At 42.0% G+C, this 144,179-nt stretch overlaps 3 protein-coding genes and 1 pseudogene across 15 annotated transcripts in view; 2 read left to right on the forward strand and 2 right to left on the reverse strand.

The window, feature by feature from the left end:
* The window catches only part of CDC37L1 (cell division cycle 37 like 1), a 40,174-nt gene extending 34,807 nt beyond the window's left edge, over positions 1–5,367 (forward strand). For all 3 annotated transcript variants that reach the window (XM_045580170.1, XM_045580168.1, XM_045580169.1), the window contains one exon: positions 5,207–5,367. In XM_045580170.1, the coding sequence (XP_045436126.1) occupies positions 5,207–5,365 (159 nt within the window). In that variant the 3' untranslated portion in view covers positions 5,366–5,367. The remainder of the gene's footprint in view (positions 1–5,206) is intronic.
* AK3 (adenylate kinase 3) overlaps positions 1–7,556 on the reverse strand; it is a 27,883-nt gene extending 20,327 nt beyond the window's left edge. For 2 of the 4 annotated variants that reach the window (XM_045580172.1, XM_045580171.1), the window contains exon 1: positions 7,300–7,550. In XM_045580172.1, coding sequence (XP_045436128.1) covers positions 7,300–7,450 — 151 coding nt within the window. In that variant the 5' untranslated portion in view covers positions 7,451–7,550. Of the gene's footprint in view, positions 1–7,299 lie in introns of all 4 variants that reach the window. The other 2 variants (XM_045580173.1, XM_036433959.2) reach the window with 2 other exon arrangements.
* A 26,895-nt stretch (positions 7,557–34,451) lies between these two features.
* On the forward strand, positions 34,452–91,739 carry RCL1 (RNA terminal phosphate cyclase like 1). Of its 8 annotated transcripts, none has more exons than XM_036433962.2 (10): positions 34,452–34,791; positions 52,001–52,072; positions 55,547–55,722; positions 61,759–61,833; positions 66,241–66,365; positions 72,592–72,717; positions 76,401–76,557; positions 81,264–81,367; positions 89,359–89,407; positions 91,101–91,739. In XM_036433962.2, the coding sequence occupies exons 1-10, from the start codon at positions 34,656–34,658 to the stop codon at positions 91,146–91,148; spliced, it is 1,068 nt and encodes a 355-aa protein (XP_036289855.1). In that variant the 5' UTR covers positions 34,452–34,655; the 3' UTR covers positions 91,149–91,739. The 8 variants fall into 8 exon arrangements, with proteins under 8 accessions (XP_036289855.1, XP_045436130.1, XP_036289857.1 ...); XM_045580175.1 differs by lacking the exon at positions 89,359–89,407 and adding an exon at positions 86,178–86,238 and having other exon boundaries at positions 34,453–34,791; positions 91,101–91,256; XM_045580176.1 differs by lacking the exons at positions 34,452–34,791; positions 89,359–89,407 and adding exons at positions 47,628–47,766; positions 52,175–52,320.
* Positions 91,740–122,027: 30,288 nt separating this feature from the next.
* Positions 122,028–122,819, reverse strand: LOC118716549 (annotated as a pseudogene).
* Positions 122,820–144,179: the final 21,360 nt, after the last annotated feature.

Below are 144,179 nucleotides of genomic sequence, written 5' to 3' on the forward strand. Positions count from 1 at the left end.
TCTAACCAAACCATTACAAGTGCAGTGTATAGTGCCCAATTGGAAAGGTTAGCCCAAGCTTTAAGAGAAAAAGAACCCGCGCTGATTAATCAGAAGGGTGTAATTCTTCACCACGATAACGCACGACCACATACTGCAAGAATCACTGCTGAAAAACTGCGCCAGTTGGAATGGGAAGTTCTCCCTCAACCTGCATATTCTCCTGATATTGCCCCTTCCAATTACCATTTATTTCATTCTTTGCAAAACTTTCTTCTTGGAAAAAAATTTAATAATGAAGAATGCCTCAAAAATGCATTGACCGAATTTTTTGCATCAAAGTCACAAGAATTTTACAACAGAGGGATTAAAATGCTTCCTGAGTGTTGGGCACAAGTAGTAGAAAACAACAGCAACTATATTGTTGATTAAATTTTGTTGTATTGTTTAAATACGATTTAAAAAAGTATTAGAAAACGACATTAATTATTACTAGACCTAATATAAACATGGATCTGATAAAGAACTTGTATCTAGAATACCTAAAGAACTCTTACACCATAGCCCAGTGGCCATTTTTAATTCTACATCTCCTTTTAAAGTTTGGTCATTCTTATAATATTATCCAAACCAACCACATCTCATGTCTGAATTTGTTTGGAAAAATAAATAAATAGGCAATTTGTTTGGTTAGCCATGGAGAACAAAGGAGGGCCTGGCCAGCCTGTGAATAGCAGTTGCTTTTTACATGTGCCAAGGGCTACAGAGAATTAGCCTGGTTCCTGCCAAAATTACTTTTAGCAAGTACATAAAAGTTTATTTTTAAAACATGTCAAAAGAGCCCTAGATAGTTTGGCTCCGTGGATAAGAGCGTCGGCCTGTGGGCTAACGGGTCCCAGGTTTGATTCCAGTCAAGGGCACATGCCTAGGTTGTGGGCTCCATCCCCAGTAGGGGGCATGCAGGAGGCAGCCAGTCAGTGATTCTCATCATTGATGTTTCTCTCTCTCCCTCTCCCTTCCTCTCTGAAATCAATAAAAGTATATGTTAAAGGTGAAAAAACATGTCTAAAGAAAACAAAACTCTCAGAATGACAGGGAATGAGACAAATGATAAGTTTACACCCTGTCAAAGATTTACACAAACCTTTCTCAAATAATAAAGACTCAAGTCAACATAGTGGTTCCCTCTGGGGAAAGGAAGGAGATATGACTGTAGAGTTAGAGTGGGAGGCCCCAAAGTGCTGTTTTTCTGCCTGGGGTAAATGGGCTTTCATTTTATTCTTCTAACCATGCATAACAAGTGTAATGCCCTCATGCCTGAGATATTTCACAAGATTATCTACACCAATAAAAGAGAAATATGCAAATTGACTGTACCTCTACAACACCCACCAGACAATCAGGAGTGAGTATGCAAATTAACCCAATAAAGATGGCGGGTTAAATTTGCATACACAGACATGGAGCGAAGACTGAAGGCTCCAGCCCAAGTGAAGACTGAAGATGACTGAAGAGGCTTGGCTTCTCTGCTGCGGCTGGAGTGGAGAAGCCTGGCCTCACTGCAGCCGGAGCGGAGAAGCCTGGCCTCGAGGCGTGGCTTTTCCGTTGTGGCCAGAGTGAAGGCCTGGGTCCCAGGTGCCGGAGGAAAACCGGTGCCGGCAGCCAGGGGAAGGAAGGCCAATGGTCTTAGGTAAATCACATTTACATTATGATTCATAAACAGTAGCAAAATTACAGTTATGAAGTAGCAACGGAAATAATCTTATGGTTGGGGATTCACCACAACATGAGGATCAGTTGTGGTGACCCCCAATTAAAAGGGTCGCAGCATTAGGAAGGTTAAGAACCACTGACCTAGAGAGAGCTCCCATCCCAGTTCTATACTCCTCCCCGCTTCCCAGTCTGCTTCAGGATAGGAATGCAACTCAAGAACTGTGTGAAGGCCCTGGGTCCGGCTTGAATGTCTCTCCCCCTCCCTTCTCCCCACCGTGTCCACCAAACACACAAGCCATGCCCCTCGCAGGGAGCTCTGCATCCCCTGGGTCCGCTTAGCCTCTGCGTATGCCTGTCTCTTCTCTGCTGCCTGGTAAGTTCTTCCCATCCTTCAAGATACACCCTTACAGGGACTTTCAATGCGAACCTCCAACCTCGTACACAGCCGGAAGTTCCTCCTTTGGACTTCCATGGGGCAGACTTGTCTCCACTGGAGCACTATCACGCTGCTGCTGAAACGAGCTGTTTATGTATTATTATGGATCACACTGTGCCCCTCTCGGTCCATATGTGGCAACCCTAACCTCCAATGTAGCTGTATTTAGAGGGGGCGTCTAAGGAAACAATTAAGGTTAAATGCGTTCCTGAATGCGGGGCTTTCACCCGATCTGACTGCTGTCTTTACAAGAAGAGGAAGAGACACCCAGAAAGGATGCAGCAGAGGAAAAGTCACACGAGGACACAGCGAGAAGGCAGCCCTTCGCAAGCCACGAAGGAAGTCTACCCCAGGAACTAACCCCGTCAGCACTTTGATCTTGGACGTCCAGCCTCCACAACTATGAGGAAATACATTTCTGTTGCCGAAGCCATCTCGTCGATAGTATTCTCTTATGGCAAACTGAGAAGACACACGGACACTTGTCTCCCATGCCTACATTCCAATTGTGAGCATCCCCAAGCATCTTCTCAGTGCGGCCTCGGGTTTGACATGCTTGAAGTGAAATATACTTGTCTCTGTTTCTCCAAGCACCTAGCATACATTAGGTGCTTGATGAATCCATAGACGGACAGATGGAGAAATGAGCTGCCTTGATGCCCAGGAATTCTAGCAAAAGCCTGCTTTCTTGGAGAATGCATTTTATCATCAGGTTCATCTTGTTAAAAAACGCTCTTTAAGCTATTTAAACAAACTTTAGTGCACCCACAAAATAACAGAAAGGGTTGAAACAATCCAGATGTCCGTAAATCAAAGGGTAAACAAAATGTATAATAGTATATCCATTCAACGGAATATTATTCAGCAATAAAAAGGAGTTAAGTATCAATACACATTACAACATAGTAAGCCTGGGAAACATGCTAAGTGGGGGAAAAAAATCATCCCACACATAAAAGAACATGTACTGTATGAGGCCATGTGCATGAAATGTTCGAGTAAGAAAATTGAGACAGAAAGTACATTAGTGTTGCCAGTGGCACAGGTTGGATGGGGTAAAGTGGGAATGGGAGTCACCGCTAAACAGTATGAGGTTTCTTTTGGGGATAATGAAAATGTTCTAAAAGAAAATTAAAATCCCCTGTAAGTTCACCACCCAGAAATAATTGTAATGAAACCTTTGCTGATTTTTCTTATATTATTTTCTTCTTTGCTGCATATATGTGTTTGCAGTTATGCTATATTCTAAATTATTGCTGATACCTTTTTTCTTCATTTATTGTGAGCATGTTCACACATCATTAAACAATCTTTAAAATATTTAGTTTCATCAAAATTGCACAATTATTGCCCTAGCCAGTGTGGCCCAGTGGTTAAAGCATCAAAGGGTCCCAGGTTCAGTTCTCGGTCAAGGGCATGGACCTGGGTTGCAGGTTCGATCACCAGTGAAGGCAACCAATCAATGTGTCTCTCCCATCTCTCTCTCTCTCTTTCTCTCTCTCTGCCTCCCTTCCTCCCTCTTACACTTTCTCTAAAAAAATCAATGGAAAAATAGCCTCAAGGAAGGATTAACAACAACAAAAAACGATTGCACAATTATTAATTTAAACATTTACCTGTTATCAGACATTTATGTTGTTAATCATTCTTTACTATAAAAAACTAGAGCCTGGTGCATGAAAATTCATGTACTGGATAGAGGGGGGAGGGTCCCTCAGCCCGGCCTGCCCCCTCTCACAGTCTGGGAGCCCTCAGGGGCAAGAGGCGACCGGGCGATCAACGGAAGGTGACGCCCCCATCACACCTCTGCTGCCGCCACTGCTGGCAGCACAAGCCTCAGCCAGCCCTGGTTACCTCAGCCTTGGGCGGCCCTGGGCGGCTGGGGGGCTGAGGGGACTGGGGGACTCCAGAGGCAGGTGTGTGGAGGGGCCTGGCCCGCCTGGGGGCAGGCCTGGCCTTGCTGGGTGCCTGCCACCCTGGCAGGGCTGAGAGGCGTGGCAGTCAAATAGCATATTCCCTCTTTATTAGGTAGGACACTATCATGACCATCCTTGCACATGAATATTTGGCAACATCTCTGCTATGTCCTTCAAGTAAATTCCCTAGTGTGGAATTTCTATAACTATGGTACCATCAAATACTGCTACATAGAGGTATGGCACTTTCCAAACGCCACTTCATGGGAGTATTTTTAAAACCCATGGCTGTATTGTATAGCTGAAGTTTAAAATCATCCCAGCAGATGTAAGACCTGGAAAACACGATGCAACAAGTGGACAGTAGCAAACCTGGAGTAGCTTATAGCTGTGCCCTGGAGTCAAGAAACTGGAGTTTGACCCTTAGACATTAGTCCTTTAAAGACGAGGGAACTGAGTTCAGGAGAGGTAAAAGAACTTGCTCAATAAAACATAGCAGTTACTGGGGACAAAGGTGAACACCCAGGTCTCTCGGGTGCCAATTAAATTACACTTTCCATGCAGCATTTACTACATTGAAATTCATGAGATAATTTTAGATAGAAAAAATATTGTCTCAAATAAAAATAAAATTCTAATTTAAAAACCAATAAAAATTTCATTTCAAAGTGTATTTAAAAAAATAACTGGTAAAACAAACCTTTAATTTATAAACATGATGGCTTATTAAATTAAAAGGCTGAGCCACTTTAAAGAATCAAACCAGCAACCTCTCAGTGCATGGAACCTGGCACTTAACCTTCTGAGCAACAGCAAAAGAGTATTTTTTTTTTTTTAATCAATTTCAGAGAGGAAGGAAGAGAGAGAGAGAAACATCAATGATAGAGAGAGAATCCATTGATTGGCTGTGCCCTGACCGGGAATGGAACCGTGACCTCCTGGTTCATAGGCTGACACCCAACCACTGAGCCACACCGCTGGGCCAAAGCAGTATTTTATTTTTTTAAATAAATGATAGCATCTCTCTTTTGTGTCTGGGAAATATCGAATCCATTCACAAATATTTATTGAGAATACGTTCTTGGTGCTGAGAAACAAAACACCTGTAATAATAATCTCAGGACACCTCCCTAAACTCCACTTTCTGTTTTCCTTGATAAAGAATTCCCTGAAAAGACTCCAGAGAAAACAGATGCCTGAGGTAAGCACATCTCTCCTAGTGATCCTCTCCTCCCTCCCTCTCGCCTCTCTCTTTATGTGGAGCCGGAAGGAGGACAGGAGGTGGGTCAGGGAGGTTAAGGACAAAGAACATTGTTTTTGAGTTTTAAAACGTTTACTTATTCGCTTTATTTCTTTTACCGTTTTGTGCTTTCACAAACTAACATATCCTTAGCTCCACTGAAGATGTTCTTTAACTGCACAGTTATGCGTCAATGCTGACTTATTTTTCAGCAAGTTGCTTAAGGATTCTCTTTACTCCTTTCCAACTGGGGGCAGTCCTGGAGACTGCTTATTGTTACATAACTACTTCAGAATGTTGCATCAAGAACACATAGGGAGCCAAGCAACTTAATAGTTTGAAGAAGTAGAATTAACTACAAAATACTGTATGACCTTTTTTTAAAAAAAGGGGAAAAAAAGAAAAAGAAAAAAGATCCATGTTAAGAAGAGAAAAATAAAAGTAGTAATTCACCAGCTGAACTGAAGTCCAAGACACAAACTAAAAACCCTGGAGTGGTTGTTTTTTTTTTTAATTTAAATGTCAGTATTTTGAAATAAACAAATTCCACTTAGAAATATTCTACATGTTCATCAATAGGGGAGCCATTAAATAAATTATAGTAGATTCCGCAAATAGATACTTAAAGGATGAAAGAGATGTCTATGTTGTCATGTGGAAAGATAATCCAGACATAAAATGATAACACACTGGTACAGAAAACATATATACTGAGTGGTCAGATTATTATGATCTCTGAGCGCATAATAATCTGTCCACTTGGTGTATTTCCTATATAATAAAAAGCTAGTATGCAAATTGTCCCTTCGACCAGGAGTTCGACCAGCAGGCAGGCTGGACAACCGCCCATGTCCCCTCCCCATGGCCAGGCTTCTGTCCTGTTTCTAATCCCTACCCCCCCCTCCCTTTTTTTTTTTAACCTTGTGCAGGCATTACTTCTGTAATTTATTTTTTAATATATTTGTATTGATTTCAGAGGGGAAGGGAGAGGGAGAAGGAGAGAGAAATATCAATGATGAGAGAGAATCAGTGATCTGCTGCCTCCTGCCCACGCCCCACTGGGGATGGAGCCCAGGGCCTGGGCATGTGCCCTTGACTATAACAGAATGGAAGCCAGGACCCTTCAGTCCCAAGGCCCACGTTCTACCCACTGAGCCAAACCAGCTAGGGCTGTAATTTTTTTTTTTTTTTTTTTTTTTTTTTAATGAGCTTCAAAATGAGTTCTATTTTGGAAAAGAAAGATCAGCACTTTGGAGGGGAAGGGAGGGGGGAACCCACTTCACCCCAATGTTGACTTTTGGAAAACAGCCTTCTTAAACTATAATTTACATAAAGTCGATTCATTGTCAAGTGTACAGTTTGTTGTTGTTTTTCACAGGATTTCGTGCTGAGTTATAAAAACTTTTTTGGCATGAGAACAAAACAACCTTTCAGATTACCACTCACATGAATAGCTTTTGTGCCTAAAAAAATCTCTGGGGGTATCCAAGATGTATGCCAACTGTGTGACTGCAATGAGGGCAAAGAGTGCTCTGCCTTCAGATTATGGGGCAAGGGTCAGAATCAGAAAAAAATCCCATTGAGTTAACCAAGAAAGAGAAGAGAAGAAGAGAGAGAAGAAGAGAGAGAAGAGAAGAGAAGAGAAGAGAAGAGAAGAGAAGAGAAGAGAAGAGAAGAGAAGAGAAGAGAAGAGAGAAGAGAAGACAGAAGGAAGGAGACGGAAGGAAGGAAGGAAGAAAGGAAGGGAGGGAGGGAGGAAGGAAGGAAGGTGTTTTAGACGCAAGGGCACGTGGAGAATAAGCCCCAGTTCGATGGACTCTTAGGAGCAGCTGCGACCCGGGCTGGACCTGCCTCCCAAAGGGTTCCCTTTGAACTTTTACTTCCCCCAACTTCTTCGTTCCTTCCCCCCTAGCCCGCCTGCAGCTGTCCACACGCTGCGCCCGCACGCGCACCCCCCCCCCCACCAGCCCCCCAAGATCCCACACCGGCCCAGGCCCCGCGCCCCGCGGCCCCACCTGTGCCTCGCAGCATGTTGCCGCGGAGCAGGTCCCCGCTGGAGAGGTGCTTGAGCTCGAAGTGCTGGGTGATGCGCGACGACACGGTGCCCTTGCCGGAGCCCGGCGCCCCCAGGATCACTGCGCGCAGCAGCCGCGCGGGCGCCCCCATGGCGCCGGGAGGGGACGGGCCCCCGATTGTCCGGCCCCGCGGCCCGCGGCGCTGACAGCACAACCAGCGGCGCGGCCCGGCGCTCCCGGAAGTGGCGGCGGGCACCGGGCGCCCCTCCCGCGGCCGGCCGGCCCCGCTGCGCCCGCCCCGCGCTGACCCGGGCGCCGCTTCCCACGCCCGGCCCGCCCCGCGGCCCGCCCCGCCGCCCGCCGCGCCCACCTGCGCCCTCCGCACCCCGCTCCACCCACTTCCGTCTGGTCCCCCGGCTGCCCCTCCGCACCCACTGCGCCGTCCGCCACCGCCTGAGCCCCCTCGAGGCCTCCTGGGCCACCCCAAGTCGCCACCCGTCCCGCAGACCCGCCCTCGCCTCCTGCCGGCGCCCCGCCCCGGCCTGCCCGGTGGGTGGCGCTCTTGGCAACCCCTGCGCGTGCGTCCCCGCCCTTTCTCTGGCCGTCCCTCCGCGCAGGGTGGGTGCTGGATGCCACCGCACCCCCAGCATCTTCTACCCGCCCCTCTCCTCTCACCCTCGCCAGGTGCGTTCCTGCCCACCCCAGCTGGATAGACGCCCCTCCTTCCCCCCCCCCCCACCCTGTGCCTTCCCCATTCTGCACCCCCTTCTCCCCACCTCTGTGCCCAGCCTCACCCCCACCCTTGCCCCTCCGCTCTCAGAGTCCCCGGACTCGCCCCTGCTCCTCAACAGTCATTGCACTCTGCTCCACTCCTCTGCCCTCTCTCTCCCCCGCCCATCTTTGCTGCTGAGCTACCTTAAAAGCACCTGCTCCTCCTCTTGCTCGACCTGGTTTTTTGTTTGTTTGTTTGTTTGTTTTTTAAAATATATTTTATTGATTTTTCACAGAGAGGAAGGGAGAGTGATAGCTAAAAACATCAATGAGAGAGAAACATCCATCAGCTGCCTCCTGCACACCCCCTACTGGGGATGTGCCTGCAACCAAGGTACATGCCCTTGACCAGAATTGAACCTGGGACCTTTCAGTCCACAGGCCAATGCTCTATCCACTGATCCAAACCGGTTTCTGCAAATCCTGGTTTTTAAGGTACTTTTTTTTCTGTGTAGAATCCCAAATAGATGAAAATAAGTGACAAGGGCCTTCCTCCTCATTTCACAGGGAGGAAACCCAGTTGAAATGGAGCGAGGTGCCTTAAGCCACACATCTATTGAGGGGTGATTTTCATAGAAGTCATACTTTCACAACTTCAGATTCAAAAGTAGCTGCTGCACTTAACATAGCCTCAAAGAACTAGCTGCCACTCTGTTGTTTGCCTTTGGCAATGCGTTGATTCCACAAATATATATTCAGTGGTTATTACGCGCCAGCTATTGTTCTAAGGGCCTTGGAAATGCTGTGGTGCCCAAGACAAAATTTCTGCTCCTTGGAGGTTAAAGTCTAGTGGGGAAGGCAAGCAGATTATAACAAGGAAAAGAATAAATGAGCAAGAGAATATGAGTTAGTGCAATGAACAAAATAAATGTGTGAAAGTGTTGGGGGAGAGGGCTGTTTTAGATCCATCCCAGGCTTGGAAGAAGTGGCATTTGCTCTGAGTCCTGAATTAGAAGATGGGAGGACAGCAACACAGGTAAGGGGGAAAGGCCCTAGAACCGAAGGTTTGGCATGTTTCAGGAATAGAAACACAGGACAGACTTCCAGTACACATTTCCTCTGTGAAAAGGCCATGGAAGATCAGTACTGAGTTGTTAAAATGTGTGTAAAGTATAAAGGGTAACAGCTCAATAAAGGTTATTCATCATTATTGTCACTTACGTGTGCCAGGACACTATGCTAAGGCAGAACCCAGTGCCATACTCCACAGAGGTTGCCGAATGAGTAGCCCAGGAATGTTACTTTCAAAGAGAGAAATTATTTCAGAGAGGAATGGTAAAAGGAAAGAGTGCTCACTGGTGAATCGGAGCTGGGTGAATGGATTTAATATGTAGACAGTGCAATACACAGAAAAAAAATGTAACAGCTCATATATATTCATTACAAGAAGGAAAGAAAATAAATGAATTAAACATTCATTTGGCATAGAAAAAGGACATCAAAAGAATCCAAGGAGCTGAAACCGGTTTGGCTCCGTGGATAGAGTGTCAGCCTGCAGACTGAAAGTTCCCGGGTTCGATTCTGGTCAAGGGCATGTACCTTGGTTGCGGGCACATCCCCAGTATGGGGTGTGCAAGAGGCAGCTGATTGATGATTCTCATCGATGTTTCTAACTCTCCCTCTCTCTTACAATCAACAAAAATATATTTTAAAAATCCAAGGAAAGCAAAGTAAGGGATTAAGAAAAAGAACTTGAAAAGATTAGAAAATTTAAGAAAAAGAACCAATCAAAGAATGAAAAGGTCTGGAAAAGTACAGGTTGCAAAACACTGGAAAAAACTAAAGGAATAGGGACAGTACTTCTAATCTCCAAAGCTGGGAACATTTGTGGTTTTCGCTACCACAGAGACCTGAAAGCAAATCCTGAGGAAATTCGGGTTGGAAAAAAAATGTTGACACAAGACAAAAATAGCCGAAGAATCATCCTGTCACTGGGAGGAAACGCGGAGTGCTGTGGTCACGTCTACGGCCCTCACAAAATGCCAGCTAACTGAAGCTTGGCTAAAGTTTGTTGATTACGAACGAGTAAGGAGCTGCCAAACTGTGCCCAGCACAGTTATTTCACCATCCGTGTTCTTCAGTACTTAACTTGCTCCAAATAGTAAAGACACTGAATTCAAACGAATACATTAGAAACTGTGAATCGAGAAGAGATGTAAGAAGTGCTTGCCTGTTGGAACTTGCCCTCCAGGAATCACAAAGAAGCCGGGATCTGAAGACGCCTGAGATAGACCTGGTAGAGAGCAGCCCAGCTGTCCGAGTCACTCCAGCCAGCCCAGCTGGGCTGCCATGGTGGCCCCAGGAGCGAACCCAGGGGCAGGTGGACTGGAGGACAGAGGGAGAATGTTTCCCTGAGCTACGAGAACAGAATTGTCGTTGACTAAGATTGGGAAGACGGCAGGGGAAACAGGGTTGGGGAAGAATATTAGAGTTAGTTAGGAGTAAGTTAAGACCGAGATACCTTTGGGACATCCAGAGGGAGTTGATAGGAAAGCAGTTAGATGTACACATTTTAAGTGCCTAGTAGAGGTCCAGGTGGGAGATATAAAATTTGGGAGTTGTTGGGATATTTACATGTATAGGGTTGTAGAAACTCACTTAAAGAGTGAGTTTATTTTTTTATTTTTTGCTATTTTATTCTTTTTATTCCTTTTTATTTTTTATTAAATTATTATCTGTGTACATATCTTACTGAAGAGTGAGTTTAAATGAAAAAGGTCTGAAATCTGACTTCTGAGGTTCTCCAATATTTAGGGGATAAGGAGGAAACATTGAAAGAGTAGGACAGGAGAAGCACGTTAATTAGGAAGAAAAGTGGTTGAATGAGGTATCAGAGACATCAGTTGAAGAATGTGTTTTAGGGGAGTGATTAAATTAGTCAAATTCTCCTGATAGGTAGGACTGAGGCCTGACTGACAATTATTTGTAGCTGTGAAGAACAGAATAAAACCCATAGAAACCTATGAAATAGATTATTTTTCATTTACAATGTATCGATATAGATGAAAAAAATACGAGGATAGTTTTGACCAAAATCCCATACCTATTCAGCAACTGAATTAGTGATTTCAAAACAATGTTACATGAAATACAGAAAATGCTTTCTCTGAGAGAAAACTTCTGGGAGGAGGATTCAAATTGTCCAGAAGAAGGCTATTAGGGGGAAAAGAAAGAGAAGGTTTGGACAGGAGTGGGGGAACAAAACAGAGGAGGACGGAATAAAAACGTACAAGGCCAAATCTTACAAACTCAGAGGCCAGCCGAAACTGGTTTTGCTCAGTGGATAGAGCGGACTGAAGGGTCCCGGGTTCGATTCCAGTCAGGGGCATGGTTGCAGGCATATCCTCAGTGGGGGGGGGGTGCAAGAGGCAGCTGCACGATGACTCTCTCTCATTGATGTTTCTAGCTCTCTATCTCTCTCCCTTCCTCTCTGTAAAAAATCAATAAAATATATTTTAAAAAACAAACAAACAAACAAAACTCAGAGGCCAAAAGAACCCTGTTGGATGGTTTGAAGTTAAAGTAAAATCAAGTCACAGTGTTAGTTATGTCCTAGCCTTGTTTGGGGTTTTTTTGTTTGTGTGTGTGTGTTTGTATTTGTGTGTGTGTGTTTTTGCAGAGGTCAAACTTATTGAGCCTGTCTATTTTTGCATCTAGAATAACATACCTTTGGATTTTCAGGTAAATTTCCTTTTTTACAGAATCCTAAGGGCACAGTCTCCAAGCACAGAAGACCAGAGAGAACCGATTATTATTGTTGTGGTGGTAAATATTAACTGTTAACTATTCAATAACATCTTAAAAAGAAGTTTGTGTCTATTTTTTTTTACTTTTTATCTAATCCCAGAGATTTCCCTCATCAGTCCCCTTAATTATCACCAGTGAATATCATGTAACTCTTTTATGTCTTCTCCTTTGAATCTAAAGTTTTAAAAAAGGTGCAAAACTGCCAAAAAAAATTAAAATAATACAAAGCCATATTTTTAACACTTTGAGTTAACCTATATGGTTCATTTAAAAGGCTGCAGAAACAAGAATATCTGGGAAAGCCCTGAAAAAGAAGAAAATGTGCCTACCAGTTAATACGACATTATAAAGCCAGTATAATAATAAGATCGTATTGGCACATGAGTACATAGATCAATAAAACAAAATAGAAAATTCAAACATAAACTTAACTACATCTGAGAAAATATTTGCAACTCATATCTGATAGGGGAACTAATAAGCAAAATATATAAAGAATTCTTACAACTCAATGGCAAACAATCCAAGTTTAAAAAAAAAATGGGCAGAAGATCTGAATAGACATTTTTCTAAAGGAGACATACAGATGGCCAATAAGCACATGAAAAGGTACTCAACATCACTACTCATCAGACAAAGGCAAATCACAACCACAATGAGCTATCACCTCACACCTGTTAGAATGGCTATTATTTTTATTTTTCTTTTTTTGTTTTTTTTGTTTTGTTTTGTTAATCCTCACCTGAGGATATTTTTCCCCCATTGATTTTTAGAGAGAATGGAAGAGAGAGAGAGAGACTGAGAGAAAAACACACCCATGTGAGAGAGACACATTGATTAGTTGCTTCCTGTGACAAACCAGGCCAAGGTATGTGCCCATGCCCATGACCAGAATAAAATTTGTGGTCCTTCAGTCCACAGGCCAATGCTTTAACCATTGAACAAAACTGGCTAGGGCTAGAATGGCTATTATAAAAAAGACAAGAAATAAAAAATGTTAATGAGGGTGTGAAGAAAAGGAAACCCTTGGTAGAAAATGTAAATTGGTGCAATCACTGTAGAAAAAAGTATGGAGGTTCTTCAAAATGTTAAAAATGGAACTGTCAGATGATCCAACAATTTCACTTCATATTATGTATATATTATATAAATGTATGGCTGTGTCTACAAATCTCTTCAAGCAAATCTTGTCATTTGAAATTGAAATTATCTTTCTCTTTATCCTCCTCCCTCCACCTTGGCTCAAGACTTTAAGTATTTCTATTAAAGACATACATATTAGCCATAGCTAAGATTTGGAAACAGTCTAAGTGCCCATCAGCAGATGATTGGATTAAAAAACTGTGGTACATCTACACAATGGAATACTATGCTGCTGTAAAAAAGCATGGATAGAACTGGAGAGCATTATGCTAAGCAAAATAAGCCAGTCAGAGAAAGATAAATATCATATGATCTCACTTATTTGAGGAAGATAATGAACAACATAAAGTGTTGAACAAAAACGGATCCAGAGACAGAGAAGCATAGATCAGACCGTCAAACCTCAGAGGAAACATAGGGGATGGTGAAGATAAGGAGGAGAGGTCAACCAAAGGACTTGTATACATGCATATAAGCCTAACCAGTGGACACAGACACCAGGGGGTGATGGCATGAGTGGGAGGAGGAATAGGGAGGCAATGAAGGCATAAGGAAAATTTTTTAAAAAAATAATCCACAAATCTTGCAAAAAAAAAAAAAAAAAAGGCATGTTAGCACATTAAGATACTATTAAGATAACTTTTTAAAAAGTGAATTACTGAAGTCAGTCCTAGCAGACAGCAGATAGGCTTGGGCACAGTGAGGATTGGGAGGCAATGAGAAGGGCTTCAGGAACAACCAGAGTGCAGGCTATTGGTGCTTTTAGAGAAAACCCTGTACAGAAAGGTGGGTGGTAGGACCCTCAAGACTAACCTGCCCGTCCTTACAGCTTTGCCTTGGGCTTGTAGTTTAGTAGTCCGGAGAATGACACATGTGTGGGTAAACAGATGAAGAACATTTCTCAACAAGCACTAATTGGCAAGCAAAAGGAAAAGAGATTAACCCTTTGTTCGCCATAAGCCTCTATAGACACAAGGGGAACGGATCTTCCTCATATGCCAGGCACCTATAGCCACACACCTCACATATCAACTCTGGTCGCCCAGTTTTAAAATCAGACTTGTTAGTGACATCTCTGGGTTTGTAAAGAAAATTATGGTAACTTAAATTTGTAAACATCCCAGTGCATACGGAAGAAATTCCGATATCGATATACAGGGCTGCCACTCAGACATGCAAGAGATAAACACTGAGACACTTGAGATTTGTTGTTGTTGTTGTTATTGTGACACTTGAGATTTGTTTGTGTTATCATGAATTTCACACCTAAAATGGTAAATATGGTGTGCATGCTTCGTTATTTTTTTACAGATTTGGAGCATCAACAAAATTTAGTGTTTTCGGAGCTTTTCTTGTCAATGGTTTATTTTTATTTCGCGCTTGCTTTTAAAAAAAAATATATATATATTATTGATTTTTTTACAGAAGGAAGGGAGAAGGATAGAGAGTTAGAAGCATTGATCAGCTGCCTCCTGTACACCCCCTACTGGGGATGTGCCCGCAACCAAGGTACATGCCCTTGACCGGAATTAAACCTGGGACCTTTCAGTCCGCAGGCTGACACCTGTTTTGGCTCATGCTTCCTTTTGTTGATATTTCCATAGAATTGAAAATACTTATTTTATTATTGAATTTATCATTGTAGCATATTGTGCAAATAAAATTCAGTCCCCATAAATGGCATCAGATGAAGAAATAACCGAACCAAGCACCTCACAAGGAGAGGTTTTGGAAGCGTGACAGTTAACAGGTTAATTCTGTTAGAATCTAATCTGTCCTAAACATCTCACAAGTTTTCCCCAAGAGAGGTCCAGCGGTGAATGGCCCTGTAATGGGATAATAATGATCCCAGGTCAGGGGGACAATTGTAAGCTGCTGTGCAGACCCCATGCCCAGACCAAAGTGAGGAGATTCCAAAGTGAGGAAAGGGAGAGTGGTGCAAATACAATCAGGAGGAATGAGTCATAAAGCAAATCCTAGAGGACAGAACCAGTAATGCCTGAGACTCTGACTTCCCATTCTGCTCCTAAATGGTATATTGCAGTTCCTGAAATGAACAGAAGGGGCGCCATTCGCGCATTCTTCCCGCTCAGTAATGAAGCCCCTGGTGAAAGGACTTACCATATGCAGGTATTTCATTTTATAGTTTGAGAGTGTTTCTCATGTGATCTTTATAGCAACTAGGCATGTCCTATTCGCTCTATTTTACAGACAGAAAGCTGAGAGGCAGCCAGTTTAAGTGACTTAATCAGTGTCAGACAATTAAGCTGCAGAGCTAGTCTTTAGACTCCTGAGTCAGTGTCCTTCCCACTCTGTTTTAGTTTCGACTAAAGCAGGGTTGCCAGGAACAACCCAGAAGCGGATGGAGACACAGAGTCTGGCAGAGGGAACGGAGACCCACTCTGGGAGCCGTCCCTCACAGACCACTGCCTCGGGAACGCTGCTGCTCTTAGGATAGTCACAGGTCAGGCTGAACCTGCTCCTGGGTTTCAAGCATGTCACTGAATTTGGCTTCTTTGGGTCATTGTGTGACCAGGGCCATGAGCTGCGTTTGGTTTCGGGGGGAAAGAAGGGTATAGGCAGAAGTGGATTGGGCACCTGCCACTCTTTTGGCTCACGCCTGTCTTCCCGGGAACACGAAGACACCCAGTGTAACCCCTCCGTGGCTACACGTTGGAAGGAGTAAAATGATTACTCTTGACAGAGACCTGCTAGACTAGGGGTGTCGAACTCAATCAGAGAAGGGGCCAAAATCTAAAATCCAGCCTAAATCGCGGGCCGAATGGTTTACTGAACAGTCATAAACTGTCATTGTGATGGAAACACAGCGGAGTGCAGTGATGACAGCGCGGTGCGGGCCACATTGCAAGGCCTGGCGGGACGGATTTGGCCAGCGGGCCGTGTGTTTGACACATGTGTGCTAGACTATCAGAGACCTAAGGTGCCTAGGCAGCCCCTGCTTGCAGGAAGCCGAGTATTGAGACACAGGGGCTCTGAATCAGTGTAAAAGTCTGGCCACTATTTCTCCATGTCAGTGTTTGAGCTAGCAATGGCTGCACTAGTGCTCTGTAACAAAAACACTTGTATCAGTGACACACCGCCCAACGCATTTCTTTTCTTGTTCACTAGTCTGTGGGTTGGCTGGGCCCCCTCTGGATTGAGCCTGGAGGTCTAGCTCAGGCCTGCTGCCAGTTCTGCATCATTCCAGGCTCCTTGACGAACAAAGGCATGGATGGTTTGTGTTGAATGGCATACGCGCAAAAGGGCAAGCCAAACCTCATAAGCACATTCAAAGCCCCTGCTTGTGTCGCAGTGTCACTAACCCTGCATTGGCCGGAGCAAGTCATGGATGCCAATCAGGGGAATATACTCTACTACTGGGAGGTACTACAAAGTCATTTAGTAAAGGACTTGGGTCTAAAATACTAAAATGTGGAAGGAGTGAATGAAGAATTGGGAACAATGGTCCAAAGTACTGAAATTGGTTCAAAATCTGACAAAAAAAGATATTATTTATGAGGAACTTTAAAAAAAATAATAAAACACCCCAGGCTTGTGTGGCTCTGTGCACAGAAGGATTGCAGGTTCAATTCCTGGTTAGGGCACATACCTAGGTTTTGGGTTCAATAGTGGGTCAGGGTGTGTATGGGAGAGAAGGATGCTTCTCTCTCACATCAGTGTTTCTCTCTCTCTCTCTTTCTCTCTCTCTTCTTGTACCTATTCTCTCTCTAGAATCAATTAAAAACATATCCTTGGGTGAGGATTTTTAAAAAACCCTTAAAGATAATAAAATAACAGCTAACATTTATTGTCTTATTATATGATAGGTACTTTTGTTATGTACTTAGCATGTATTAATTCATTTAAACCTCACAACAATCCTATTATTGTGACCCATATTTTACAGATGAAACAACGAAAGCACAGCTGGGCTAAGGAAGGATGAAAATCACATTACTACTCACAGAGGAGGATGGTGACAATTACATTAGAAAGGACTTTTGTCTATTTCCTCTTTCCCTGTGGTGCGTCCCTCCCTCTAAGTGCCCCCTGTCTTGGGAAACTACAACATCTGGCCACCCAAGCCAGAACTCATCCCTCAGGCCCCTATCACTTGCCTCCTGCTACGTGATTCAGTTCATTGGGCTCTACTGTCTGTACTTCCTCAACTCCTCCCAGGTCTGCTCCCTTCTCTTCAATTTCTGCCATTGCGCTGCCACTTTTTTTTTATTTTTTATGGAATTTATTGGGGTGACATTGGTTAATAAAATTATATAGGTTTCAGGCATACAACTCTATACACATTATCTGTACATTGTTCTGTGTGTCACGTCTCCTCCTGTTACCATTTACGTCCCCCCCTCCCCCTTTACTCTCTCCTACCTGCCCTGCTACTTCTTCCCAAAACTCCCTGACCTTAGTCCTGGCCCCTTATCATTGCTGCCAGAGGGATTTTCCTATGATTGCAATGTGGGCAAGTCATTCTCCTGCTTAAAAAGTTTCCACCTACCCTGGAGCTTTTAGGATAACGTTAGCTTAGGATTCTAGGCCTTCGTTTTCTGACACTCAGCCGCACGTCTCTCTAACTTTCCCCACTACCTGCAAGTCCTGTGCAGTTTCATACCCTCTTGCCTTTGCTTATACTACACCCCCTGTCTGCATCCCCAGTTCCCCTTCTTCATCTTGTTAACTCCTGTGAATCTAGACTTCTCCCTCTGGGAAGTCTTCCCCAATTTTCCCTTAGCCTGATTAGATGACCCTGTCCTACTTTGTAGCGTTTCCCAGACTGCATCGCAATAATGGATCCCACGGTCTGCTTCTCCATCGTTCGTTTTTTCCTCAAAATCTGATTCACGAGCTCCCTGTTTCAGAATCACTTATGATGTTTGCTTAACAAACAGGCTCCTGGGATCTTATCATAGATCACCCCCAACTCAGATTCTTTGCAGGACAGAGCCTAGAAATCTGCATGGTAAACATTCCCCGAGACGATTCTAACTTGTACCAAGTGTAAGAACCACCACCCTAGACAGGAACGTGGCCATGGTTTCTTGTACCCTTGCATCTCGCACAGTGTCTGGCACAAAGGAAGCGCACCCTGAGTGTGCTCTGAATGAAGAAGGAGTTCATGAGCAGCACTGGGCAAGGACAGCCCACGCAGAAGGCAAATACGTCGGGCTGCAGAGATTCCAGATGCCAGTAGGTGGCGCTGTGTCGACAGAAATGCTTTTCCGTGAAGAGCGGGGGGAAGACAGGAAGTTTTGTTTTACCGGAATTCGAGCCTCCAATGCTGCATAATTGAACTTATTTTTTTTTTTCCTGTTCAGTTTATTGTCCTACTTGCTTAAGTAAATTTATTTCTGAAGGCACGAAGACTTCGAGAAGGAAAATGAGTAGAAGGAGAGACTGGCTACAGAGGAGAGCTGAGCAGGTAATGAAAGAGGTGGGAAGGCTATTTATTCTAAATGACACTCCTATTTCCAGAAAGCTGCTCCCACAAAGTGTTGTGAAATTACCCCAAGTATTCACAAAGACTGTCATTCGGCCAGAGGGCGGAGCCGTCCTGTAATGTCTGTGAGTCACCCACTGTTGCATGCATACACTGTCAATGCCTGAGTGACTAACCTTTTAAAATTGTCTCTCTTACATAACAAAGTCAGAAAGCCCGTGTCTTCCTCCTGGGGTGAGTGCTTCATTCTCCAGAGGTGCTGGAAGTGAGTGCACAGTGTCAAGGCCACCTCCCCCCCCCCCACCCCCACTCTCGCTAGACAACTCTCCCTCCTCCTCCCAACTTCCCCTCCTCCCCCTCCCCCACTCATCCCCGTGCACAGAACTGATAGGGCGGCCTGGGCACTGGGAAAACTATCGGGTGAGGCCAGAGCGGAGGCTGAGCTGTTTTCCTCCCGAGGGGAAGCCTTCAGGAGGGAACCCCGGGAGGGGCTGGCAGCCTCACCAGCTCTGGGCAGAAGGAAGAGAGCAGTGGACACAAAGAAAGAGGAGGCAACACCCCTGCTCTCAGCCCCCGTCGCACTCTTATGGGGAAGGCAGAATGTAAAGGCATCCCACGAATTAAGGACGATAGGCGGTAGAAATTACTGTCAAGTTCTGAATGACCGTAACCCAATGGAAGCCCATAAAAGTAACGAGAGAAGATGTAGTTCTGCCAAAACCGGTTTGTCCCAGTGGATAGAGCGTCAGCCTGCGGACTGAAGGATCCCGGGTTCGATTCCAGTCAAGGGCAGGTACCTTGTTTGAGGGCACATCCCCAGTAGAGGTGTGCAGGAGGCAGCTGATCAATGATTCTCTCTCATCCGTGTTTCTAACTCTCTATCTCTCTCTCTTCCTCTCTGTAAAAAAATCAATAAAATATATATTTTTAAAAAGATATAGCTCCCGTATCCATTTCCTTTTCCTTTTTCTATTTTTAATTTTTATTGATTTCAGAGAGGAAAGGGAGAGGGAGAGAGAGAAACATCAATGAAGAGAATCATTGAGTGGCTGCCTCCTACACGCCCCCCACTGGGGATGCACCCACAATCCAGGTACATGCCCTTGTCCGGAATCAAACCCGGGACCCTTCAGCCCACAGGCCGGCACTCTACCCACTGAGCCAAACCAGTTAGAGCTCCTTTTATTTCTTGAACAACCAAATCCAAAAGACATTATGTGGGGACTAAACAAGGTTGGTGCTAGGTCTGATGGAGCAATTGCACTCTGGCCTTGTGCGTTCCTCCTTCGACTTCAGGGCCTGCTCCTGGTCACAGCTGCAGGCAAGAGCATCCTACCAGGTTCTCGGGTGAGGTTTGGTTGTCCTCGGGTTGAGGGACTGGCCCACAGCTACCTTGGAATGGGGTCAGGGACCTGGAGATTGGGGAGCATCGGGCAGGAGTGTGTCAGGTGGCTGATGCTCCTGTCTTTGTCCAATGTCCACGGCTCTGGGTCCGAGGGAGCGGTTCCTGGAAGGAGGTGGAGCCTGCCCCAGGTGCGGGCAGCACCCATGGTCTCTAGCCAGACTAAGCACACAGAAAAGGCACTTGTTGCTGTTCTTAATCTCCACCTGAGGATATTTTTTTTTTCCCATTGGCTGTTTTTAGAGAGAGTGGAGGGAAGGGAGTAGGGGAAGAGAAAGAGAGAAACACATCCATGTGAAAGAGACACATCCATTGGTGGCCTCCCATGCACACCCCCGAACCTGGCAGGGGATGGAGCAACTGAGGTACATGCCCTCAACCAGGAATCGAACCCTCAATCCTTCGGTCCATGGGCTTATGCTTCAACCACTGAGCCAAACCGGCCAGGGCCAGAGAAGGCATTTTGCAAGCTCTGGGCAGCCTGAGTGCTAATGGCAGAAGGCGAGAGCCTCACCTGGGTGGCTAAGGGGAGAGCAGCCAGCTGGGGGCAGGTTCCACAGGTCACAGAACACACCTCCTGTGGCCAGGGAGGCAGATCAGGTTCAGCTTGTTCAGGAAGGGCAGCCTGGAGTGGGGCGGGGAGCCAGCCAGCCAGAGGCCCCACCCCCACGGCACAGGTCCTGGCTCAAGGTGCTGGACCGGACAGGATGCCAGGACCAGCCTCGGAATGGGAGAGATGAAAGAGGGGCTGGTTTTGCCTGTCTGCTCACAGCAGGGAGAGCACATCCTCCGAGTCCCAGAGAGGCAGATCTGCTTCCTCCTGACCCAACAGGGAATTGTGGGGGGCGATGCATCTGATTGGAAAGGACCCCATCATTGGGGGGCTGAGAGGAAGGCCCTCCCCTTCTTTCTATTCCTCAGGCAGTGTAGAGAAGGGGGCCCTGTGCATTGGGGGGTCCTGGGGAGAAATCCCCTTCTCCCTGACCCTCTGCTCAAGACCAGGGGAAAGCTGTGGCCAGACTTTTCCTGCTCTGGAGGCTGTGGAAGATAGCTCCACAGGCCAAGGTCAAAGCTGCTCTGGCTGATCCTTGGTGCCAGGAGGCTTGGGTTCTCCCTGGGAGAGCTGGGTTTAAGGGGAGGGGGCCGGGGAGCCTTCTCTCTGGTGCTGTTAGCCCAGGACTGGATCCTCCTCCTCCTTAGATGATTGGTTAGACCTAACATGGAACTATTTGCAATTCCTCAGATGTACTCTTGTCTCATACTCCTCATCTCAGAACTGGTGCCAAATTGTTTAAAACAGGAAGTTGGATATGATCAGTGATTCAGTCCTACCCCTTCATATCAAATTCATTAGCCAGTCCTCTAATTCCTACTTCTTATTATATATCTCTCTATATATGACCACTTCCCTTTCTACTGCCACCACAATAATCCAGAACATCCTCATCTGCTGCCCAGACAACGGACTCCCCACTTCCTCTTTTAGCTCCTCCCATTCCTCCCCACCCCCCCACCCCCAATTTACACATCACTCACCAACCAGTAGACCCTCCCTGTGGTTTTTGGGCACAGCACCCTGGTTATTTCCTTCAGTGTACTTGTCACAAGTTATATGTCAACTTTGCGCCCTTGATGGTCTGTCTCCCACTAGATTGTGGCACCACGGGCAAAGACTCTTGTCTGCTAAGTGCATCATTTTCTACTTCCTCCCTAGCACAGACCTGACAAGGATAGGCAACTAAACGGTTTTAGATGGATGGCATTCGACGGAAGAGTTGAGGTGTGAGTCAGTAAGCAATGAGGAGCTCTCACACATTTAATAAAAAGGACTGATAAAACGTAAGGACACATTGGGGGAGGGGAGACGTGGAGGCAGCTGATGGACAATAATCAAAGTCTTCCTTATTAAGTATCTTTCCAGTTGACGGGGAAGAAGGTAGAGGCATACCATTCATGTGGAAGGGATGGGAATCCTAGAGAGAGTTTGAAGGAGCTATGGCTAGCTTCATGAATATGTCAGGGAGAGGCACCGATGTTGTAAGTCTGGAGAACAAGAAAAGTAACGTGACATCATCTCTTTAAAAAAGAATTGCTCTGCTCTGGCCAGTGTGGCTCGGTTGGTTGGGCGTCGCCCCATGCACCGAGAGGTCACTGGGTTCCACTCCGGATCAGTGAACATGCCCTTTTGTGGGGACTCCATGGCTGGTAGGGGGCATGCAGGAGGCAGTCAATTGATGTTGAACTTGCACATCGATGTTTTTTTCTCTCTCCCTCGCCTTTCAACTCTCTCTAAAAAACAATTAAAAATGTACTGTTAAAATATAATTGCTTAACATTTTAGATATGTTGAATTTGCCAATATGTTAAAATGCCAACGAGCCACTGAAAACAGCCAAACTGTTCTGACAATTTGGTTAGCCATGAAATAGTCATGCGCTTTGTTATTCTTGGTTTCCCTACCTGTAAAGCCAAGGAATTGAAATAAATTTTATAATTGTAGCAGAAAATAAAGAGCTAAAGCTTTAAAATTCTAAATCCTGTTAAACAAACACATTTTATTGACATAGCCGAGCAATTTTGTTACATCAAACATGACTATTAATAAGTATGCTATTATCTGTTGAATGCACAAATATTTTAATTATATGACTACTTGTCAGAGCTGATTTAATATGTATATTTTTCCATGTTTTCCAAATTTTCTGTGGCAGCATGTATTTTTACAATTGAAAAAAAAAAAGTAAGACACATTTTTTTAAACCAGAAAATAAAAGACTCACTGTATTAACTTTTGAATGAATACCTTTGGGGTAACCACTTGCCTTTACACACCAAACATGTGTAAGCACAAAAGTTACTAAATGTTCCCACAAATCACTGGAAATTTCCCTCCAAGAAGTACACACATGTTGATGTTTCTTGGAATTTCTTACAGCTGGTTTCCCTTCTCTAATTTCAGACTGTCTTGGTCCCAAAAATCACTGGCCTGCAATTAGACAATAAGTCCATTGTTCCAGTGCTTCTCCCTGAAGGCAAAACTCAGGGATTTGTCTTTTTTTGTTGTTGTTATTATAGTTCCTGACCTAACTATTAGCTATTCTTCTCAAGGTGGTTTTGATCTCTTGGAGAACTGTCACATTAAAAATGTCTTTTATGGGTTTATTTTTTTTACTAAGGTACGGCTTTCATTCCAGTGGCAACCAGCTTTGGAAGGTAGTGGTAGTGAGTGGGGAGAGTAGAAACTAGTGCATGCCAAATTCAGTCTTCTTGATTATTAGATTAAAGAATGGCTCAAAGATGAGTAACGGGAAAAATAATGGTCTGGAAATAATGACATTAAGGAATAGTGCAAAAACGGTATATTTCACCAAGAGAAGAAGGTAATAGTATGCTAGGTCTTTGTAGCAAGAGAGATTAAATTTGCTCATAGAATCTATGCATTTCAATAAGAGAGAGAAAGAAGTCAACTTGGTATACAAAGAACTTTTAAACAATTAGAGTTATTGGAAAATGGAGGCTGAAACCGGTTTGGCTCAGTGAATAGAGCATCGGTCTGCGGACTGAAAGGTCCCAGGTTCGATTCCGGTTAAGGGCATGTAGGTTGGTTGCGGGCACATCCCTGGTAGGGGGTGTGCAAGAGGCAGCTGGTCGATGTTTGTCTCTCATCGACGTTTCTAGCTCTCTATCTCTCTCCCTTCCTCTCTGTAAAAAATCAATAAAATATATTAAAAAAGCCAAAGCCAGTTTGGCTTTGTGGTAGAGAGTAGGTCTGCAGACTGAAAGGTCCCGGGTTCGATTCCGGTCAAGGGCATGTACCGGTAGGGGGTGTGCAAGAGGCAGCTGGTCAATGTTACTCTCTCATTGACGTTTCTAGCTCTCTATCTCTCTCCCTTCCTCTCTGTAAGAAATCAATAAAATATATTTTTAAAAAAGATAAAAAATATATTTAAAAAAAAAGATTACACATTAAGAAGAAAAAAAAAGGAAAATGGAGCATGTTGCTTTCAGTTGACATAAGCTATCCCTCTATATGGGCTTTCAAGAAGCTTCTGGAAGACTACTCTCTGGGAATGGTACAGGGGCTGTGTGTTGGATAGAGCATTCAACTTGCTCATCTCAAAGATCCTATGAAGCTCTGAAAACCAATGATTCCATGAATAATTAATTACTTAATTCATCTACAAATGGATATTGGTCCCCCACAGATGATATACATTGTTCTCTTAGTTACATATCATTTGGTACTTCTGTGTGATTTTGGAGGTACATTTTTTCCAATCTCTTCAACTGCATTGAAACCTTGGGTCTCCATAAGATAGAGCCACATTAGACTCTTTAATGTAATAGTCAGGACAGGCTGGCTTATGTTATAACAAGCAATCCCCAAATCTCAGTAGCTTAAAACAGCAATACAGGTTTCTATTTCTCACTCAGGCTCACGTTCATGGTGGATTGACGTCTGCATCGTATTTGTCTTTACTATGGGATCCAGGCTGATGATTGGCTAGATCTAACCTGTCACTGGAAAAATGCTGGTCCCCATGGCAAAGGGAAAGAGGAGCTTCTGCTTGAAAGTGACACTGACGAGGGCAGAGGCATTGTTTTAAGGGGCAAATCAAAATGACTCATAATATAAAGAGCATATAATTTTAAAGCACTTAGAAGTGGAAAGTACTTTTGAAATGCTTCACTGGAATCCGGAACAGTTTATTCTTTTTGTTCTCAGAGCACAGAAGGTTATAGGCCTGAGAAGTAAGATCTTTCTAGTTCTTACTCAATGGTTAAGGAAAGGCAACTAACAGGATGGAAACTAACAAGAATCCATGTGTCATTATTAGGTTAGTTTTCCAATACAGAGCTTTATAACAGGTATCGATTTCAAATATATAGCAATATTTGGGGTAGCTGGACAGAGTCTTGGGGTGGTGAAACTCCTGAGCCTATTGTCTTCGGTGTTGACTAGCCTCACTCTTCTACTCCTGAATACCATTGCTAATAATAATTATGCATATTATTATTTTATATGTGCTGGCAAGAAACACTAGCTAGAGCAATGGTTACTATGTTCTGGAGACTAATACTAGCCTATAAGTAAGTCTTTACCAACCTAGTAAAGTGAGAAAAATAAGTAATATTTAATGAGTGCCATTGACTGAATGTTTATGTTCCCTCAAAATTCATTTGTTGAAATCTTGATCTAATGTGATAGTATTTGGAGGCCCATCCACACACAGGAAGCTGTAAAGAAAATGAGAAATAACCGTGTGTACTGCTATGGAGTGAATTCTAGGATATGTGTTTGTTGAAAACCAACAGGAAGAAAATGTGTATGGTATGTTACTACTTATCTAAGAAAGCTGAAGGGGAAGGGGATAAAATTACAGATAAATGCTTATATTTTTAAAAAGGCTAACCCAAAACTAAAAAAAATTTTTTTTAAAGGAAAAAGCAATCCTCTATAGGAGAGAGCAGGTCAGGGTAGAGAGGACAAGGATAGTAGCTACAATACATTTTTTCTCTATATACTCCGTTTGGTAAATATGGCCTATTTTGTAAATTTTACATAATTATGAAATAAAGTTAAATTAAAAATTAAATCCCTGGGAGAATCCAAAATGGCGGCATAGGTAACACCTAACTGCAGCCTCACACAACAATTTCAATAAAATACAACTAAATTACAAAATGGACAGAACTACAGGAAAAATTAAATCCCTGAATATTAGGATCAAAATGAAACAAATGAGTCTAACTCTATATTGGATAGATGCCATAACCACAGAGAGAGGAACTATTTCAAGTACTTAAAAAAAAATACCGTAACTTTATATTCTTTATGGAGTATACCCAAAGAGCAAAAAACATTGTAAATTCTTTTCTGTAATCATATTGTTGGTGGTAGAGTCAGTATTGTTTTTCTTTTAATATATTTTTATTGATTTTAAAGAAGGGAGAGGGAGAGAGCAATAGAAACATTAATGATGAGAGAGAATCATTGATCAGCTGCCTCCTGCATATCCCCTACTGGGGATCAAGCCTGCAACCCAGGCATGTGCCCTTGATCAGAATCGAACCTGGGACCTTACAGTCTGCAGGCCGACATTCAATCCACTAAGCCAAACCAGCTAGGGCGAGTCAGTATTATTGATTTAAAACTATTTCTTGTGTGCATTTTGTGGGATAAAGCAATTGGGCAATTATATTGAGGTATTTAGGAACCAAAATTTTTGCTACAGGAACAAAGATATACAAATGTAAGAACAGTGAGGTTCATTTAAATACCTTGAATCCTGCCCCAGCTAGTTTGGCTCAGTGGATGTTGGTTGCAGGCTGGATTCCCAGCCCTGATGTGTGGGAGGCAACCCTCCCATATGTTTCTCTCTCTCTCTATCTCTCCCATTCCCCCTTCTTCCCCTTTCTCCCTCCTAAACATCAATGGAAAAACATCCTTTGGTGAGGATTAACAGCAACAAAATACCTTGAATCCTGAATTTGAATTGGAAGTAGCACTATGAACTCACAGTATATTTTATTTTAATTGCTCTATCTATTGAAAAAAGCCTAGAAACAAGATCAAAATAGCAAAGAGTACCTAGATTATGGCATCTAATTACCACTTCCCACTAAGAGAGATCAGGACTTCTTGGAAAAATGGCAGGATCCAGATTTGAAACAGAAAACATATAAGCTGAGCCTGGAACATCATGACATCCAAGAAAATAAAGTAATCAAGGAATCCTTAAGTCATGCAAAAAGGCTGATAAATCCAAGAGAAAGATGAGCAAAGCCACCACAACTGGTTTCCTTGTTTTTCTTTTTCTTTTACCTGCTTATGACATCCTAAAGTGATAAAAACTCTGGTCTCAGAAATTTATCCTAGTATAAAAAAGACTGCAGAGTCAGTTTTCAATATGTTGGGGGACTGTTCCTACATTTTTCTCATGAGAATAAAGTGCCTCCTTACTTATTATCAGGAGAGTCAAACTAAAAGGAACACTAATCTATATATACAGAAGGCTAATATGCTAAGTGTCCAACCGCCCAACCGGTCACTATGACATGCACTGACCACCAGGGGGCAGATGCTCAACACAGGAGCTGCTGTGACATGCGTTGGCCATTTACAAAGAAGCGGCCCCATGGACCTGATGCCCACCAAGCAACACGTAGCTTCCCCCAAGTAAGACACAGGCCTTGCCACCATCCTGGAGCAACAGCCCACCAAATATCAGAGCAATAGTCCACCAAATCACAGCTGACACTGCTGAGATCCCATGGTGCAAAATGCAGAAAGAGTCACTGTGGGCACCAGGAAATGATGTCACATAGCAACACCCGGCTTCCTCTCCCTAACAACTAGCCTCCTTGCATTTTCTTCAGCAAAGGAACACGACTTGCTTTATGTCCAGGTGCAAACATTTTACAGTTTAACCAAATGTCTATGAAGCGTTTTCACTTGCCTCATCTCACTTGATCCTCACAGAAGTCCTGGAGTAGATAGGTAGGTAGTAGAATCTTATTTTTCTTTTCATTAGCTGGAAAACAGAGATTTAGAAAGTTTAGAAACTTGACCCGAATGAAAAGAAGAAATGGTGGACCTTAAAAATTCAGGGTTTTACACTGCGCAGAATATAGTCAAACACTGCTGCAGTTAAATACCCTTTGTTCTCCTTGCCTGATCTACAATAATAATCTGCTTCGTGTTGATATTTACTGTGTTGCTGACAATTACCGGAAAGAGAAGTTGGGATGCTTCACTGAGCTGGAAAAAGTTTACCTCATTCAGAAAGAAGGTCTAATTAAGCAAGTTTATTCTATATTTATAAAAGACTAAGTTGACTCGTGCATGTGCAATACATATAAAGCCCTTGCTAGTGCCAATCACATGCATGTGTTTGGACCTGTCATTTAGTCTATTGTGAATTTGGTTGACACTTCTATTATAGAGAAAGGGTGAATATCAATATTAAAATATTTCTTTTAATTAATTTCCTTTCAATGTGCATGAATTCATGCACTGGGGCACCAGTAGTATATAAAATAAATTATTTTCAAAGATGAAAATAATATATTGAAACAATTTGAAAGAAACAGAAGATTTTTAGGTACGTTAAGAAAATACTGAAGGAGCCTAGCCAGTGTGGCTCATTGGTTGAGCAGTGACCTATGAACCAGGAGGTCATGGTTTGATTCCCAGTCGGGCACATGCCCGGGTTGTGGGCTTGATCCCCAGTGGAGGGTGTGCAGGAGGCAGCCAATCAATGATTCTCTCTCATCGATGTTTCCATCTCTTTCTCTCTCCCTCTCCCTTCCTCTCTGAAATTAATAAAAATATATTTTAAAAAAAGAGAAAATACTGCAGGGTAGGGTAAATTCTGAAGGGTAAATTCATTTGTAGTATCACTAAAAATTCTCATTGGGCCGAAACTGGTTTGGCTCAGTGGATAGAGCGTAGGTCTGAGGACTGAAAGGTCCCAGGTTCGATTCCGGTCAAGGGCATGTACATTGGCTGCAGGCACATCTCCAGTGCGGGGTGTGCAGGAGGCAGCTGGTCGATGTTTCTTGCTCATTGATGTTTCTGGCTCTTTATCCGTCTCCCTTCCTCTCTGTAAAATAATAAAAAAAAAAATCAATAAAGTATATTTAAAAATAAATAAATAAATAAATAAATAAAAATTCTCAGTGGGATTAAAGGAGAGCAAATATACAGGATCGTTACAAGCAAATGAACAAACGCCAACTCTTAGCTTCTTGTCTCCCAAATATTCCCAGCCTCATAATAATCAGAAATATTCATAATAAACTGGATATAATCCCATAACTTCCTTGACTAGAAATCATATCTTGTACAAAACACATGATACAAGCTCAACAAGAACACCTTTTCTTCCTCATCTCTCACACATTGACCTGGTCTTGTAGCAACTCTCAGATGCACTGTATCTTTCTTTTTAAATGTCTTTTTCCTCCTTCAGATAATTTGAGTCAGTTCTTGGACTATATGCAGCATGGTCAGGGTGTTTATTTAAAGACACATACTTAGAGCCAACCACACACCTACCAAATCAGAAAATCTTGGATTGTAGCCTAGGAATATGTATGTTTAAAAAGATCCACAGGATGAATTTTTTGTATGATAAAACCCAAGAACTACTGAATTAGGCTGCAAACATCCTGAGAACAAGGTCTGAGTCTTACTTGTCTTTGCATTCTTAGTCTCTCACCGTGTACCCTTGTACCTTTACTGGCAGAGCCAGCCTTACTTAGCACCCTAGTAAGTGTTAGATAAATGTCTGTGGAATTGAATTGAGTTGGGAAAGTATTCACATATTATGGAGGTTTAACTCCAAAAGTGGTGATGTGATGATATTCTTTGGCCATACAACACTTTATGGATCTGATAAAGTGGTCATGTATTCTTTTTGCCAGTCTAGCATCTGTTATCTCTTTTAATAATAAAACTTTATTAAAAATATATTTTATTGATTTTTCACAGAGAGAAAGAGAGAGGGATAGAGAGCTAGAAACATCGGTGAGAAATATCGATCAGCTGTATCCTACACACCCCTCACTGGGGATGTGCCTGCAACCAAGGCACATGCCTTTGACCTGAATCGAACCTGGAACCTTTCAGTCCGCAGGCTGATGTTCTATCCACTGAGCCAAACCGGTTTTGGCAATAAAACTTTGTTTTTCATTACGAGAGCCCCTCTCTTATGGAGAGGCTCTTTTTTTTTTTTTTTTTTTTTTTTTTTTTTTTTCTTTTTTTTTAATGTTTTATTGCATGTTTAAAGAGAGAGAAAGGGAGAGGGAGAGAAAGATAGAAACATTGATTGGCTGCTTCCTGCATGCCCTCTACTCGGGATTGAGCCCACAGCCGGGCATATGCTTTGATCTGGAATTGAACCAGGGACCTCTTAGTGCATGGGGGAAGAGGGAGAGGGTAACATTCAATCCACTGAGCCACACCAGCCAGGCACGTGCTCCATTTTTGTAGTTTAAGAGGCACAGATAATACTTGCTCTGCAAAGGAGGTGAATATGCGGCACAGGTTTGGCCAATCAGAGCACATGTTCTCCCAGATTACTACCATTGGTTCAGAAATGGATGTGTGACCAATGAGAGCTCAACCCCAGATTTATTGGTGCTGTTAGGAAAGAGGTGGCTTCTTCATTCTGGGTTTGCTAAGCAGGTGGAACAGGAGTCTGGATTTTCTAATGACCAACTTTGACACCACCTAATCTACCTTTTGTCGCTATAGATTTGCCTATTTTGGACATGTCATATAAATAGAAGTGTACAACATGTGGATATTTTTGGATGACTTATTTCACTTAGCATAATGTCTTTATGGTTTTTTCATGATGTAGCTTGGAAAAGCTGACACTATCACTTTGTGTGGTCTCTCTGTTTCATTTCTTTATATTGCCGAATAATATTCTACTGTACAGATATACTTCATTTTGTTTATCCATTCATCAATTAATGAACATTAGCATACCCCCTGATTTCCAATGGATCAATAAATTCTTTTGGAATTTGGAAAAATACTTGGTTAAGTATTTTAAAACAGTGAAAGAGTTGTAATATAGGTAGTCTAAATCAAATGTTGAAACATGATTTGATGAGTGATGAGTGTGATTTGATGGAGACAATTAATAAACTATGGAAATTTAAGGCAGTGCTAGAAAACCAGAAATGTAACATTTATGTAACAATGCTGCATTCGTGTATTAGGCTTCAATTCACATTTGAAGTTTCATAATTATAAATCAGCGTTTCATAACTATGATATGATGGCTTTAAGGTCGGCAGCTGGTGCCTTTAAAATTCAGCTCTGAGTGTTTATCACCTGCTGATTGTCTACCTCTCTGTCACTTTCACAGTCAGTGAAGATATTTACGGTTGTCTGTAAAACAAAATTCCAGTTCCTCTCCCTGCCCCTCTCCTAGAGGCTCTGAAACAAGGACATAAAGTTGTCCAAATTTTGTCAGCATTTTTATGGCTAATAATTATAGGAAAGCAGATGAAATATCACAATCAATGGGTCTCCAACAGACAGTAGAGATGGGGCCTTGAGAATCTTTCTCTATGGACTGGGAAGAATCAATTTCTACTTTGGCCCCTAAATCCAAAGTCCCATTGCTAAGCCATGTATACTTTTGTCCTCATTAAAATGGAAGTATCTGTGATTAAAAGGCAAGGTGTATGCCATTTATCATGTATCATGTAAAAGTATGAGCAGATTAAAAACATCTGCAATGGATAATCTCAAATATAAAGTAGAAATAATTATATATAAAAAATACCTCTGTATTCATAATCCAACTCTTGAGCTATCTAGTTGGGATGAGGACCAAATGAGATCATATATAGAAAACCTTTAGCATAGAGCCTTAATTTCAGCTGGCTTTCAATAATGAATTCTGCACCAGTCAGGTTTCAGCTGAAGAGGCAAAATCACTAAGTAGAGGTTTATCATAGGGATTTGACTTTACAATAATTGTGGGGGCTGGTTCCACAGTCTATGAGGCTGTTGTCTTTGTGTCCGGTGATGGAGCCCTAAAGTTAGAGGATGAGCTAGAACCTGCATGCCTCCAGCTTCAGTGATGTGAGTGACCAGCAGAAGATGGTGTTCAAATGCAGAGCTGGCCCAGCAGTTGGAGTTGCTAAAGTAGGATCAGGAGTTAGAGGAACTATGGGCCTGGGGGCTACCCCTTGCCAATAAGATCAATATCAGGTAAGCACATAAGCTAAAAAAGAGCCTAGTACCCTGCAGTGACTTTTCAACATAAAAAATGTGGCTGGGACTTCACTTTTGTCTTCCAAATGCAGGGAAAGGAGTTCAGAGATATATAGTTTCTGTTATCTATCACTGTATAACAAACTACCCCAAACCCTTAGCTTAAAACAGTAACCATCATTTATTTAGCTCAGGAAGATGCAATTTGGGCAGGGCGCAGTGAGGACAGCTTATCTCTGCTCATTTGGCATGAACTAGGGTGGCTCTAGTTGGCCAGAGGCTGGCTGGGAACTAAAGTCATCTGAAGGCCAGCTACTCCCATTGTCTCGTGGTTGATGCTAGCTGTCAGCTGGAGCAGTTGGCAGTCTCATTTTGTGTGGTCTCTCTGACATGGCAGCTGCATGGTAGGCAGACTTTTTAATTGGATATTCAGGATTCCAAAGATATATGAGCGGAGAGAGAGGATGAGCAATATAGAAATAGAGGCAGAGAGAGAGAGAGGGAGGGAGAAGAAGTAGAGAAAGGAAGATAGACTTTCTATTCTGGTTCTGCCATTTATTAGCTATGTCACTTTAAGCAGGTCATTTATTCTCAATTTTTAAAAATTGAGGACTTATTTTGGGTTGCCCAGAAGAAGACCTCAGGGCAATAACTGGAGTGAAAGTAGTTTATTTGGGAGTTAATCTCAGAATTATCAGAAGGTTATCTGGGGCGGATACAGTGAAGGGAAGTAGGTCAGTAATAGGTACTTAATGGAGCAAGTTACTCCTGTGGACAACTGGTGCTAAGACCCCTGGGGATCCCTGGGAAACCCTGTAGAATTTCAGAGCTGTCTCACCCAAAGGTCGAGGGAACTGGGATCCTTATACAGGAACTCCCACCAGTCATTGGTTAAGAACTGGGGAGTGGTGCATTAATTTCTCAGTACACTTGTTCTATGAAGTTCCATGCAGGTGAGGAAAACTCCAGACAAAGGGATATAGGCATTGTTAGCAAAAAATTAAAGATTTTCACCGGAAATAGTAAGAGTTGAAGGGATATAAATGAGGCACTGACAAGCTTTGCTACAGAGGATATTAGTTGTTTTTTTAAGGCGATTGAGTTATTAAAAATGAGATGATGTATTAAAAAATAATCCTCTCCTGGTGGGATGGCTCCTCTCCTTGCTTTGATATTCCCCCAGAATAGGATTCAAGAGAGACCTGGAACATCTTACTCACTCCCCCAAATTCCCTCCCTCCGTCATTTTTTTTGGGGGGGGAGGGTTTGTTAATTCTCACCCAAGGATATTTTTTTCATTGATTTTTAGACAGTGGAAGGGGGAGTGAAACAGAGAGAGAAACATGGATACATCAATTGGTTGCTGTGAGAGAGATACATCAATTGGTTGCCTCCTGCATGCCCTGATCGATTGAGCCTGCAACCCTTTCGTTTAGTATGCAGGTCCACACCCTATCCACTGAGCCAAACCAGCTAGGGCCCTGGAGCTTTCAATAGTCCCACATCACCACTGCCAACTTCCTAAAAGGCAGTATGGGGAGATGGCAATAATTGGCATGAATCGCCTCCCTTTCTCAATGGATTTAAGGGCTAATTATCTTAAATTCTACCTATATCTCTAATAACCGGTCACTAACCAGCTCAGACCTTCAGCTTGGTTCTTCATAAATGAAATTTGTTCACATAAGGAAAGCTACCCTCCTTAATCTTATTTAGGCTCTTACTCTTTTTAGACCTCTCCTCTCTCCCAATGTGTTCTGGAACGCATGATCTGGTGACATTGTCCAAGAATGACTACAAACACATATTATTATGATATTTGGCTCCTAAATTTGTGGTCATTTGATAGTTAACCACATATTTTTTAAAAAAAATATTTTTATTGATTTCAGAGAGGAAGGGGGAGGGAGAGATAGGAACATCAAAGATGAGAGTCATTGATTGGCTGCCTCCATCACGCTCCCTACTGGGGATGGAGCCCACAACCAGAATGGAAAACGGGACCCTTCAGTCCCCAGGCCAAACCTATTAGGGTCCCACGCATCTTTGAAGGTTTTGAACAGTGGGCTGACAATCCAATCTTTGGAACGATTTTTGGTGTGCAGGATTAGGAGAGGACAGGAAAGGGAAAAGCAGGGTGTGGGGGTGTGTTTGTGTGTGGGGTCATTACACCAACCCGTTTTGAGGTAAGATGGGAGGATCTGACTTGGCGCTGTGGCTATAAAGGAAGAGACCAATGTGAAAGGGGCAAGCGTGGAGCCTCACACAGAACATAAGCACATAAGCAAATAGCCTGGTGCTCGGAGGCTGGGGTCCCAGTGCATGCTGTCTCTGCCAGCTTTGCAATGCTCCTCGTGGGCATGGCATGCAGTACCTCTCAGGGTTTCAGAGAGGAGCGAGGGGACATGCCAGCAGCGCGCTCAGGACAGTGTTGCAGCAGAGTGAGCGCGCCAATCTTGTTTTCTCCTCTATTAGGAAAAAGGCGGGCTAGATCATGCCGTCCGCATCCCGGTGGTTGCCTGTAAGCAGGAAGGCTAAGTACCGGCATGTAGAAGGCCCGGAACTCCAGCCGTCCCCTCTCCTTGCTCCTACTCTCGGGGAGACCACGCGCAGGCTGTGGGGGCGGACGGACGAGCTCCCCTGTCGGAGCGACCAGGCAGCCCCCCACCCCGCTCTCCTCTCCGCTCTGTTGCCGGGGCTCGGGCACCGCCCACCTCTAGCGTGGGCCAATGGCGATGCGGCGGGGCTCCGCCCAGCTCCAGAGCGGGCCAATGGCGACACTTCGCGAGCACCGCCCCGACCGCGCGCGGGCCAATAGCGGCGCGGCGCCCGGCTCGGGGCCGTCCTCAGTCCGGCTGGGAGGCGGGGGAGGGAGGCGGTCGCCGGCTCCTCCCAGCTCCCCTCTGACCCGGTGTCTAGTTTCTCCGTCTTCCTGTTCCAAACCACGTGGACACGTCGGGGGCTGCGGGTCCGCGCCGGAGGGAACCCCGGTTGCCGCCGCCGCCGCCGTCGTCCGCCCCCGCCGCGACCCCGCGACCCCGCTCCGGTCTGTCTGAAGTGGCCGCGCCCCGGGCGCCCACGCCTTGGCGCGGGGCGCGCACATGGCGACTCCAGCGCACTCGCTCAGCTACGCGGGCTGCAACTTCTTGCGCCAGCGTCTGGTCCTGTCGACTCTGAGCGGGCGCCCGGTCAAAATCCGAAAGATCCGGGCCAGAGACGACAACCCGGGCCTCCGAGGTAATGGGGGGACTAGCAGCGCGGAGGGTGAGTGAGGGCGGGGGGGGAGGGCCGGGGAGACCGCGCTGATGTCCTGGGGGGCGGGCCGGCCGGCGCGCGGGGAGCCTCAGGGTCCCGCGGGCGCTTTGAGGGGAGCGGGTGGTGGCGGGTCGCCCCTAAATCAGGGACGCACCCGGGGCGGTGGGGAGGCGGGGTCGGCCCCGAGGGGTGAGCGCTGAGGGGTGAGCTCGGCTGTGCGCCGCGCCGCTCCGCGTCTCCCGGGCGCTGGGAGTAAACAGGTACACGTTTTCCAGCAAATCCCGAGGTTCGCTCCCTCGCTTGTCTTCATCAGCCCCTCTGGCTCTCTCTCATTCAACGTCGTCTCAAAGAAGAAAAAAAAAACAACAAAAACCAACAACAGTTTGTTGGACCGAAATGGGGTGCCTGGGCAGGTGTAAAGATGGAGGGGGATTTGGAGAGAAGGGGTACCCCTGGTGGGTACCCAGAACAGGTCTCAGATGCAGCTGACCGGCCCCCCTCCTTACCCTCTTTGGACAGCGGCTGTCCCTGTCGCCATGACTTCTCGCCTGTCCTCACACCTTCCCTTGACTGTGGATCAAAGAATCTTTAAAAAGGCTGTTTGTTTTCAACGGTGACTGTGATTGATGTGCACAGGACAGGAGCTTTGCGATGCATTTTTAACAGTCATGGGCCTCATTGCCTTGACTTGAGTCAAGTGTTGGTGACAAGCGCTACACTACAGGCGTTTTCAAGCTCCTTTTTGTTTTATTTCCCTACAAAAGTAGAAAAGATTAAAAGTAGGCCCCATTTATTAAATGGCTCCGATGTGCAACTGGTCCCCTGGAGTAAGACAAGTGCATTTTTAAAGCTTTCAGTGTCTTTATCCCAAACGGGGAGACCCGGTTAAAGAAAGAAAGGGAAAAAAGAACAAAACACACAACCAACTCTGCCTGCAGATTGAAGGAGACGGTTTTGCGGTTGGCTCTCGAAGCTTTCCGGGTCGGGTTGATGTATTTCATTTTGCTCTGGCTTCTGTACTTAGGTGGCCAGCCAGTTTCATCATCTGGACAGTTACATTGGTGCCTCTCTTGAATGGTGATTGGCTGCACATTTTACAGGGAAAATGCCATGTCATTGATGGAGATGCAAGATTAGGATAGAAAGAACCAGAAGACCTCCATTCCATGGAGAGGCACCTGGTGACAGTAGGAAAGGCTTATATTGATGGGTACAGGATTCTTGCCCTTGCTGTAACTGAAGAAGTTGAGGAGAGACTGCTAGCCTGGTTTATGCCAGATGCTCTTCCCCTCGACATCTCTGCCCTTATTTTGAATCTGGCCCTTGGGCAAAGCAATTGCTTGATTGCTCTACTCTGTGGCGTTCCCAGCAGCTCTGCTGTTTGCCTCCCAAATTAGCCTGGAGAATTCATCCCACTAGCTGGCTATGGAAAGAAGACAGGCTTTTATATCTATGAATACTGGACATAGCTTTTTTTCTTTTTTTAGAGAGAGGAAGGGAAAGGGATAGGGATAGAAACATCGATAGAAACATTGATGGCTGCCTTCTATGGGAGAGGAAGTCATTGATGGATGCCAAAACCCCAGCATGTACTCTATCTGGTAATGGAACTGGCATGGCAACCTCTTGGTTCCTGGGTTGATGCTCAACTGCAGAGCCACACAGGCCGGGCTTTCTTTCTCTTTTTTTCTTTTTTTTAAAGGAATAGTAGAAGTACTTTATCCTGGAGATTGGGATTTTTCAAGGAAATCTAGTGCCCATAAGATAAATTTTTAGTGTTTGTCTCTCTGTCTCTCTTAAAATCCTCACCCGAGGATATTTTTCTTTCTTTTTTTTCTAATTTTATTTTAGAAATATATTAAAGTTGGAACCCCGGAGCCTTTGGGGGCTGTTCAGACTCAGGGCTGGGAGGGCCAGACTATGCAGCTACCAGACTCCCAAGCTCCTCAGGCCTGGCGGTGGAAGCATCTCCACCATCGAAGGTTTTAAGCCCCTGCTGGGTAGTGAGTGAATTGAATCCCCAGGTCCTCCTGTGCACGCGCTCACCGTAGCTCCCGAGGATATTTTTCCATTGATTTTCAAAGAACGTGGAAGAGAGTGAAAGACAGAAATACTGATGTGAGAGAAACGCATTGATTGGTTGTCTCCTGCACATGCCCGAGCCAGGGCCTGGGCCAGGAGGAGCCTGCAACCATAGTACATGTCCTTCACAGGAATCGAATCTGGGACCCCTTCGGTCAGCAGGCTGACACTCTATCCACTGAGCCAAACTGGCTACGGCTGGTATTTGTCTCTTGACAGGTGGCCTCCAAACTAATTTTTTTTTTTTTCAAACTAATGTTTTAATGTTCCAATGGATGCTTTCCTGCCTTCCCTCTCCACTGTTTGTGAGCATCTCCTCACTGCCACATACACGAACAGGGCTTGGCCACGTGGCATTTTCCTGAGAGGATGCCAGGTCTGGTCCCTGGGAGAGGTAGCACTAGTTAGCAAATGTGTTGGCATTTTTTGAGGAATGCTATGTACATAGTATTACTTGCCTAACCTTATTAATATACTAGGGGAAGAAAGAGGCCCCTAATTTAGACCTCCTTGTGTTGGCTTCAAGGTCTCAAAAATCGTACAGACATTGTTTAATTTCTTATAGAGGTAATGGAGATATAGGTATATACTAGTACAGTCGGCTTTTCGTATCCATGGTTTTCACATTTGCAGATTCAAACAATTGTGGGTCAAAAATACTCAGGAAAAAAAAAAATCCCAGGAAGTTTCAAAAAGCAAAACTTGAATTTGCCACTCTCCAAGCTGTCTGCTGAATCCACACAAAGGAAATGATGTGTAGACATACCCTGCTGTAGCCTTGATTATGTTTTTTCCATCTATAAAGTGGGGCCAGTACTGCAGCATTTTATATAAGGGACTTGAGCATTTACAGAATTTTATATCTGCAGGGTCCTGGAACCAATCCTCCATGGTGGCCAAGGGATGACTGTACATGCATTCATAGATATGCATGGATATGTGTATATGTAATATACTCAAGCAAGTGTATGTGCATACACACATATACATTAATACATATAGCCCCTGACACATGTTATCTGGTGATAGTCAAGCAAGCCCCTGTGAGCTTAAATTGGAGATGCAGTCAATGGGCTGTGTTACCAGTCATCTTTCCCTTTCTGACTTTTCCTGAACTCAGATTCCGAGAGTTGGAAAAAACCCAGAACATTCCCAATAAAATCTTCTGCTTATAGCTTATGTGCAGGATTGCATCTCTCAAAAGTTCTTGCTTCAACATTCCTGCCGGTGTGGGCTTTGGAGGGTGGGGATGGTGTAGTCATTCAGAAAAGGTTTATTGAGCCCCAGTATGTGCAAGGCTTTGTGGGGGTGTAAATGTGAGGAGCTGGTTTCCCCACCCTCCAGGAGTTTTCTAAGGAAGAGCTTGACAGAGTAGCTTGAGTAACTTGAAGTAGGAAGAGCTGAAGGTTGTAAAGGGGCTCATTGGTGTGAGAGCGAGACTTCCCTGGAGATGATGAAGGAAGGCTTTCTGGACCTGCTTCTGATCTGGGCAGGTAGGATTGAGATGGTGGCTACGAAGATGATTGTAGGTGAAAGAAACAGCTTTTAAGTCAAAGAGTTCTTTTTTAAAAATGTATTCAGTTTCTGCTTTTGCTATTAGCTCTTGGACCTTGAACGTATTCTTTAACAATTCTGATTCTGTTTTTTTTTTTTTTGTTTGTTTTGTTTTTAATATATTTTTATTGATTTTTTTACAGAGAGGAAGGGAGAGAGATAGAGAGCTAGAAATGTCGATGAGAGAGAAACATCGACCAGCTGCCTCTTGCACACCCCCTACTGGGGATGTGCCCGCAACCAACGTACATGCCCTTGACCGGAATTGAACCCGGGACCTTTCAGTCCGCAGACCAACGCTCTATTCACTGAGCCAAACTGGTTTCGGCTTTTTAAAAAAATATATATTTTATTGATTTTCCACAGAGAGGAAGGGAGAGGGATAGAGAGCCAGAAACGTCGATGAGAGAGAAACATTGACCAGCTGCCTCCTGCACACCCCCTACTGGGGATGTGCCCATAACCAATGTACATGTCCTTGACCAGAATCGAACCTGGGACCGACCTTTCAGCCCACAGTCCAACACTCTATCCACTGAGCCAAACCGGTTTGGGCTCTGATTCTGTTTTTTCATCTATAAAGTGGGACTGGTTCTACCAACTTCATAGAGTTATTGTGAAGGGTAAGTGAAATATCACCTCAAAGTGCACTGAACAGTGCCTGGCATTTAGGAAGAGTAAGTGTTAGCTGGTTTTATCATACATACTACCCACGGGGAATACTACTGCTTTCTGGCATCTGAAATCTGTTCCCCCATCTATATGAAAACTTTTCAGATATTTAAAGAGAATTATGACTTCTCTTTGTTTTCTCTTTTCTGTCTAAAGGCTTTCTTTTTTGCAATGGCTTCCAGATATTTGTGTGTTATGCTATGTGTGATGTAATGGTTCTTTACCAGGGGCAGTTTTGCTCCCCAGGGGACAATTAAAAAAAAAATAGAGAGAGGGAGAGAGATAGAAGCATCTATGGTGAGAGAGAATCATTGATTGGCGGCTACCTCTTGATCCCTATTGGGGATCAAGCCCACAACCCAGGCATGTGCCCTTGACTGGAATTGAACCTGGGACCCTTCATTCCGTAGGCCGATGCTCTATCCACTGAACCAAATCTGCTAGGGCTGGAGACATGCTTTTATTGTCACAACTGGGAGGCTGCTCCTGGCATGTAGTGGGTAGAGTCCAGGGATGCTGCTAAACATCCGAAATGCATCAGACAGCTCCCCACACAAATAATTATTATTTTTAAAAATATATTTTATTGATTTTTTTTAAAGAGAGGAAGGAAGAGGGATAGAGAGCTAGAAACATTGATGAGACAGAAACATCCATCAGCTGCCTCCTGCACACCCCCTACTGGGGATGTGCCTGCAACCAATGTACATGCCCTCGACCACATGCCCTTGACCGGAATCAAACCTGGGACCTTTCAGTCCACAGACCGACCGACTATCTACTGAGCCAAACCGGTTTTGGCCAAAGAATTATTCTGTCCAAAATATTAATAGTGCTGATGTTGAAAAACCTCCACCTTCTGGACTTAATTATTAAGCCTTTTCTTTTCTCCAATCCCTAATGTTTGGGAAAGCAGTATGTGGTCCCAAGAAAACTGTACAAGGATTCAGAAGGGGATGAAACAGCTCAAACTCTGTGACTTCTGACAGATCAATCAATCTTTTAAATAAAACTGCCTTCTTCCAAGCAGAGGGATTATAAATAATGCAAAGAATTTGACCCCCCAGAAAAGATGATCTTGGAATGGTTTTTATTACATAGCCACATGTAATTTTTGCTTCACTCTTGAGGAGTATGAACAATTGTGTTGTCTCATGAGACGCTTCCTATCATTGAGGAGGAAATACATATTTTTTGATTGCTCTTTTACTAAAAGTGAAAAAGCCAAGATGGATGAGTGTGATAACTGGTTGAACATCCCTGAGCGACAGACTCCCCAGGAAAGAGAGTGTATCCACCTCCTGCCTGGAGGGCCTGTTCCCTTCTGCTCTCTGACATCTGAAATCTGTTCCCCCATCTATATGAAAACTTTTCAGATATTTAAAGAGAATTATGACTTCTCTTTGTTTTCTCTTTTCTGTCTGAAGGCTTTTCTGTCTAAATGAGACAGAGGCATTTTGGACAGCTGCTTTACAACATGAAGAACAGCCATGTCAAACATAGGTCTTAATCTCTGTGTTTGACAAACCGATTTGACTCAGTGGATAGAGCATCGGTCTGGGGACTGAAAGGTCTCAGGTTCGATTCTGGTCAAGGGCATGTACATTGGTTGCGGGCATATCCCCAGTTCAGGGTGTGCAGGAGGCAGCTGGTCAATGTATCTCTCTTATCGATGTTTCTAGCACTCTGTCCCTCTCCCTTCCTCTCTGTGAAAAATCAATAATAATAATAATAATAATAATAAAATATATAAAATGCCTCTGTCTGGATTTCTCAAGGGCTTTGTCTTGCAAGGTTCAGTTCGGTTAACATTTTCTTGGTAAGGTAAGGTTTAAATGGGGGAAAAAAAAATCCACCAGAACAATAGTTTAAAGTGGGAGTATAGAAATTATGGACTTGGCAAGAGCACACTGGTTTAGTAGTTAGGGCACAGAACTGCTATCACCCAAGTTCTTGAGCAGGTCATGTGACCAAGCGTCACTGTCTTCCCCTGGGAAATTAGAGAGTTTTGAGTCCAGAGGAGCGTTGCACTTGGCTTAACCTGATGGATTCTGGAAAAGGAGGGGTAAATGGAGTTTTAATCAAAAGAATCGTTTAAAATATTCTGATTAAACTTGCTACATAGAGGTTCTTTGAGAGATAAACATCTTTTGATTAAACTGATGTATTGTTTTAGGATCAATCCGGCTGTTTGTAAATATGATTTTCTAATAGGAGAATTGTAAGGGAAAACTGTTTTTCTCCTCTACTCTCAATGCTTTTGACACCAGATAAGTGGTTTCCCCCCCACGTCAAGCAATTCTCCAGTTCTCAGCTGACACCACCTGGGTGTCCCACAAATTTAACTCTTAAGCTATCTGTTACGGGGAAAAGAATCAGATCCCATGCCAAAATCGGTTTGGCTCAGTGGATAGAGCGTTGGCCTGCGGACTGAAGGGTTCAGGGTTCGATTCCGGTCAGGGGCATGTACCTTGGTTGCGGGCACATCCCCAGTGGGGGGGGGGGGGGGAGTGTGCAGGAGGCAGCTGACCAATGTTTCTCTCATTGATGTTTCTAACTCTCTGTCCCTCTCCCTTCCTCTCTGTAAAAATCAATAAAATATGTTTAAAAGAAGAAGAAGAAAAAAGAATCAGATCCTAAAAGGTAGGAATTCAGTTCCACAAGACTGCCTCATACTTCAGATGGCAATCATAAGTCCTGATCGGAAATCTCTGTCACTTGTACTTCTGATCAACCAGCTGTAAATTGGGGGTTTCCACAATCCCCACCTTGAGTCTGATAATTTGTTAGAATGACTCACAAAGCTCAGGGAGACATTTACTTACACTTGCCAGTTTATTATAAAGGATATTAAAAGGGATACTGATAAACAGCCAGATGAAGAGTTTTATAGGGCCAGGTTTGGAAGGGTCCTGAAGTAGGGTCTGCCTCCTTCTGAGAACTTGTATTCCCTCCCCAATCTACAAATTCTCTCCTTGTTCAGGATTTTTTATAGGTCTTAATCTCTGTGTTTGACACCCTCCTCTGCCCCGACTCCCATTCCTGCCTAGACCTGAAAGTTCCAACCTTCCTCATTCCCCAACCTTCATCATTCTCCCTCCCCGCCTCCCCAACCTTCTAATCATTTGGGGGTTTTTTGGTAACCAGCCCCAAGCTCCATTCTGAGGCTAAGTCACCTCATCAGCATAAACTGTAGTACCTTCAAAGGGGTTCCTTATGAATAACTTTTAAAAGACATTCTATCACTCTGAAACTTCCAAGGATTTTAGGAGATTTGTTCCAGGAACCAGGACACAGACCAAATGTTATTTCTTGTACCACAAGGATGTACCAGTAGGGTCTGGGACCCAGAGTTGTTGATAGATAAGTGGATTTGGGGAAGGCTGACAACTATACTAATGATGAGTTTAGATTGAATATTGTCCTGTTATCTCTTTGCCTCTATTGACTGTGAAAGTTTGCTCCCTTGTGATGATTATTAATTGCTCTAAACAAGATGCTCATCTGTTAAAGACAAATGCCAAGGATCCTAATAGTCTGTGTTCAGATCTGCTGTTGATTGGAAGCTGTAGAATGCTATTCTAAATGGAACTATGCACCATCTTTTTATTTTTTTAACTAAACTTTTTATTTTCAGATAATTGCACATTGTCACGCAGTTATCATAAATAATACAGAGAGATCTGTCTGCACTTTATCCCATTTCCCCAAGTGGTAACATCTGGAAAAAATATAGTAACAATATTATAACCAGGATATTGACATTGATAACGGTGAAGATATTTAACATTTTCATCACCAAAAGGATTCCTCATTTTTCCCTTTTATAGCCACACTCACTTCCCTCCTTTTCCCACCCATTTCTTACCTTTTGACAATCATGAAACTGCTCTTCATTCCTATAATTTTGTCGTTTGTTTTCTAAATAGAATCATACAGTAAGCAACTTTTTGTTTCACTTTTTTTTCTTCTTCTCAGCATGATTCTCTGGAGATTTATCCAAGTTTTTTTTTTTAAACTAAGTTTGTTCCTTTTTATTGCTGAATAGCATTCCATTGTATAAAAGCAACACAATTAAAAAAAAAAAAATCAGCCGGGACCGGTTTGGCTCAGTGGATGGAGCTTCAGCCTGCGGACTGAAAGGTCCCTGGTTCGATTCCGGGCAAGGGCATGTACCTTGGTTGCGGGCACATCCCCAGTAGGGGGTGTGCAAGAGGCAGCTGATCGATGATTCTCTCTCATCGATGTTTCTAATTCTCTATCCCTCTCTCTTCCTCTCTGTGAAAAATCAATAAAATATATATAAAAAAAAATCATTCACTTGTTGAAGGACATCTATATTGTTTCCAGTTTTTGTTTGTTTGTTTGGCTATTCTTAATAATGCTGTTAAATTTTTTTGCTTATAGGTTTTTATGTGGACATAAGTCCTTCTTTCTCTGGGATAAATGTCCAGGAGTCTAGTTGCTGGGTGGTTTGATAGTTTATATACTTAGGAAACTGACAAGCTGTTTTTCTGTGTGGCCTTACTATTTTATATTTCCAGCAACAATATATGAGTGACTCAATTTCTCTACATGCTTGCCAACACTTAGTGTTATATTTTAATTTTTTGAAATTTAGGAGTTTATTTGAGCCAAAACTGTTGACAACTGCTGGGAAGGAAACTCTGAATAGAGGGAGAAAATGCTCCTGTGCTGTAACTAATTTTAATTTTAGCCATTTTGATAGGTGTGTGGTACTGTCTTGTAGCTTAATTTGCATATTCCTAATGGCTAATTATGTTGAACATCTTTTTAAAAATATATATATTTTATTGATTTTTTTTTTTACAGAGAGGAAGGGAAAGCGATAGAGCTAGAAACGTTGATGAGAGAGAAACATCAACCAGCTGCCTCTTGCACACCCCCTACCGGAGATGTGCCCGCAACCAATGTACATGCCCTTGACTGGAATCGAACCTGGGACCTTTCAATCCACAGACCGACGCTCTAGCACTGAGCCAAACTGGTTTCGGCTGTTGGACATCTTTTGATGAGCTTATTTGCCATCAATATAGCCTCTAGTGAAATGTCTTTTGCTTGTGCTTTTGGAATCAAGTCTAAAAACTACTTGCCTCATCCTACATCCTGTAAGTTAATTTTTATATGAGGTTTAAAACTTAAATCGAGGTTCATTTTTTTTTCTAAAAATGTCTGACTTCTCTAGTACCATTTGGAAAAAGATCCTCAAGGATCTTACAGGGAAAATGTCCAGTATTTTGCCACTAAGTATAAGGTTAACTATATATTTTTTAGATGCCGTTATCAAGTTAAGGAAGTTTTCTATTCTCATGTTTGTTGTTGTTTTGTTAAAAATCATTACTCGATCTTTTTCCATTGATTGAGAGTGGAAGGGAGGGGGAGAGAAAAAGAGAAACATCCGTGTGAGAGAGTCACATCAATTAGTTGCCTCCTGCATGCACCCTGACCTGGGCCAGGATCCTCCCACATATGCCTGGACTTGGGCCGGGCATCAAGCCTGCAACCCAGGCATGTGCCCTTGACTAGAATCAAACCTGAGACCCTTCAGTCTGAGGGCCAACCCTCTATCCACTGAACCAAATAGGCTATGGCTACCCCTGTTTTTGAAGAGGTTTTTAAAAATTGTGATTGAGCTGAAACTGGTTTGGCCCAGTGGTAGAGCGTCGGTCTGCGGACTGAAAGGTCCCAGGTTCAATTCTGGTCAAGAGCATGTACATTGGTTGCAGGCACTTCCCCGGTAGGGGGTGTGCAAGAGGCAGCTGGTCAATGTTTCTCTCTCATCGATGTTTTCTAGCTCTCTATCTCTCTTCCTCCTCTCTGTAAAAAATCAATAAAATATATTAAAAATAAATAAATAAATAAAAATTGTGATTGAATATTTTTTTTTGTCATATGCTTCTTCTGCACCAGTTGATTCAATCATGTAATTTTTCTTCTTTAGCTTGTTAATATGGGTGATAGCCCCTGCTTCATTCTTAATATTGATGATTTGTGTTTTCTCCCTATTTTCTTTGCCAGTGTTGCTAGAAGTTTGTTAAATTTAAAAGCTAGCTTCTTTGCTGAAACCGGTTTGGCTCAGTGGATAGAGCGTCGGCCTGTGGACTGAAAGGTCCCGGGTTCGATTCCGGTCAAGGGCATGTACCTTGGTGGTGGGGTGTGCAAGAGACAGCTGATCGATGATTCTCTCTCATCGATGTTTCTAACTCTATCTCTCTCTCTTCCTCTCTGTAAAAAATCAAGAAAAAAATATATTTAAAAGCTAGCTTCTTTGATTTTTCTCTATTTTTTTTCAATTACATTTATTTCTGCTCTTTTATTATAATAATTTCTTTTACTTTGAAGTTTAGTTTTGTTTTAGGTTTTATTGCTTTTTCCTAAGTTCTTAAGGTAAGGCTTAAATTATTGGAAACTTTCCCTTTTCCAATGTACAAATTTAGTGCAATAAATTTCTCTCTCAACCCTGCTTTAGCTGTGTCCACAGTTTTTGATATGTCATATTTTAATTTTCATTCACTTCAGTGGATTCTTTCCTTTCCTTTGGGATTTCCTCTTTGAACCATGAATTATTTGTAAGTGTGATTAGTTTTCAAGTGTGGGTATATTTTTCTGTATTTTTCTTACTGATTTCAGTTTGATTCCATTATGATTAGAGAAGATGATCTGAATGAATTCAGTTGTTTTAGATTTGTTGAGGTGTTTTTTTGTTGTTTTTTAAATGGCCCAAGATAATGGTTTTATCTGGGTATATATTCCATTGGCACTTGGAAAGAATGTGTATCCTGCTTTATGAATATGGTTAGGTCCTTTTGTTGATGACATTGCTTAGTTCTTTGCCCTTCCTGATTTTCTGTCTAGTTCAGTGATTTTCAACTGGTGTGCTACATCAGGCACACTAGCGTGCTGTGAGAATTTTTAAAACATCTAATATCTGACTATTTAGTCAGGGGCACTGACCTCTTATCCCTTAGATTGTCTAATAAAAAATGACAACAGCCAACACAATAGCCATCCAGTGTGAATGAATCAAAATTATACCTTTTTGTTGTTGTTGTTAGGTTGGCAAAAAACATAAAATAGTTTTTGGTGTGCTGCAGAATTTTAGTAATTTTTTTTATGTGTGCCATGATTTTAAAAAGTTGAAAATCACTGGTTCAGTTCTTCTATTGATTAGTGAGAGAGGGATATTGAAGTCTCCAATTACAATATAATTGTAGATTTGTCTCTCACTTTTCAGTTATAATAATTTTAGCTTTATGTATCTTTCAGCTTCGTTGTTTGGAACATCTAAGATTGGTGGATTGACTCTTTGGTTATTATATAACTAGAGGCCCGGGGCACAAGTTCGTGCATGGGTGGGGTCCGGCTGGCCTGCTCCAATCGGGGTATTGGGGGCTGATCGGTGGCAAAACTGGCTGGGGGGAGGGGCTGTGGGACAATTTGCATATTAGCCTTTTATTATATAGGATGTTGTTTTTTATCTGTCTCTAATAGTTTTCTGAGGAAATGCTCTAGTGAATTTCTGCTAGAGAGAACTTATCTCCTGATGTTTGTAAAGAAAAGGAGTAGAAGAGTTTTGATATTAAATAGAAAACTTGAGAGGTATTAAAAAATAGCATAAGTTGGAGAGTTAAGTTGCCCTTTGCTTATTTTATTTGTTTTACAGGTTTTTATATAAGCAAGCAAAATATCCAGGAAAATTTGAACGTATGGAACAAACAAGTAATCTTCAATGTTTGTTTTCCTATGTTATAAAGAGGTGATATGCAAATTGACCATCCAACACACAAGATGGCTGCCCCCATGTGGACACAAGATGGCTGCCAGAAGATGGCTGGCAGGGGAGGGCAGTTGTGGGCGACCAAGTCTGCAGGGAGGACAGTTAGGGGGGACACAGGTCTGCAGGGGAGGGCAGTTGGGGGCAACCCAGCCAACAGGGGAGGACAGTTAAGGTTGACTAGGCTGGCAGGGGAGGACAGTTAGGGTGACAAGGCCTGCAGGGGAGGTCAGTTAGGGGCAATTGGGCCAGCAGAGGAGCAGTTAGACATCGATCAGGCTGGCAGGGTAGCAGGTAGGGGCAATCAGGCAGGCAGGCAAGGCAAACGGTTGGGAGCCAGTAGTCCTGGATTGTGAGAGGGATGTCCCAGATTTGGGAGGGTGCAGGCTGGGCTGAGGGACAACACCCCCTAACCCCCATGCATGAATTTTGTGCACCTGGCCTCTAGTAATAACGTATGAAATGCCTAACACATGAAAGTAGTACTTAAAGGATTATAAAATGAATACCTTGTGTGACCTGGTCTAGATAAAGAAATAGAAAACTGTCTACACCTCTGGAGCGTTTTAATTTACAACTCCTTCCACACGCTCTGTGGTGACCACTTTTCTGATCATAACGGTATTCACGTTGTCTTCATAACTGTAACCTTTGTATTCATAAGCAATAAGTAAACTTGTGCTTATTTTTTGGAACTCTCCCTTAATGTTTTTAGATATCTGAAATTTTGTACTACCCCAGGAGCAGCCCTGAAGAGGAAGATCCACAGAGGGGTGTGTGGGAAGTGAAAGGGCAAGGATTCTATGCATCTTGTCTTAGTGAAGTTTGAGGAACTTCAGCCTTAGTATTATTAGGTGAACTTGAGATCTTTTTTGTACCAGGTGATGGAGCTATATCTTCACTGTTGCTAGGATTCCGGATCTAGCTCTGTGTTTGTTTCTTTGAAGTGCTGCTTCTTATGCACTTACTTGCTGTGATCAGGGCATAGACCTGCTTGGAAGTCTCCTTCTATGCTCATTCTGATTCTACTCGTGTTCCTCTGCTTGACATTTTTTAACTGTGTGTGTGTTGCAAAAAAAGAGAAGATTTTCCTAAATTTCTGCTCTTATTTTCTCTTTCCAAATCTGTAAAAGCTTTGGAGTTTAATTTAGGACTTTATTTATAAATTAGTGAATTCCTGCACATTAAAGGAAATGATTAGAAGAAATATTTTAATATCGCCATTCGCCTTTTCTCTATAACAGAAGTGTCAGAGATGAACGAATTTGTAAAATGCACATGAAAATAATATGTAAATTGGCTAAATAAAAAACAATAACAACATGATGTAACAACGAATATTTTCCACGAAATTTTTACTGTCAGAATCTTTATCATTAATTTTTAAAAATATGTCAGGTGTTCTGGAAAATTTATATCCTTTGGACAAACTTTGCCTTTGCTACAACAACAAGTAAATTTTCCATCAGATGGGTTTTCATCGGAGAAATTTGGGGATAGGCAGAATTGACATGTCATTCCACCACAACTGTGTTCGATAATTGTATCCTCATTTACCTCATGTTTGCTATGAAGGCAGTTCCTACCAGTACTGGTAGTACTTGTCAATGTCTGTTCTTCAGGTATATTCTGTTGACGACGTCACTTTCTTTTGGCTTCAAGATATGTTTTGGCAATAGTTGGTTTTCAGACACATTCTGTCAACAATTTCAGCTTCATAATGTCAACAAAAGCGTGATGTCTTTACCTGGCACCCACAGTCATTGTTTGTGGGCTGGGCTGAGCTGGGCTGTGGCTCGTATTTTGCGCCATGGAGTCTTAGCAGCATTGGCTGTGATTTGGTGGGCTGTCGCTCTGGGGTGGTGGTGGGGCCTGTGTCCCACTTGGGGGAAGCCTAGTGTTGCTTTGTCAATGTCAGGTCCTCAGTGCCATTTCTCTGTGTAGGACACAGCAGCTCCTGCATTGAGCGTCTGTCTCCTGGTGGTCAGTACGTGTCAAAGCGGCCGGTTGGACAGTGGGAAGAACACTACATATTAGCCTTTTATATATAGACTAGGGGCCCAGTGCATGAATCCATGCACGGGTGGGGTCCCTCTAGGTGGCTTGTGAGGATTGGGCCGAAACTTGCAATCCAACGCTGCCTACAGCTTCTTCCTGCCGCTCCCTCTCATCGTGGCCCCACTGCCTGCCGTGGGCTCGCACCCAATCAGTCCTGATTGGAAGAGGCTCATGTGGCCACAGCAGCACTTGCCAGCCATGAGTCCTGCATCTGGCAGAGTGGTCTGGGGGATCGAGCTGAAACTGGCTCTCCAACATCTCCCGGGGTGGGGGGTGGGGGGTCCTGGATTGGGATAGGGCACAGGCTAGGCTGAAGGGACCCCCTGGTGGTCAGTGCATATCATAGCAAGTGCTTGAGCAACCTTATCATGTCATTAGCATATTATACCTTGTTTTGTTGTTCTGTTGTTCTGCCATTCGGTCTATTTGCATATTACCCTTTTATTGTATAGGTTGCTTTTACCTCTTTCCCATTTAGGGACCTCTGAAGCTTGAGCAAAAAAAAAAAAAAATTGCTGTTTTTACTTTCTTTTTTGTGTCAACTATTTTCATTTTCTATAAACATAAGTAGAAATGATATTATGGTATATAGATCATGCCTGATTTAAAAACACACACAAAATTATTTTGTATAAGAAGACCATTTAAATAATTTCTAGTTAAGTTTTCTAGTTAACTTTGGTAGTTAAGTTACTTTTAACATTTGTGATGTTACTTACATCACCACCTAGTATACATACGACTATACTAGATGCTTAATGCATGAAATTCGTGCACTCTGAGGGTGTCCCTCAGCCTGGCCTGTGCCCTCGCAGTTCAGGAGCCCTCTGGGGATGTCTGACTGACAGCTTAGGCCTGCTCCCTGATGTCAATGGGGTGTTAAAGTCCCCTACTATGACTGTGTTGCTGGAGTGGGCCTAAGCTGTCAGCTGGACATCCTTAGCACTGCTGCAGAGGCAGGAGAGGCTTGTGCCACTGCCGCTGCACTCACCAGTTGTGAGCCCGCCTCAGGGCTTCTGGCTGACCGTGTTTCCCCTGAGGTAGCGCACTGACCACCAGGGGACAGCTCCTGCATTGAGTGTCTTCCCCCTGGTGGTCAGTGCACGTCATAGCAATCAGTTGTTCCCCAATTCAGTCGATTTGCCTATTACCCTTTTACTATATAGGATGTATGTGTGCTGAAATTTCAGTATGTACAGTTATTATGATATCGTTTATTCTGTTGTAATTTTATTAGAAATAAGTAGAGATTGGGGACCCATTAAATTGTCTGCAGGATTCTTCAGTAGGTCATGGCTTGCCGTTGAAAAGGTGCCACAATTTTCTAGAGGGAAAAGGTTGGCTCCGAAGGATTAAACTGAGTTAGGAAGCCCTGGCTGGCATGGCACAGTGGTTGAGAGTTGACCTATGAATCAGGAGGTCACGATTCGATTCCCAGTCAGGGCACATGCCTGGGTTGTGGGTTCAGTCTCCAGTAGGAGGCATGCAATCCATGATTTGCTTTCATCATGGATGTTTCTCTCTCCCGCTTTCCCTCTCTGGAATCAATAAAAATATATTAAAAAAATAAAACTGAGGCAAACTAGAGCCATGGTGTGCTTAAGAGCCTGGACTTTGGAGAAGAATGGATTTGGACTCAACTCTTGTCTTTGTCACTTGCCAGTCTGGTAGGCATTCTAGAGCTTAAAACTTCTATAAAATGGGAATGTCGCTTCCTGCCTTGGGGTTTTGAGGATTAAGTTGAAAATGTATGGCTGTAATGAGAGTATTAATATACACCTATTGATTTTTGCCATTATTACTTGCTTCAGGACAAATTGGAGTTTCTCTGACTTGAGCCCATTGGTCTTTGCACAGATTGCAGAATCTACTGGGACAGGAGTTATGGGACAGTGTTAAGTAGCAGAACAAGTGGATGGGAATTGTTTAGTTCAGTGGTCGGCAAACTGCTGCTCATGAGTTTGACTAATGAGTTTGCCGACTACTGGTTTAGTTGATTTGCTGACCCTTTGGGATCAGATCAGGTGACTGCTGGAATGTGTGCTCACAAGTTCTGCTAGTTCTCTAGAGAAGTGAGAGCTGCATGAAGGTGTCAGGCAGTTACAGTGCCGTCAGTGCAGAAGAGTTGGGCTGCTATCCTTATTCATGGGTGGGAGATTGAAGCTAAAGTGTGTGTGTGTGTGTGTGTGTGTGTGTGTGTGTGTGTGTATGTGTGTGTGTAAGATCAACTCTAGGGAAGGCTAAAGGCGACATATTCTCCTGATTCCTGAGTTTTCACTCTACGTCCTTCCATATTTCACATTTAAAATAATTTCCTGCCCTTCTATCCTCTTTTCTAAAAAAAATGACCAGCTTTTATATTTTAGATAAAAATTTGTTCCTAAAAGGAATTGAAGCCAATTTGAATGTTAAAATTTAAATAAGAAAATTAAATTCATATAAAATCCTAATATGAAGAGAAACCCATTGATTAACATTTAGTGTTTTCCCTTCCAGTTTTTTCTCATCATTTAAAAAAAGGTGGCAGTAATACTGTATATCAGGCACCTTTATAATGAAATTAAAAACAACTGGCTAGATAGCTCTAGATCAGTAAGATGGTAGAGGAAGGGAGAAGGGACAGTGCTGAATGCGAGGGATAGTAACCTTATTTTAATCTGCCCTCTTGGGTGCTCTGTGAGAAGTAGGTATTTGACTCCTATTCTCCCTTATTAGGCATGTGCCCCTGAGGTCAGAAGAACAGATCTTATGGTGGTTGTGCTGCTAAAATTAGTGTCCCCTTAGATTGCTGGGATATAGAAGCTGAACTGTTTTTTTTGTGGAATATGAAAGCTGAACTGTTTCTAACAGTTCTATTAACCATATATTTGCCAGCCAGTGCATTTCAACTGCTCCAGGTTCTCCACCAGTGACCCCGCTCAGGTCCTGAGGAAAACCCAAGCAGCCTACCCTCCATGGCAGAACTTGATTGGGCAGTGCCGCCTGCAAAGGGTGACTTAACCCTTTCTGTTTTCTCTTTTTTCCCCACAGATTTTGAAGCCAGCTTCATAAGGCTTTTGGACAAAATAACAAATGGTTCTCGAATTGAAATAAATCAAACAGGTAAGCTCCTTTTCTTCCCGTACCGGAAAGCACCTACACATGCACTACTTAATCATTCTTGCTGTTTCTCACTCCATTTGATCGTATACATTTTATATTCAGATGGGAACATCCAGTTTCCTGTTTGTGATGCAATTGTTTGGAGATATGGGTGAGCTCTTTCAATTTAAGGGGCCTACACTTGATTTAAGGAAGTTAGAAGACTGAAAATTTCAGATCAACAAACAAGCACTTCCTCTTTTTTAACAGTAAAGTATTTTATACCTACCATTTGTTAACATACAACTTATCAAAGCCCGTTTACTTATATTATCACAACAAAATCTTAGGACAAACTCTAGGAGGTAGTTGTATGTGCTGAATTTTATTTAGCTTTTAAGATTAGTTTAAATAAGTATATGCAAAAATTGTGAAAGCCCTTCAGCTGTTTCCTTTCCATTCCCTCCCCAGGTGCAGCCATGCTGGGGCGAGGGTGTACCCTTGTCACCTTCCTCTATATTGCATTTGCTTATTTGGGCACCTCTGTATCTTAGATGAGCGATTTTCAACCAGTGTGCTGCAATAATTTTTAAAAAGATGCAATACCTGACTATTTCATCAGGGGCACTGACCTCTTTTCCCTTAGATGGTCAGATTAAAAAAAAAATGACAATATCGAACATAATATCTGTCCAGTGTGAATGAGTCAGAGTTATACCTAATTTTTTTTGGTCAGGTCAGCAAAAACACTTGCTATATTTTTTTGGTGTGCGTAGAATTTTAATAATTAGTGAGATGAGGACAGTTGAAAATAGCTGTCTTAGCCGGGACCGGTTTGGCTCAGTGGATAGAGCATCGGCCTGCGGGCTGAAAGGTCCCGGGTTCCATTCCGGTCAAGGGCATGTACCCTGGTTGCTGGCACATCCCCAGTGGGGGGGGTGAGCTGGTCGATGTTTCTCTCTCATCGACGTTTCTAACTCTCTGTCCCTCTCAATTTCTCTCTGTGTAAAATCAATAATATATATTAAAAAAAGAAGAAAATAGCTGTCTTATACCATCAACAGGGTTGTGCTCTTGCTATGTTCTACAGCCAGCTTTTTTCTTCACTAGCACAGATGTCACAGGTTAATCTCAGTTATTTCAGTAGTCCTCATATAGTATTCCATTGTATGGATGCTTGATGATTTATTTCATTCAGCTTGCTTCTAGGTAGTTTTTGTTGTTTGTTTGCTGTTAGAAACACTTTTACTAATATATACATCATATAGGAAGCAAACATCTTTGCCGGGTTCCATGAAGGAATTATTTACCTTTGTGTACATGTGCAATAAAGGAAACTCTGAACTTGTGGACTCTTTTCTTTCTAATCCTCACCTGAGGATATGTTTATTGATACTAGAGAGGAAGGGAGAAAGAGAGAAACATCTATTCCTTGCCTCTCCTACACAACCCAACCAGGATCGAACCTGTAACCCAGGTATGTGCCCTGAGGAACTCAAACCCGAAAATCTTTGACGTACGGGGGGACGCTCCAGGGGTCTTCAAACTACGGCCCGCGGGCCACATGCGGCCCGCAGAGGAGTCTGATCCGGCCCGCCAGGTTTTTTGGGCAGTGAGCGCAGCCGAGGTGTTACAGTAGGAATTAGTAGTTCATATAGTCCGGCCCTCCAGCTCTCTGAGGGACCGTGATCTGGCCCCCACTTTAAAAAGTTTGAGGACGCCTGCTCCAACCAAATGAGCCACAACGGTCAGGGCCCACATGTTGTCTCTTTTAAGAAAGAAGACAAGCTTGGCTTAGTAAGTGGCCTGGTGCCACAGGAAATTTGTTGCAGAGAACAGGTTTTAGGTATGAGGCTTCGGATGCCCTTTGCAGGCTATGGTTCTATTAGTCTTCCTTGGCTTGTTTACTTTGAAATTCCTGGAGATTTTTTCAGCAGTTTATATAGATGATTCAGAGGGCAGGTAAAATTATACAGGCAGTCCTCAGGTTACGCCAGACTTGATGTAAGTGGTTATGTCACCATCTCCCATTTATTTATTTAAAAAAAAAAAAGTTCCGTCATTTCACAGAACGTATGTGCTTTATGTTTTTTATTATTTACCACAAGTAAAGGTCAGGAATTGTTATCTTTAAATTTTTTAATTTTTAATTTTTTAATTTTTTTTTTTTTTTTTTTTACTGTTTCACTTCATTACTGCTGTGTATGTGCTCCATGTGAGTGACGTATGTGCTTATGTAGGTGGGTTCAGAGGTCCGACTTATGACGAACATCTTGCCGTATGAACGGATCTCTTAACTGAGGACCTACTGTATTATTTTCTAATCACTTCTACAGTGTAGGTTGGGAAGTAGATATTTACATGATCCTGTATCTACCCTGTCCCAACGCAAAAATCACTCTCCCATACTCACCTCCACCCCAGGGTAGAATTCTTCATTCTGATGACCTGGTCAATTTCTCATTTGGTTGATTAGCAGGCATAAACAGATAAGCAGTGTTTAATGGTTATATACCTTTTTTAAAAAATGGCTTTTTGTACTAGAGAATTAGTTTTGTGACTCATGAATAGTGTTTAGGATAACTGATGTAGGATCTTTCCCTTTGAGAAGCGTGGGAGGAATATGATTCTGATTTTGATTGATTCTGATTGTGATTGATGGGATTTTAGTTTTTAATATAGTAAGACCTAAATTTATTTTATGAAACTCCTAAGAGCTGTTTTCCTTTGGAGTGACTGAATGTATCTCCTTCCTCTGTTGCTAAATTTGCTTATTGATAAATTGTGCCAAAAAGACATTGCAAAACATTTGAGCAACAAAAAGACCTTGTTCACCCATTTATACTCCCAGATCATCCTAGAGTATCTTATTTTGTTTTTCCTCTAATATGCTAATCTGGTAAGAAACTTTTTGAATGTTATGAATATGTGAAAAAGTGAGTAAAGATAATAAAGCGTTTCTAATAAAGCTAATAAGTAAATTTAGATATTTTTATTTGTTTACTTTTATAATAACTACTATTAATGGAATTGCCATAAAGTACTTGCTTTTCTAGGCATCTTGTTTGGTGAGTGTGGTACATGGGAAATCTCATTTTAAGAGCCTATAAGAAGCTGATTGCTGGTGTGATGGTTTCAGAGCATCGTTTGTAAACACCCTTGTTCAGCAAAGTCTGAGAATGTGCTGTTGGGAGATTTACGATACCTGCTAGGATTTTTTTCTCTCTGCCTTGCCATGACTTTGGCAAGTCAGATGGCTTGGGGAGGGGCTTTACTGTTTATTAAATTACACTCACAGTTTATTATTATTACAAGAGCTTGACAGTAATGAGTCAGCTTTTGGACTGAAGTGTGGGCTCTTAGGAATGGCATTTTGAACTCTCTTGGATGCCCATGTCAGACTTTCCCCTTGGGATTCATTGCCTATGTTGATTTTGTGACACCAAGGGTGTTTTTTTTTCCTGCTGAATGTGGCTCTCTTTCCTCTTATGTAAGGGACAACCTTATATTACCAGCCTGGCCTCCTGTATGGTGGATCCGTGGAGCATGACTGCAGTGTCCTTCGTGGCATTGGCTATTACCTGGAGAGCCTTCTTTGCCTGGCTCCATTTATGAAGCACCCATTAAGGATAGTCCTTCGAGGAGTGACCAATGACCAGGTTGACCCCTCGGTGAGTAGTGAAGCCACACCATGGTGTGGATTTTGTTTTGTCTCTTGTCACAACTCAAACTTTTGATAAACAAGTTCCTGATAAAGCACAGGTTTATTGTTGAGTGTTTTTGTTTTATTATTTACCTTGAGATTTAGAGATTAATCACTGCAGGATGCAGATGAACCAAGATTCATATCCGTCAATTTCAGTAACGATTGTTGCCGTTCATCAAGGTGCCTTGCGTTGTCGTGTCGAATGAACAGATGCTGGCAGTCTCACCACGGTTGACATGAAATATGGCTCTGTTAGCTGAAGTGTATGGGAGTAAAACTTTCACAAGGTCATGTGATAGCTGAGGCTGGAAAGCAGCAGACCAAAATTTTAGCAGAAAATATTTCCTTACATAAACTGATGAACAAAAACAGACCCAGAGAAAGAGAAGCAGCGATCACACTCTCAAACCTCAGAGGGAAAGTAGGGGAGGGTGTGGGTAAGGTTAAGAGATCAACCAAAGGACTTGTGTGCATGCATATGGGCCTAGCCATTGGCCAAGGACAACAGGGGGGTGGGAGCATATGTAGGGAGCGGGTTGGGATGGGAATGGGGGGATAAGGACAATTATGTGAGACCATAATCAATAAAATAAATTAATTAAAAAATATATATTACAAATTTAAATAAAAAATATATATTACAAATAAAAATTTTTTAAAAAAAGAAAATATTTCCTTTGCATTGTTGCAGCATAGTCTTGACTTATTTAAACTTTAGGACGTTCTTCTGAGAAGAGTGCAGATTTAGGAGAAGGGCATAGGGACAGGGATTGTTTTTGTAACTTTTGACAATTTAAGAGCACAGCAACCTTCTTATTAGGTAAGCTAATTTTCCTGCATGTATGGGGAAGACAGTTTAATATACAGGTGGAATTTTCATTGTGGCTACCATGAGTGTCTTAGTGCCAGTCCAGGATGGGTTTCGTTTTGAGAGAGAGAGAGAGAGAGAGAGAGAAAGAGAGAGAGAGAGAGAAAGAGAGTGTGTGTGTGTGTGTGTGTGTGTGTGTGTGTGTATGAGAGAGAGAGAGTGAGAGAGAGAGGGAGGGAGAGTGTGTGTGTGTGTGTGTGTGTGTGTGTGTGTGTGTATGAGAGAGTGAGAGAGAGAGAGAGGGAGGGAGAGTGTGTGTGTGTGTGTGAGAGAGAGAGAGAGAGAGAGAGAGAGAGAGAGAGAGAGAGAGAGTGAGAGAGAGAGAGGAGAAGAAAAAGAGAGAGAGAGATTAGAGTAGTTCTTTCCAGACCTGCCTTAGACTTCTCATTGGAACAGAAGGATCCTCACCTTTAGATGCTCTGCTGTCCAGAGAGGGTATCTTAATGCCTGTGGCCACTCTGCCAAGTCCTGACTGATGACTCTTACCTTCACCTTTACAGACATGGAACCAAGATTGATGAAGAGTCAATAATATTATAATAACTATGTATGGTGCCAGTTGCATACTGGAAATATCAGGGGGAACACCTTGTAAAGTACATGTTGTACACCTGAAACTAATATAAAATAATGCTGAATATAAAGTGTAATTGAAATTCCCCCCCCCCCCCCCCCCCAATATGAAGACCAATGAAGGGTCTAAGGTAGAATGTGAAGTATCTAGCTTCTCTAACCAGGGAAGACCAGTTAGGTTGTTCATGAGCTGCACAATGGAGACTGCTGGTATTCACCTATACACTTTTAGAGTATAAACCTGGTTAATGTGTTCTTAGGCAGTAAAATACTTATTTCCCAATTCTTGGGAATTTGGGTACATCAACTCTTTTCCTAGAATCTTAGTACAATGCATGATCTGAAATTCTTAGCTGTAAAGGAATGCTGAATAAACTGTCTACAATTTTAAACTGATTTCAAAGGGTTGCTTTTTTCTTGTATTTTTCTGGAAGATTCTAGGAAGTGGGCCCTTGAGTTTAAAGTGTTTCCAAGGGGAGGCCTCTACACTTCTAGGTGGAGGATGGAGAAAAGGTGCCTTGGGTAACGGGAAAGGCCCCGAGCATACAGGAGACTTTGGCACTGTGTCCCAGTTTTGTACTCTTTCTATAATTGCTAATGACCTTAAAAGCTGTTATCACTGGCAATATTTTTAAAAGTCTTATATATTAACAGACAAAGGTTAGTTGAAGAAGTCCCCAGAAATTAACTCTTTTGTGCAGAACATATAAAAGAAATCTGTTTTCATAAGCTACAGGACTGCTTTTGCTCCCTGCAAGACTAAAATGACCTTGGATAGTACTTGGCTCCAACCCAGGATAAAATAAGGATACCTAATCTAAGATAAAGAATAACTTCTTCAGCCTGTGGCTTCTTCATTTTGAGCTTTCTCTTCAACATGTGGTTTCCCCATCAGTTCACGCCCACATTTGCTGTCTGCCTCGGGATGAATATGATGCATTCTGCCCTTTGGGAACTTGTTCTCATCGGGTGGATAGCTCTGAACACACAGAGGGGAGGCTGCGAGGCTGAGTACCTCGGGTTCTGATGGAGGAGGTACAAACAAAGTGCTGAGGTTAAGGAGGGTTTTGTAGAGGAAGGGAAACCACAGAATCTGCCTGGTTTTTAGTAAGAGCACTGTGGAGGCTGATAGAAGGATGAATTGGAGGTTTGTCAATTAGTTTGAACATAATAGAGATGGAAGTAGATAGGAAGGAACTGATATGAAGGACAGGGTTGAGGGGAAACTTCATGATTTGACAGCTAGTTGGAGATGGGCTAGGAGGAAGTGTTCATAAAATAACTTCATGATTTTTTGTCCTGGTTGACTTGAAGGATAGTGATGAGAAGGAGTTGAACACAGGAAAGAGGAAAATTGTGGTTGGTAACTGGGTGATGTGTTTGATTTTTGGTATGTTGGGAGGATATCCATGTGTGGTTGTCCATTTGGCAGTTGGACATTAATGTCTGGAGCTTCAGTGATAGGTCATCAGTATCTTACCTACTGGTAGTTAAATCCCTAGGAGAATGAGATTGACCAGTGCTGAGCAAAGTTGAACACCGGCAGCTTACTGTCTGAGTTAATCCTGATGCAGATAGTAAAACAACTATCAGTATTTTTTCCTTTGGCGTGCACAGGGTGGTGGTGTGTGTATCTGAATTGAATGTTCATGTTTGGAACCCAAATTTTACATTGTAATATTAGGTTGATGCGGCAGCATTGATGGCAGTTCTTCTCCAACAGCCTCCCATTGGAGCTGAGTAGTAGCTGCCCTCTTGGGAAAAGGCATGAGCTCTCCAGTTAGCTGGAGGTCTTAGCTGATCTCATCATTCACTTACATTTCCCTTCTGGCCTGTATTGAGCATTAGAGGTTTTGCCGCATGGTCCCAGGGACCGAGAATAGAAGACGAAATGGATGAGTAAGGGGTGTGTAGGGGGAGAGGATCTGCAGGCGGTGAGTGGAGGTAGACGTGTTTGGAGAAGCCAAGCAGGAGTTGAGTTTTGAGAAGCCAAGAATTGATTGAGGATTGGGTAGGGAGATTTAGCAATGAGAAGTTTTATTAACCTTTGAGAGAGCAGTGACATTAGTGTGTAAGGACTGTCACAAGGTGAGGGATGAATAAGAAAGAACCATGGAAAGGAGATTCAGAAGGTTAGATAGGGTGATTCCTGAAGAGCTGAGTTTGGAAATAGTTTTCTAATTGAGAGATTTGAGCTTGCTTGTAGGCTGAGGAGATACTGCAATGGAGAAGGAAAGAATTAAAGGGTTGGGGGACTTAGTAAGGGTAGCTTCTTCAGAAGTCCAGAAGGGATGAGCATCGTAAGCAGAAGTGCTGGGATGAGCCCTATAAATAGGTAGAAACATTTTTTTTTTTCCTTTCAGAGGCAAAAGATAGAAAATGGGGAGACATTTTGGGAAGAAGCAAAGTTCCAGGACATCTCCTTTGAAGCTCAGTGATTTGGCCCTGGAACCCCCAATAGCAATAGATATTTATTGGTTGCCAACATCCATTCTTTTTCATTACCATTCTGGAAGGGTGAATGAAGTACAATAAAGTCTGCTGTGTATTGAGCACAGTTCTAGTAAATGTAGCCATATTTATTTAATTCTGGTACAAACCCTGTGTGATGGGGTTCCAGCCACTGTTTCAGACAAGGTAACTGGGAGAAGTTTCTTCCCTTATAGTTGGCATTGTATCTGATGACATTTCTACCTGTTGATTGATTGAGTGAACTTGTGCCCTGAGATGCCACTTGGGTCAGACTTTTGCTTTTTTCCCCTAACCACTGAGTGTTCAGCTTTTCTTAAGGAACTTGCAGCCCACCCCCACTCTGCTGAAACTATGGTGCAGAGCCAGAGGAGACTGGAACATGTCCAGTCCAGCCCCTATTGCGCAGCAGGAAGCCAAGGCCCCGAGGAGGTAGGGAGTGTGCAGGTTTCACAGCTAGTAAGAGGCAGAGTGAGACTCGAGCCTACATGTGCTCTTCCAACCCTCGTTGCACCACTCGAGTTGCCTGCCTTTTGCATCAGATGGAGAGTGATTTAGGAGACAGGACCACACCTGGAGTTATACTCAGGCTTCTGGCTGAACCTCAGAGTAAATCTGACTTCATCCTGTATGACTCTAGGTACAGGGAAGTTGAACCAGAAGGGCTGTTCTGCTTTCTTGCCTTTTCTGTCCCAAGGAGAGCTGGTGGCTGCCTAGTTCCAGGGAGTTATGTGGATAGAGTAACCCACATCCTTGTGTCCCCTGGTTTTTCCAGAATCTACCTTGGCCTTCTCCCCAGCTGCCCTTAGTACTAGCCTAGGCTGAATTTTATCTCCTTGGTGCTGGCCATCCCAAATGTATGTTTTAAGTATTTGGGCGTATTTAACTTTAATATTTAGGTTGAAATGAGCTAATTTTCAATGAGTTTTCCTAGTAACTTCTTCAGTGCCCCCATCATCCATTATCTACACAATCCTAGATTTCATAGGTAATTTCTACCTCATGTTAATTTTCTGACACCAGAATGTGTAGGCAGGGCCTATTCTCTGCTATAAAGCCTTATTGGAGTATCATTCTGTTGAGTCTTAGCATGTTGAAATGGGTAGCACCTTGAAGACAGACTGACAGCCTTGCCTTAGAGATAAGGTGATTAGACAGTTGTCTGAGACCATGCAGCTCACTAGAGGGAGAGCCTGAACCAGGACCAGCACTTTCCCCTACAACCCTCTGCTCTCACTGCTTGCCCTCACTGCCCCTGATAGGGTCAGCTCCCAAGTGCCTAGGAATGGCCATTTGCACATTGGGAGCAAAGAAGGGAGTGACTTTCTTTCCCATGTTGCAGTTGAGTCAGTATTCACTGTCTTGTTGGGTCAGCCTGCTTTGAATGTCATCCTTATACTCTGAGGAATCTGTTTGTGAACAGGATAGGACCCCAGGCCTCCTATGAATTCTGAATAGGGAGGAGAGAGTAGTCATACTTGACACAGCCTTGCCATTAACTGTGCAGTTGTGGGTTTGTGTTGCTTCAGGTAGTTTGAGGCAATCATTCCTCCATTGCCCTCACTTTCTTACAGAATCACCCTTTCTTTCACTGTCTATGCAATGGGCATCAGCAATATTCTTAAGTAGCTGTTGACTCCTTTTTTTTGGGTTTGCTTTGGCTTTGGCATGCTACAAGCTTTAAAGATTAAACAACCGTGTTGGGAAAAGATTAATAAAAAATATTGTATTTTTTTTCCTGTAGTAGAAATACATAAAGAATGAGCAGAGGTCCAAGTTTGTCCTATATGAATCCTGAATTTTTTCATACTTTTTGCATGTGTTTTTGGTCCTGATCATGACTTGTAAGATAGGTATAAGTCTCCATGTCAAAAATGAGGAAAGGAGCTCAGAGGAGCTAGTAGCTTATAAAATCTGTTTTACTCGGAAGCAGAGTGCTCCCATGCCCTCAGTGTAAGCCAGCATCCTCTTTCTTTACCAGAGTATACATCATCTACCTGGTTGCTATGTCTCCACTTGCTTCATTGGCTGTTTCTTCCCTTCTGCTCAAGGTTTACTGAAACGTTTTTTTTATTTGAAATAACTCTGCAGGTTGATGTTCTTAAGACAACGGCCCTCCCTGTTTTGAAACAGTTTGGAATTGATGGTGAATCACTTGAGCTAAAGGTAAGAATGAACTTTTTTTCTGTATACATCTGTAAAACATTTCTTTACCAACTCATTGGAAGAGCTGTATGACGTGTGTGTGTGTGTGTGTGTGTGTATGTGTGTGTGTGTTTGTGTGAGTTTGTGTGTGTGATATTTGAAGTCAACATTTATGAGAAGACTCATAGGACATACAAACATGACAAACTTTGAATTGAAAGGGATCTTTTAGAAGGACAGTAGTAACCAATAGTTATATTGTACTTTCTTTGTGGTGGACATTGTTGTAATACTTTACTACTCATAACAACTCCATTTGTGTCACTTAGTTAATAAGTAGTAGAGTTAGGATTCTAACTATACTGCTTCTCTAATCTAGATCATATGCATATAGATTATGTCTGAACATCATAGTGCAACATGTTGCTCACATTTTTATGATGAGGCTGGTGTACATAAACAAACCCACTTCTGTGCCAGTCGTATAAAAATATTGTATAACACATACAACCCTAGCTGGTTTGGCTCAGTGGATAGAGTGCTGGCCTTCAATTTCGATCAAGGACATATGCTGGGATTGTGGGCTCGATCCCCAGTGGGGAGCATGCAGGAGGCAGCCAAGCAATGATTCTCTCTCATCATTGATGTTTCTATCTCTCCCTCTCCCTTCCTCTCGCAAATCAATAAAAATATATTTTAAAAAATAAAAGTATAACACATACAATTATGTATGAATCTCATGTTGTTTTGTTCATAATAGCCCCTAAGCATACAGAGGCCACCGTAGCATTCCCAGTAAGAGGCTATGTTGAGTGATTGACCTAGAAACAAAATTGCAAAGTGACTAGAGACTACAAAGGTAGAAAACCAGTGGTGGTTATTGCTCACCAGTCAGGCATGTCCTATTCCACCATAGCTATGATACGATCTTGAGGAACAAAAACCAAGTAATGAAAGCTAACAAGACTAACACAAATTCGAGAAGGGCCTGTATCAGACTTGGGGAAATTTCTAATGACCTGGATTGAAGACCAGACACAGAAGTGTATCCCTCTCAGCACTATGACAATCACAGCCAAAACAAAAAGTTCGTTTGGGATGCTGAAAGAATGCTGGACTTTATTACGATGTTGAATATACTGCTAGCTCTGGATGGTTTAAAGGATTCAAGCATGTTTATTCATTACATAATGTGAAATTGAGTGGTGAGTCTGTGAGTGCCGTGAAGGGATCTGAAGAATTTGGGATACTCTAGATCAGTGGTTACCAACCTTTTGAACCTCACGGACCACCAGTGGTCTGTGGACCATCAGTTGGCAACCGCTGCTCCAAAGGTTTCCTTAAACCAGGGGTCGCCAACCTTTTGGACCTCACAGACCACTGCTGCTCTAGGTAAGCTGTTTGTGGAAGAAAATTACTTGTCAGAACAAACATTCAGTATGGATGAAACCTCCCTATTCTGGAAATAGAGGCCTGAAAAAACTTTCATCCATAAGAAGGTCAGGTCAATCCCAAGAATAGGATAATGTCTTGCTTGGGGGCATTGTTTCTGGCTATAAACTGAAACCTTTGTTTGCTGGCCAAGATCAACCCAAAGGCCTTTTAAACGTATCAGTAAGCACACACTGCCAATATCCTACAGGTTTGGTGAGAAGTCATGGATGATCCAGCTGCTCTTCCAAGATGCCCTTTTGAATTACTGTCAGTGGAATGGAAAAGTACTATTTGGAGAATTATCTATCTTTTAAGATTTTGCTTATTGTTAACAGTGCTCCTGGACATCTTCCTTTTATTGGTGATCTTTTAAAAAAATATATTTTATTGATTTTTTACAGAGAGAGAGATAGTTAGAAACATCCATGAGAGAGAAACATCCACCAGCCAGCTCCTGCACGCCCCCTACTGGGAATGTGCCTGCAACCACGGTACATGCCCTTGACCAGAATTGAACCCGGGACCCTTCAGTCCGCAGGCTGATGCTCTATCCATTGAGCCAAACCGGTTTCGGCTATTGGTGATCTTTATCCCAATATCAAAGTTGTGTTTCTTTGCCCAAACACTACCTCTTCTATTGAATCAATTGATCAAGGAGTTATAGTAGCTTTTAAGGCCTTCTACCTGAGGAGGACCTTTGCCCAAGCTATTGCTGCAGCTGAGGAAGATACTGAAAAAACACTGATGCAATTCTGGGATTACAGTAATCCATGACTGCATCACCCAAGCTTGGGCTTGGGTGATGTCACCAAGAAGTATATCAATGGCATCTGGAAGAAAACATTCAGTTAGTTTGTCCATGACTTCAAAGGATTTTCCAAGGCTTAGGATGTTGCAAAAATCAACAGTGCTGTGGTTGAGTTGGCAAACAACTTTGATCTGCAAGTGGATGAGGCTGACATTGAGGAACTCCCAGAGGTTGTTCCTGAGGAAATGGCTAATGGAGAGTTGTTGGAACTGGGACAGGAATGCATAGCTGAAAAAGTGGGAAGAGAAAAGGAATTGCAGGAGGAGGGAAAGAAAATTCCCAATGAAGTGTTTAGCAGAAGTTTTTGAAGAATTCAAAAAGCTCCTTAAAAAGTTTGAAAACACAGACTCCTTCCCCAACACCAAAAGGTTTTCATTAATAGAGAGGAATTTTCGTGATATAAATCTGCTTACCAGCAAAAAATGATGAAAAAAGAAACAAACTAAGAAAACCAAAGTGGACATATTTCCTCAAGAAGAGCTTTAGGAGGTATTCCAAAGGAAGGCATAGTTATAAGGAGAAGACAGCTCATTTGTGTTATTACCTCTGAAGACCTTTTAGTGGGACAAGATGTGAAGTGGGGCCCGAAGCCAGTTTGGCTCAGTGGTAGAGCGTCGGTCTGCGGACAGAAAGGTCCCAGGTTCGATTCCGGTCAAGGGCATGTACATTGGTTGCGGGCACATCCCCGGTAGGGGGTGTGCAAGAGGCAACTGGTTGATGTTTCTCTCTCATCGACGTTTCTAGCTATCTCTCTCCCTTCCTCTCTGTAAAAAATCAATAAAATATATATATATATATAAAAAAAGATGTGAAGTGGGAAGACAGTGAGTTTAATGATCCTAACCTTGTGTAGGCCTAGCTAATGTGTGCGTTATTGTGTCTTAGTTTTTAACAAAAAAGTTAAAAAATAGAAAAAGCTTATAGAATAAGGAAATAAAGAAATATTTTTGTACAGCTGGTATGCATGTTTGTGTTTTAAGCTAAGTGTTATATAAGTTAGAAATTTAAAATTTATAAAGTAAAAATTTTATAAGCCAACGTTTATTTATTATTATTGAAAACACTTTTATTTTTTTATAAATTCTTTTTTTAAATATATATATTTTATTGATTTTGTCCAGAGAGGAAGGGAGAGAGATAGAGAGTTAGAAACATCGATGAGAGAGAGTCATCGATCAGCTGCCTCTTGCACACCCCCTACTGGGGATATGCCCGAAACCAAGGTACATGCCCCTGACCGGAATCGAACCTGGGACCTTTCAGTCCCCAAGCCGACACTCTATCCATTGAGCCAAACCGGTTTCGGCTATTTTTTTTTTTAAATAAATTTCTTTATTGATTAAGTTGTTATATATGTGTCCTTATCCCCCTATAACCCCACCAATCCCCCAACTCATGCCCTCACCCCCCTGTGAAAACACCTAAATAAATTTAATGTAGTCTAAGTCTACAATATTTAAAGTCCTCAGTAGTGCATAGTAATGTCCTAGACCAGTGGTTGGAAAACCTAGACTCTCGATTCCAATAATTACAGGCTATTGTTGTTCCTTATGATTAAGCCCCTATTCCAGTGGTCGACAAACTTATTAGTCAACAGAGAGGCAAACAGCGGGTGGCTTGTGAGCCTCAGTTTGCCGACCACTGTCAGACCTTCATGTTTGCTCACTGCTTAATGATTCATCCAGAGCAACTTCCAGCGCTGTAAGCTCCATGTTTTGTACTGCTTTTTTACTGTACCTTTTCTATGTTTAGATCTATAATCAGCATTCATTGTGTTATAGTTACCTACAGTATTCAGTACAGTAACATGCTGTAAGTGTTGTAGGAACAATAGGCTATATCATATGTAGTAGTCATGCATGTTTGTGTAAGTATACTCTGTGATGTTCCCATAGCGACCCCATCACCTAAAGGTGCATTTCTCAGAACATATCCCCTGTTGTTAAGTGGTACATGACTTTAATACAGAGATTGGATAGATTAGTTAATTGCACAGGAGAAAAGGGTTAAGAAATGGAATTAACTCCTGAACCCTGCTAGTTTCTCCTGAGGATGAGGGCCTGCCTGACTTTGAGATCTGTCTCCTTTCTAAGGAAGAGCCCCTTGGTGTAAACCTTACTGAGTTGGGTGTCTGGGCCATCTACTCATTGCTGTATTCTTGCCTCTTTTTCTCACCATGTGTGCAGATTGTGCGTCGGGGAATGCCTCCTGGAGGAGGAGGAGAAGTGATTTTCTCGTGTCCCATAAGGAAGGTCCTGAAACCCATTCAGCTCACAGATCCAGGAAAAATCAAACGTATCAGAGGAATGGCGTATCCTTTGCATTTGGTTCAGATTTCTTATTATTTTCTCTCCTCATGAAGAGTGACTCACAACCAGTTTACTTCTTCCCAGAGTTATTTTACATTTCAGACAACAATCATGGAAAAATCTTAACAGTGAAACTGTAGTTGTTGGGTGGGTTATGATGCTTAATTAGCTGCTGCACCATGACCTGATTGATTGATCCGTTCATTTTCTTATTTCAGATAACATTTAAATGGCTCCCATGTATGTGATACTCTTCTGAGGGCTTTGGTTTGGGGGCCACCAGTGCACAGGCCATTTGGACTGAGCCTTCTAGACTAGAGGCTTGTGAAGTGGAGCAAAAAGGAAAAGTGCTTCAGGCAGAAAAGTGGGCCTGTGTGGAGGTAACAGGTGCATGATGGTTCTGGGGAGCGGTAAGCAATGTGCTGTGGCCCAAGTGCATCAGCTAATGGTGTTTGGCAGTAGAAGGTGATATACGAAAGATGGTCAGGAGCCAGTGGAGGTGGAAGGCCATGCTGAGGCGTTGTTCTTCAGTTCCGAAGTTAACAGTTTTCTGTTAAAATGAATTTGCATATTAAGAGGATGATTCTGGTGGTACAAAGAATTTTTGGTTCATTATAGAAATTTTGGAAAGTCCAAGTTAAAAAAGAAAATCAACTAACGACCGGCACTTAGAGGCAAAGATGGTGGAGTTACTATGCCCTAAAGAGAAACAGTGAGGGTAGGTGCTGGAGGACAGGTAAAGGCCTCTAGTTTATAGGATCCGAAAGGTAGGATGGATAGGACACAATGATTACCTGGGTCTGTAATAGAGGAGCAGGGAGTCGTGAGGATGATTTTGATGTTCCTCACTTAGGCACCTGGGTAGAGAGGTTTGTTCTGATAGTAGCTACAAACGTTTGTGGTGATGTGTGGCGTTAGTTTTTGTTGTCTGTTTTGATTTTTAAATACTTTATATGTTAAAAATATAGCAAAAATATTTTTTGTTCAAAGAGGAAAAAATATACTCTTTGGTCGTGGTTCTAAGGACAGAAGTAAGTAGTCTCTGGCTGCTTGATGATGTGACAGAGCTTGATGATGATTTCTTCCACGTGTGACTTCACCTGCCCTCCCTTGTACATTTCTGTTGGATCAAACACTCCCATGTTACCACTTGGCATCATAATGAACCAATATATATTTCACGTGGCAACAGGCAGGTTGAGAAGGGAGATGAACCAGTGCAATGAAAGGGGCATTATAATGCAGTGACAGTGGTGTGGCCAGTCAGTTCTGGAACTACTCATCACGTTGTCTTCATGACATGCCCGGCCAGTTATACCTTTCCACAGAATCTTGTGCCCTACAGAAACAGGAGTCTTTCATGTTTCTTTTCTTTTTAAATGTTTATTGTTGAGATTATTACAGTTGTGTCTCCCCCCGCCCCCCAATAATTCCCCTCTACTCAGTTCCCACCCTACCCCATGCTCTCACCCCCACTGTCCCCATCCATAGGTATAAGATTTTTGTTCAATCTCTTCCCACACCCCTCACACCCATTTCCCCCTGAGAATTGTCAATCTACTCCATTTCTATGTCCCTGATTCTATTATATTCATCAGTCCATTCTGTTCATCAGATTTTTTATTCACTTGATTTTTAGATTCACTTGTTGATAGATATGTATTTGTTGTCACTTTGTTCATAATTTTTATCTTTACCTTTTCTTTTTCTTCCTTTTCTTAAAGAATACTCTTCAGCATTTCATATAATACTGATTTAGTGGTGATGAATTCCTTTAGCTTTTTTTTTTTTTATGTGAAGCTCTTTATCTGACCTTCAATTCTGAATGATAGCTTTGTTGGGTAGAGTAATCTTGGTTGTAGGTTCTTGCTATTCATCACTTTGAATATTTCTTGCCACTCTCATCTGGCTGCATAGCTTCTGTTGAGAAATCAGCTGACGGTTGTATGGGTGCTCCCTTGTAGGTAACTGTTTTTCTTTTGCTGCTTTTAAGATTCTCTCTTTGTTTTTTGCCCTTGGCATTTTAATTATGATGAATCTTGGAGTGGTCCTCTTTGGATTTCTTTTGTTTGGGGTTCTGTGCACTTCCTGGACTTGTAAGTCTATTTCTTTCAACAGGTCGGTGAAGTTTTTGGTCATTATTTCTTCAAATAGGTTTTCAGTATCTTGCTCTCTCTCTTCTTCTGGCACCCCCATAATTTGGATGTTGGTATGCTTGAAGTTGTCCCAGAGGCTTCTTATGCTATCTTCATACTTTTGGATTTTTTTTTTTTTTTTTTGGCTTTTTGCTTTTCCTGTTGGGTGTTTTCTTCTTCTTCGTATTCCAAATCTTTGACTTGATTCCTGGGATTCTCTAGTCTGCTGTTGGATCTCTGTGTATTATTCTTTATTCAGTCAGTGTATGCTTAATTTCTGATTAGTCCTTTTTTATATCCTTGAAGGTTTCACTAAATTTCTTGGAGGTTTCTAGAAGATTCTTGAATAATCTTATAACTGTGGTTTTAAACTCTATATCCAGTAGTTTGCTTTCCTCCTTTCATTTGTGACATGTTTTCTTTGTCTCTACATTTTGGCTGCTTTCCCCTCTCCTTCCTCCTCCCTCTCACTGAGATTTGTTTACTAGCGGTGAACTCAGCTTAGAATCCTAGTCTGGAAATGTGATTCCTGGAGTGTGCGTGTTTTGATACCATCTTGTGGTAATGACATGGGTTTCATGAAGGCTGACACACTGGGGTCCAGCCTGGTACTACCCTTTTTACTGGGTATAGAAAAGCCTCACAAGTGAGCCTTTGATGTTGCTGGGAAAGGGGTGAGCATCCTGGGTTATATAGAGAACACGGAAGCTGAAGGCTGTGGTTCCCCGGGCACCTGGGGTTTTATTTTGTTCCTCCCTAACTTCTCCCTCTGGTGTTCCTTGTACAAAATCTGAGCCAGAGACTCTAGTGAGGGCCCAAGCCCCTCCCCTTGCTTGAGGCAGGGGGTATAACCCCTGAGTCCTCCTCAGTATTGCTCTAAAAACTCCCTGGGAAAATACCTTTGCTTAGATACCTGCCTCCAAACCAAACATTCCTGCCTCTGGTGTGCAGAGCAGCTCATTTCACAAACACCTCAAAGGAATGTGGGTTTGAATTGAGATCACCTTCGTGGCCAGGATTGGAGCCTGGGAAGAAAAGAGCTGCCTTTGGAAAAGTTTTGGCTGGGTTTGTGGTTTTTACTTGAAAGGCTGGTTAACTGTTGAACTGAGCTTGGAGTTTATATTCCCCACAGGAGGTCTCAAGATGGGAGAACTATTCCCACTCTCCTCTGTGTATTTGTGGTTTTAAGGAGCTACCACCCAAAGTACATCTTTTCCCTTCTGATTGACTGGCCAGGGCCTGGCAGGGAACTGGTGTTGGTTCCTGCTAGCAGCTGTGACTGAATGGTGTGGTTACTGTTTATTTAATGTCACCCACTCTCTTCTTCCCCCTGCCTGATGTGGGTGAGAGTGTTTTACAGTGTGGCCTGGTTGCTCATGATCTGGTATGTAAGAGTTAATTGAGTAAACTGAGGTAGAGGCAGAAGTGGGGTGTGACTTGGAATTTGTGGGACAATATGGTTTTTTTTCTCTGCCTATAGGGAAGGTATTTAGAGAATCAATCTCTCTCTCTCTCTCCACAAACACACACACACACACACGAATGTACTCCTTGGAGTTCTCTGACCTGCAGTCCTAGGGAGGGTGAAGATCCATATGGACTGTAGTTATGAACGTGTCACTCTAGGATGTGTAGTATTCACGAATAAGCTTCAGGACATTCATAACCTCCAACTTGTCTATCACAGTGTGTGTTAATGTGTTTCTTGAGGGAGTGTCATAGCTTTCATCAGGTTCTCAGAGGGCTCTCTGGTCCATAAAGGAAAAGAACCTCTGCTTTGGGATTTGAATCTTGGACTAACGGTAAGAAAGGCAATCGCTGACATTTGTTGGGCTCCAACTGTCCACCAGGCACCACTAATCGCGTTACATGCATCCTTTCATTTGAGCCTTTCATACAAACCCTATAGGGAGAATATTATGATTGTTCTTCTCTTACTGATGAGGAAGTGAAGGGACAAAGGAAAGCACATTTGAGCCAGCAGGATGCAGTTTGCTGGAGCTGGGACTTCCACACAGTCTGATTCTAGAACCTTAATTGTTCCTTGGTGAGGAACATGTGGCTCCGTAGTGACTCTGGGATGTACTAGTGTAAAGCTCCTTTACCTTCTTTACTTCATGGCCTTACTTCTAGCATAGCTTTGCACAGGCCCTGCACTGGCGCCGTCTCCCTCCTGGTTTCCGCATCTCTGGAAGGGTTGGGGGAGGAGGTTGTCTTTGGGAAGTAGATCTGTTTAATTTTGAATCTTAGTTCTGTGACCCACTTGTCCTCAGTGTAAGTCCTGGACCTGGGGACCCATAGTCCCTGCCAAAGGGTTGCCATGAACATAGAGTAAGTTGACAGTGTACCTAAGACAACTTTGTGAACCATGAACGCTGTGGGATTGTGTGTCAGGATAGTGACATCTGCGCTCTCCTAGGGAGAGTGAGCAGCCTCAGACTCAGAAGGACAGCACCCACCTGGTCCAAAGGGTATGAGACCCGGGCTTGTTTGTCGTAGCTATCTGTGGTCAAAAGTACACTCTGGACAGAGTGGTGGTGATGTAACTGGGCTCTGTGTGTGTATGTATTGAAAAATCCCTCTTTGCTCTTTCCTCATTTCAGCTTTGTCCTTTGAGACAAGTCAAATATTTATCGAATATGAGTACAAAAGTAGTCTAGTATAGAGTCGTGAGGGATGCAGCAGCAGAGCCCTTTGGCTATGGAGTCTGTAGTCTTGTTGACGAGTGAGAACATGTGTGTGTACGAAGGGAGATGGATGGTAAGTGTAAGTGCTGATCACTGTTGGGTGCTGGCTGGAGAGTTTCAGAAGAGGGAGGGAACTCTGGACTTGGAAGGATGAAGGAAGGGTAGTTCGGGGTGAAGAATTTGGATGGGTGGAGGGGTGAGGTTGCCGGGTTAGGGATGAACACTGAGCAGGCCGGAGGGTCTGGCAGCAGGATCTGGGAGGGTCTGGAGTTACTGGGAGATTCTCACCAGCATGAGGAAGATTAATCTTTGGGTGGAATGTTTAGGATGGATCAAAAAGGGAAATTAGATGCTAATCAAGTTTTTGCTCAGACTCAGAGCATTTTATTCTACAGTTCAAATGAAAATTAAATGTGTCATTGATAGTAATTTTTGAAAAGTTGAGCTGAAATGGGCAGACCACACACTTTGTTTTCCTTGTTGGACTTGCCACATGAGGTTTGTATAAGGGGAGTGGGAAGAGCATATGTTATTACTTCTCCCTTCTTTTAGCCCCTGCCCTGCATATCTAGCTGGCTTATGGCCATGCATTGCACGCACATTAAAAGTGCTCATTACACACTTATTTTTATTTGATTCATGGGATTGGGGAGAGCCAATCTCTGTTTTCCACTTTCTTAAGCACCGGTCCTTTTACTTGTGTTGCTAATATCTTCCTCCTCTCCTTTCTGGGGTCCCTGTTATAAAAGTGCTAATTACCAGTATTTTGACCATATGGTAGCAGTTGTGCATAGTCTGAATCATCCACAAATGGAGTGATTGATACTCAAATAATTGAAAATAGTCTCTGTGCATTTAATAAACGACAAACCTGTTTAGACCTTTATATGCCACAGCTACTATGCTCTTTTTCTTCTTTCTCTTTTTTTCTCTGTTTTTCCTATCAACAGTGTAGCATCTGTTCCTATCTTAGGTCCTAAGAGAGTCTCGTTGGTTACAGCAATGGGGATGATCAGAGAATTCCTCAAAAGGCGCTTGGTTCATGCCATAGGAAGCAGTTGCCTTCATTTATTCCAGAATTGAGTTGAATCATTTCTAAGGGCAGGGGTCTGGGTGGGAAATTTACATCAAGGTTGGAAGGTTTTACTTTTCAACTCTTTATATTGTTTATTTCCCACCATGAGCATTTAAGCCTTTTATAACTATAATGTAAAGTTATATATTAAATAAAATAATAATAAAAATTGGTGGTGGTACTATACAGATAAGTGCTGAAGTACAGTTAGAAAATTAAATGCAATTAGAAGTCTCAGTTTATCACTACAGTTTGACAAATATTTGCCAGCTCTTGTTGTTTTTCTACTCTGAAGTCCAAGGAGAATGACGCCCTTAACTCTAGGTTGCAGGTACTCCGTCCGTGTTTCACCTCAGATGGCGAACCGGATTGTGGATTCTGCAAGGAGCATCCTCAATAAGTTTATACCTGACATCTACATTTACACAGACCACATGAAAGGAATCAACTCTGGGAAGTAAGTGTCTGTGCATTTTGGGAGCTTAATTCTGCAGCTACCGTAGCCTTTTTCATACTCAGCTCTGAGGTTGGGCGGCCAGAGGAAGAACAATTTCAGATTTAATTTCCTTCTAGCTCACTGCCATTGCCACCCATAACTCCTATCTCAGGAAAGCATCACAATGTCCAGTACTGGGAGATGAGGAGTCCATCCCTAGCTTGGGGGAATGAAAACCTAGCTATTTATTAGCAATGCTTTAAGCTTTAAATTCCATCTGTACTCTGTTCCCACAAAAAGTTAAAGTAAACAGGTTCTTGCACTCTGAGGAAATAACAGTTCAGGCAGAAATCCTTTGTTGGCCCAAGTGCCAGTCAGATTCTCTCTCTGTCGGGGAACAACACCCCTGGAGCCAAAGAAAGTTGTTATTGCAGATTGGGTTTGGTTTAGTGAAAGCCTTTGTGGAAAACCCCACTTTAGAAAATAAAAAGTTAATGATCTGTTTTGAGCTTTTGTTGTATTTTTAGAAACCAGCAACAGGGAAGCAATTAAAACCATGTTTTTTTGTTTTGTTTTGTTTTGTTTTACTCTGAAAATGTTAAACATAAAGAAAAGTTGACCTGAAACTAATACAAAATAATATCAAATATAAACTGTAATTGGGGAAAAAATAAAGAAAACTTGAAAGGATATTGAAAGGGTAGTATAGTGAACACCTATATATTCCTGCTACCTGTAGTTAACAATGAATATCTTGTGAAATTTGCTTTACCTGTGTGGGTTTGTTTGTTTTTGCTGAAACATTTTAGTAACATTTAGTGACAGTACTTCAGATCTGAAGTTTTCAGGTTGTGTCTCCTTAAAAAAAAGAAAAGAAAAAAAGAATATTGGGGTAAAAGGTTGATGCTGCTGCAGCTAACCCTTTTCATGAGTGTTCCTTTTAACTTCAGCAACAAAAGGAAAGAGAGTCAAGGAGGGTGACTATGTTATGGCATCTCCGATCTTTGTGAGGCCCAAGGAAAAGATAGTGATTTCAGAAACATGGTAGTGACTCCTAGTCCAAAGCAACAGAGGCGGTGGTGTCAGAGGTGAGAGTTGAGAAAGGATTTGTGTCCTCTGGGGTTGGAAAGGTCAGTGAGGGTCCCAGACCTGTGTATATTGCTCAAATGTCACCAGTGTTTTCCTTGTTCAAACTGTGGCAGTGGTAACATCCTTAGGTAGTTGTAAAGATGAAAAGAAAAGATCACACATGTAAGCCACTAAGTCAAGCATGTCAAACTTGCAGCTCACGTTTGCACTAAGGCAATGCGTGGCCCATAGGTGCTGCAGAAATGGTAGCTGCTAAGGCTGTTCTTTCCTTTCTCTTCCCTTGGCCACAGGTCTGGAATTATGTCAGCAGTTGGAATTTTGAACTCAGTCTCTACCAAAGGGTGGCCAGGGGTGAAATAGAGCAGTTTTGAGGCTATACTTGCACCAGTGTGGCTTTTTATGACTGACTCAGCTGACCCCAGTGCATGGTCACACTAGGAAGCTCCCACATGGATCAAGATGTGGGTATTTGTGGACTTGTGGGTCATCAACTCCAAGCTTCCTTTAAAAAGTTAAAACCAATGTATGATAAGTCCATATTTAGTTTTCTGAATCTTAAGTTACAGATGATATAGTGTTTTTCCTTCTCTGTTATGAAATTAGGAAGTCATGGATGGGTATTTTCTTCTCAGTCGGTGGAGTATGCATGTCAGTTAGGCTTATGTTGTAGCCGTGACCTGAACCTTGGGGCCAGCAATTCCTGATGCCTCTGTCAGTGCTGTGACCAACATGCAAATCTGTCAAGGAAAGGTATCATTTTGACTTTCACAGTCACGACTTAAAAAAAAAATAAACAACCAGTCCTTTACTAGTTGGAAAGTTTTGGAGGCTGCCACTGGTAAACCGCACCAATGTGCATTTTCAGTGAGGTCACCTGGCCACCAGCTGCTTGGTCAGTGTAACTTGAAATAGGGCTCTTCACACACACCCCAACTGGGGAGAAAATTGAAGTTATATACATACAGATTAATATGTCACCTTGTTTCTGGCAAAAGAAATATAATATCAAATGGAACTATCTTGATCAACTGTAAAATTTATTAAAATGAGTCCACATTTCTCACAAAATTCATATGGATAAGAAAATTAGGAAGTTCTTGGGAAATACAGAGAAGTGGATTAAAGCAGTGATGAGAGCTTATCTCCCGGTTCTTCCTCCCCTCCATTTCCTACTCTTTCATTTTACATTCCACTGCCTCTCCTGCAGAGCTGGCCGTCCCCTCCCTGCTCCTGGTCAAGCAACTCAAAGGCAACTTGAGATGGTGCAAAAGTGTCCCATGACGATGGATGGGTGGCACAGTGTTAGATTGTTAAGCATCACACAGAGTACCCCCGAGCCTTTGATTACGTAGGTAGTTCACTGCCCTCCTCTTGGCAGGTGCCATTAACCTTGGACTACATAGGTCATTGATTTAAAAATAAAAAAATTGATAACTGGCCATCATAGTTCCTATAGTGAGCTCATAGTGCATTTGAGGCATCATTAATACTACACATAGTTTTCCTGAAACAAATATCTGGGCTAGTTTTGCAGAGTGCTCACAAAAGGTGCTTTATGAACTGAGTCAGAGGAGCAGGTCTGTACGTGCTGTGTGGACGGTGGCTGCTGCTCCTCTCCTGGTGACATGTTTACTGAAAAGGCACGAGGCAAAGGAGATTTGAGGGGTCAGATATGGAAATTTTGTGGAGAGGAACTAGTGCTTTATTGTTTATGGACTGATTTTGTTTTGTGTCTAACTGGTTGTCACTGAAGTCGGTGAGGGCAGGAACGCTTGTGTTACTGCAATGTCCATGGCAGCACGTGTTTGTTGGAATTACGAACGTGGTTCTAGACCAGAAGGGTGTTAGGTTCTGGCTGTTGGCTGGTAGAAACATAGTGGGAGAGAACATGTGCCAGCTCTTTGATGCCATTAATTGAATTCTGAGTTAGAGGTGTCCCTTAGGGACACAAACAAAGATGAGCCTTTATCTGGGCTTTTCCTGGCTTGTGTGGCACTTTTCATTATTTGGGAAGAGGGGGGGGGGGGGCTTGATGTATTTCAAGAGGAGCTGTAATGAGGTGGTCTCCAGGACACTTACACCTTCTGGGTTGGCTGTAAGGGCTGTGGTGGTGAACTTGGGTAGGTTTGGGAGTCTGGAAGACCTGCATTGGAAACACACCTCAGACACTTCCTAGCTGTGTGGACATGGTGCAGATTGCTTAATTTCTCCATTGCCTCATTTCTAAGATGGGCACATATTACCTACTCTGCAAAACTGTGTCAAAGCCTCTAGGTCAGAAACTGGCAGAAAGGAGGTGCTGAATATCTGGGAGCCCTTGTTAATGCTACTACAATCTCTCACAGTAGGATCTTTCACAGTGTGGGAGGGGCAGAAGGCAGGGATGGGAGGGGATAATAGGAAAAGCAATGTAAACTTGCACCTTCCTTGGTTCTGCCAGGTGCGCTCTTACCAAGTCACGTGTCTGTCCACTGCAAGCTAATGGGAACTCCAGTAGGGCTTGATGTAACAACGCAGAATGCCGTCAGAAAGGTGTTTGTTTTCTCTTTCCTTCTGCTGGTGCCTGCACCCCACTTCATTAACCCTACTCAGTGTCTGTGCCTTTGAATCCCCAGGTCTCCAGGCTTTGGATTGTCACTGGTTGCCGAGACCATCAATGGCACCTTCCTCGGTGCTGAGCTGACCTCCAACCCCCAGGGCCAGGGAGTGGCGGTGCTTCCAGAGGACCTGGGCAGGAACTGTGCCAAGCTGCTGCTTGAAGAAATCTACAGGGTATGTCCTCAGCCTCTGCCAGGCGGGAGAGGAGCCATCCGGAAGCAGTTCATTGTTTCATTCTTACTCCTTAGCACTTTCTTCCCTGTTCAAGGAATTATAACTCTTCCTACCCATTAAACAGTTTAATATGAACTGGCTTAATGGATTAGCTGAACTAGTCAGTAAGTAGAGATCCAGTTTACCTGATTTGGGACACAGGGCAGGTACCTTTATTTATTTATTTATTTATTTATTTATTTATTTAACATTGTGGACGCTATTTAAAAGCTGAGACAGAGTTATTCAGGAAAGAAAAGGTGTAAAATGAAGCAGGTTAGCTAGTGACTTGCCACTTGAAGAGGATACAGTGCCGTGACCAAATCAGGTGCCACCTTCCAGCTCCTCCAGCTCCTTGCCATGTGAGGATGGGGGCTCATTGTTTTCAGGTTCTTTGAGGAGTTAAAAATCGCGATTTGTATGTGACAGCTGATTTAGATACAAAATAGTGTCAACAGACTAGAATTTGTAGTGTGTTCTGGAGCATAAAGGAATGTTTAGGGAAGGCAGGCGTGTGTCAGCGCATGGCAGGGGCTTTGGAAAGGCGAGAACACAGGAGACAGAGTGACACGAAGCTGACGACAAGACTTCATCCGTTGCCATTTGCTTCTGCAGTTCTGTTGATGGGACACAGCTCAGACCAACTTGGGCCAACCTGTCCTCTCAGTTTTCACAGGTTTTTCTCTGTCCATCTATACAAACAACATATGGTTAGGCATACATACGCTCTTCCTGTTTCCCAAAAATAGTTGAGGTGACCTAAAATAAGCAAGGAAGGAATTGGGAGGGAAAGAAAGATGATGGCAGGGGAAATAAGATGAAGCTGCCTGAAAAAAAAATTTTTTTAAGTTCCCTTAAGGTTGGTTAGAGGAGAGTCAGAAATCTGGCCTCAGGATTTCTGGTTGTCTACAATCCTTGCCTTGGATCCATGTCAGAAGGCGAAACCTTCTCCTTGGCATGCAGAATCCAGGACAGGCTCCCAGGAATGCTTACTTCTCTGCTGTGTATGCCAGGCCCCGCATTCCCGAGCTGAGCACTAGCAAAAACTATGCTCTGGGTGATTTGCTATTGCATGTTGTATAGTGTTTGTAAATTGCCGTTTCTCTTCATCTGAAGAGCCTTTCCTCTCCATATTTATCTGTGTATTTAGTCTCAGTTAGTTGGCATTTCTGTGGTTCTTTCCTGAAGTCTCCAAAGAAGCTTTGCCCTGTTTAAAGTAGCAGAAATCATATGTGAGCCCTTATGAAATAAAACAGAGGAGATTTTGTCTTATTTTTTTTAATACTTTTTGTCTGTAATTTATTAATCGTCGTGGTAGAGTGGTGCTTGGTTCATGGGTATTGATCCCTGCACAGGCCTGGCTAAAGAAAATAGCCTACGGCCAAGTCTTCTCCCCGTCTAGTCACCGTTCTCAACAGTACCTCATTGGTTGCAAGGTGAAACAAGTAAAAACGAACTGCTTCAGAGTTCACTAATATGTCTAGTCTTAGTGGTTTTAACTAATGTCCGTCTAATTAAAATGGAAGACAAAGGACCTATAATTGTGTCCTCACCATTCAGCTAGCAAATAGTGGCGTAAAGAAATACCCTCTCAAATGAAATCCTCCTGCAGGAGGAAGTATTTTCTCACACTTCTTGTGTGGCCAAAGGCTGGCCTTAGTTTTTTTTTTTTTTTTTTTTTAATGTTAAATCAGCCTAATGTTCAATGCTTAATTTAGTGATTCATTTTTTGGAAGATGAGTAGTAACTAAAAGTTGGGGGTACATAAGTGATCAAGAGGTTACCATGCCACTTAGTGCAGAAAGTTAGTCATCTAGACCAGCGGTTGCCAACCTCTCAGACCTGACAGACCACCAGTGGTCCCAGGACCATTTATTGGCGACTGCTGATCTAGACACCTGTGAAGACGGACTGTGCATGTGATCTGTGCATCCTAAGCCCCTGGCAATTGGTTCAGGCTTCCCTTCCTTGTGGCTTGCAGGCCTTCTGACCGTGGGAGCCTCCCGTCTCTTTCCAGTAGACCTGGGGGAGTTGGAAGCATCACATCACAGGAGAGCCCCGCTGGAGCTGGTTCTGTATCCTCATAAATAGCACGTTATAGGCCTCAGGGTGAAAGCAAGGCCACAGAGAGAAAGCATGCAATCTGGATTAGGTTATTTTATTTTTCCCCTTTACTCTAGTTAAGTTCTGCTTAAAACCATTTCATTGTGCCTGCACCAAGTTGTGTGTGTGTGTGTGTGTGTGTGTGTTTTAAAGAAAATTTCTTTTGTGTGTGTCTATGGTCTTTAGTTGTTAAAAGGATGAAAATACTTCATGTTCTTGTGAATAATTCTTTATGTCTGTGACATGACATGTTTAAAAGAATAATAAAAATGTATCCCCTTTGAAGGTGCTGTTTATTTTTATCAACATTGTAGTCCTCTGATCTAATTCCTCTTATTCTATTTATGTCTCAACAGTTACCAACCAAGTCCTCTTGATTGTGTTCCAGGCTTTCTGAAACTGCCTTTTCTGTCCATCTTTTAAGCTGCCTCTGTCTCCTGCCCCCTTCCCCTTTCCCCTTCTCCCCACCAGGTGTGCTGCTGTGTCCACCTGCAGGAGTGGAAGTCCTCTCCTGATTCTCTCCAACATACCCTTCCGTCTAAATCTCTTGAAACACAGTCTATGAAAGGGAGTGAATTTTATAAAAAACACTTTTTGTTGGTCCTCAGATTCTTCGTGGGTCAGGGTTTTTTGTTTGTTTTTAATGGAAATACATACATTACACCTCTTGTCCTAACATTGGCTTAGAGATAAATACTGTCGTTCAAGGTAGTTTAGGAAGAGCAGTAGATTTTCATAAAAGCTGGCAGTAGGATAAGCCCCCTTATTTTCCTACTCAGTTCTAAATGAAGTCTGAAAGCAAAGAATGGGCATTTGTGCCTGATAATTGATTTATTCCCTACACTGCATGCATTTAAGAGAGGTTGCCCTGGCTGGTGTGGCTTGGTGGTTGAACATCATTCCCTTGCATCAAGAGGTTGCCTGTTTGGTTCCCAGTCAGGGCACATGCCTGGGTTGTACGAGCAAGAGGTGGCTAATCGTGTTTCTCTCTCACATCAGTGTTTCTCCCTCTCCCTTCTCCTTTCTCTAAAATCAATAAAAAACATTTTTTTTTTTTTTTTTTTTTTTTTTTTTTTTTTTTTTTTTTTTTTTTTTTTTTTTTTATGTAGAGAGTGGCCACATGTTCTGTTTAAAGTCTGGGAGTCTAGGCTTGAACAGTGATGTGCCATCATCAGAAACTGGGTTCTTTTTGTGGCATGTACAACATATGTAGAAATTTAAGGTCATCCCACTTTCACTGTGTATAATATAAGTTTGAGTTGTTTGAAATAAAGTTATCTCAGAAAGAATGACCAGAAATAAAGATTTTTGTTTGTTTGTTAGTTCTCACCTGAGAATATGTTTTTTTCCATTGCTTTTCAGAGAGAATGGGAGGGAGGAAGTGAGGCAGAGAGAGAGAGAAAAACATTGATGTGTAAGAGACTAATTGCCTCCCTGTACATGCCCCAGCTGGGCATGGGGAGTGAATCCAAGTACATGCCCTTGACTGGGAATTGAACCTGAGACCTTTTGCTGTTCAGGCTACTCTAACCACTTTAGCAACACTGACCAGGACAATAAAGACATTTTTAAGGCACACACATAAACAGTCATGCATGCATGTAATAGAAGTAGAATGGCTGAGATGGTCAAGAAATCCAAGAATGAAAGAAGAAAGGCAACCAGAACTATTCCTCAGGAGAAAACTTGCGAGAATTCTGTTGTGCCTATTGATTTGGAAGAAAAGGAAGAAAAAGTGGCGGGAAGTAGTGCCTAAGGTAGTAAGAAAGGAGAAGTCTGGTCTTAGTAATTCTTCAGTTTTAAGGTGCACAGGAAGAGTCAAAAGGAGAAACTAATGTAACTTGACAAGCAGTTTTGGATGTGACTGGATAGGTTATAGGTTAAGGCCCTTTTCATGTCAGATTGACTGTAGTGTTCCCTGACAGATTAAATAAACAAGCCGCATCCACCTCACCCTTCTTTTTTTAAAAAATATATTTTTATTGATTTTTTTTTACAGTGAGAAAGAGAGGGATAGAGAGTTAGAAACATTGTTGAGAGAGAGTCATCAATCAGCTGCCTCTTGCACACCCCCTACTGGGGATGTGCCCGCAATCACGGTACATGCCCTTGCCCGGAATCGAACCCGGGACCTTTCAGTCCGCAGGCCGACGCTCTATCCACTGAGCCAAACCGGTCCCGGCCACCTCACCCTTCTTAATTACCTGTACATTTCCTAGAACTGATTATGCTTTTTTGTTTTGTTTATATGTCCTGCTGCTGCTGCTGCTTTAATTACAGAGAGGACGTATTATTCTTCCTTAGCTACACCTAAATAAACTTGATTGTCTATTTGTTCTGATAGTCGCAGCTATCGGATGTTCAGATGACCAGTTGTTTAACTCCCCAATGTTAAATGATACAAGGATCCCTCTGAAAAGACCTGTATTCTGTTTTATTATTGCTTGAACTTTGCAATCTGCTCTTCTGTGGTTCTGATATTCTGGGTATTTGTGACTGTTTTTCTTGGTTCTCCCTTTTCTGGTTGGAATAACGACTAATCTTGAAAGTGTTTGTATTTATAGGGTGGATGCGTGGACTCGACCAACCAAAGCCTGGCCCTGTTGTTCATGACCCTTGGACAGCAGGACGTTTCCAAAGTCCTGCTAGGACCGCTCTCTCCCTACACGTGAGTTGTTTTCTCTCAGCCTCATTACCGCTGTCCAATGTAATCTTCCAGTTGCACGAAATGACAAAGGTGTTGGACTGTGCGTAGCCTATCACTGTGAACACCTGCTTGTACTGATCCTGGAATGAGCTGGAGGTTGTCACTCTTACTCTGGTGTTTAGCAGGCATCTTGCCTTTCCTTTCTCTTCTGTAGTTGCATTATTCCCAAGCCATTGAAGTTGTGAGGTATAGTAGAAGTTCTTTTGCCTGTGCTTTAGATTTTTCTCATTTTGGAGGTAATCTGGTTCCGTTATAACTTAGATTTTGTTATTTATTTATTATTTTTAGACCCCCTCTTTTCCCTACCTGTGAGCTGTCTTTTTGTCCAAGGTGATAGGGTATAAACTGGCTGGAAAGATGAAAAAAAAAAAAAAAAAAAAAAAAAAGAGGCAAAGTCTATAGTAATGCCGCTGGACTAGTAGGGATATTGTAAAGGTGAGTTTGAGGCCATTGGATGTTATCAGAAGCTGACTGCTGAAGTATTAAAGCAAGCACTCTACAAAAAAAGAGCAGCTGATGAGAAGACTTGGATTGTTAACGGCACAGTGAAAGCAGCACTTCCCATAGGTATCAGATGAGCTTGCTGCAAGCAGCCTGTTTGAGCCCTGACATCTGGGTGTGCGTACATGTGCTCGAAATCATTACATGGCCATCTGTGGGTGGGGCGGGAGCGGGCCTGTGTGGAGGAGATACTCAGGTAGATATGAGACTGAACTGTCCTTTTTCGGTTATCATGGTACCGATGCTGTATATCTGAAAGGTACAGTACTGTGATAACTGAAGAATGGTGGTGCCATCACTTTGAGGAAGGGAAAGCACTGCGGAGGGGGCCTTGTACCTCTGGAACATCGCTTGGGGCGCATGGAGACCAGAAGCTTGAAAGAGATTGTTTTGAAGGTTTTTTTTATTTTTTTATTTGGAGTTGGTGGTGGGAGGTGTTTTGGAAAATGGCAGTGGAAGAGAAAATAGCCTTAGCAGTGGGAGAATACTGATAAGCAGGAAGCTGGTGAGGAACCACATTATCTGCTAACAGTTGTAAAGTTTTTTCATGGGACAGGGACCTGAAATGGAGTAATCCCCAGTGGAACACTAACATTAGGAATCAACATTGCTGAAACAGACTTTGTAGCTGAGCTGTCTGGAGAGGAGGCGAGGGAACGCACGCAGTGCCCGAGCACAGAGATTCACTTTCTGGGAGCGCTGGCTGCTCTGTGACCGCCGGGCCGCTTCAGCCAGCGCTCTCGCTGACGCTGCTGCCTTCCCAGCCTCTGCTTCAGGGCAGCAGAAGGCCTGACCGCTCACACCGCTTGAGGCTGTCTCTGGATGTGTGTGGTCGTGGGGCATGGCGTTTGGCAGAACATTATGTGCAAAAGGAAATCTATATTTTTAGTGTTCCTTGACCCTTTTTTTTTTTTTTTTTGGCTCTTAGAGATTTATTTTTCAGTTTGGCTACAGGGCCTTTATAATTTTTTCAAGTCAGCAGCCCCTGTGGAGATGGTCAAGATGTGACTGGACTTTTTTTTTTTTTCAAGTTCCCATGCCCTCCTCGACATACTTCGTCATCAAACATTAATTGCAAGCTTGTCTTCCAGAAACCTCTCTAAAATGACCACCTACATCTCCCAAGAAAACAAAGTGGTCTGCTCTGAATGGAGCTTTACAGGACTGGAACAAATCGCGGAATTACAGCCCTTGAAATTTAGGGCTATGTTTATCTGGGTTTCCTGCCTCCCAGGGTTTCACACAGGAGAGGCTGCCATGGGGTGGCAAGCAAACACACAGTGGGGGCAGAAGGTTGTAAGGAGTTTAAAGATGTATCTGTTTTTTAAAGATGTAACTGTTTTTTAAAGATGTATCTGTTCGGGACCCTTGTTGCTCGTTATCATTGTGGAAGGCTCCAGGGATCCAGAGCGATGAAGGGCAAAGATGGGAAGAAATATATGTCCTTCCAGGACCGAATAGACGAAGTTATTGTCGTATTTGTGAGTACAGCTTAGCATGAGTCTATAGTTAATATAATTGTGGTGGGAGGAGGGTTTCAATTGATCCTAGTTGGGTTCAAGAGTTTTGGAGACCAAACTATCACTTTATTTTTAGAAAGTACACTTAAAAGTCATAAAAATATATTTTTTGAAATCTCAAATTTCTCAAAACTAGATCAAGAAATGTATTTCTTGTGGTAGTTTTCACGTTCTGATTTGTTTAAAAAGCTTTTTAAGTGTTTTTGTTTTTTTAAAATAGAGTATTGGGATTAAGGGGGATGTGTTTTCTTATAGTATTGCTTTAAAACCCTTTCTGGAAAATAAGGGTCTCTGTTCTTCCCTTTATTCTTCCCTCTGTCTGTTGGTGGTTTTCTGTGTTACTTGAGAAAGTATGTCTATATATGTGAAATCTCTCAGGAAGGCCAGAGAGATGTTTTTCAGAAGAATAAAACAGTATTGGCTAACATGCTGGTATGTGGAAAATCTATTTCTGTTCATTTTGTTGAGTTGCAAGGTGGTTTACAATTGATTTACAGTGATTCCACTTTCCCCTGGAAAAGCTTACTATTATAGTTTAGGGAGGATTTATATATTTTTTTAAAGTGGAATTAACAGCAAGAAAATAGCACTTTCACAAATTATTTATGATTGGAGACTGCAGTTACAGAGCCTTCTACATGTTGTCGGTACATGATCGTTGAAGTGCAGCCTACCCGATTTCACACCGGGATTCGTGGACAGCCTTCAGCGTCTCTGAGCCTTGGTCTTTTCTGTGGAGAAGGTGAATGGTCCTGAAGTCAGGTTTATGAGGATGGAGCAAAAAGTCTGGTACTTAGTGCTCCCAGCCAGCAATGCAGTGAGCCTGGCAGAGCCCAGTCAGTGCTGGACACTGCAGTTACTGCCAGGATACCCCCTTGCTCTGCCCCAGCCTGGGAAAACACAATCTACCGTTACGATCCTTCTGAATACCAGGAGGCCCAGTAAACTTGCTTTGGAGTCAGACGCGCTACCGTTGCACCACGAAGTCCTAACTTGCTTTGGATTATCTCAGGCCTGAAGTCAGTTGCAAAGTGTTTGCTCTGATATCTGTAAATCTTTATCCATTAATTTTTAAATTTATGACTAACTACTGCAGTCATATTGCTAAATAAACAACACGCATCTCACTTACTGTTCCCAAGAACTGCGTAAGGTAGGTGTTTATTTAACAAACATTTACAGTATTTACTGTTGGCCCAATGTTTTAAGCACTTGACAAATACAAACTTATTTCGTTTTTATAATAGCCCTAGGAGGTTACTATTGCGCAGTCCATTTTACAGGTGTGGGGATTGAGGCACAGAGAAGTTGAGTCATGTGCCCAAGGTCACATAGTCAGCAAGTGGAGTTCAGAGCCAGGCAGTCTTGTTCAGAGTCCATGCTTCCCTGACCCACTGCTCTTATGCAAGTGCTGGGATTCCGCCCGTTGTTGGCCTTTAGACACCTCCCTGCCTGAGACAAGATGCCATGCCACATCTTTCCAGAATCCTCAGTTCAAATTTTGCTCCAAAATGATTTCCTGTCTTAAGAGTCTAAAATGAACCAGGCCTGTTTGGTTTTTTAAAGTTTAATTAGTGACCTCTTCTTGCTACTTGTGAAATGCTGGGTTGTGAGAGCCCGTTGTCCTTTTAAACACCTCCAGGCTGAGGATTCCTGACGCACCCAGGCTTGCCACACGGCACTGTGAAGATTGAACGCATATGCAGGTGGCCAAACCTGCAGCTATTTGGGTTCAGTTGTTTTAACTGCTGCTCTCAGCTGGCAGGATACCACGCCACCTTACATGCGTGATTTAATTGTGTTTAAATGCTGCAAAGCCCTGCCACCTTTAGTAAGCTGTTATCATATGCCATATTTGGCATAAGGTGAAAGTAAGTGATGTCTTCACTTTTTAGATGAAAAAGGGAGTTCAGGGATGTGCTCATAGTGAATTTTTAGCCAAATTTGTTCTGGGACCCACGTCTCTCAACCATGCAACCAGCCTGTCTCTCTGTTTCCTTTTGCCTTTATAACCCAGTTTGTTCTTAGAGCAGAGGCAAGCTGGGCTTTGGGAAAGCCTCTGTCTGGAGAAAAGCACCGCCAATATATTTAAAGCTGTGGTGTAATGACTACAGGGGTCCCATCCAGCAGATTCTCTTCTCACCCCCAGGTCTCTCATCCCCTCCTTAGACCTGAGAAGTAGGCAACCTCAATATCTGAGTTATTTGGTGGAGCAGGAATCAAGGCCTTCTGTTGTGGTTTGTGTTTGTGGAGAGAGAGAGAGAGAGAGAGAGAGAGAGAGAGAGAGAGAGAGAGATAACCCCATGATTGCTTTCATCTCCACTTTCCAGCAGGCAGAGCCTGCCACCTGGAGAGAGAGAGAGAGAGAGAGAGAGAGAGAGAGAGAGAGAGAGAGAGAGAGAGAGAGAGAGAGAGAGAGAGAGAGAGAGAACCCCATGATTGCTTTCATCTCCACTCTCCAGCAGGCAGAGTCTGCCACCTGGTCAGTCCTGGGTAGTTGGGATTCAACGGATAGATGACTTTGAGCCCAATGGCTGTCTATCACCTGTTGATCAATAATGCGTTAGGAACAACCCACTCTTGGAAGATAGAGGGAGGAAATTATCTCTGTGTTCCAGGATTCTTGAAACCTGCTTCTCAGGTGGCCTGGGGGCTTTCATGGGCTGGGTTTTTTGTTTTTTTGAATAAGTTACTATGTATTAGAAAAAGAGAGTTTACTACAGATTTAGTTCTCTAAATCCTTCCCACAGGAGTTACAGTCCCAGCTGCCTAATATGTGTGGTCTGAAAAGCTGCCAGTTACACTGCGCAGGTAGGCAGTCCTCTGTCAAGGAGCAGAGCCGCTCTCAGCGTGCATGGCTCTCATTTGCCTGGCTGTGCGGCCATGTGGTTGTGTCTGGGAAGGGTGGATCTATAGAATGGTGCTTGGAAGAGAAGGAAGGGAAGAGGCGGGGCCTGGTGGGGCCTGTGCTTGGAGCTGTGGATCAGCACCGATATGACCTTTGCTCACTGCATGTATATGTGGGGCGAGTTTATTCTCTGTTTGCTTTTCATTTTCTTAAAGAGACTGTTTGTTAGGATTTAATATTGTCTGTGGTTGTTTCTCAGCTCTGACCATGTTTGGTCTTAGATAGCTGGAGGCAGGAGGACATTCTGAAGCATGCCTTAATCTAGTCCCTTACAGAGTCTTCCTCAGACCGGCCATTGGTAGAACATTGTGTAAAAAGGGGAACCGACTTCACTTTTTCTAACGATTTCAAAGGCTACAAATACCTCAGAGCTGCAAATATGTAGGCCTGCACACTCAAACCTGTGTTTCTCCATCCTTCTCCAAGAGATCTGAAGCAAGCTGAGGCCTCTTAGGAGCTCTGCCAGCTGGGGAGGTGTCTGGTTTTTCCAGCACAGTGGAATGGCTCAGTGAAGTAGGCTGGGGAGGCTCTGGTAGCAGGCCTATATTAGAGCCTGGTCAGCAGCGAGAGAGAGAGGGAGAGGGAGAGGGAGAGGGAGAGGGAGAGGGAGAGGGAGAGGGAGAAGGAGAAGGAGAGGGAGAGAGAACAAGCTGTTTTCTCCTTAGTATGCAGATGAGTGGGTGAGTTGCTGGCTTTGTCTGTACTGCTGCCAGCTGGAGGCTTTGCCCACAGATGTGGACTGTTTATCTATGGGTTTGATGTTTTTCTTTTTTTCCTAGGACAGGGTGGGGTGCAAAAACCTGAAAATTGGTAAGACAGGAAAGCCAGCAGGGGAAGAACTGACTTCCCTTATTGCTAAGTCATTTCTCAAAATTAGTCCTAACTCCTAAATTCTATTTCTTGCCTCATTATCGAATGCCAGACATAATGCCTATCAAGTATAATGGGTTTCCGTGGAGAGAGAGTAAAGAAGAGAGGACTTGGCCCTGGCCGGGTAACTCAGTTGGTTAGAGTGTTGTCCTGGTGAGGGCACATACAAGAAGCAGCCAATGAATGTATAAATAACATTTGTTTAGGAACAGCAAATCAATGCTTCCCACTCCCCACGTTCTTTTCCCCTCCCCCCTCCCTCTCTAAAAATGTCATTAAATAAAATTTTTTAAAAAAGAGATGGTGTTTGGCTGGTGTGGGTCAGTGGTTGAGCATCTGCCCAGGAACCAAGAAGTCACTGGTTTGATTCCGGGTCAGGGCACACGCCGGGTTGCAGGCTCCATCAGCAGCAGATCAATAATGTTTCTCTCTTATCGATTTTTAAAAAATATATATTTTTTATTGATTTTACACATAGAGGAATTGAGGGGGACAGAGAGTTAGAAACGTCGATGAGAGAGAAGCATCGACCAGCTGCCTCTTGCACACCCCCCACAGGGGATGTGCCCACAACCAAGGTACATGCCCTTGACGGGAATCGAACCCGGGACCCTTCAGTCCACAGGCCGACGCTCTATCCACTGAGCCAAACCGGTCTCGGCTCTTATCGATGTTTCTATCCTTCTCTAAATAAATAAATAAATAAATAAATAAATAAATAAATAAAATAAGTGAAAGAATCAGTCTCGGCTCTTATCGATGTTTCTATCCTTCTCTAAATAAATAAATAAATAAACAAATAATAAATAAATAAATAATAAAATAAGTGAAAGAATTTTTCTCTGTGCAAGTAGCACTTACCAGAAATACTCTCCAGGGAGTTCCTGTTTTCATTTCTTAACTACTGACATGCCGGTCATGTAGCCAGACAGGATGAGGAATTGTTTGGGCCCCCTTTCTCCTTTTTGTCTTTCCCTACTTTGACTAGATTGATTATGACAGAGGGACAGGAAGAGGTGGGAAATTCATTGCAGAAGACATTATATTGAGTTTGGTATATACTCTGAGGGTGGGAGCTGGGATCAATGCTTTTTTTTTTTTTTTTTTTAACTTCACAACTATATATTATGTATTTAAGTACCTTTTTTGAGATATAATTCATATACTACCTTAAAGTGTACCAGTCAGTGGTTTTTTAGTATATTCACTAAGTTCACAAAGTAAATATAACTACCATCTAATTTTAGAACATTGCACCATCTCGGAAAGAAAACCTTTACCCATTCATGGTTCTTCCCCATTTCTCCCAATCCTCCCAACCCCAGACAATCACCTGCTTTCTGACTCTATAATAGAATTGCCTGTTTTGCCCATTTCATGTAAATGGAATCATACAGTGAGTTCTTCGGTGACTGGCTTCTTTCACTTAGCATAATGTTTTCAAAGTTGATCCATATTATAGCATGGACTGGTATTTTGTTTCTTTTTATGGCTGAATAGTATTCCATTGAATGGGTATATCACATTTTGTTTGTCCATTCATCAGTTAATGGGCATTTGAGTTGTTTCTACTTTTTTACAGTTATAAATAATGCTCTTTTGAACATTTGTGTACAAATTTTTGTGGGGGTGCATTTTTTCATTTCTCTTCTGTATATACCTAAAAGTAGAATTCTTGGATCACATGATAACTCCTTGTTTTAACATTTTGAGGAACTGCCAGACTTTTCCACAGTGATGACCATTTTTTATCTGACCCACTCATTGGTTATTATCTCTTTTTTACTGTAACCATTTTATTGGGCGTGAAATGATATCTCATAGTGGTTTTGATTTCCAATTCCCTAATGACTAATGATGTTGAACATGTTTTTGTGTGTTTATTGATTATATGTATATCTTCTTTAGAAAAATGTCTTTGTATATCCTTTGCCCATTTTTAAGTTGGGTTATTGGATTTTTATTATTGAGTTGTAAGAATTCTTTACATATTCTATATACTAGACTCCTAACAGATATATGATTTAAAATATTTTCTCCCTGGGGATTGTATTTTCACTCTCTTGATAGTGTCCACAAAAGGTTTTAATTTTTATGAAATCCAATTTATTCATTTTTTCTTTTATCATTCTGCTTTTCATGTTGTGTCTAATAAACCACCACCTAGCCCAAGATCATGAAGATTTACTTCTGTTTTCTTCTATGAGGTTCATAGTTTTTGCTCTTAAATGCAGATCTTGGGTCAGTATTGAGTTATTTTTTGTGTATGATGTTAAGAGAGGGCCTATGTGAAGTTGTTCCAGCACCATTCATTGAGTAGGTTATTCTTTTCTTGTTGAATTATCTTGGCCCCTTTTTGAAAATCAGTTGAATGTAAATGGTTTATTTCTTGACTCTCAAATCCATTCCATTGATCTGCGTATCAGGATCAGTATTTTGAAAGTGCCTCAGGTGATTCCGGGTACAGTCAGTGCTGAGAACCATCTGGCTGGGGTAGAGAGTTTGGATGGTTTGATTGGCAGGGAGCACAGCGCAAGATTGCTGGAATACTTTATTACAGGCATATAGACCATCTGTTCCTAACTAAACCAATGGTTTTCAAGCTTTCCTGGTAGAAATCACCAGGAGTGCTTGTGAATAATAGCTTTCTGGCTCTTCTGCTCTGGAAAGTCAGGGCCTGGAAAAGGGTGGGAAGGGGGACTCTATGTGTGCCTGTGATTCTGGACTCTTCTACATGGACATGCCTTCCCCATCAGTTGCCAGTGGATCAGAGCCTTCAGGAACCTGTATGTTTAATGAGTTCTCCAGGTGAGTCTTATAGGCTAGACCAGCAGAAGCCTACATACTCACACCGTGGTCCTGCCACAGAATTGCTGTTCCCAAGGTACTCTTGGGGTGAAGCCATAGCTCTGTCTTAAGGGAGATGACAAGAAGCAGCCTCATGAGACTTCTTGCCATATTTACTGTGAGCACTTTCCTGGCCACCTTATTTAATATTGCCTCCTTCCGTATACACATAGATATTGTTATACCCACATTTCCTCCTCATCTGCCTTGTTTGTTATTTAAAATTTCCCTTTTCAAGAATATTTAACTTGCCTTGTCTGCTCCATTAGGTTGAAAACTTCATGTGAGAATAAATTTTTAGTTGACTGCATCATCTGTATGAAGAACAGTGCCTGACGCATTGTAGGCATATTTGTTAACGGAGTGGAAGGGGGCTGTCGAGGTTGAGGAATGAAGAGACATGTCTCTGTTTTGGCATCAGCAATAGTCACTTCTCCTTGGTTTTACTGCATGACGCTGTGAATCGTGACAGAATGTGTTTCTTTCTTTGCAGGAGCCATTCAGAGATTAATGTCACATTTATGTCCACTGTAACACGGGTGCAGGACAGGACTTATCTGTTGTGTACTAACTTCTAACATTATTTCTTTAAGCCATCTGCTTGTATTGTGTGCATTTCTATACACCACACACACACACAAATCCTCTTTGGAAACTGGTAGGCTATAGAGGAATATTATTTAATCAACTTGATGAGAATTGCTTAATTTTGGTCATTCCCCTTGATCTGAAATCAAAAGTTTGGGTTCTAGGTGGAGGAGAACTTTAAAAAAAATTAAATTCTGCCTGACTGGTATGGCTCAGTGGTTGAACACCAACCTATTAACCAGGAAGTCATAGTTTGATTCTGGTTGATTCCCTTTCAGGGCACAGGCCCGGGTTGCAGGCTCAATCCCAACTGGGGGGCGTGCAGGAGACAGCCAATCAATGGTTATCTTTCATCATTGATATATTTCTCTCTTTCTCTCCCTTCCTCTTTGAAATCAATAAAAATTTATTTAAAAAAAATCAAATTTCTCTTTCATTCTTTCCCTTTTTTATATTTTAGGATAGAATTTTTGCGGCATTTGAAGAGCTTTTTCCAGATTATGTTTAAAATCGAAACCAAGCCATGTGGTGAAGAACGCAAGGGCGGGGATAAAGTGCTGATGACCTGTGTTGGCATTGGCTTCTCCAACCTTAGCAAGACCCTCAAGTGATACTGTCACAGGATAAAAGGCCCCAACGCCTACAGACAAGCAGAAGCTGCCAAGGAGCCAGAGGGACTAAGTCCAAACAGGGCAGGATAGCCTTGGATATTAAGGCCTTTCTTCATTTTCCATTTAAAAACAATCAGAAATGCAAATTAAAGACATATTTATATCATGTGGTTTCCAGCCATTTCTCCAGTGGTATTGCCATTCCTCAGGAGGCCTGTCATGATATGCTCCCTTTGATTGCCTGGACAAAGAACAGACCTTCAGGACACAGTCACGCTGCTAGACCATCGTCACAGCTCCATGTCAACAGTGCTTCCTCAGCCCGCACCCCTGGGCTCCTGTCGTGTGGCCATTTTCCAAGCCGGTGGCATCTGTTACTGTCCTTTCTGCAAGGACTGACCTCTTTGAAACTTGGTTTCTGTGTAGGGATTAATTGAGACAACCACAGTGGAAACTCTATGAGTAATGCAGTGTTATGCAAGTTTCAGGGGGAAAAAAAAAAAAAAAGGTATATGAGACCATTTCATCCCTCATCTTCAGAATGGACTCTGCTGTCTTGGATACAGATTCTGCTCCCTGTCTGGTTCATTGTGTGTGTGGGGATGAGTGCCTGGGGGTGAGGGTGGGAGGAAGGAAGGGGTTCAATTAAAGTTTTTGGATATTTTCTCTATCTCACGTGTGCTATACATTTTCTTATTTTATTCTCATAATAACTATAATGTAGAATTTATTCTCTCCGCAAGAATATTCAAAAATGATATTTTGTTCATTTGAAATTAATAATGTTAAGACATTAGACCACCTGGCTTAAAGATCTAAGTGTAATAATGTCAGAGTCTGGAATTTTGCCTCACGTATAAGCTAGGAAGTTAGATTATTAATGTTTCATGGGTGCTAGCAGAATACATGAGAGTCCTCACTCAGAGTCAGAGAACTGTCACTCAGAGCACAGCAAGCAGCATGACTTCATGTTTGAATTGGTTCCTCCTGTTTCCCAAGTCCCACATGGTGACGGGGGCGAGGGGGTGCCCAGGAAGATGCCATTCACGCAGTGGGTTGCATCACAGGCAAGGCACACGCATGCATGGGGACTCTGCTCCTTGCTCTTGTTCAGGTGTGGACATGACTTCATCCCTCCAGGTTGCTTGCAGTGAATGCAGTTTTGAGAAGGGGGCCAGGTGAAGGCCTCCTCAGCACGAATGTGTAGGAACACTCACGGTGGCGGCTATTGCATTGGGGTTGGAAGAAGGGGGAAGATCTAATTCTTTTAGGATTCCAAGTGGTATTCCCGTCCTGGGGTGGGCTTTGAAAATATGAAAAGTCTTTGCCTCCCTAATCCTCTTGGCACCTTTTTATTTTTTAGTGAGCAAGCCTGCTGTTACGACTGAGGTGTGGGAGGATGTGGAGACGGAGGCTAACATTGAGGAAGGCCAGACCATTTTGACCTGTGCACTCTACTTGCTGAGAGCTTTCCATGCCGTATTCGTTTCTGTTGCTGCACACCGCAAACTTAGCAGCTTAAAACAATAACCCATTTATCATCTCACAGTTCTGGAGATTGGCGGTCCTGGAGGTTTCTCTGCTTAGGGTCTCACGGCTGATGTCAAGGTATCAGCCAGTGCTGGGCTCTGGGAAAGAATGTGCTTCCAGGTCACTCAGCTGGCAAAATTCAGGTTGTCAGACTTGAGGTCCTCTTTTCTGGCTGGTTGACGCCAACTCTCAACTTACGGAGACTGTGCCCTTTTCTCATAACTTGGTTCGCCCAGTCTTCAAGCCAGCAACGGTGCCTCAAACCCTCCTGTTGCATCAGATCCTTCACATGCTTTGAATCTAACTTCCTCTTGTACAGGCTGAGAAAAACATTCCTTTTAAATGATTCATATCACAGTACCCTCTGGATAACCTTCCTATCTTCAGGTCATCCGGTCATAGCATACCTAGATTAGTGTCTGACTGGCCAGGGGATGGGAATCTGTCCACCATCTGATAATTTGCATACTACACATGCTGAAGTCCTATTTAGTGCTGCTGATATTTGAACCCAGATCTTCCAGTGTTTGGATACAAAACTAAGGGGCTGCATGCCAAATACTCCTCCAGAGCCTTCCTCCATAGAAGAAGCTGTGGCAATGATACTGTTGGCCAATTTAGGGTGTCATAAGGACTCCAGGCAGTCCATTGCAAGCAGTAGAAGGAGCGTGTACCCCTGTCTGCGGTAAACACAGAAGTGTCTGTTGGTTTCCAGCCTTTCATCTGGCACAGCTGCTTTTGGAGTGGCAATATCTGGCAGTAGTGGTGGTGGTATAGCCGCAAAAGAGGACACATTTAATATTTAAACAGCCTGCTCCCAGCCCTTTTCTCAAATGCCCAAGAGAAGCAGCACCACTCTTGGGAAGAAGCCATCCCATAATTGTTACATCTTAGTGACAATCAGCTCCTGTGGCCTCAGCCTTGTTCTTAGCTTAGCTCCTGATTGGTCCAGCTACCTTGGGGTAGTTTGATGAGAGATTCCAGCATTTGGGGCTTGGTTTTCTGCCTTGGCTTATCTGCTCCCTTGTCAGAGATAGACCACTCTGAGATAGACCTTCAATGAGACCAGTGATAATGTTTTTTTTGTTGGTTTGTTTGTTTGTTTTGTTTTGTTTTTAAGCATAACCTTACTGAGGTCATGGGAGAATCATTGCCTTTACCTTCCTGTCATTTACAGAGGCCCTGCTTTGCTTTTTGACACCTTTCAACTACGTTCTGTGTAAACACCAGCTAGCCCCCCTCCATCATCATGATTATGTTGCCATATTCATCAAGACAGTTGATAAGGGGTGGAGGGAGCGAGGATATTGCAACATGCCATGCTGATGGGGAAAGAGCAACAGGAGACTCTGTGGAAATCCAAATTACCGTCATAAGGCAGCTAAGCCTCATGTGGTTTTGTTTTGTTTTGTTTTTTATCTTTTCTGATAAAAAGTGGTGAAGGACATCACCGATTGCAGATCCAACCAAAAAAACCTCAAAACTTGAGTTGCAGCGTGACCCTGTTCTCTCAGTCCCTCTGCACCTGGAGACCAGGAGGTGGCCACTTTCCATTAGGTCGTTGGTGTTGGGAGGCTCCCAGGAGAGGCCAAAGGCGACTGAGGGGAAGAGTGGAGGGTGCAAAGGGCAGTGAAGGATTTAGGCAGGATGAATTGGAGGAGGCTTGAAGAAGCGGGTAAAACCAAAGGCACATGGAGAAAAGGAGACAGCAAGGAACTAAATTACCAATGTTGGCTGTGCCCAAGGGATTCACCTGGGTGGGATGCGGGGACCAAGGCAGGGTGAAGAAGTGGATTTGTTGGGGGCCTTGGTCATGGTCAGGGGATTAGAATGTGCAATTCCATTGAGTTTCCCTGCTGGTTCTTAGCTGGAGAGCTGTAGAGGTGCCCATGGGCAATGTTAGCCAGTCTGTGATGAGTGGAAAGCAGTACGACAGCTGTGTGCTCAGCCTGGGTTTCCATTATTCCTTATCTGGCTCCAGAGTGGATGAGAAGTAGTGACCTGGGCTTAGAGTGTCCTTGTGCAGAGAACTCTGGCCCGTGTTTGGAAATGACGAACAGTTCAAGGGAGTGCCAGTAGCTGCCAGGTCTTTGCGTGGTCCTGGTGGGCTACCTCTAAGAAGCCATTTGAGTGGGACAGTTGATCAATGTTTGGCATCACTCCTTTACTTACAAGCAAATAAAAACTCATTTTGTCAGGTGCTGCCTGGGTTGGAGACTGCTTTAATGCTCTGTCACATTTGGCCCATACCTATGAGAGAGACTGACACCACGCCTGAGGCAGGCGCCTCTGGCAGCACCTGTTGATGGGCCCGGGCAGGGTTTACTCCTCCTCCTGGTCCTGATGTTAGTGGCTCTGGGTGTGCCCCCTGCTCTGCTGAGACCTCTCTGTGGGGCCTGCAGGGAAGGTGATGGGCATCTTGGGAGTAAGTGAGGCTCAGCTTGCTTTTCGCCCCAGCTCAGCTCCTAACCAGCTGTGTCAGCCTTCAATAATTCACTTCTCCACTCTTGGGTGTCCTCTGTGGAATCGGGGGAGATGTAGGTGATGGTCAGAGAAATCGGGAAAATGCCCTCTTGCCTCTTCTACCCCTCCCCTATTCTTACAGGTTTATTTGGGGTGGCAGGAAGGTTGGTTGCATTGGATAACTTTTTTAAACGTTGAGATGTTTTCTCTGAGTTCTCCGGGCCCTCTTTATTTCTGTGTTTCCACCTGAATCCTAACCCCCTAAATATCTTTACATCTCAAAATATTCAGATTGATTTTAACACTTTCTGCTACGATTTAGGAACTGTGTATTCAAATGGATGCAAGCAGGTGACTTTCTAGAAATCAGAGGCCAAATTAAAGACGAAGGAAAATGAACCAGCCCTGCCGGGACCGGTTTAGCTCAATGGATAGAGCGTCGGCTTGGGGACTGAAGGGACCCGGGTTCGATTCCGGTCAAGGGCATGTACCTTGGTTGCGGGCATATCCCCAGTAGGGGGTGTGCAAGAGGCAACTGATCGATGACTCTCTCTCATCGATGTTTCTAACTATCTCTCTCCCTTCCTCTCTGTACAAAATCAATAAAATATATTAAAAAAAGAAAAAAAAAAGAAAAGAAAATGAACCAGCCCAACAATAATACACATGACAGCTTCACGTGTCCAGTCTGTGAATACTCTATTGCCAGAACCTTGAGAGTGGGACTGCCACTGGGCTCTTGAGGTCCTTTGGCAACTTGTCTCTGCTTTAGGAGTGAGGGTGTTTCCAAGGAAGGAAAATGGTAGAGATGGCTGCCTCTTCCTGCTGCAGCTGGGAGTGGTCAGGCATTCGGAAGCCCTTCCTGGTCTTTAAGGAAAGATATTCGTGGGGACCTTATATTTTGAAATGGTGCCTGGCTTGCTACATGTGGAGATCCAGTATCGGGGTCACGACAGCTGACCTCGGGCTATTTTGAGTGCTGAGTGCACTTGGTTCCCGGACCTTCTCGCATAGTTCCGACCTCTGCTATTTTATCTGTTAGGCAATTAAAGCCATCGTGCCTGAGATCTGTAAACTTTTGAAAAACCAGTGAAAATGTTTTCAAAAAACAGACATAGGGAAAGCAACACTCGTTCCAAATTATGCAAGGAAAAGAGCAAACATTGTAAAATATTCTCAAAATGAAACAATTCTCACCTTGTTAGAATATTAAAAACAATTCTCACCTTGTTAGAATATTAAAAACAATAGAGACTTTTTTTCTTTTTTAAAAAATATATTTCATTGATTTTTAACGGAGAGGAAAAGAGAGGGATAGAGAGTTAGAAACATCGATGAGAAACATCAATCAGCTGCCTCCTGCACACTTCCTACTGGGTACATGCCTGCAACCAAGGTACATGCTCTTGCCCAGAATCGAACCTGGGACCCTTGAGTCAGCAGGCCGACGCTCTATCCATTGAGCCAAACCAGTTAGGGCTGAGGCTTTTTTTCTTCATAGCATTTCCAAGCCCCCATGATTGCCAAGGAATCATAGTTAATCATCTGTTAAATGAGTTGCGGTCAAGCAATTTAAAAGGCAAAGTTATAAAAAAGCATCTCGGAACTTTGGGATAGGGCTGCGTTTTAACATGTGTGGTTTAATAATCCTGCCATAGGAGGCCTCGAGAGTAAAGCTGTGGTGTGCTCCCCTCACGAAGCCACCTTGTCAGCCTCAAAGCAGTTGCCGAGGTAGCCCCACCACGTTCTCATCACCCTAGGTGCCTCCCCTGCCTAGCTCTCACCACCCAGTTGTTTCTTAGTTCTCTTTCCTGTTAACCTAGGATGGTATGGACTGGGCTCATCTTTTTAAGTTTGGCGTGGCTATGATCTTAAAAGCTGTTTCTGAAAGCTTTGCTTTTTTAAAAGAGCAATCATTTATGAGGAAAGCTTTTGGTTTGTTGAGTTTTAGTGGAGCACTGAGGAAGTAGCAAAGGGTCAGGAATGAGACCTGTGTTGGAACCCTCGCTGTGTCAGCAGATGCTGTCACTGAGCAGGCCCTCCACCAGAGATGTGTCTCCTCATCTGCAAGCTGTGAAGTATCTGCTGCCTACCCCGGTATTGAGAGGATTGATTAACGTAATGGTTATGGATTCTTTTTTTAGCTGTTCAGTCCCTGGTGGGATTCAAAGCAGTCTCCTAACAGGTTAATGCTAGCATTCAGTTGCAGGGTTTATCTTTACCTCTGGACTTGTGTATACTCAGCGAGATCTGAGACAAGCTCTAGCTGGGTAGCTAAACTGGTCGAGTTTCATCCCGATACCCCAAGGTTGCAAGTTCGATCCCTTATCGGGACACATATGAGAATCAGCTAGTGAATACATAAATAAGTGGAACAATAAATGGATGTTTCTTTCCCTTTCTCCTTTCCTCTCTCCCTAAAATAATAATGATAACAATAATAATAATAATAATTTAATTTAAAAAAATTAAAAGAAGACCAGAGACAAGATATAGCTCTGCATGCATTTTGGGTATCAACTGCCCATGCCAAATGTTACTGAAGTAAAAAGAGGGTCTGCAGACATCTCTCCGAACAGTTCACTGTGTTCCAACGGGAACCATCCAGTCGGGCAAGTGAAAAGGCAGGACTACCTCAGGGCTGTCAGATCCCAGAGCTATTGTGTGTACCAATTCAAATAGGAACTGCAGCAGCATCAGACTATAACGTAGTCTACCAGTACAATGTAAAGAATTGCATTGTCATCAGAAAACTCCACTTTTCAGCTCTGCTTTCCTTAGTGTTCTCTTCCCTCTCCAGCAGGCATTTGCTAATATTTTATTCTCCCAGCAACCTTACTGGGCAGGTTCCCGTTACCCAATACTTAAAAAATTCTAATTCCCAGAATTGTGTCTCCCTCTGCTGACTCCATGCTTTGATGGACCAGATTGTGGGTTCTGTTCTCAGCCCTGGAGTGGTAGTGATGTCAGCCTCACCCAAATTGTGTGGATTAAGAGGCAGTTCCAAAAGCAAAAGCTGAATGCTTTCTACAAAGAAGAGACCAGACACTTGGGAAGGCAGAAACAACAGTTGTCCATGATAGGTTTCATTAACTAATTCCCTGAATATTCTTGAAAGGATGTCCCACAATACTGCCAGCCCACCACAATCTTTCACCATCCAAAATCTTCCAGCATTATGGTATAGAATTGGGCAGGCTAGGATGAATTAATTCATTTCAACAAATGATGCCTGACAAAGGCAAGATCTTTGTATCCAGAAGGCTAAGGTTGATATGAACACTGGGCAAAAGTTAATCATTTCTCTTATTTTCCAGTAATTTGCACTATTTTGTTTTTTTATGTTTTATATGGTGTGTGTGTGTGTATGCACCTGTCTCTGGGTGCATGCATGTATGGTGTGTGTGTGTGTGTATGTGCACCTGTCTCTGGGTGCACGCATGTATGCTTAGTTATATTAAGAATTTCAGGTACAACTCTTGTGATTTCCTATCCATTCCAAGATCAATAAAGTTCAGGCATCCCTTCTGCATTTTCCCTCAAAGAAAGAACACACACAAGTGACTTATTTGTGACATGGCAGAGGTGTGGGGAAGGAGGTACCACAGATGGAGGTAATCTCGACAGGGAGGCCTGCCTATAGTGCTGCATACGTTTGCCTTGGGCTCCTGCACCTTAGTCCGCTTTCAGGGCCAGCAGCAGGATTAGGAGTCAGAGCACTGTGCACACCTCCAATTTAGAGCCCATTCGGGCCACTGTTGCACTTCCCGAGCATGTTCCATGGTGCATGAGCATCATGGGATGCTTTTCCTGTGAAGGGCGCAATAGAAGTGTAGACGACATTGCAGTCTGCAGCCAAGATGTGGAGAGTTACTATGTACATTAGCATGGTTCTGAGAAGTACAGGCAGCTGAAGGTGTTGTTGGTTAACCCAGTTTTTAAGCTGACTTGACTATGGGACTTTCCATATCCTGCTTTCCCCATCCTACCCCACCCCCCTTCAAGAAAAGGTATTGCATGTAGCACTCTTATCTGCAGATCATACTTTAGGGATTCCTGGTCTAATAGGATTGTCAAGTAAAAGGCACTGTTACATGCTTGATTATGTAGGATTAATGAGAAACTGAGCAGTTGTAGGGAATCGGGTGGGAAATCCAGGCCTCATGCCTAACCCTTGCTTCAACCTGTAGCATTGACCACCCACACACATGAGCTTCAAGTCAGTGGCCACCAGCCCCATCAAGCCCTTTACCATCTTCTGGGCTTCTAGGAATTAGAGGGGTCAAGTATGTGAACAGGCTGAGACTTTACTTTTTTCTCATCATGTAATAATTATAGCCACTTCTGTTTCTTGAGAATCACATTCTTCTTTTCTTTTGGGCTCAGAGCCTTCATGTGGCAGGAGAGCAGCCCACTTGAACTCTCAGCAAGGGGTTGGAAGGTGTGTGTAGAAGTTCTGTTGATTGGGAGAGTGGGGGGAGGGAAAGTGCCAGAGCATTGTGGAAGATTAGCCTTCTTGGTAATGGGTCAGTGAGAACCCCCTGGAGAAGGGGATCATGGAGAAATGGTTGGCCATACTTCTTAGGCCAACCCTGAGCCCCCAACACCTGGATTTTCAGAGAACTCTGACTGGGGCACCACCTGCTAGCAGTTACCACCAACATGCAGAGACAGGGTCCATGAGGCATCGGACCTGGGATGGGCTTTTTAACAGAAATTCTTGTATTTAAAACGAGCCCTGGACACCCCAGTCCTCTGCTGATGGGCTTTCCAGAACTTAATGTGGGTGCTTTTTAAAGCTTAGATCCTGTCAACGATTTTCAGCTGGTGTGCCGTAAGAATTTTTAAAACATGCAATACCTGACTGTTTAGACAGGGACACTGACCTCTTTCCCCTTAATTTGTCAAATAAAAAAATGATAACAGCCACACAATAGCCATCTGGTGTGAATGAATCAATATTAGACCTTTTTTTTAAAAAAATATATATTTTATTGATTTTTTACAGAGAGGAAGAGAGAGGGATAGAGTTAGAAACACCGATGAGAGAGAATCATCGATCAGCTGCCTCTTGCACACCCCCCACTGGGAATGTGCCTGCAACCAAGGTACATGCCCCTGACCGGAATCGAACCTGGAACCCTTCAGTCCACAGGCCAATGCTCTATCTACTGAGCCAAACCGGTTTCGGCTAGACCTTTTTTTTTTTTTTTTTTTTTAAGATCAGCAAAAGATATATTTTTTGGTGTGCCACAGACTTTTAGTAAGTGGTATATGTGTGTCATGAGACGAAAAAGGTTGAAAATCGCTGCTGTGCACCAGGGATAAACTTTTGCAGTTCTTGACAATCTGAATAGGTGGTATTTGCAAACTTGAGCTTTGTCTTTTGGGAGTTCAGAAGGTGAAATAGCTGCAAAGGTTCAGAAGACCTAAACTTGTGGCCCAGGTTAGGAAATAATGAAGATAACTTGAACTCTGACCGTCTACCTGAAAGGAAGAAGAGGATAAAAAGAAGTGTAAAACAACTTAACCTTGGAGGGAAAAGAGCATGTGGTGAGTGCCTTTGTTGACAACACCGAGGAAACAGCTATGGCAAAACAAGAGGGCTGCCCCCGCTCCAGGAGTAGCTGCGGGCCAGCTGCTCTAGTCCCTCAGGGGTTGTTCTACTTGTCTTATCTGTTTGCTAGGGAAATCACATGCCCCAGAGGACTGCACACGTAATACGACTTGTACATTCTTTTGTGACTGTTTCCCAATGTTAAGAACTATTGCCGTTATGAATAATCCATGAATTCATTTTGAAGCATTACCGAATTTGCACTCTTTCCATTACGTAGTTACATATTCTATCATGTAGAAGACAGGTCTTTGAAAACGTTAGATGTTTTAAAAGAGGACCCTGTGCTTTCTTGAAAAGATTGGAGTGACTGTTGTATAATTATTTCTCCCCCCCCCCCAATAGTAGTCTCCTGTTGGTTACCTACTGTGGTAAAGTGATTATTCTGGAATGATCTGGAACAGCAGTTGCCAAGCTTTTGGACTCCAAGGACCACCAGTGGTCCTCGGACAACCGGTTGGCGACCACTGGCCTGGAAGGTTTAAATTCTTGACACAAACCTTGACTGTCAGCTTGTATGTATGTGCATGGGAAGTAGGTTAGGAGAGAGAAGGGGGAAAACTATTAAGTCATTCTCAATCATCATTCAAAGAGATGAAGTTCCATTTGACATCACTGATATGCTGTTACTAAGATGTTATCTAAACTGAGCCTTGTGCCGAAACCGGTTTGGCTCAATGGATAGAGCGTCTGCCTGTGGACTCAAGAGTCCCGGGTTCGATTCCGGTCAAGGGCATGTACCTGGGTTGCGGGCACATCCCCAGTAGGGGGTGTGCAGGAGGCAGCTGATCGATGTTGCTCTCTCATCGATGTTTCTAACTTTCTATCCCTCTCCCTTCCTCTCTGTAAAAAATCAATAAAATATATTTAAAAAATAAATAAATAAACCGAGCCTTCTTCCTTTGAGATGAAAGGCTGCTTTCTTTCCTTGGGATGTTTTCCTCTACAAAGCAACAGCCTTCCATGGTGCCAAGTGTTCATATTTGCCCTGACTGCTTTATGGATTTCAAAACACTTCCATGAACATTATCTCATTTCATCCTCACAGGCACATTTATCTAGATTTAGAGGAGCTTTAACACTTATTCAAAGTGTCAAAGAAACTGGAACATGGTCCAGTCAGCTATGAGCCGTGACATGTGAATGTCTCTAGTGGGTCATACCTTGGTGTCCTTTCAAATGATATTCTTTGAATGTTTGTTCAGTTCTAACTTAGAGTTGAGAGGATGTGCATTTTGTGAGGGAAGGGTAGATGCTAGACAAGGAGGATGCTAGAGTTAGCACTCTAGTTTTTGTCTTCTCAGTAGTCCTATTCTGTTGCCCATATATTCCCCTTTTCAGTTATATTAATCAAGATTTTCTTTTTTAGTGTAAGTGACTGAATACAAATAGGTTTAAGCAAAAGTGGGAATTGTATTGACTCATTTAAAGGAGATGTCCAAAGATGCATCTCATTTTGGGCCTAGCTGTATCCAGGGGCTTACATGATGCCATAAAGACCATCATTTTTGCTCCGTATCTCTGGTCTTTCTCCTGCTTTGTTCTCTAGTAGGGTCTCCCTACTGATGGTATTAAGAGACCACCAGAAGTTATTGATTTATATCATGTCTTCCCAGCATCCCCAACAGAAATTTTCTCTAACAGTATCCCCAAAGAGATGAAAAACATGGAATTGATTTAGGTTATTTGCCCATCCAGGAACCAAAGGGATTGGCTGCTCTGATTGGGTCACATGCCAATTCCTAGAGCCTGGTGGAGTCAAATCATATGGGAGTCCAACTCCCAAACCACATGCACTGGGAGAGGGGGAAGTGGTCTCCCAAGGAAAATATGGCTTCTGGTGCCAAAATATAGGGAAATGGATGCTGCATAGGCCAAGGCAGCAAATATGTAATACAGAAATGTTCTGTCCCTTTAAATGCCCTAAAGTGTATCAAAGTATTCTTAAACATTCAAAATGCTCCTTGAGCAGAATGCTGACCAATACAGCTTCCTCTGTTACATTCCAGAGTGGCTCTATAGGCATTTTCCCAACTGGCTCCCTCTTATTCCAACTCACCAGGTAAGGAAGTTGAAGGACAGAGCAGCTTGGCCCAGGTAGCGCAGCCAGGATAAGGCAGATTTCAGACTAGATCCTCGCCCTAGAACCAGTAAGCACTGCTGACTGCCACTTGGACAAGCCCGGCAGCACAGCCTTGCTTATCCCACAACCCACCCTGGTTGTGGCTGCTAGCTGGTCATACCTTGAGATCTCCAGACTTAGAAATTAAGTCAGCCTGGCTCAACATAAGCAACAACCTACTTAAGGCTCTGCAGAGGGTGTATAGCCATTGTGGCCACTGCAGTGGACTCTGTCTAGCCTGCAAAATTTGGTCAATAATTTAGGTTAAAGAGCATGCTTAAGAGTCCCCAGAGAGAAAATAAATGGAGGAATATATTCTATGTTGTTAAAAGGAATAGCCGAGGCATGTGAGATTGGGGAGGGGTTGTCAGTTTTGGCTTTAGGTATTCCCTATTGTTGGAGTGATTTAGAAGGAGGCACTGAGCTGCAGTGGGACATCTGGAAGAATCACGTTTGGCCCTGAATGCTAGGTTTGAGAAAGACTGGCAAAGGACCTCTAACGGGGAGCTGGGGGTTGAGGGACAAGACTCAGGACTCAAACTTGAGGCTGCCACAGACCCAGAAAAGTCTTCAAAGGATAAGGACTTTTTTTCTCCGTGGCACTGACTCTACTAGACAATGCACTTGGTACACTGGACCTAACACTGGTGACTGATGAGCATGATGACCAGGGTCCCACAAGTCTGGCTCCTTCCCTTCTGGGTAATTTTACAAGATATAAGAGGAAATCACTAAGCCAGCCACACCTAGAGTTTGACTTAAAATGGAATTTGTTAGCTACTTGGCTGGGCTTCACTCCAAGGGACTTTAGACTTGTTCGTCATCAAATATATCCTGAAAACATTTGCCAGTGCTGAGGACATCTAGAATGAGAAAGTGTAAAACCTAAGGCTATAGTTAGTTTTCTAGATATTTATAACAAAGGACTTCTGTGTGTGTGTGTGTATGTGTGCATATGTGTGTGCGCGCACGCCCTGACTGGGAATTGAACCAGCAATCTTTTAGTGTATGGGACCATGCCCAACCAACTTGAGCCACATTGGCCAGAGCAAAGGACCCCTCTTTTGAAATAAGGATCTCATCTTCCCAGGTGATCACTCTAAGGAAGATGCTATTTATTTGCTCAAGCTGGGACACCTTCACACCGTTGACCTGAGAATCCCTGTGGTACCAGCTATACTTGGGACTCCTCTTCTTGCTCTTTTTACCAAGTGATTGCTTCCCAGAGGGGTCTGGATCTATTTGCACCTTTATTTAATCCTTTCTTCTCTTGCATTAAGTGAAATCTACAATGGCCAGACTGGTGGTTGCCATGGATGTATCCTTTTGAATCATTGGTACATGGATACAATTCTGGGTCACTAAGGACCTGATAGTTTGGGGTATTGGATTTTTTCTTATAAAGTCTATAAGAAAGAAAGAAATGGTGATAAAATTGAGTCATTTTTTTTCTGTGTCCCCTTATCAACAAAAGTAAAACCTTTTAGAAGTGCAAAAGTGATGTACCTGAAGCAAGATGAAATTCTAAACCTTCAAGAGGTAGGCTTTAGGAAATGCCTAGAGGCCTAAGGGTGAGGCACATGAGTGTGGAAGTAAGCTATGACTGAGAAGCTGGCCAAGAACTCTACTATGTGTCCCCAGGGGTCTTTTGACTGGGTTTCCCTGGACCTATATCCATGCTGGCACATGGAATGGTGTCAGAGTCAGTTATCCTTAAGGATAATTCCAACTACAGAATTTAATACCTTTAAGTGGTATATAAAAAACTGAAAGCAGCCGAAACCGGTTTGGCTCAGTGGATAGAGCGTCAGCTTGCGGACTGAAGGGTCCCGGGTTCGATTCCGGTCAAGGGCATGTACCTTGGTTGTGGGCACATCCCTGGTGGGGGTGTGCAGGAGACAGCTGGTCGATGTATCTCTCTCATCGATGTTTCTGGCTCTCTATTTCTCTCCCTTTCTCTCTGTGAAAAATCAATAAAATATATTAAAAACAAACAAACAAAAAAACTGAGAGCAGTGATAAAATAAAAACCCCAGACCCAGGATTTTGTTTTTCTCCTTCATGACAATCTTCACTGAACAGCCATCTTGGTGGCCTTGGAGATACCATCCTTTCTCAAGATGGTGCCTATCCCAATGCTCCTCATTTTCCAAAGGCTGAGGGCTCAGGTTGGTCTCTGGGGCCAGTGAAGAGAAAAGAGAAGACTAGACAGGGCCCTGAGGCATGGGCAGTTATGTGGCTGGATGAGAGGAGGAGAGATATATGGGCTGCGTCAGTGCCCCGAGGGAGACTCATCTTACACGGAAGCCTGACCTGGATTCCTTGGCTGCTGTGGGATCTCAGTCACCAAAACCTGTGTGGACTCAGGCACAAGAACAGTTTGATCTACTCGTGGGTGGTGACCTCACTTGGACATTAAATTCATGAATCCAATTGAATGGAGCCTTTGCTGGGAATCAAGGATCTGGCATCTAGGAGATTCCCGCCCCCCCCCCCCCCCCCCCGCCCCCGAAAGCCACAACTTGCATTTTTCTTACTCTTGAGGTTATTCTTTTTCAGTAGGAAAGTGGCTGCCCCCTTTCCCTTCCACACCCCCACTCTTCATTGAAGCTTGAAACTTTACCCAGCAGCTGCTCTCACACTTAGCTGAAGGGTCAGGAGTGTCCAGGGTGGGAGTTCCTTCCAACAGGCAGAGTGAGGAGTTAGCTCATGAAGAAAATTTTGATCTGTTTAGAAGAAAAACTCTATAGAGCACATGTGTCAAACACAAGGCCCGCGGGCCAAATCCGTCCCGCCAGGCCTTGCAATGTGGCCCGCACCGCGCTGTCATCACTGCACTCCGCTGCGTTTCCATCACAATGACAGTTTATGACTGTTCAGTAAACCATTCGGCCCACGATTTAGGCTGGATTTTAGATTTTGGCCCCTTCTCTGATTGAGTTCGACACCCCTACAGGCAGAGTGAGGAGTTAGCTCATGAAGAAAATTTTGATCTGTTTAGAAGAAAAACTCTATAGAGGAAGAATGTTTGCGTGACAATTACTACCTCATCTTCTGAATGTCTCTTGCAGCTCTTTGAGACTACCTTTACAACAGAACCATGTAGCTCTCAGCATAGGCACCATTGTCCTGTCCTGATGAAGTGTTAGATCATCTCCACCTCCTGTTAGTTTGTTGTGGAGAACAGGAAGCCAAGCTGGGGTCCTCTCTCCTGTGTGATGCCTAGGGACGGAGATGTCAGGTTTTGTGCTTGCTTCATCTCGTGTCCTGTCCTCCCTTACCCTCCCTTTCTTGTGTCTTGGGTTGGCTGTCCAATAGTAGGGTAATGTATGGAGCTGGCTGTTTCTATATTTTCCAGGATGACTACCACACACACAGCCCAGATACCAGATGAGAATGAGGATGTTGATGCCAGCTGTTGGGTACCTGTCTTGCTATTGGCTCTGCCGAGGCCTGTGATTCTTTCTGTTTCCATTTCCTACCTTGCAGCCAGTTACAAATACCAGTTTCCTCAGATGTTTGAATCCCTTGGAAATTGGGCTCTGAACTCAGTTACACTGGGGTTGACTATGGGCCACTCTATCAGAATTTCCGTCTAGGACTCTGGTTTCCCTAGAGCCGTGGCCAGCAAACTGCGGCTCGCAAGCCACATGCGGTCTTTGGCCCCTTGAGTATGTCTCTTCCACAAAGTACCACTGCCTGGGAGAGTCTATTTTGAAGAAGTGGCATTAGAAGAAGTTTAAGTTTAAAAAATGTGGCTCTCAAAAGAAAATTCAATCGTTGTACTGTTGATATTTGGCTCTGTTGACTAATGAGTTTGCCAGCCACTGCCCTAGAGCAAAAGGAAAACAAAACTGAGAAAGGGAAGTAGAAGAGTAGGAAAGTGGTGTAAGGACAGTTTTTCTGATCTAAATAAAATCCTGCCATCAGCACCCAAACAGCGCTTCCTGCTTTGGGCTCTGTATTAGTCTCCTAGGGCAGCTGTAACAAAGTACCACAAACCAGGTGGCTTAAAATAACAGGAAGTCATTGTCTCAAAGTTCTGGAGGCTGAAACTCCAAAACTAAGGTGTTAGCAGATTTGGTACCTTCTGAGGGAGAATCCCTCCTTTCCTCTCTCCTCAGCATTGCTTGGCTTGTAGCTATATTACTCTAATCCTCCATCTTCTCATGGTATTCTCCCTGTGTCTCTCTGTTGGCATGAAGATCTTCTAATAAGGACACCAGCCATATTGGATTAGGGGCCCACCCCACTACAGTATGACCGCATCTTAACTTTTTCTTCAATGACCGCATTTCCAAATATGGTCACATTCTGGGGTTCATCGTATTTTTTTTTTCTTCTTCTTTTTTATTGGGGTGGGGTGGGTAGGGGGCTGGAATGAGCACATATTCAACCTGAAACAAAGACCAAACGCTAACAGACCTGCAACAGATGGACCTGGGAGGAATTATGAGGGCAATTTGAAAACCCCATGCCAACATAGTGGTCTTGTTAAATCTACTGGACAGTTGTCTAAACTCTAAGGCTCCATAAAACCCTATATCTGTATATATTGTTCTATTAGGACTTCAGTGGCAAGTAATAGACATAAATTTATGAGTCAGGGTTCTTTGGATTGCAAGTGATAGAAATCCAATTCCAGCTGGCTTAAATAAATAAATGTATTGGCTTACATAACCAGAAAGTCTAGGATGGGTCTGATGTTAGGCAATATAGAATCTAATGCTCATATGATGTCTCCATCTCTTGGGTTGGCTTGTCTCTGCTTGATTTCACAAAGTGGGAAAGTGGTGCTGAGTGTCCCAAATGTACATCTTTCGGCTTAGCCAGCAGAAAAAAACCTCTTTCCAACTCCTTATTTCAAGCTAGGGAAGGCATTGATGGGCCTTGTGTGGATGATGTACCAGAACACAAACCAATAATTGTGGCCTGGGCTACATTGCCACCATAGGCACCATAATTGGCCTGCCTCAAATACCTTGGGGGAAGCATCCATGATAGTTTGTCCTAATATAACCTCTCGCGAATTGGGTAAGGAATTCCCCCAATTCAAAATAAGGAAGTGGGGAAATGCATTGTTAGGCAAACATCATCGCTGCTGTGACTCACTTTACATTTCAAATTAGTTTAAAGAAAAAAAAGGTGGAATTTATTATAAGGATACCTGCTTGTCCAATGGAATGCAAGGGCAGGCATATAGCTGAGCCTTAGGAAAGAACTTGAAAGCTATCCAGGCCTAGGCAGCTTCTTTCTGCTGATATGCTTCATTCTTCTCTCTCTGAAATTCTTCTTTGCTTCTTAGTCTATCTAGTGGGAAGAAAGTGAGTTCCCTACAACCTCCCGGTTTTTTCCTTCTCCATTCAAGGAACAGCCTAATTTAAAATCCCCAGGGAAGAATCTGATTGGCCCAGCTTGTCAGTTCCCACCCCAAAACCAATCAGGTATGCTCAGAAGGGTGGGGGTCACATACCAGAAACATTAGGTATATTCAGAGGAGAAATAAACTTATCAGTTAATATCCTAAAAGTATAAGAAGTCCCTAGGATTATCCAGAAAATCATCTATTCTAAGACCTTCCTTTTGCAGATGAAGAAATGAAAGCTTACAAAGGTTAAAGCCTGACTTAAGATGGCATATATACACCACAGATGCCAAATAATGACTCATCTAGAACTGGTACCCAGGCCTCAGAATTTTCATCCCAGTTTTTTCTACAAGATTATGTTTGTACCAGATGCCTAGGCTTTCATGGATTCCTACATTTTGTCCAGTAACAATCTCAATAATTTAACCCAATAATTCCAATACTTAATAGATGCTTACTTAATTGAGCATCTATGGTATGCCAAGTGTTTGTGTGTTTTTTAACTATAGGATCTTATGTGAGCCTCACAGTCTCACCCCCTGAACTAGGGTTATCGTTATCCCATTTGATCTCAGGTGGGTCTCTTCTTAGGATTTAATGCAGGAAACATATTACTCCAGCTATTTTGTTTGGAGCAATGATAAAGCAGAATGGGATTTAGATCAAAGAATGAGATGCTTACAAAATCACTGGGAGGGCTGGAGGATAGGAAGCAACTGAGCTTTTGGTCTCAAGATCATTTCACTGCAGCTGAGATCTGGAGGTTTGTTGACCTGCCACCACCCACTCAGCAGTGGAGCATGGAGTCTGGCCCCCACCAGCACTCCCATTCGATAGAGCCCATTGTTTACCTGGAATTCCATGGAAAAGATGGCAAAGTGGAAATGCCTTCTTTCCACTTTCGCAGGAATGCACCTAACCAGCAGAACCAGTTCACACCCAGAAGCTTCCCGACTTCTCCACATAGGAGATGAAATCGAGTTGGAGAGAGTCAATGGCAGTGTCCAGCCACCCACATCTGCATGTTTTCTGCAATCTCTTTTTTTTTAATGAAGTATAATTTTCATATAAAAATGCATACATTTCAAGTGTACAGTTTGATGTTTTGGCAAATGCATACAGTTATTAAACCTACACCGGAATCAATATTTCTGTATTGCCAGTAAGTTCCCTCTGCCTCTTTCCAGTCAGTCCTTCCCACTTCCCATTCAGAGGTATTCATTGTTCTCATTTCATCTGTTTATTTGGCCTGGTAATTATATCAATATCCTACCCTAGGATTTAAAGAAAATAGAACAATACAACATGTATTCTTCTGTATCTAGCTTCTCTTGCTCAAAATAATATCTGAGAGACTCAACCACATTAAGTGAGTCCATAGTTCCATCCTCTGAAAAGTATTCCTTTATATAAGTAGATCATATATAAATTCCATTCACCAGTTAATGGGTATTGATATTGTTTCCAGTTTGGGGCTATTATAAAAATAGCTGCTTAAGTTGGTTTTTAAACAAACATTGCTGGTAATTCTGAGATAAGTGGACCACATTTTGAACAACATTGCTTTAATGCAGAAAACTGAAATTCAGAAAGGTTAAGTACATTATCCAAAGCCATGTAGTCAAGAAGACATTGAGGCCAGAAGGGAATTCACAAGCCCATACTCCTCCTTCTTGCAGAGCAGGCTTACGCATTGCAGTGTGAAGAGTTGACAGAAGACCTTCAGGACTAAAACAGCTCTTCCACCACAGAGTCAGAGAAGGGCCTTGAAAATAGGATATATGTATCATAGCAAAACTTTGACTTAAACAACAATCATTTCTTATATATATATATATATATATTTTTTTTTATATTTATTTTTTTTTTTTTTTTTTTTTTTTTTTTTTTTTTTTTACAGAGAAGAAGGGAGAGGGAGAGAGAGTTAGGAACATCGATCAGCTGCCTCCCGCATACCCCCAACCAGGGATGTGCCCGCAACCAATGTACATGCCCTTGACCGAAATTGAACCCGGGACCCTTCAGTCTGCAGACCGACGCTCTATCCACTGAGCCAAACCTGTTTCGGCCAAACTAATTCTTTACTACCAACCTAGAAGCAAAGAATGTCCCACATTATACCAATTAAAATACAAGTTTTGTCAAAATACAAGTTTTGTCTTAATATCCTTTTTGTTGTTGTTGTTAATCCTCACCCAAGGATATTTTTCTGTTGATTTTTAGAGAGAGTAGAAGGGAGAGGAAGAGACAGAGAGAAAGGAACTTTAATTTGAGAGAGACACAATAATTGGTTGCCTCCTACACATACCCTAACCAGGGTGGGGACTGAGCCTGCAACTGGAATCAAACCCAATACCCTTTAATCCATGGGCCAGCACTTTACCCAGTGAGCCAAACCAGCTAAGGCATATCCTTCTACTTAGAAATGTTCAGTAAGGATTAAGGAATAAGTCCTTCCTTGCATTTCTGCAGCTGCCTCCTGCTTGATTTTCTGACTCTAATCATATTTCCATTGGATCTACTTCTGAGTGACCTTTGAAATACAAATATGATTTTTAAGCTTTATTTGAGCAGAGGTGAGGTCTCAGTCCCCTTGTATCTTCAGCAGCTATAAATGCCTACACATAGTAGTTACCCCGTAAGTGTTTATTGACTGGATAGTATCTGAAACCCCTAGCTCATGAGCAGGTTATATCCCAAAAGATTTCTCTTGTAAGGAGATCTTTGGAATTTGGAATACATTTGGCCATCACAATGATAGGTGATTTTTGGCTTGTCAGACTAGCTTCTGAAAACCAAGTTTACCCATGATGTAGACAAACCACAGTCCCAACTTTGCTGGTTCCATTGAGCAGGAGAGCGTAAGATGAAGAAGAAAGGAGGAAGAAATGGAAGGATAGGCATTAGGAGCCATTGGAAATGGGATCATGTGTCATTAACTTCCTTTTCACACTTTCTTCTTTGGACTTCTCTGTCACTGTGAGTGCCTTCTCTGCACCTGTTCCCCACCATGCCTTCCCCAACTATAGCAACACTCTCTCGTACCTTCTCCACATTGCCAATCACAGTCCTATTCTGAGTGGAAGTAATTTCAAATACTAAAAGTAAAGTGTCCTGATTTGAGGAAATTAATACCCCAGATGTTTAATAGCTCTATAATAAGGTGACCAGACGTCCCGATCAGGACTTTTTCAAAACGCCGCGGGACGCGGGACGTGAGACAAATTGTTAAAAATCGGGACTGTCCCACCAAAAGCGGGACATCTGGTCACCTTACTCTATAACCTTCCTAGAGATGTTTCCAATTTTAAAAAAATCAACATACATTAAATGAATCTTTAATCAGTAGAAGTCACTATTAATAAGAAATGAAGAAAATCTACACTAATAAAAGAAATATGCAAAATTGACCATACCTCCGCAACACACACGCCAATCAGAAGTGAGTATGCAAATCAACCCAACAAAGATGGAAGGTTAATTTGCATATGCAGGCACAGAGTGAAGACTGAAGGCTCCAGCCTGAGTGAAGACTGAAGACTGAAGAGGCTTGGCCTCTCCTCTGCGGCCTGAGTTGAGAAGCCTCCAGGCTTGGCTTCTCTGCTGCGCCTGGAGCAAAGTGCTGGGTCCTGGGTGCCAGAGGAAAAGCAGTGCTGGCAGCCAGGGGAAGGAAGGCCAATTCTAATATACATACAGTGAAAGATATTTGGGGGCAGTCACTCTCATCAACTTTTCTTTTTTTTTTTTGAGCTAATTGTCTGGATTATTCTGAATTTTTATAATTAGTTTTTAATTCATTATTTTTAAAATTTTTATTTCATTTATTGGGGTGACATTGGTTAATAAAATTATATAGGTTACAGATGTACAATTCTATAATACATCACCTGTATATTGTATTGAGTGTTCACCACTCAAAGTCAAGGCTCTTTTCACCATTTATCTCCCCTTAACTCCTTTCTAGCTCCCCTCAACCCTTTTTCCCCCTGGAAATCACCATGCTTCTATTTTGTTTGTTTTATTCATTAGAGTCCACATATAAGTGAAATAATATAATACTTGTCTTTCTCTGAGGGGCTTATTCCACTAAGCATAATACTCTCCATGCTGTCTCAAAGATAAGATTTCTTTCTTTTTTTATGTCTAAATAGTATTCCATTGTGTAAATTTTTATCCATTCATCTACTGATGGGCACTTGGACTGCTTCCAATAATGCTGTATATAACGTAGGTTCTTAAAAATCCCGCTCTGCCTCTTTTTCCCCACTGGCCTGGTTGTCAAGGGGACATTTGAATGAGCACTATTGTGGGTGGGAAGGTCTACAAAGTGGGTCCTTTGCATTGCCTTTCCTGATTTGCCCCCTTCTTGGTGATTTTGCTCCAGGAATGTGCACCTTTGACCTTGCTCTGCCTGTAGGGACACTAGAAGGAAGCCCATCCTCAAACTATGGTCAGCATTAAAGAGCAAGAATCAGGACAATTGGAGGGAATTTCTAACTGGATAGTCTGGGGATTTCCATCCTAACATTTGTATTCTCTTTAATTCTGTGTTATTAAAATGCATTAAATTCTGCAACCACAAAGAACTATGTGACCAGGAGATTTCTGCTTTTGCAGCTGTAGGAAAGAAATAGAAAGGACTAAAGTGATAGTTTTCTAGGGTCACACAGTTACTTAGAAAAGAGCAAATCTCCCTGCTTCTAATTCTATTCTTTTTTGATAAAACATAGATACTTCATATCACTTAAACTATAGGTTTTACCTTAATAAGCTAAAAGATTAGCTCTTCCCTCTTGAGTCAGAAAAATAATAAAATTTATATTTGCAGCATTTCCCTGTTGGCAGGAGATAATATTTCTCAAAGTATGTTATTCCATTGAACATTAGTTATTTTTAGAAGGGTTTCAAACACAAAAGTCTACTCTCTGCCATCTTGGAGACTTATGGGGCATATTAGCATATTTAAAGGTTCTGAGAAATCCAGCTACAATAAAAAAGTTTGTTGAACTCAGCAATTCCCAATCTTACTTGGTTAAGAAATTCTTCCCTCTCTTTCTTCTTCTCTCCTTCCCTTTTTACTTCCCCTCCCTCCTTTCCTTTCTTCCTTCCTTCCTTTTCATGAAATATCATTACCAATCAAAACACTTTGAGAAGTGTGGTAGGCATTTAGACAGACATGAACAGAGCAAGGGCTGGTACAGAAGGCCATGAGGTTGGAAAGCCTCTACAGTGTATTTTTACAGTGTCCATATAAAGTCCAAAATCCTATATGATAAAAGACTAATATGCAAATTGTCCCCTGGACCAGCAGTTCGACCAGGAGTTCTACCTGGGAGTGGGGCCAGCCAGCCAACTGCCCACAGGCTTTCCCCCCTGACCATTCCCTCCCCCCGACCTGCCCGATTGAGGAGGGCCAACCTGACTCCACCCATGCATGAATTTGTGTACTGGGCCTCTAATTTTTAGACATAAAAAGAAATAGGATAATGTGATTCCATACGCAAGGAAAAAAAGAATCAATGGAGACCAACCTTAAAATTACTCAGATGCTGCATTTGGCAGATAAAGATTAAAAAAACACACCACACAGCTATTATAACAACTCAGAGAGATAAAGGTAAATATGCTCATCATAGAAGAACAAATAGAAAATCTCAGCAGAAAATGAGAGCATGTTTTCATACATGTGAGGATATATGACGCAGCTTGTTTTAGATTGCAAATATCAGACATCATTGTTACATTGATAAACAACGGGGCTCATATGGGTAGATGTGTAATAGTCGTGTAGACTTCAGGTGCAGTATGCTCAGGGCTTTCAATTCATTCTCATCAACCACCTTGGCTCTTCCATTCTCATGTCTTGCCCATCCTCAGTCTGATTTCCCTCATGATTTCAAGATGGTGCCAGCAGTAACCACAGCTTGTTTTCATACCTAGCACATAAGCGACACTAGCTTCTCCTTGGTCTCTCTTAAGTCCAAGAAAGAACTTTTCTACAAGTCTTTTAGCAGCCATCACCTGGTTGTCTTATTGGTTGAAATTCAATCATGTGCTCATTCTTGAATCAACCACTGGTTGGCTTATACTAATCAGTCCAACTCTGGGATCAGATTCCTTCATTTGCAACTGCTGCATAAGTAAGGGAGTCAATACCTCAACAAAGTTGAGATTCTGTTAGTAAAGATGAGGGGGAGAATGGATTCTGGCATGACAACCAATGATATCCACCTCTATTTATTATGCTCTGAAAAATTGCCTTGCTTTTTCTTAAGGGTACTTTGCATTTTGTGACTGGGTTTATGTTTGATCCTACCTTGACAGTTGGAAGCTGTCATTCATTGGAAATGCACAAAGCTTCATTTCTGCTTCCTATTTATGCTCCTACACTTTATTTTTCTTTTGCCTCGTCTTTCTTGTTCATTTATAATTCCCTACTTTATATATTTTATTAACCATATTAATTAAAACAAATAAACTAGCTTTAAGCAAACAGAATACAGAAATTTTACTTACGATACGTGTTCTTCCCTCGCCACAATGTCACTTCATCTGTAAATATCTAGAGGTATGAATTTTTTACAGCTCCTTTTTGCCAGCCATAAAAAAGAGGTAGTTGATGCTACCAGTATGTCATTAGTTTTCACATTTTATTCCCACTCCCTTTTGGAATATTCTTCTTAAAGTAATATTTTGAGAAGATAAATAAATGTTTTGTTATCTTTGATGACAGAAACCAGGATGAATTATGAAAATGTAATAATTTTTATAGTCTTTTAAAAAAGTACCCTCAGTAGAAATTCTTTTTAAAAAGATACAGTTGAACTAATTTTAATATGAAAGAATTGCCTGTCCTTACTCTTGCTGGGAAGTTCGTATTATGTAGTTATGGTTTTTTTTAAAAATATTACCTGTAACCATTTGGCAAAAAGCAAAGTCAGATCCCTTCCTTATTCTATATATCCAAATAAATTTAAAATAGATATAAGAGTTAAATGTAAATCTTTTAAAAAAATATATTTTAGGTTTTTTACAGAGAGGAAGAAAGAGGGATAGAGAGTTAAAACATCGATGAGAGAGAATCATCGATCAGTTGTCTCTTGCACCCCCCCTACTGGGGATGTGCCCGCAACCAAGGTACGTGCCCCTGACCGGAATCGAACCCGGGACCTTTCAGTCCGCAGGCCGACGCTCTATCCACTGAGCCAAACTGGTTTCAGCTAAATGTAAATCTTAACACCATACATAGACCCTTAGGATATTATGCTAAGTGAAGTATGCCAGTCACAGAAGGACACCTACTGCATGCTTCCATTTATATGAGGTATATGAAATAGTCAAGTTCATAGAAGCAAAGATGGGGATGGTGGTTGCCAGGGGCTATGGGGAGACAGAAAAGGGGAGTTGCTAGGCAGTAGGCATAAAGTTTCAGTTAAGCAAAATGAATAAATTCTAGAGATCTGCTATACAACATTGTACTTATAGTTAACAATCTATACTGTATCGCACACTCACAGATTTAAGAGGAAAGCTCTCATGTTAAATCTTCTTACCACAATAAATTTTAAATATTTAAATGTAAAACATAAAACCATAAAAGAAGGTATGAGTGAATATAAAATCTTAGGGAGGGAAAGAACTTTCTAGGCATAATACCAAGCAAACACATTACATATAGTAGCTAACATCTACGAAGGGATTACTGTGTGCTGGGCCATGTACTGAGAATTGGTATTATCTCATCAATCCTATGAAGTAGGTATGATTATCACCCTTTTGTGAATAAGAACTATTGATATTAGGCACAGAGAAGTTAATTGTCTTACTTAAGGTCATACTGTCAGAAAGTCCAGTAGACTGACTCAAAAACCTGAAAACTAAATGGGATGTGATACAAAGTAGGATTTACTGTATATACCTGCCATTTCTTCAACATAAGGGTGTTGAGAAAGACAGATGAGTTCTGTACATACAAAAGCTGGGTAAGCTGTAAAGGACCACCTTGTGTTGGTTCCATCCTGCTTCACAGGGTGAAACAAAGAGCAACCAATGTCCAGTCCATGAATGCCCAGCTGCCTCCTCTCACCTTTCTTCCTTTGTCTTCTTTCAGTTTCTCTTATTTAAACTGTGCTGCTCACCTGGCCAGTTGGTTCAGTGGTTGAGTGTTGACCATGCACCAAAAATGTCTTCAGTTTGATTCCCAGTCAGGGCACATGCCCTGATTGTGGGCTCAATCCCTGGTTGGGGGCATTCAAGAGGCAGCCAATGGATGTTTTTGTCTCATTGATGTTTCTATCTCTTTCTCCCTCTCTGAAGTAAATAAAGATATAAAAAAATAAAGTCAATAAAAACATTAAGAAATAAAAAAAATAAATCTTGTTACAGTTGCTTTATTTGGAACTTAAAACTTAAAAATAAGTAAACTCTGCTGCTCAATTGCTCACGTGGAACCCCCTCAGCTAACCCAACATGCAAGGTGCCTCCCTAACCCAGGCAAAGAACCTAGCAAGGAGCCTGCTTTTTGGGGACAAAATGGCATAGATTCCACAGCTGAAAGATGGAAGGGAATTGAACCCAAACACACACGGTGGCTCTCAATTACTTGGCAACTGGCCATTTCTTTTTTCTTTCCCATTCTTTTCTTCTTCAGGCAGACAAACATGGTTAGCCCTGACAGCTTGAATAGAGTTGTGTGTAGATGTTGAAATAATTGCTAATGTAAGCAATTCATAGTTTAAAATTTACAGGAAGGAAGTGGTTGTAAATACAATATTGTCATTGCCAAAGAATTTGTGGAGGAAAACCAACCAAGAGAAAGCAAGATGGCGACAAAGGTACACAACTAATCTGTCGCCTCACACATTTCAAAACTACAACTAAAAGATAAAACATCTATCACTCAGAACCATGGGAAAGATGGCTGAATGGAGCACAAGTGCTGAAAAGCTGAGAAACCTACTCCAAGACCATGGGGATTCCTGCAACAGAGAGGAGTTGTCAGGTCTGCTCCAACCAAGAAGACGAGGAGAAATAGCCCAGAGATGGAAGACCCTAATGACACCTGGCCATGCTAGCGGTCAGCAGCTGTGCGTTGCTGCAGTTTGCCCAGGACCAAACCAGAGAGGGTCTGGTTTGCATTGCCACCATCTGTCCATCATTCAGATATCATTGCTGGCATGTACATATAAGGAACTATTTGACATTGAAACTGGGTCTCAGAACTGTTGGACATTGAAATTGGGATTCAAACGTTTTTTGTTATTATATGTTTATTTCTAGTCTGCAGATGCAAGAATTTTCAAAGAAAAGAAATGGGGAAGTGGTTATCTTATGACATAAAATTTAGAAAGAATTTGTGGAGCATCACATTTGGTGTTGTGATGCTGGGAGCCATCACTGCTCTGTCATCTTCTCCCCCCCCCCCCCCGCTGCTCTGTCATCTTCATCCATAGTCATTCTCTCAGTGTTTGTTTGCTCTAATTGCTCCTAAAAACGTGAAGGAAAACGAAGCCCTATCCTCTCCTAAAGCACTGGTAAATGCAAACTACTATGGTGAGGAAATGAATCCTTGACAAGAATAGAGGCTGGGAATTTCCCAACCTGCTGCATTCCAGTGGATGAGGGAATAGTCACAAATTATGGGTGGTTCCCCAACGGGAAGAACACTGTTGGGATTACTGACCACAAGAAGAAAAATTTCAAAATTTCCAGTTATGTTACTTAGATTGCATTTTTCTCTCTGGGAAATCCACTCTGAACAGCACCAGAGCCAGTTTCTAAAGAAAAAAAAAAAAAGAAGATGCTACTTTGGAAGATGTCATTGCTCCATCCTTCAAATAGCCACCTGGGGAATATGTAGCAATTTTCTTTAAGGAAATTCTGTACAAAGCATCCTGTAGACCTGAAGCCTGGAACTTTTCTGAGAGCTGGACTGACAAACCTCACCTGCGCTCTGAGGAAAAGGTACTGAACTCCAAAGTCAGCGAATCCCATGAGTATTTTTGACTGAGCCTTAAACCCTGAGGCAAAGTGGGTACGTATTGGAGGCACAAGCTTTATATTTTCTTATTTTTTACATTTCTCTTCAGGCGATTTTCACAACATGATGAGATTATTTAGTTAATGACTATGCTGTACATCTACTGGGAAAAATAGTCTACTTATATATTACCGTAGAGGCCTGAAATTCTTGCAGGAGTAGGCCTTGATTAATTTTCACTCCATTACTGATGAGCATTTGGATTGTTTTCCTTTTTCTGTATTCCCAGCAATGCTGCAGTAAACATCTTTTTTACATTTGTGGTTGGGCTCATATGCTAATACATCTGTAAGAATAATCTCGGAATTAGGATTACTGGGCCAAGGAGCAAATTCATTTGAAATCTGAAAGCTATTTGTCAAATTGCTTTCCATAGAACTTAAGCAATTTCCAGTCCTATTGATGTATGTGAGACTCTCTGTTTCCCCATTTAGGCTTTTATTTTATTTTCCTGTTTATAGGTATGTAGGAAATAAGTGAACCAATGCTTTGAAATAGTTTGCTAAGGGGTCCCTCTGCAAGTTAACTTCCAGTTTTCTTTTGTAACCTGGTTTAATGATTAAAATGGCACCCAAATCCAGTAGGCTCAATACATGCTTGTCTAATTGCATTGGAGTGGTCTGCTCAGGCTGCCATAATAAAATAACACAACCTGGGTGGTTTAAACAACAGAAGTTTATTTTCTTATAGTTCCATAACTATTGATCACAGTCCTCCAATTTAAGGTGGAGAGAACCATAGCCAAGTGTTATTCAAACTTTTTTTACTATGATCCTCCATAAGAAATACATTTTATGTTGTGACTTAATACCCACCTCCCCACACCTGAAACAAAAGATTGATCAAAAATATTTATCTTGCCCTAGCTGGTTTGGTTCTGTGGATAGAGCATCAGCCTGCAGACTGAAGGATCCTGGGTTTGATTCTGGTTAAAGGTACATGCCTGGGATGCAGGCTCAAACCCCAGTACGGGGCATACAAGAGGCAGCCAATCATTGATGTTTCTGTTTCTCTCTTCCTCCCCCTTCCTTTCTGAAATCAATAAAAATATATTTAAAAAAATACTTATCTTAAAATGTGAGTAACTACTTTTTATTCTCTACTATTCTAATAATATATATATGATATAACACAAATACTATACATATATTTATGGTCCACTATTCTGTTCTGTTTAGTTTCTTAAAATAAAATGGTTATGGTTCACTAAATTGATTTCATAACCCACTAAACTGTGTCCAGTCCAACTCCAAGAATTGAGATACAGGGAATTGAAGTGACTTATCCAATGACACAGAAAAGAATAAAAAAGGAGGGACCCATCACACCCACTGCTTTCCCTCAAAGTACAGCTCAGTTATTTTAATATATTTTATTGATTTTTTTACAGAGAGAAGGAGAGAGGGATAGAAAGTTAGAAACATTGATGAGAGAGGATCATTGATTAGCTGCCTCTTGCACACCCCCTACTGGGGATGTGCCCGCAACCATGGTACATGCCCTTGACCGGAATCGAACCTGGGACCTTTCAGTCCGCAGGCCAATGATCTATCCATTGAGCCAAACCGGTTTCAGCAACAGCTCAGTTATTTTAGAAACGGGTTGATTTAAACAGTCGTATGGACTTGGCACATTCAGGTAGCTGTCATTCACTTTGCACTGAACTCATCTATAATAATAAAAGCAAAATATACTAATTAGACCTGATAGCCGAATGACCTTCTGGATGTCATTCTGGACGAAGCATTGGCAGGAGCCAATGCAGAGGTGGTTAGGGGTGATCAGGCAGGCAGGTGAGCAGTTAGGGGCAATCAGGCATGCAGTCAAGTGATGAGGCAGGCATGCTAAGTGGTTAGGGGCAATCAGACAGGCTAGCAGTTAGGAACCAGCCATCCTGGATTGCGAGAGGGTGCAGGCTGGGCTGAGGGACCCCCTACCCCAAACTCCGTCCATGAATTTCATGCACCAGGTCTCTAGTGTTTTTATAATTCGGTAAATAGTCTGTAACCTGCCCCCAGAGAGAGCCATTTATAGGCCACGGTTTTAATGAAACTAGTAGACACAAAGTTTTTTTTTGTTTTTTGTTTTTGTTTTTTTTTCAGATCTCAGGGAAGAATGCATATAATGGAACTGTGGGGGGTTCTGGATTTAAAATCACACAGACAAGGGTATAAGTCCTCTCTGTACCCTTCTCTAATTTTGTAATCTGTGGGAAAGAAGCTTCTCTATTAATCAACTTCCTCAAATGTAACATGGTGTTAAAGATGATGATGATGATGATGATGATGATGATAACAACTGCCACCTTATAGAGTTTTATGGATTGGGTGACATCATTCATGTGAAATATCCATGTGTTAGTTGCATAACATTTTAAACATGGTTTATATTCATTATATGTAGACATTTTGATGATGACAGCCATTAGGTAAGTCTAGTCCCAGAGAAAATGAGGCAACCCTGTGGGTAGAAACCTGAAAATCCAGGAGAGACCAATGGAAACTACCTGCAATGACATCTGCAAAGAGGCAACTCCACTTGAGTTCCATCGATTCCAGGTCCAGGGGAGCATACATAAGATTCCAACAAACTTATGTTGACTTATAATAAAAATGATAATAGCAATCAATATCAAATGGTAGGTTTAAATATGAACCGGGATACAGGGACTCAGTGATAAAAATTCAATATCAGTGCTCAACCCAGAATGGACTGGATTTGGAGAGAGTTCTGGCTTTCTTAAACTGGCAGAATGTGACAGGTGGATTGCTTCTGTTGCCGTCACCCCTCAGCTGGCTGGAAGGCTCAGTCCTGTTGCTGAGAGCTCAACCCCTTCCCTTCTTCTCACTTTATTACACTTCATCAGAAGCACAAAGTTCCAGAAGTGGCAACCTGTGGTGGGTCTGTGTCCCGTTGCTTGTACATAGTAGGCGCTCAAAGAAAAATTTGGAGTCAAATTGGTTGCTGATACCATTCTCTTGCTTCTTAGCGCACTGTGGTTTCTTCTTACGAATCATCAACTTCTTTTCTGCTATGACTCATACTAACAGAAAGATTGATAAACTATTTTGTCAGCAATAATTGAAATGTGCTCCTTTTTTCTTCTTCTTAAAAGTGCTAATCAAAGCCACGTCTGAATGATGACAGAAGGAAGTGAAGCATTTTCTTACAGGACTAACCTGAAACTTGCTCCTTCCCGTCTTATTCACCAGACCAATTATTATAAGTGTAGCAATAATTATAGTGTAGACCAGGTGTTCTGAAAAATGTACTCACATGCTTTTCGTAAGAATTACAATGACCACTAGTCATAAATGATCTACAACAGACATTCACCTTTTTAATGAAGTTCACATTTTTAATGAAGACAAATATGAAATATTTGGAAAATTCACTAATTAGATAAAATTGCCCCCTCTTTCTCCACCATGCATTGTGTGTATGTGTGTGTTGGGGTTACTTTGTTTACTTATCATGTGAACAACAAGAACTTTTATTACCTCCTGAGAATTTGAAACTATTGATACTGGAATGGGCAAGGGGAGAAATGAAACAATCAGATTTTGGTTTCTCTTGGGAAGCTGGGTGTGTCAGTTCACTGGAGTTTTTTTTTTTGTGTGTGTGTGGTTTTTCTTTGGAAGTTGACTTTCAATAATAAAATACAGGTGGAGGGCAGAGGGAGTGCAGCAGGTGGGGTGGTGTGCTGCTGCACCAGGGTCTGCGCTGGCTACACAAACTGCTGCTGCTGCTTCTTGGTGGCTGCCTGGCTGACAAGGTCCTTGGCTTCTCTGTAGCTGCCAGCACCGTCTCCTTTGCCTTCTCCTTGGCTTCCTTGGCTGTCTCAACAAGGGTTTTGGAAGGGGCCTCACCTTGTAGCTTGGCCAAGGTGTATTCCAAACCCTTCATGAACTTGGTCACATTGCTTTTGAACCAGGCAAGACCAAATTCCTGGACAGCTAGAGACCCAAGCTTCCTGGTGGATTTCCGTCCAGCCGCTGTTACAGTAAACACATCGTTCCTCCACCACCATCAGCCGGGAGTGGCTGATGTTCCAAGTGAAGGTGGTCACGGTCTGGTTCTGTGGGTCCACAATAGAATCCTCCAGGATGTACACCGAGTGAGCAACATTGGCAGGAACTAGTCGGTCGACCGAGGGGGCATCCTGTCGGTCTTGGTCAGGAGTCTCCGGGGCAGGAGCTTCTGGCCAGGGGTCACCTCCCGATGCACTACGACGTCTTCCGTCAACACATGTGTGCTGTAGGGATTCGGGTACCGCTGCCAGAAGGCAGCGAACACTTGTTCCCGGGAACTTTGGAGCATGCTGTGGTCCAGGAAATACTTTACCATTGTCCCGGCTGGGCGGGGTCAGCACCGGAGCAGCATCAGGGGTGCAGAGCCTGGGGGGCACCCCCGCCTGGCACCAGCTCAGTCACTGCCCCACTACTCCCCAATAGCAGCCACCGCCATGAGGAGTTGTTGGCCGCCCCTGGAGTTTGATCTAAGAGAATTTTCCTCTTTGAGATTTTTATTTCAAATATGATACGTTATTGCTTACATCATTTCTCTGAAGTAGACTATAAAATCAGATATATTAATAAAGATGTAATATACAAATGCTCATTACACTGTGAAGCGTAAAGGACTGACCAGGTAATGACCAGATCGCAGATCAGCAGAAAGGTGAGGTGGCTGAGAGCTTCAGGAGGGGGCAGGGCAGCAAGTTATGGGGGAGGGGTGTGTGTGGGAGGTACAGGAGAGGGGGGCAGCAAGTTACTGGCGCACAGATTGGTGCGCAGGGCTACTAGTATGAAATAAAAACTGTCATCTCAATGTCTTTGATTTTGATCCAGCAGTAAATTGGGGATTAGATGTAAGATTTAGCAGAAACCGGTTTGGCTCAGTGGGTAGAGCGTTGGCCTGCGGATTGAAGGGTCCCAGGTTTGATTCCGGTCAAGGGCATGTACCTTGGTTGCGGGCACATACCCAGTAGGGGGTGTGCAGGAGGCAGCTGATCGATGTTTCTAGCTATCTATCGTCTTTCCTCTCTAAAAAAATCAATAAAATATATTTTTAAAGGATAAATATATGAAAAAAGAAAAATAAGATGTAAGATTTAGTATTGCTTTTCCCACACTTTCACCTTCTGCCTTCTCCCCACTCCTATGATTTTAGGCTAGAGAGCAGAAAAGTTGGAGAAAAAACTGGAGTATGGCCTTTTTACGCTCTCCCTTGTTTTTCAACCACGGTTCCCTAATAGCTATTATTTGCTGAGAGCCTACTTTGAACTAAGCGTTAGATAAATTATATCTTACTTCATCCATACAATTCTCCATCCAAGTGGCTATTATTGTCCTTATTTTTCTGATGAGAACACTGAGGCATAGAAATTTTAAGTGTGAATGGAGCCTGATTTCAATATAGTTTTATTTAATTCCCAAATGTCTAGTCTTTCTAAACATAGAATATGTACTGTGTACATGGTTGATCCTTCTGATTCCTTCATTCCCACACCACAGAGGACATAAAACCCAGGGTCTCCTCAGTTCGCTCTGACACCAGGCTTAACAGAAGAGAAGGGAAGACCTAGTTTTAGGAGAAAAGAAAGGCAAATAAATATAAGGCCAAGGAAGGAAAGAAAGAAAGAAAGAAAGAAAGAAAGAGGATATTTGGGAGAATTTGTGGAGAATAGGAAAGGAAGAATTAAATTCAAGTCCTGCGAAAAATTAAGAAAAATCAGGAATGTCCTTCTCACACAGACTATTTTATATGGAATATTTCCTAGTTTTTTTCCACTGGAAGTTTCTCAAAAAATGAATATCTTACGCTAGAATTTTTATCATTTTGTGTTTTAAGGAAATCAGATGTGATGATTTAGCCATGATAGGAGTGAATAAAAGAGGCTCAAGTTACTTATGTCAACCAATCCTTTCTGACCTTTTATTATTTCCCTCCTCTTTAATTTATTCTCTCCATTTCCTTCTCTTTTACTCATACCACCTGACTGCATTCAAGTCAATAACCATTGTGTACCTAAGATATTGTGGGGTGCAGTATAAAGAGAAAGTCATTAATCACATAATAGGAGGAAATAAGAAGCACACACAAATAATTTTGATCCAAAAACAATGGTATAATTGAATAGAGATAGAATGTGCTGTGAGTATCAGTACATCCTATCAAAGAGGATAAGGATCTCATAAACTAATTCACTGTGAGGCTCTGGTGACAAGTTAAAGTGTGGCCGATGTGGAAAGAGCTAGTGGTGGAGGTGGTGGTGAGGTAAGTGGAGGTTTTTATGCCTTCATTTCAAATCTTAATTCTCATAAAAAATATATTTATGTTTTATTTGTTCTGATGGCCAATCCCGAGTTCTGAAAACTGACTTTATTTTATATTCTTATTGGTTGTTGCTAGTGTAGAAAAACTAATAATTTTTACTTTATCTCTCTTGAATCTTGCTATATCATTAAATTATTTTATTAGTGCAAGTGATTTTTCAGTTGATTCTCTTAGATTTTTTTGGTTATATTTGCAGTTAATAAGTCCCCCCACCAAAAAAAAAAAAAAAAAAAAAAAAAAAATTCTTACCTTTTATTTTCTTCTTTTATTTCATTATCTACGAATTCTAGTACAATGGTCAAAGATAGTGATGAGAATATATCCTTTTATTTCTCTAACCGAAATGCTTGCAATGATTCATTATTAAATATGATGTTTACTTTAGTTTTCTGATTCTCTTTACCAAATTAAGGAAGTATCATTCTCTTTTTGGCTTGCTAAGAACATTTTTAAAAATTATGTATTGCTGAAACCAGTTTGGCTCAGTGGATAGAGCGTCGGCCTGTGGAGTGGAAGGTCCCAGGTTCGATTCTGGTCAAGGGCATGTACCTTGATTGCGGGCACATCCCCAGTGGGGGGTGTGCAGGAGGCAGCTGATTGATGTTTCTCTCACATCATCAGTGTTTCTAACTTTCTATTCCTCTCTCTTCCTCTCTGTAAAAAATCAATAAAAAATATTAAAAAAAAATAATAAATTATTGGTGTTGAATTAATAAAAAAATTGGAAACTATTGAAATGTTCAAATGGTTTTGCTCCTTTAATCTATCAATATAGTGAATTATATTAAAATATGCTAATGAAAGCATATTATGATAAATGTTACTTGGTTGTATTATTCTGTATTATTCTTTTAATACTTTGGTGAATTCAATTTGCTAATATCTTACTAAGAATTTTTACATCTCTATGTCTATCTATGAGAATTGTCTGTGCTTTTATCCCTCTTTCCATGCTATTATTGTCTAATGTTTTGTAATGAGGCGATGCTAATCTTGTTGAATGCATGCCTTTTCTTTTTCCTATGATCTGGAGCAATTTAAATAACTCAGGAATTATCTGTTCTTTGTGAATTTGATAGAACAGTCTGGGACTGGTGCATTTTAGGGGTAGTAGATTACATTTTCAATTTAAATTATAGTTAGTGGCCTATTCAGATTTTCTGAACTCTTCTTGAATCCATTTTCATCAATTATGTTTCTATTGTAGCAGACCTTGGTAATTTCTGCTTTTTTAACACTCTATGTCCTTTAGGAAGCTGTTCTCCCATTTATAGCGGTCCCAGAGTAACTGTCAGTTTAGGTGCCCTACCCATCATTTCATCACAGGGATGGACTCAAGATCCAAATAGGGCCCATTGGAATCTTCCCCTGGATTGATATATAGACATCACAGGGGGAAATTTTCCTTTCCCCCACTTTAGTTCTTAAAAAAAATTATATATATATATAAAATTGATTTCAGAGAGTGAAAGAGAGATGGAGAGAGAGATAGAAATATCAACAATGAGAGAGAATCATTGATCAGCTGTCTCCTGCATATCCCCTGCTGGGGATTGAGCCCACAACTAGGCATGCGCACTAACCAAGAATTGAGCCATGATCTCCTGGTTCATGGGTCGATGTTCAACTACTGAGCCAAACTGGTTGGGTTCCCCCTTTGATTCTTAAAACTAGGAAGATGAGATTTTGTGGCTGTAGGTGGCCATTTTCTCTGATACATAGATAGAACTTGCCTGACCTAGAAGCTGAACTGATTCAGATTTCTTTCATTTTTATCTAATGTCTTTTTATTGTTCCAAAATCCCATCCAGGACACTGCATTAACAGGCTTCTCTTTGCTGTTGCAGTTTCTCAGACTTCCCTTGTTTTTCATGATCTTGATGGTTTTAAGAAGTACTAGTCAAATATTGTAAAACTAGAGGCCCAGTGCACGAAATTCATGCATGGGGGTGGGGGTGGGTACCCCTCAGCCCAGCCTGCATCCTCTCCAATCTGAGATCCCTTGAGGGATGTCTGACTGCCTATTTAGGCCAAATAGCATTGGGTCTGAACGAGCAGTCGGACATCCCTCTCACAATCCAGGACTGCTGGCTCCCAACTGCACACCTGCCTTCCTGATTGCTCCTAACCACTTCTGCCTGCAAGCCTGATCACCCCCTAACCACTCCCCTGCCAGCCTGATTAATGTCTAACTGCTCCCCTGCCAGCCTGTTTGCTCCCAACTTCCCTCCTCTGCTGGCCTGGCCACCCCTAACTTCCCTCCCCTGCAAGGTTGACCGCCTCCAACTGCCTTCCCTTGCAGGCCTGTTCCCTCTCAACTGCCCTCCCTTGCAGGCCTGGTGCCTCCCGACTGCCCTTCTCTGCTGGCTATCTTGTGGTGGCCATCTTGTGTCCACATGGGAGCAGGATCTTTAACCACATGGGGGCAGCCATCTTGAGTGTTGGAGTGATGGTCAATCTGCACATTACTCTTTTATTATTGTAGATAGGATAGAAGCCTGGTGCATGGGTGGGTGCCAGCTGGTTTGCCCTGAAGGGTGTCCCAGATCAGGGTAGGGGTTCCCTTGGGGCATGGGGCGGCCTGAGCGAGGGGCCTGTGGTGGTTTGCTGGCCAGCTATGGCCCCTGGCAACCCAAGCAGAAGCCCTGGTATCTGGAATTTATTTACCTTTTACAATTGAAACTTTGTAGCCTGGAGCACAGCCAAGCTTTCTGCTCGCTTAGTGGCTGCTGCCATTTCTGTTTGGATTAGTTTACCTTCTGTAATTAAAACTTTGTAGCCTTGAGTGGAGGGCTAGGCCGGCTGGGGAAGGTGGAAAGCTTGGCTTCTTCCATTGCCTGGGAAACCCAAGCCTCCCTCCTGCTCTCTGTGGCTGTAGCCATCTTGGTTGGGTTTATTTGCATACTCACTCTGAGTGAGTGGTGGGTGTGGCTGGTGGGCATGGCTTGTGGGTATAACAGAGTGATGGTTAATTTGCATATTACTCTTTTATTAGGTAGGGTGTTCCTCTGCTAGGAACTACCTGATGTTTTTCTCATGATTTCAGGTTTTGAGGAGGAGGACAACAAGGTAGTATTATTTTCAAGGGTACATATCAAGGGTACATATTATCAACCTGGTATGCTAATGATGATGCTAACCTTGACCATTGGTTGAGGTAGTGTATGCCAGGTTTCTCAATTATAAAGTTATTTTATCCCTTTTCACTCTGGACTTTTTGGAAGGAAGTCACTGTGTGCAGGCCACACTTAAGGAGAGGGGAGTTATGTTTCACCTCTGACGGGCGGGGGAGGGAGGGGGAAAGAACAAATAAACATAATTTATTTTGAATTCTTCTGCAAGGGAGATTTGTTTCTTCTTCTTAATTAATTCACTAGTGTATTTATTGAATTATGATGGGCTCATGGATATACTTCGGGTTATAATTCAATATCGCTTTACTTATTTTGTTTTCACTTCAGTTACATAAGTAACTAGGACTAGGACTGATGGGTTGTATGATTGGGCTGTGTTTACCTTTGTAAGACACTGCCTAACTGTGTTCCAAAATACCACTTTGCGTGTCCCCTGGAGCTTCCTCCTTGACAGCCACCTGTGTTCCTTGAGGCTGGAACTGGCCTCACTTTGCCTTCTCCTGCTGGTCGCTCTAGGTCCTTGAGCTCTGGCTTCCACGTCATGCACTTTGGGGTGTGGGCTGGCTGGCTGAAGGCGAGGGATACATTGGAGGAAAGTAAACTAGTGAATGTTGGAATCACCTGGTGCAGGTTGCATGGACGAAGAGGGACAGTTGTGTGTCTGTGGGTTAGAGTCAAATAAAGCTTAGGTTACCCATTATTTTTGTGCTGTCTGTTAAGAATCTTGTACACAGTGAACATCACCAGGCCTTGTGGCAAATATGAGGGTCTGTGATCTTGGAATCCTTATTTGTCTTGACACCTTGACATTTTGGGGAGTTTGATAATGCAGAGTTTAATTGCAATTAAATTCTTTTGGATCTTTTTCCCCACACTCTCTCACCCCCAGCACACTGTGGTTTAAAAACACAGTTACACAGTCTTTACCCTAAATCCAGTTGGTAGCAGTATGTTTTCAGAGGCTATGCCTAAAACTAATATTTCTATTGGATGTGTTGCTGTTCACTCATTCAGGCACTTTATTGTGTTTTTCATAACGTATGTATCAAGGCAAGCTTAAGTAATTTTTTCAAGCTGCAGACAAACAAACAAACAACACCCCCTGCCTCCTGCACACACACAGAAAAAATACCGTTTTTCATTCTCATCAGCAATGTATGTGTTCCTCTTACTTTGCATTCTCATCAGCATTTTGTATCATCAGTTTTATTTTATTTTATTTTTAAGTTTTGTGGGGTTTGTGGGTTTTTAAAAAATAAATCTTTATTGTTCAGATTATTACAAGTGTTCCTCCTTTTTTCTCCCATAGCTCCCCTCCACTTGTTACCACTCCACCCATGCCCTTACCCCTCACCACTCAGTTCATCCATAGGTGTAAGATTTTTGTCCAATCTCTCCCTGCACCCCTCTCACTTCCCTTCCCCCTGAGAATTGTCATTCCACTTCATTTCTATGTCCCTGATTCTATTATAATCATCAGTCCATTCTGTACATCAGATTTTTATTCACTTGATTTTTAGATTCACTTGTTGGTAGGTATGTATTTGTTGTCATTTTGTTGTTCATAATTTTTATCTTTACCTTTTTCTTCTTCTTCCTCTTCTTAAAGAATACCTTTTAGCATTTTGTATAATACTGGTATGGTGGTGATGAACTCTTTTAGCTTTTTCTTGTCTGTGAAGCTCCTTATCTGACCTTCAATTCTGAATGATAGCTTTGTTAGGTAGAGTAATTTTGATTGTAGGTTCTTGCTATTCATCACTTTGAATATTTCTTGCCACTCCCTTCTGGCCTGCATAGTTTCTGTTGAGAAATCAGCTGACAGTTGTATGGGTACTCCTTTGTAGGTAACAGTTTTTCTCTTGTTTCTTTCAAGATTCTCTCTTTGCCTTTTGCCCTTGGCATTTTAATTATGATGTGTCTTGGTGTGGTACTCTTTGGATTTTTTTGTTTGGGGTTCTGTGTGCTTCCTAGACTTGTAAGTCAATTTCTTTCACCAGGTAGGGAAAGTTTTCTGTCATTACTTTTTAAAAAATATATTTTATTGATTTTTTACAGAGAGGAAAGGAGAGAGATAGAGAGCTAGAAACATCGATGAGAGAGAAACATTGTCCAGCTGCCTCTTGCACACTCCCTACCGAGTTTGTCTCCCTCTGGGTTGAAAAAAGCAGTGCACCCATTCACCTGCCGCCAGCCTGATTCACATGCCCCCGCACCTCAGCTTTTCAGCGTTTGTGCATGTCTCAATGCTCTTTTCTATTTCCTTCTAGTTGTAGAACTTCCACTCAGCCAGTTTTCCTGTGGTTCTGGGTGACAGACATTTTGTATTTTAGTTGTAGTTTTAAAATTGTTGTGTGAGGCATCAGTTTAGATGTCTACCTATGCTGCCATCTTGGTTTCCCCTATCGGTTTTTTGGATTTCAGCTATTCTACCCTGTTTCCCCAAAAATAAGACAATGTCTTATATTAAATTTTGCTCCCAAAGATGCGCTAGTTCTTATTTTCAGGGGATGTCTTATTTTTCCATGAAGAAGAATACAGTACACATTTATTGTTAAATGAAAATTTATTACCTGTATACGGTACAGTGGTACGGTAGTTGTCAACACAAACCAGACAAACTGTGAATCCTACAGTATCAAGAATTTATTCATTTCTTCAATGACAATTATGTCATCATCTTCTGGAACATCATCATAACAATCCAATTCCTGAATTTCCTGGTGAATTTCTTGTGACTCCATTTCTTTCAGAATCAGTGGACCAAATCTCTCATGTTTAGACTAGGGGGGCCTTATTTTCGGGGGAATGCCTTATATTTCACTCAGAAGGAAACCTGTAAGTAGGTCTTATTTTCAGAGGATGTCTTATTTTCGGGGAAACGGTAGTAGTTGTGTAGTAGACATCATTATTATTTTAATTTGCAATTCCCTAGTGACAAATAATGCTGAGCATCTTTTCATATGCATTTTCCCCCCATCTGTATATTTTCTTTGGAGGGGTGCCTGTGCAGGTTTGTTTGCTATATTTAATTGAGTTGTTTGTTTTCTTACTGTTGAGTATAATTTGGATCGCTATCCTTTTTAAAAAAATATATATATTTTTATTAATTTTGTACAGAGAGGAAGGGAGAGAGATGATAGAAACATCGATGAGAGAGAGAGTCATCGATCAGCTGCCTCTTGCATACCCCCTACTGGGGATATGCCTGTAACCAAGGTACATGCCCTTGACCGGAATCGAACCCAGGACCCTTCAGTCCCCAAGCCAATGCTCTATCCACTGAGCCAAACCGGTCTCGGCAATTTGGATCGCTATCCTTTATCAAACATGTCTTTTGCAAATATTTTCTCCCAGTGTGGATTGTGTTCTCATTTTTACACAGTGTCTTTTATGCAGCAGGCATTTTTAATTTAATGAAATCCAGCTTATAATTATTTATTTCATGGATTGTGCATTTAGTGCTGTATCTAAACCAAATTCATGTTGATTGTCTCTGATATCTTCTAAGAGTTATATAATTTCACATTTAGGTCATATATTTTGAATTATTTTATGAAGGATATAAACTGTATCTAGATTCTTTTTTGACATGTGCATATCAAGTTGTTTCAGCACCATTTATTAAAATCACTACTAACTTTTCTTGATTGTATTATCTTTCGCCTTTTTCTAAGATTAATTTACTATATTTTTGTGGGTCTATTTTTGGGCTCTCTAGTCTATTCTATTAATATATTTGTTTATTCTTTTGCCCCCAACACTGTCATGATTATTATAGCTTTAGATAAGTCTTGTCATCAGGTAGTGTTAGTCCTCTGACTGTTCTTTTCCTTCAATATTGTGTTGGCCATTTTGGGTCTTTTGCCCCTCATATTCTTTAGAATCAGTTTGTTGATACCTACAAAATCACTTGTGAGGATTTTGATTGGGCTTACATTGAATCTATAGATCAAATGAGGAAGAATCAACATATTGACAATAATTATCCATGAAAATGAAATTTCTCTCCATATAGTTAGTTCTTTTATTTCATTAATCAAAGTTTTATAGTTTTCCTCACATAGATCTTATACATATAGAAAGCAATTTAATTTTGTATATTAACCCTGTATCCTGCAACCTTGCTCTAACTGCTTATTAGTTATAAGACTTGTTTGTTTTTCCTTCTGATTTTCTACGCAGACAATCATGTCATCAGCAAAGACAGTTTTGTTTTTTTTCTTCCTTGCTAGTATATATGCCTTTTATTTTCGTTTTTTTTTTTTTTTTTGTCTTATTTCAGTAGGACTTCCAGTACTATGTGAAATAGTGAGAGAGGATATCATTGCCTTGTTCCTAATCTTTGGAGAAAAGCATGTGGTTTCTCACCATTAAGTATGATGTTAGATGTAGATTTTTATAGATGTTGTTTATCTAATTGAGGAAGTTTCCCTATTTCTAGTTTGCTGAGAGTTGTGGTTTTTTTAAAAATTATAAATGATTTTGCCAAAAGTCTTTTTCTTTTTCTTTTCTTTTTTTTTTTTTTTTGCATTAGTTGCTATGTTCATGTGAATTTATTTTTTCCAGCCTTCTGGAATAGTGCAGAGGTTGGAGAATATCCAGCCTGTGGGCCATATAAGGCCTGCGAAATCATTTGGTCTGGCCCTGCCAAGGCATTTAGAGGTGAGTTAATTAAATGTTTCATCAAATATAGCAGGCTAATATTTAAGTTGATAATTTTGCATGGCCTGCAAATGGCATTGTAAATATCCAAATGGCCCTTGGCAGAAAAAAGATCCTCCACCTCTGGTGTAGTGGGTTATGTTGAATTTTGTGGATTAAAAAAATTTTTTTTCCTGCCTAGGTAAAATTTATAAATGGTGAGAGACATAGGTGTTACGTTTGCAATTAGATGAATTTTATACATAGATCAGCCATGTAACTAACACTCCGATTTATTACAGTCTGCTTAGAAGTAATATGGTACCACTTTACATAAAAAGAATCTCACAATAGTAATTCCTTCTTTCTTTGAGCTATTGTTATTATTTATTTTAAATCTATCTCTGTAATAATTTCCACCATACAGTGTCATTATTTTTGCTTTATATTGTCAGTTTGAGAAGAAAGAAATTATCTTTTATTTGCACTGGCATATTTACCATATCCTGTTGCTTCCCATTGATTCATGCTTCATCTGATATCATTTTCTTCTAATCTGGGGAACTTCTTTTAACATATAATGTTGTGTTAGTCTTCTGGCAATAGGTTCTTTAAGGTTTTATTATGTCACCCTCAGTTTTGAAGCTTAATTCCCTGGATATCAAATTTTGAGTTGAGCGTGTGTGTGTGTGTGTGTGTGTGTGTGTGTGTGTGTGTGTGTGTATTTTGTTTGTTTTTCCAGCACTTCAAAAATGTTATCACATTGTTTTCTGGCTTCCCTTGTTTTTCATGAGAAGTCAGCCATTGTTTGTATCGTTGTTTCTTTGTTTGCAATATATATTATTTTTCTGGCTGTTCTTGAGATTTTTTCTTTATTTTTTAGTATTTTATTTTTATGACTCAGAGTGATAATTTTTATATTTAATCCTGCTTTGTTTTATCCTTTTCTTAGTTCTGTAAGTTTTTGTTTTTCACCAAATTTAAAATATTACCAACCATTTAATACTTTGCTGTCCTGCTCTCTTCCCAATCCCTCTAGGAATTTAATTTCATGAATATTATTTTGCATGTAAACTAAGGCTTCTTTAAAAATTTCAGCTTTTTGTGTGTGTGTCTTTCCTCACATTGGATAATTTCTATTGATTTGTCTGTAAGTTTATTATCTCTTTCTTCAGAAGTCTGTTAAGTCTATCCAGTAAAAATTTTTATTTCAGATATGTACTTTTCTGTTGTAAAATTTCCACTTTTTAAAAAAAAAATAATATATTCCTCTCTGCTGAAATCTACATCTGTTCATTCATTATATCCACTTTTTCCTTTTTATCCTTAAATGTATTTATGCCAGCAGCTTTCAAATCAACATCTGTAACTCAACATATGGGTCATTCAGTGCCTTTCCTATTAACATTTCTTTTTTTATTTATTATAGATCAATATTTCCTGCTTATTTGCTTGTTTAATATTTTGTTCTTTAGTTGTGCTGGACTTGTGGCTTATATGTTGTAAGGGAGACTGCATTGTTTCATCACCCTTTAAAGAATGTTGAAAGAAAAAAAGATGTTGAATTTTGTTGTGTTAGGCAGTTAAATTACAGAGCTTTTTGGTCCTGTCTTGGTTGGTTTTACTCTCAGTTTTGAAATAAGTCTTAGGGCATGACTCTCCAGAGTGTCCTCCTTACTTCTAAAGCCTTTCTGGGGTTTCAGCTGAATAATTTAGTTATTAAATATAGTTTCTTAACACTGGATGGGCTAGAAGCCAAATATCTTCAAGCACTTTAACTGAAAGTCACACAACAGGTTATCTCTGCTAGACTTTGTGGAGTCACTTCTTACATTAGTGCATTCAAGTTGCCAAGGACTCATGCTAACTTCCCATTTAAATTTATGTCTTCCCTCATGCCCAGAAATACTTTACTTCTCCAGTATTCAGGAGAATATTTTAACTCCTCAGAGGTCTGAAAGTATGATTTCTACTGTCAGTTCACTGGCACTCCTGCCATGCTTGGGTGCCCCACTTCCTCATCCCACAGCAGAAAGTCAGTGAACTTGATCATTGGGTTTACCTTCTATATATCCTGTCCCAAAGATCACAGTACTGTGCTGCCTGTTGTTCAATGCCTGAAAGCAATTACCTCCTCTCTTTTTTTTTTTTTTTTTTTAATTTTTTATAGCTGGTAATGGCACAAGGGCAAATCTGGCACTGTTTACTCTTGTCATGGCTTTTATGAGAGTGGACTTGATGGGTCATATGATAATTCTATGTTTAACATTTTGAGAAATTGCCAGACTTTTCTCCATAGTGGCTACACCATTTTACATTCCCACTATTGTGCATATGGGTTCCAGTTTCTCCATATCTTTGCCTACATTTGTCATCTGTCTTTTTTAATTTTTTTTTTTATAGCCATCATTTTATTTTGACTGCCTCAGTTTGTAAGGTAGTTCTCTTAAGTTCTTCTATCATGATTCAGTAAATTAGAGTTATTTATCAAAGAACTGTACTTTAGGCATTAGTGGTAAACAAGATAAACTTGGTCCCTTTCTCCACAGGGCTGACAACTAACAAGCCAACAAAATGTGTGACTTAAGAGTAAAAAGGAAACAGATATGTTAAAGTGGTGGAAGGTAAGTTGAGTGGGTTCTCAAAGGAATAGCAGGATCAGCATTAAGTAGGAACTTCTCAGATCTGCTAACTCAGGATCTCTGGGACCTAGAAATCTGTGTTTTACAAACCCTTCAAGTGATTCTGATGTACGTTAAAGTTTGAGAACTACTGTTTTAAAACATTCTAATGCCTCAGTCCTGACCTCCAAAGCTTCTGATTTAATTGGTCTAGTCTAGAGCAATGCTGGAGAAAATATAGTGATTTTAAAGCAACCTACATGATTCTAATAAGCAGGTAGAGATGAGGAGCTGGGCTAGAGGGAGCAGAGAATAATTTTGGAATTATTAGCAGATTGAGATGAAGCAAGGCTTTGAGAATTCAGCAGGTAAATCCCATGGCCTAATTTGTGTTTTAAAAAGATGTCCCTTTTTATGTAAAAAAAAATATGTCTCCAAGCCAAAAGGTGGAAAAACCCAAATATCCATGCACTGTTGAATGATTAAACAAAAGTTGGTTTGCAGTTATACAAATAAATGAGGGAAATTGCTGTACATTACAGGGAATTATTTCTAGGGTATATTTTAAATGGAAAAAAAAAAGTAAGATGCAGAGCACTGTTCGTAGTAGTCTGTCTTTGTGTAAGAGAGGCATATAAATGTTGGTTTATATTTCCAGAGCAGTGGAAGTATAACTCAAAATCTAATAAAATTGTTGTCTCTGTGGGGGAGCAAGGTTTGGGGAGGCAAGGCGGAGAGAGGCAGAACTTCTGTCAGGTTGTTTTGTTATATGGTGCTGACTTTGGAACTATGTACATGTTTTATATATAAAGTTGAATTTTAAAAGAATAAAAATAAATACTTACAAATAGCCACAACTTTTATCAAGTTGATGCCAAAACTACACAAAGAATATCATTACTAGAATGTGCAGTTTTTGTTTTTGTTTACATCTCTAAGTTGGGTGTATCCTAAGTACAAAAACCCACAAAAGAATATTAAATTACATTCAGTAGTCTTATTGTTTTAAATAATACTGGTATTGCTATTTTTTAAATATTATACATCTATTATAGGATAAAGAAAGCAAGTAATTATGCTAATGTTAAAACCAACATTTTCCATATAAAAGAAAAAAGGCACATATAAAACCAGAAAAATTAAGTTAACATCTGTATCTTCACTTTGAAATGGAAATACCAGTATAATTTATTTTTTTCTTTCAAAACCCCAGTACATGCTTCCTAGCTTTAGCCTAACCTTCCTAACCCTGAAAGTCCTAAAAGCAATAAAAATGAAGTAGCAGTAGCATTCATAGTATTAAAATTGTTTAGTTTTAACCAAAAGGATCCTGGGGTCCTTGGAAAAAATTATTGCAGGTTTAGGGTAAGAAATGTAATAAGGTAAACTTGGAACCTTTCATTGTACCAGGAAACAAGCAAGCTATCAAAGACTAATGGGAAAAATCTAGACATGAGTAAAATAACAATAATTGCAACTCATTGACTCACATTTGATATGTAAAATTTCAGAATAATGCAAAACATAACAAACAAACTCATGGTTCACTGCTGAAGGTTACTAGGTTACCCACTTCTCTGCAAATTGATAAATAAAAAGAAAGGCTCAAGCATTTCTCCTGCCTTTCACACTGTATTTCAGGGTAACCAAACAATTGATGAAAGTTCTTTATGGAAGAAGTCCAACTAATAAATGCAAAGGGAATGGTAGAAATAGAAAATCACCAGTTTGGAATGCTTGTGGGCCTAAGAACCATGTTTGACAATTCATGTTAAAGCTAAAGTGAAAAGTTAATGGAGAATTTTATAATAGAGGGGTCAGGTTGACACCACCCAATAAACCTTCTGATTACTTTGGCATCTATAAAAAAAAAAAGACTAGATATTACATGTCTTATCATATAATATGATAGGAAATACGTGCATTACCTGAAGTATTCTTAACTCTGATAGCAATATTTAATCTAATTCAATGTATTTATTAATTTGCTCTCCAAACTGCTCCCACTGACATACATACATACACACATGTTAACTGAGAACAAGAGGAAGCAATCTGCCAAATCCAAAATGTCAGTGAAATCTATAGGACAAATCTACAAGACAAATGACTCAGTATCTTCAAAACTCTATGATATAAAAACTAATATATTTTTACAAAGGAATATTATTCAACAAAAGAAATTACTGCTATAGTGTGGATGAGCTAACGTGAAAGAAGCCAATCACAAAGGACTAAATTTTGTCTGAGTCCATTTATTTATTTAGAGAGAATTTATAGATACAGAAAAGAGAGGATGCTTACAGCTGGGGCAGATGACAAGACTTGGGAGATGATGATTAAGGGGTAGAAAACCTAGCCTTCATCATAGAAAGTTTGAAAACTCTATCTATATAATGTAAATATTCTCAATTTGGTAAATACCGTATCCTATTCATATGTACCATAGCTATATTTTTTATCATTTGTTAGGTACACTGAGGATTTTTAATCCTTTTTTCCATGAATTTTTTTTTCCCTCTAAATGTTTTCTGGCCCAGTTATGTCACCTCAATAAAATGAAATGCCTTAATGTAAAAATTGTTTGGGGCTCAGAGCTGCTAGAGTTTGGTGCTTTCAATAGCAGTAAGTTGAATTGCCTCAGAGGTACAATTTTCCTTCAGGGAAGCTTTCCTGAGATTTTTTAATTAGACTCCTAAGACCTGACTTGCCATTATCTCACCATTGGTTTTGGCTTTTAGCTTCCAACTTGAAACTCCAACTCTTTAGCTCATAGGTTTCTTTTTCTTTCTTTTTTTGTTTGTTTTTAAAGTCTTTATTGTTGAAAGTATTATAGATGTCTCCCTCTCCCCCACTATTGTCCTTCTTCACCACTGATTCCTGCCCTGCTCCAGGCCTTCACCACTCTCTTGTCTGTGTCCCTAGGTAATGCATATATGCATATAAGATCTTTGGTTAATCTCTTCCCACCTCACCTACTCCCTTTTCTCTGAGTTTCGTCAGTTTGTTCCAAGTCCATGCATCTGGATCTATTTTATTCATCAGTTTATTTTGTTCATTGGATTCCTTGTTCATTTATTTTGATTTTTAGATACTATTATTGATAGATATATATTTATTGCTTTTTTTAAAAAAAATATTTTACTAGGGGCCCAGTGCATGAATTCGTGCACCTTGAAAAGAACTGTGGGCCTTGAGGTTGCAGTAGGCACAGGTTGCAGGTCTCAGCCCCTCCTATGATGGCCCTCAGGCCCCCTGTCTGCCAGTAACCCCACTCCCGCCACCACTGCTCCCACATGCTGATGGCGCTGGCCCTGCTCTCATCCATTGATGGTGCGGGGCGATTGGGGCCAGTGCAAGCAGCAGGTGTGAGCAGTGGCTGCTGCCCTGATTGCCTCTCAGGAGCAAGGGGAGGTGGAGAAGCCCTGAAGGGCAATCGGGCCGGCAGCTGCCACTCGCACCTGCTGACAGCACTGGGCGATAGGGATTGGTGCCAGGTACCAGCAGTGGGTGTGAATGGTGGCTCTGGCACCAGCAGTGGATGCGAGCAGGGTCAGTGCCAGCAGCAGTTGCTAGCACTAGGTGGGACCAAAGAATTTTCAGTAATCAGTGACCAGAGCCCCACCTTAGTCTGGAGCCCCTGTTCATCTGCTCCACCATCCCACCGTGAGTGACACCCACCATGTTCTACATATGCCCCTTGGTGGTCAGCGCATGTCATAGCAATCGGTTGTTCTGCCTTTTGGTCTATTTGCATAGTAGCCGCCTTCTCCTCCTCCTCCTCCTCTTCCTCCTCCTCCTCCTCCTCCTCCTCCTTCTCCTTTTTCTTCTTCTTCATCATTTTCCTCTTCTGCTTCCTTTTTTGCTTCCTCTTCCTCTTCTGCTTCCTCTTGCTCTTAAAGAACAATCTTCAGCATTTCATATAATACTGGTTTGGTGGTGATGAACTCCTTTAGCTTTTTCTTATCTGTGAAGCTCTTTATCTGACCTTCAATTCTAAATAATAGCTTTGCTAGGTAGAGTAATCTTGGTTTTAGGTTCTTGCTATTCTTCACTTTGAATATTTCTTGCCACTCCCTTCTGGCCTGCAAAGTTTCTATTAAGAAATCAGCTGAAAGTCATATGGGTGCTCCCTTATAGGTAACTAACTGTTTTTCTCTTGCTGCTTTCAAGATTCTCTCTTTGTCTTTAATCCTTGGCATTTTCATTATGATGTGCCTTGGTGGAGTCTCTTTGGGGTCTCTTGTTTGAGGTTCTCTGCACTTCCTGGACTTGTAAATCTATTTCTTTCACCATGTAAAGGAAGTTTTCTGTCATTATTTCTTCAAGTAGGTTTTAATACCTTGCTTTCTTTCTTCTACTTCTGGCACCCCTATAATACAAATGTATGTATGCTTGATGTTGTCCCAGAGGCTCCTTACACTAGATTCATATTTTTGGATTCTTTTTTCTTTTTGATCTTTTGATTGGGTGTTTTTTGATTCCTCATATTTCAAATCATTGATATGATTCTCAGCATCATCTATTCTGTTGTTGATTCCCTGTAAATTATTCTTCATTTTAGTTAGTGTATCCGTCATTTCTGACTGGATCTTTTCCATGTCTTTGAAATTCTCACTAAAATCCTTGAAAGTCTCACTAAGTCCCTTAAAGCTCTCACTCATTAAGATCCTTGAGAAGTCTCATAACCATTGTTTTGGATTCTGTATCCAATAGTTTTCTTGCTTCCAATTCATTGAGGATTTTTTTTTGGAGATTTCTTCTGTTCTTATATTTGGGACATATTTCTTTGATTTCACATTTTGGCTGCTTCCCTGTGTTTGTTTCTATGGATTAGGTAGAACTGCTATGTCTTCTGGAATTGATAGAATGGCCTTGTGTAGTAGGTATTCTGTAGGTCCCAGTAACTCAGTTTCCCCAGTCACCTGATCTGAACACTTTAGGTGCACCTCTGTGCACGCTATGTGCACAGTCTTGTAATTGAGCCTTGAATGCTATTAGCATCCCTAGGAGGAATTGACCTCCAGGCCAATTGGCTGTGAAGACCAGCGGCAACTATAATGAAACAGCTGATGTGCAGGAGACACTCCTATGGAGCAGGACTTTGTGCAGTGGGGCTTCAGTGCTCACTGAATCTGTCCCTTGAGTATGTCACTTGTGGATGTGTAGAGTTATAATCTGGTATGGTCTGAAGCTGTCCACTTGGTGCCTTGGTTCTGGGGCCTCCTGGGAGGTGCAAAGTCAGCCACTGCCTTGGGCCAGCCCACAAGAACTACAAAGGTATCTTCAAATGGCTGCTACTTATATTGGACTTGGAAGTGCCCAGGTGAGGCCAAGCTGTGACGCAAGGCAGGCTGGTGCTAGTGCTGAGTCTTGGACCTCTTATTGATAGGTACGGGGCATGCTGACACCAACAGCTGCTTGTTTGAGAAATTTTAGAGATGTCTAAAGCCTGTGCCACGATAGGCTATTCATATGGGAAAGCTGCTACAAACAGCTTGGGAAGGCTGCAAATTGGGTGATGTTTGGTCTCAGGGAATCACCAGAATGGAGCAAACAATGGAAACTCAGATATGACTTCCAGTCACCTCTGCGATGGGGAGGTCTCAGCACAGGAACAATGACCCCTGTCTGGTAGAAAGCTGTTCCAAGTTCCTGTTTCAATATCAAACAATCCAGCTCCTCCCCATATCTCCCTGAATTCCCCTCCCCCTAGCCATTGCCCCAGTGCTGAAGCCCAGAGGGATTGAGTCTGGCTCTTTTTAGAGGACTGCCTGGGTCTCTAGCAGCCTCCCTGCCACTCATCCACAATCCCATTTGATTTTTATAGCCTGCAATTATGGGGACTTCTTTTCCCAGCTCTGGAAAGCTGGGCTAGGGGTCTGGTGTGGGACTGGAGGCCTCCACAGCAAAGCTATTCCTTTCAACTAAAAACATTTGGGTGTTGGACCATTCCATTCCATGTCTCTGCCCCTTCTGCCAGTCTTGATGTACTTTCTTCTTACTTCTCTAGTTATAGGATTTCCATTCAGCCAGATTTTAGGTGGTTCTGAATGATGGTTGTTCTGTATTTTAGTTGTAATTTTGATGTGGTTATGGGAGGTGGAGTGTACTGGCATTTACCTATGCTATCATCTTGGTTCTCCTAGTACTCTTCAGTAGTTCATAGGTTCCTACAGTAACTTTTCCCATTTTGCCTTCCTATCTCTCATCCAATGTTACTTGGAATCAAGCCAGGACTTTTAATTTTTTCAAACTCTTCCCTTGGGAACTTCAACGGATACCTTTCCCTCTTTTGGGAACATTGCTTCTTTGTCTTTTTCTGAACCAAAAGTATAGCAACTTGTTCTCTCACTTTGTTCCAGGCAGCTTTAAAATAACATTTGTTAATATTTGCTATAAGATGTCTATGTTCAAAGCCGTATGCTATTTGCTTGATACACATCTCACTGAGAGGTACGTTTGTTATTATCTTCACAAGGTCACACAGAACAGTAGAACTGACAAGTGGCAGAGCCAGGATCTTACCATAGAGTCCAACTATGAAGTCCTTCCCATTCAGGTTTGACAAATACATCTTGTTTTTTATGAAAAAGTAAGGCTATTCTTTCTGTTTTTTTTTTTTTTCAATACCTGTAATAAAACACTTAATAATAGTCTTTTGGTGAAGGGATAAATTTGGCCTCAGAAACAAAATGGCTGTGAACTTTCAGCTGAATTTTTTAAGAATCAATGAGACAGATTATTATTACTTTTAAGATTATTTTTTATATAGTTACAATTTATACCTTTTAGGCTCACATCTTAAACATTCTTCAATCCTTGTCTTTGAGAGCACTTTCAGTATTTTATCCACATCTAGTTAGCACATCATCAGTTGGAAGTTAAACATGACTAATATATAAAATGTTAAGTAATCAATCTTCGTACCCATCCCTAGGATATAGCCCGTATTTAATACTTCTTCATTTTCTACAATAAAAGAACCATTTAGCTTTCTAATTTCATGTTTGATATCAGTTCTTTATCCTTGATGTAACTTGCTTGAGAATCCTAAGTGCTACTTCTAAAGGATATCGTTTTATAATCTTAAAGGTTTATTAAAACAGAGAAATGGTCCTGGCTGGAGTTGTTCAGTTGTTAGAGTGTCAGCCCGAGCACCAAAGGATCATGGGTTCAACCTCTCCCTCTCCCTCTCCCTCTCCCTCTCCCTCTCCCTCTCCCTCTCCCTCTCCCTCTCCCTCTCCCTCTCCCTCTCCCTCTCCCTCTCCCTCTCCCTCTCCCTCTCTCTCTCCCTCTCCCTCTCCCTCTCCCTCTCCCTCTCCCTCTCCCTCTCCCTCTCCCTCTCCCTCTCCCTCTCCCTCTCTCTCTTCCACAAATGGAATAAATATCCTTGGGTCAGGATTAACAACAACAAACATAAATGCTCATTTGTGCTCTTTAAGTTACATTAAAAAAATAAGATGACTTTTCTTGTGTTGCTTTGGAAGAAAATTAATGATGTAACATTTCTGTCCCTGCTTAGCATTTATTTCTGTGAATTGCTAGAAGCTTTAAAAACTTTAAGTTCTTTCATTTGGGGGAAAGGGATATTGAATTTATAATATCTATTTGGATAATGCCAACCCCCTCCAACATGACAACATAATTCTTTACATATCTATTAAATAGAAAAAGGTAGAACTCCAAAGAAGAAAAATAGCAAGAAAAAACAACAACCAAAAGACATTCTTGGTTAATTTTCCACTAAATTATCATGAACTATATCTATTCCTTGGCCTTATGTAACTAACACCATGTGGCTTTCCTGTTGCAAAAGGAAAAGCCAAGGTAATTTTGGATCCAGTTAGCCAAAGAGATTAGTTTGATTCTAAAATATATATGACCCAGACTTCTGAACTCTGTTCTTATACCAATTTGGTAACTCAAATAGAAAATTATCTAGAATCTAAGCTTACAGGGAAAAACAAACCTTGAAGACTAATGAACTATGGGGAGATATTTCAGTCTGGGAAGTGCAATTACTTTCAAATGAACTTGGATTTGGAAAATTAAACTAAGAGAAATAGAAGGATTTTTAGATGTGTCATCCTAAAATGACTAGCCATTTAGAATTTTTAACCTAAAACTCTTCTTTTCAAAGAAAAATACAAAGGAGATAGATATGTAACTTCAATTCAGAGAAAATTGTCATGGAATATCCATTTAAAAGATATGTAAGAGGAAATATATATTCAACAATAAAGAATTTAAATTTTTTTTAAAATGTAAGAATGAGGGGATATAGGAAAATATCAAATTGTTGTCTATCTAGAACCAAACTGAGTTGATATGGGGGGGGGGGGGTCGTGAAGGCAGAGAAAGAATTCCAGTCCAATGATGTAACATTGCTATAAATTGCTCTCAAAAAGCTGGTTCATAATATTTCAGGCCAGAGGATGGCTTTAACGGGAAATTTGAAAACAGCCCTACTCTCTACAATTAATACTGTCAGCTCATTCTTGAGTAAAGGTAGCAATATAGTTTTAAAGTAAAATAAAAACAAATAGGACAGTGCCTGGCACAGAATCAGCACCCAAAGTCTTTTCCCTTTTTGGTGGTAAATGGACAATTAGGCCACTTTTAATCTTATTAAAAGATATTAAATGGTGATGGAAGGAGACTTGATTTAGAGGGGTGAACACACAATACAATGTACAGACGATATATTGTGGAATTGTACCCCTGAAACTATATAAATTTATTAACCAATGTCACCCCAATAAATTTAATAAAAATAATTAATTACTTTTTTAAAAGCTATTAAACTTACAAAGTATGGTGAAGGGGATCTTTTCAGATTATGTTATGTCCCTGTTTTCTCTGAGGATACAAGAGACAACCAGGGTACCTAGGAATCTCTGACAGAGTCTAAATACCAGATTCAGAGCTTCTAGTAGGTCCTTCATGGATTTTTGTGGTTTTGTGTGTGCGTGTGTGTTCAGGACCTAACAGTACTCCATGTCATCTCTTTCCTTTTGAGCAAACCAGTTCAACATCTTACTTTATACC

This window comes from Pipistrellus kuhlii, unplaced genomic scaffold (assembly GCF_014108245.1).
Source record: "Pipistrellus kuhlii isolate mPipKuh1 unplaced genomic scaffold, mPipKuh1.p scaffold_m20_p_12, whole genome shotgun sequence".
In the NCBI taxonomy this organism is placed as follows: Eukaryota; Metazoa; Chordata; class Mammalia; order Chiroptera; family Vespertilionidae; genus Pipistrellus; species Pipistrellus kuhlii.

Excerpts from the sequence above, each read along its gene's own strand:
- RCL1 (XM_036433961.2), top strand. The coding sequence starts at position 34,656 with ATGGCGACTCCAGCGCACTCGCTCAGCTACGCGGGCTGCAACTTCTTG. Across the intron at positions 52,073-55,546 it reads AATTGAAATAAATCAAACAG|GGACAACCTTATATTACCAG; the intron begins GTAAGCTCCTTT and ends CTCTTATGTAAG. Across the intron at positions 72,718-76,400 it reads AAAGGAATCAACTCTGGGAA|GTCTCCAGGCTTTGGATTGT; the intron begins GTAAGTGTCTGT and ends TTGAATCCCCAG.